Here is a 109,864-nt window from a genome sequence, read left to right as displayed (position 1 = left end):
CGTAGCCTACTATTCCTACAAAACAATTAGATACTAACAATGTAGAGCAAGAATAACCATGTGGTGGTGACACTGTTCCAGTGAGTAAAGATTCATTTTGTAATCTAAGAGGACACATTTCGCGGAAACATGAGGGTGTGCTACGGAGAACAAAGAAAAACGTGAGCAATTTGAATATGCCTCATATCAAGTAGAAGGCTAAAGTAAAACTTGGATGCTAAGCCTGTATTTTTTTGGCAATTAATCCTGACTGATCCTTTTAGTTAACGTTGCCAAGCTTGTTTGTTGTTGCACTATCAGTGTTGCAGTCTTTTAAAATAAATGTTCTGAGTGAAATATATTGCCGTTGCTCTTAATTATTTGGGACCGGGGAGCTAAATTGACCTGACGCGAATTTGACCGGAGAAGCGGCCGAGTAAACAGCCACCTGCTCTCAGCACAGTGTTGACTGACAATAGACGGGCCTAGGCCCGTCCATGCCCATCCGTGCCTATGCGTATGCTTTCTAAATTATTTAGCTAACTCCATCCCCATCAACGAACTTAGACTATATAGCCAATATCTTTGAAATTTATAGGTCTTGGTTTTATTAGGAAGACAGTTGGGCATGCCTCAAACTCGTGGTGTGAGCGGTATCGGAGCAGAACAGAGCGGCCACTCCGGCCTCTAAATTAAAAAGCGTTCCGCGCTCAAATTCCATCCATATTACACAACACAAAACTATAAAATAATCTAAACTTCATTCACTCTCAGTGTATAGATCAGGACAGACTTGCGGAACAGGCTGCAGGTCAACAGTCTGACAGCCTGCATGAAGATAAGCATTAATGGTCCAATAGTAAAACAGTGCAATTACCAAAGGGCCCTTGAAATTATCTTTTTAAAGCCAAGGAGGATGGCTTGTAACAATGCTAGTTGTCAGCTCTGCCATAAGTAGTGACTGATCACATTTGCACGTTTTGTTGTTTTGCACTTTCTTTTGCACTTGTTTTATAGTTTGTAATAGTCTTTGTTAAAATTGCACAAATTACACAAATATTTTGAAATATTTGTATACTGTTGTATAGTTTGTTTGGTGTTATTACTTGGTTCTTTGTTAACTGTTATTTTAAGAAGCTGGTTATTTATTTAATATGTAGTGTTTAATAAATGTTAAATGTACAGAGTCTGTAGTGTATCGCACAAACAAGACGCCAACACCCACACTCCCCCACCGACACCGGTCGGACGGCAACCGATACAAGACACCCCCCCCCGACCTACCACCTTGAACACATTTCCTGCGGGAAACCCTGTGTATGTGCATAATTTGTTACTGTTGTTACTTTAGAACATGGCAAATTGATATGTGTAATTTGGCAAAAGAACATTTATTTCAAATCATGGGACAATAATGAAGTGATAAAAAGGTTCTCATTTAATGGGGAATGGGAAATTCAGCATTTTAAATTGAGTAGCTGATTCACAGATTCATCTGGCACAACTGAATTTTCTATGTACCTAGCATACTTTTTTCTTATGACGCATTTTCCATCTATACATTTATATTAATTCATTTAGCTGACACTGTTGTCCAATGTGACTTATATGTCAACTATATTACAAAGGATTACATTCAAGCTACTGTATGTTAGTCCAGCTAACCACCACCCCCATAATCTATAAATCTATAAATATCCAAAGGGCCCTTTATTTATAAGTTGAAAGTTTATTATCAAACTGTATCATTATCAAAGTAAGTTCATTATCAAAATACTTTGATTATTCTATTCTGTTATGATGAATAGGCATTATTCTATTCTGTTATGATCAGAAGCACTGAGCAAGTGGACTCAGCTGTAATTTAGTGTCTTGGTTGCTTGGAAGTGACTTCAGTCTTTTCCCATCATCTTTAGAAGAAGCTGAAAGAGAAGGACACACAGTTAATATACTGAATGCTTAGCAGTCTTGAAATACTGCATCTTTTGTCATGCACATTACACAGTACATTTATGTATTTGTTTTACCTAATAAACGGTGAACTTCTGTTTTGTTTTAGACAATGTTAACTGCTCTCTGAGTTCCTGGCATAACATTAAACTTTAGGTTACCAAAAAGTGATCAATGATCTATGACTAGTGGAAGACTGCCAGATGGTGCAGTTTAGACTGTGTGAAACCCCTTGTGCATAGTAGCATACTCTTGCCGAGAACTTATACTCAAGTTGTCACCTTGTGACACATGATGTGACATTGATGATTTATTGTAGTGTCAATCATTGCCTGGAGCCTTTCTCGCCAGAATCAGAGGCCTGAGTGACCCATATATTTGGTGGTCTTCCACCAGTCGTAGAAACCACTGTAAGCAGCGTTATACTTCCTTGTCACCAGCCTGCCAGATGGCACAGTTTAGACTGTGTGGAAGAGTTAAGACCAAGCAGTCATGAGGGCGTGAACGCATGTCCAACTTTGGCCTGTTGGTGGCGCTAGAGCGCTCAAGGTGCCGGCATGAAACTTGGTGACATTAATCATGGGACTGTCCCTAATCAGTGTGCCAAATTTCACAACTTTTCACCAGACGGTTCTATGGGCTGCCATTGACTTCAATGACGGAAGCGTAATAATAATAATAATAATAATAATAATAATAAGAAAACATAGAAACACAATGGGTGCCTTCGCAGCTTCGCTGCTTGGCCCCCAATAACTAGAAAAGCATTTCCTGAAGGAAATACAGTGCATGAAAATGCAAAAAATATTATGTAAAATATCATACAGAGTAAAAACAAACTATATTGGTTGCTAGGTAGATGAGGTTTAACCTGTTGAGGAGTGAATTCTTTAAGACAATGCGGTTCCCCAGAGAGTGAATTATTTTCCTGGCTCCTTCTAGAATTCTACGTGAACGTTCTATAGTTTCAGTGTTCATAAAATTGTTTAATGGCAGAAAAGTCCCTGAGGGTAATTGTTACGTCATGTTATAGAACCTTTTTCGAAAACGTTCTAATCACATATTTGTGATCGTACTCCCAGGGGCCCAGCTGCATCTGATCACATATTTGTGACCGTACTCCTCAACAGGTTAATATAGTTGGAATGACTGAACAGTTAAATAGGTGGATAGTTTATATAGTTAAATGATTTGCTTGGTAGATAAGGTTTAATATAGTTGGAATGATTGAACGGTTAAATAGGTGGATCATTTAAATGGTTAAATTATTTAGGTAGATAATTGACGATAACTGACAGTTGGAATGGCTCTAATGTTTGCTAGCAGTTATGCTAACTATGTTATCAAAGATAATAATGTTAACCAAGTTACTTAACTTAGCTAATGTTTTCATGTTTAGTAGTTATGCTAAGTAGCATGTTAACAATGCTAACATGGTAACTATGTTAACCATGTGACTTAGCTAACCTAGCTAATCATTTTTAGTAGGTGTGTTAACTATGCTAACTAGCATGCTAACATGTTAAGTATGCTAACCATGTGACTTAGCTAACTTAGCTAATCATTTTTAGTAGGTATGCTAACTATTTTAACTAGCATGCTAACATGCTAACTATGTTAACCATGTTACTTAGCTAACCTAGCTGATCATTTTTAGCAGTTATGCTAACTATGCTAACTAGCAATGTTAACTATGCTAACCATGTTACTTAGCTAACTTAGCTAATCATTTTTAGCAGTTATGCTAACTAGCATGCTAACAATGCTAACCATGTTACTTAGCTAACTTAGCTAATCATTTTTAGCAGTTTTGCTAAAAATGCTAACAATGTTAGCAATGCTAACATGCTAACTAGCTACAGTGAGTAGGAGTCATAGTCAGGGCTTGAAAACGAAATTATTTTTCAAACGTTCCGTTCCGAACGGTTCAGGTAGGCCTATGTTTAACGTTTTCGTTCTTGCATGCGTTCCGCCACCAACATATCGGTCCTGAACCGGTTCGAACATAAAAAATATCGTTCGTTCTTAAAGTTCCGCAGTGTTTGGCGGGCCTATCAAGTCTATTTTTGTGAACTTTACCTTAGAATAGACGTACTCATTATTTCCCCTTGATTTAGCCTATACCGTAGCTATGCCCAAAAATAATAAATCACAGGCGGCATCCAAAAACATTCAGATGGGCTATCCATCCCATAGCCTACAGACTTACTGTAAGCCTAACCTATGCCTATAAATAATTTCTTATCAAAAATATTTCTGGATACGTGCTAAACTCCTTACCTGGTTTTATCCATATGGATTTCTTCAAAGGCTTGTGCTATAATTTCCAACCTGTCTGTTGCTGACAAGGCCTATCTCAAATTTCCCAAATTTAACTCTTCTACATAGAATAGGCTATAATTGCGCAAAAATTTCAAATCCCGACTTTAAAACGACAAGGCGTGGACAGGCAAAATAGGCTATTACGCATAGGCTACAAACAATTTCCAAATAAGTTTCAGTAGCCTAAGCTACGAGCTGGCCTAAGATCCGAAGTGGCAGACGGATAGGTAGGCCTAGTTGGCTACATAGCGGCTTGTTAGCTCACATTAACAGTGTAGATGCGGGCTTGTTTTTCGTGACAACCGAAATAGTCTCCTGACATAGGATATGCTTTTTGTGAAATTTTATAAAATATATAGAGAACTAAAAAAACGTTATTAACCGGTTTTGTGGATTTCAGAATAACGTTTCTGTTCCGAACAGTTGAAGACCATTTTGTTTTCGTTTCCGTTTCTGCTCCTCGTAAAATTCCGTAAAATTCCGTTTGTTTTCGGTTTTCGTTTTCGTTCCTTGAACCGGTTCGGAGCCCTGGTCATAGTTGATGACAAGTAACAGTTACAATGGCTGAACAGTTAAAAAGTTCAGTAGTTTAAAGGGTTAAATTGTTTAACAGTGAAATATTGTAGTGAGGACTTTTATTTTGAAACAGTTTTTGGCAGAGGAAGCAGTTGAACAGGATGTGTAGTCTTAATAGGGCCAGTTTGTATGATCCAGGTGGCCTGAACACCTGCCATAGGATTCTAATTGCTTAATGGCCGTATTATGATGTCATAATCGGCAATGTTAAGTCTATGGGGATTTTTAAAAAGTTTTTCTTTAATAGTTAAAAAAGTATAAAAGTTTCAAAGTTGAAAAGACATAGCAGCTTGGTCTGTTTGAATACATACGTTATAAAGTTTTAACGAAGTTTCTAAGTTAAACTGTTCAAGAGAAATTGCGTACGGAAAAAGTGGTAAGCGGAATAATAATAAGAAGAAGTTGTTGAAGTTGCCTAGGAAGAACAGTACAGTGCATTTTCATGCACTGTAATAAGAAATCATAGAAACACAATGGGTGCCTTCGCAGCTTGGCCCCCAAATATAGCTGCAAGCAGCAATGTGGGGGCCAAGCAGTTGAGCAGGAGTTGTCATGGCAACCCAATGTTGTTACATTATACACACACCCAATTAACCCCCCATCCCACACACACACATATACACAGATAAACCTCCTCTCCCACACACCCCAATAGCCCCCACACATACGCATACCTCAAATATCACCAAATGTATTGTGCGTCCTCAGGTTGTAGCCACGAGTGCACATACCAAGTTTGGTGTCGATACGAGAAAGTGTTGATAATTATAGCGCCCCTAGTGTTCAAAGGTCACTAAATATATTGAGCGTCTTCGGGATGTGTCCCGAGTCCATGTACCAAGTTTGGTATCGATCACGCAGAAAGTGTTGCAAATTATAGCACCCCTAGTGGTCAAAGGTCGCAAAATTGATTGTGCATCCTCAGGATGTGGTCACAAGTCCATGAACCAAGTTTGGTTTTGATACGTCAAAGCATTGCTGAGATATTGAGCTTCTTCCTAATTGGGTCCTGAGACCATGTACTGAGTTTGGTGTTGATACGCGAAAGCTTTGCTGAGATATCACTTCACTTCCTGTTTTGCGGCTTCGCCACCAAACTTGATTGGTTACCACGGGCGACGGGTTATCAATATGGCTCCAAAAAGCAATGCTTTTCTGAGTCATGGTCTGAAGATCATCTGTGCCAAGTTTCATGAAAATCGGATGAACTTTGTGAACTTCGATGCCTTTTAAGTGTTTTTGATGACATTCAATATGGCGGAAGATCCAACATGGCGGAAATTGACGTCATGGGGTGCGTAGAGTTCGGTCTCATCCAAGGATTCCAAATATACCTTAATGTTCAAAATGTGGTGTACAGTAAGTACATAGTGAAAAGCTAGAAACACAATGGGTGCCTTCGCAGCTTCGCTGCTTGGCCCCCAATAATAAGAAAACTAACAAACACAATGGGTACCTTCGCAGCTTGGCCCCCAATAAGAAAAGATAGAAACACAATGGGTGCCTTCGCTGCTTGGCCCCCAATAATAGGGAAGAAAACATAGAATCACTAAGGGTTGCCTCGCAGCTTGGCCCCCAAATAGAAACACAATGGGTGCCTTCGCAGCTTCGCTGCTTGGCCCCCAATAATAAGAAAACATAGAAACACAATGGGTGCCTTCGCAGCTTCGCCCCCAAATAAAACCCCAAAACAGAAAAAGTTGGGACATTGTGTAAAATGTGAATAAAACTAGAATGTAATAATCTGCAAATCTCTTAAACTCATTTTTAGTTGCAAAAAGGACACAGACAATATATCAAATGTTGAAAATGACAAATTTGACTATTTCATGGAAAATATGTTAATTTCGAATTTGATACCAGCAACATGTTTCAAAAAAGTTTGGACGGGGTGACAAAATGCTGGAAAAGTTGTGTAATGGTAAAGAAAACAAAAGGAAGAATGTTTCACAACTAATTACGGTAAGTGGCAACACGATTGGGTATGAAAAAGAGCATCCCAGAGAGGCAGGGTCTCTTAGAAGTAAAGATGTAGGGGTATTCATCACTCTGTGTAAACTTGTGTGCACAAATGATGAAACAATGTAATTTTAATGCTTCTTAACATTAAATTGTGACGTATTTGGGGAGTTAATCATCTACAGCAGCGGTCCCCAACAACCGGGCCGTAGCCTACGACATGAGTTTTAAAAAAAATGCATGCAAACTAAACTAAATTTCATTCGCAATAATGTCACGTTTTTACATGGCATAGGCCTATATGCAGTTGTTTGATTGCACGCATGTTTGCATTTTGCAAGGTCTATTTTCTTACGTCTGTCTGTCCCGCCTTCAACACTTTTACATATTGCCTTCAGCGCAGCCTCAGGTCAGCTCACTTCACTTGATCAGTTCTTGGCTTAACGGTAGTGTCACTACCTAAATTAGCTAAACTGCTATAATGAGCAACAAAAACAAGCAACTGGTGTTTGAGTTCGCGAGCCGCTGCAGAGATTTCTTACAGAAAAAAAGTCACCGTTAGCTGCACATTTTAGTGATGAGGACTGGGTGTCAAAACTCGCTTACGCCATATTCGGGTTGCTTATTGACCTCAACCGGTCACTCCAGGGGAGAATGACGACTGTCTTTAAACTGGCAGATAAAGTCACTGTATTTAAAGCCAAGCTTGATTTGTGGGGACGAATGGGAACGGGGTGTATTTGATATGTTCCAAACAGTAGTGGGGTTTTTGGAGAGACTGAGGCAGGGCCCTTTCTGTCGAAGCTGGTGCGCTGACACCTTGTTGCGCTTTCAAATGAGTTTGAGCGTTAGGCTACTTTCCATCCTCCAAAGATCCACGGCAAACCAATGAGTGGGTCCGCAACCCATTTGTCAATATCCAGAATAGTCCTACCTTGTCAGCGCAGGAGGAAGAGCAGTTGATCGAAATTGCAAATGACGGTGGTCTTAAGAGTGTGTATGAGGAAACCTCTCTGGCGGGTTTTTGGATCAAAACCAAAGCAGAATATCCCGAGATAGCCGTAAAAGCGCTGAAAACGTTGCTACCCTTTTCCACCACGTATCTATGCGAGACCGGGTTTTCTGTAATGACTGCAACTAAGACCAAATTGCGCAATCGTCTGGACTTTTCAAACACACTGAGGGTGTCACTGTCTTCCATCACCTCCAGATGGAACCTTCTTGTTGCAGGGAAACCCTTCTTGCACAGGGCTCCCACTGATTATATTCGTAATGCACGTTCCCATTAGTTCCCATGTTTTGTTCCCATATTTTGTTAAGCATGTTCACACTTGATAGATGTAGCTTCAAGTTGTTCAATTTTCATAGTTCATAGGCCTATTGTTACATTTTTACTTCTTCAAGTTCACGTTTTTCACATTTTTAGAGTTCGTTACCTTCACTGTTCATACATAACTGGAGCTAGTTCTTTTCAAGTAATGCATGCACAACACATATGGGACATCGAACCCCCAACCCACTACCTCCCCACCGGTCCGTGAAAAAAAAAATGGGAATCGAACCGGTCCATGGCACATAAAAGGTTGGGGACCCCTGATCTACAGGAGATAATATTATTAAAACATCCAGAGAAATCTTGCAAACAAGGGAAAGAGCTGACAAACAAATTGGATGTCCGTGGTCTTTTGGACCTCAGATGGCACTGCATCAATACCAGACCTGTTTCCAGACCGGTCATTGTATGGGCTTAGGAAAACCTCTGATAACCATTGTCAATGTGCACAGTTTGATACTCAAGTCAAAAACCGCAGCTAAAATTGTATTGAGACATGATACAGAAAATACCACCCTCGGGCCTGAGCTTGTTTAAAATGGACTCGGGTAACGTGGAAAAGTTTGCCATTCTTTTAAGAAATCATGGATTCTGGGGTAAAGAGGAGACGGCCTATCTAAGTATCCAACCTATCCAACTTGTTTTAGTGCTCAGTTCGAAACCCAACATCTATGACTGTGTGGAGGAGCATTAATGCCTACAGCATGGGCATCTTGCAAATTTGGCAAAGCACAATCAATTCTGAATGATGTATACAGGTTTTGAGCAACATATACTGCCATCCAGGCAATGTCTTTTTCAGGGACGACCTTGAATATTTCAGGAAAACAATGGCAAAATGAATTCGGAATTAGGTGCATAATGGAATGAAAAACATGACTAAGAATACCCCATGCTGTTCAGCAACTGAAATCCTATATCGGGGAGTAATGGGACAACATTTTATTCCAAAACTGTAGCAAACAGAATTTTGTTAAATGAAGAGGTGAAGCTGCACAGTGGTAAACATGCTCCCGTCCCAACTTTTTTTGAAATATGTTGCTAGCATCAAATTAAAAATTAACAAATATTTTCCATGAAATAGTCCAAATTTTAATTTTCAACATTTTATATGTTGTCTATGTCCTTTTTGCTGCTAAATATGGATTTACGATACTTGTATATTATCACATTCTATTTATCTATCTATAGCATTTTACACATTGTCCCAACTTTTTCTGTTTTGGGGTTGTAATAAAACAAGGGAAATTAAATATAAATATAGATAGATAGACAGACAGATAGAGATACTTTATTGATCCCCAAGGGGAAATTCAAGGTCTCAGTAGCATACAGACATCACACACAACATGCACTTACAGCTGAAAAACTAATATACATATAAGACAACTCCACTGTACAATAGAGACAGTAGAAGATAAACATGATACCATGATACACTACCGTATTTTCCGGACTATAAGTCACACTTTTTTTCATAGTTTGGCAGGTCCTGCAACTTATAGTCAGGTGCGACTTATATATGAAAAAAAATATATAATTGAACATGTTTTTAAATGTTAATTTATATTAACTGACATGAACCCTACATGCTTAAATCCTCAAATTATGGCCGGGATTCTATTTATAGCCGGGCCTCAGATTCTGACAAATAAAAGCCAGTATAATTTTGTTTCAATTTAACTCATAAAAGAGCTCTTCTTAATAATTTATATTGTTGGTTGGTTTAATATTGTTGCCAATGAAGTCATTGTACTACACCATGAGTCTCCAACACCTTGCTATCAAGCTACCAGTCGCACGCAGCCCATTTCTGAGCTAGAGGCTGAAGCAATAACCTACATTTGAACACCATTGTTGCTGCCAGGCATCAGCCTAAGAATTTTTATAAAAAAGTAAATCATGCATAATTTTAAAAATAACTAAATTTAGGCCATCTTAGACCTCTTTGGCTATACTGAATAAGGTTTCCCTTGCATTACAGCGCGCGTTCCATAAATGAATGAAAGTGGATGCCTTATGCAATAAGCGGATGGAAATCTCGACACTCTTTCATATATGAAACTTAATAGTGAACCATTAAATACCCCACAGATTTCAGTCCCGATATTTAGCAGTATAATCAAACAGTCCAAATGTAAATTAAATCTCAAATTGAACATCTTCTGCTTTTGATAGCCTACCGCTCCAAACGAAAAGTATAGGCCTATATCTCACAATAAAACGCAAGAAATAAAGGCCTATAGCTGATTCGAATATGCTCCAAATAAAGGTGCTGTACTTTGCCCAGCCATAATTTGAGGATTTACGATAGTCTGTCCCCTAAACATTCCTCACCCGTTATCTAGACATGCATGAAAACATTTGAAAACAAAACTCACTGCCATGTAATATTTGATCGCTGTTTTGCTACTAATTATCTTTCACGTGAATACGCACAGAAAGTGAAAGTAGGCCTACTATGCGCTCCGTGTCTGTAGCTGTCTGTCATGCTTCTGTGTTTGCAAAATTCCTGACGGTTCCTGATCGCTAAACGTTTGTTTTCCTTTCCTGTCGATAGCGGTTGATGTAGAAGCACCTATATAGGCTATAATTTGACTATTGAATTTTAGCTAAATTTTCATGTATGTCAGCAGCCTTCGGCTTGCCTCTTGCCACTATTCACTCCTTTGTCTTCAACATTCCCTGTAGAATTCTCAATATTTTGGGCCAGTTACATAGTCTGGTTCTTAGTCTTGGATTTTGTGAAATAAATTTATAAATATCACCTGCTTGTTGCAGCTTCGGTCTGCACGTCCTTTTAAAACCGCATCTTTTTCTCTCTCTCTCGAGCATTTAATCCGCTGCCGGCTTGTCTCCACACCGTCCAAAATGCTTGATTGCATTGCATTCTCCACATTTTTAGCTAAATCTTCATGTACCACATCAGCATTTTTGTTCAGTGAATCTTTTGTAAATTGCTTTACAAATACCGTCGGGCCTAAATAGGCCTATTGCCTGGCTTGCCTCAGCTTCGGTCACGTCCTTTTAAAACCGTCTTTTTCTCTATCGTGAGCATTTAATCTGCTGCCAGCTCCAAATCGCCCAAAATGCTTGATTGCATTGCATTCTCCACATTTTTAGCTACATTTTCATGTATCATATCAGCATTTTTGTTCAGTGAATCTTTTGTATAATCTGCTGCCAGCTTGTGACTCCACATCGCCCAAAATGCTTGATTGCATTATATTCTCCACATTTTAGATACATTTTGGTGTACCACATGGCCTCCTCTTGGCTGCTTTGACTCCTTCGTCTTCATCTTTTTGGCCTCAATAATCCAGTTACATAGTCTCTGTTTTTGGTTTTGGATTTTGTGAAATACATTTCTAAATAAATGCAACTTATAGTCTGGTGCGACTTATATATGTTTTTTTTCCTGTTCATGACGCATTTTTTGACTGATGCGACTTGTACTCAGGAGCGACTTATAGTCCGGAAAATACGGTAAATACTAAATATACTATAACAACTAAATCAAATATCAACAAAGTGTAGGAATAGGTTGAGGTAAAAGCTTATAGCCATTGGTCAAGTATTGAGTATAAGGTATCAAGCATCAAGTACGGCCACAGTCCAGGAGGGAGGGAGGGGGTTGTGCAAATGTGCTAATATAGCATGTAAACAGACCATGCAGAGAAGTCTATCTCTCCTCTACCCTTAAGTGAAGCGCTGAACAGTTCAATGGCCCTGGGGACAAATTACTTCCTCAGTCTATCAGTTGTGCATGACATTGAGTGAAGTCTCCAGCTGATCAGGCTCTTCTGCTTTACAATAGTGCTATGGAGTGGATGACATTCATTGTCCAAGATGCTGATCAGTTTGTTCAGGGTCCTTTTGTCTGATATTGAAGTGATGCACTCCAGTTCGGCTCCCACAACTAATTGTAAAATAATATGTAAAAAGCATAAATAAAAGCTATAAAAAACATAGTGCAATTAAGATACTATAATCCGACTAAGAGAAAGCCACAGTTTTGTCTTTTTTGTTTTAAAACAGGTAGCAGTTGGAACATTTTCCATCAGTACTCTATAAACATTTCATATCCGCTGGTTGGTTCTGACAGTGGGTTCTTTGTGTACATTTTCTTTTGAAATCTGAGGTCTTGAGGGAGGTGATTTAAAAACAAGTAACAGTACTTTTAAATCAATTCTAAAAGTTGCAGGGACTTGAGTACTGGGATGATTTTGTGAGAACTCTAAGTGTTTTGTATGACTTGAAGTTGTTTGGTAAAGTAGTAACTCTAATTCTTTCGTCCCTTTTGCCAAATATAATTACTCCCGTCTGATCTCTTCCGATTGATCTGATTGTTCTTTATCTTTTGTCCAAGTGGTCCAGTAACACTAAAACCGAGGTTTTGCCGTCATCAGTATTAAAACGTATGTTGTTTAAAACCTTGATCAGGGCTGTGATTGCACAAAACCTGACCTGAAAATGGTCAAAACAGCGGTTTCATGTCAGAAAGGCAGTTATAACTGTAAACCAAGGCCATAGTCATGATGTCATGGGAGGGATCAAATCTGTGGTGGGGTCTGGGGGACCCCCCCAAAAAATTTAAATACATTTCCTGCCATGCAAAAATATTACTAAAAATCACAAACAAGTCATTAGTTAAGTCAGTCAATTAGGGCAGTGGTTTTCAAAGTGGGGGCCGCAAGGGGGCCTCAGCAAGTTGGAAGGAAAAATAAAAGCAACAAATAATAATGTGTCACATATCTGAACATTATATTTTCCATGATAATGACTGTGAATAATAGTCGAGTGATAGCTCTCATATAGCAGAAAGCCCCAAATGCAATTTTTACACACTGTACAGTATGCTCCATCGTGAAGTGCTTGTGGCTAAAATAATTATTAGGATTAGCGTAATGTAAATGTGAACAGGTATGATAAGGGATCAGATTCCAAAAATAATTCTGTGGAAATGCACATCTGTCATACCTGTTAATTCGTACTCGTCGCTCGACTTATCGTGACTAAATTCAAGATGGCGGCGAATGGTAAACTTCCTGAAGGTACTGTCTGTATAAATCGTCTTCTAAATAAACTACCAGGGCTTTTTCAAAGTTGTCAATGTCTCGTTTTAAATGTCGGGACCCTCGGAAGTCTACCAATAAAGTGTGGAGCTACTTTGAGCCTCCTAAATGGTGGAAAACAGTGATTTATTTGCATGGCTAGACCGATGTCTGAGGCCCCCCCATTGAAAACCTGTTGGTAGCATCGGCTAACTAGCGCCAGATTTCGGAGTGCAGGGGACAAGTCGAGATGAGCTATGAGACAAAAGTTCACACTCGGTATCATGTTTCAACATACTTTAGGTCAATATTACACCGAACTTCTCCTTTAACCTCTATATTACACAGAATGCAATGGCTCTTTGACTAATTACCTTACACCTGAGGAATATTTTAACTAAGGCTTAGACTCATAGGTTTGGACCTATATAATAAAAGATTTTGTATTTGGGGGCCTATAGCAGCGAAGCTGCAGGACTTCATTGCGTGTCTTAGTTTTCTTATTGTTATACTTTCTTCTGGCATGGGAGTCTATGGCAGCCCATAGAACTGTCTGGTAAAAAGATGTAAAATTTGGCACATTGATTGGGGACAGTCCCATGATTTATTTCACCAAGTTTCATGTCTGCTAAAAAGACACTAAAACACTAAAAACTTTTCACAGGTCCTAAACTTGGTCCGATTTTCACGTAACTTGGCACAGATGATCTTTAGACAAAGCCTCACAAAAGATACCTATAGGCGTTTTGATATTCGAAAGCTTAATTCAATACAACTAGAGATGTCCGATAATATCGGCCCACTGATATTATCGGCCCGATATTAGCATAAAAATGTAATATCTGTTAATATCGTTATCGGATTTTTTTTGCCTTAAAACCGATAAAATAATGCTTGCGTTACACCCAAATAGTGCCTATGCGCTCCTGAAGCGTTTACTGGCGCACAGATGATGACCTCATCAAGCTGCGTCTTGAAGCATACAAACAAGCGTGGATGGCTGCAGTAACAAACTTGCTCGCTCTGTTTCAACATTATGTCTGTGGTTTGGAATTATTTTCAAGTGTCTCCTTCGGACGTTAAACTTGCGATTTGCAATGACTGCAAAGCGTCAGATCTATTTCGACCTCACTCTGACCGTCACTACGGTCTAAAAAAGGAATGATCACCTTCGTTCTGCCCATCACCGAGACCATATGTCAACAAAGTCATGCCCATGACCTCCGGAAGCAGAACGACTCGAGCTTGTAAATAGCGGAGATTGCTCCGGTTCAGTCTCTCACCTTGATCGCCTCACCTGAGACCTGTGATGCATTGAGTGCATTACTTTCACTGCTTTCTTGCTTTGACTGTGTTTGTTAGTCTGCATGTGGCGGTAACCTGTGTTTTTTCAGGAAACCCGTTTAACTTGTTGGCGCCTTTCCTGAGTTCACCCCATACCGCGCGTGGAGGGGGCTAGTATGAGCCTACTGCATGCGTTGGCACTGCTGCGGGCTACCCGTTTCAGTGTTATTTTCCTTTTGTGTGTGCCAGGTTTCGGGTTGTTGTTTGTTAACTACTGTGTACCTTATCTGGCTGTTCGGCTAGTTGGGCTTGGTGTGAGCCTGCTGGGTGCGTTCGCGCGCGGCGTGGGCCACCGTTATTATTTCTGTTTACTGCTCTGGCAGCGGAACCTGTGTGGGCCTGATCAGCGTATGTGCTTTCGGCAGCAAGGCTAATGTTACTGTGTGCTTCTTGTTAGCTTTGTTGTTGTGTGCTAGGCTACTTGCAAAGGTAAGTTTAGCTGTTTGTGTCTGCTAGGTGCAGTCTTGCCGCGAGTCGCGCGGGCTGCTGTGTCTTTTCTCCAGTTGTCCACTGGTTATGCGTCGGCTGGCGTGCGTTCGCGCACCGTTAACCGCCTTCTTTTGTGTATCTGTTGTGTACCCGTGCTGTATCTCTTTACGGGCTGCTGCTTGCAGACCCAGTGCGTTAATGCGGCCAAAGGTAAGTGCCTTATTGTATTGTATTGTGTTGTATTGCATTGTGGTAGGCAATGGCGGCACACTACTGCAGAGTCTGTAGGGCCACGATGGCCCCAATGGCGGGCATAGAGAGTGTCCCGCTTGCCTTGGGGCCGCCCACCTCCTGGAGGATGTCGACAGCCCCTGCAGCGCCAGCCTGTGACCTTCCTAGGGAGGAGCGGCTCCGCCCGGGCTGACCAGGCATGTAACCCGCGTGCGTGGGCCGGGACGAGCGGGCTCACCCGACCGACCATCCCACTCTCATAGGCATGGCCGTAAGCATATGCACAAAGCGTGCTTGGCAACATGGAGTCCCCTTCCAGGCATGATCAGGTGAAGGTCCCTGGACCTGCTAAGCGCTTCGGCTCCAGCGGCCGCGGTCGAGGGTAATGGCGCGAGTCGCTTCAGATTCTCTCAGCTCTCAGGCTCTGGCTGGGAGGATGGACAGGCTGGAGGGTCTCAGGGCACGTCATCCCTTCTCTGCCCCCTGGCCAGGAAGGTCTCTCCCCATCCAGGCCTGAGGAGCCATGAGATGCGGATGTTGATCTGGGTGATGTGGATGTGCTGTCGCTCCATGCCCCTCGTTCTAACGATCGATGGCGTGCGGGGCGGCCTCCCTGGATGAGCTACATCCAGACATGGTGGAGCCAACTGATGAATCCCGCGGTGCCAGGGGAGGTCCCGTCGGCTCCTTGATGTCGCGGGTGTTGAGTGCCTCCAAGATCCTGGGTCTTCAGGCCCCTATGCCGAACATGGCTTCCCTTGGGGCGTCTGGGAAGGCGTCTCGCTGCAGCCCACCACCCTGTATACCCGTGGCAGTGGATTACACGCGAAGGTGCTGCGGACGGCATGGGGTAAGTCGCTACAGCGCCCCCAATTCAATCCAGGTTGCCGTCGGTTGCCGATCGAGCAGTCCATCGCCGCCTGGACTTCCCTGGGGCCTGCCAATGCATCTCCCAATCCACGCTGCCCGCGTAAGGAGTGTGCCAAGACGGACCGTCTCATCAGTCACTGCTTTGGCGCATCAGCGCGGGCAGCCCGTATGGGCACGCCCTGGCCATCACTCTGGCGGCTCTGCGAAAAACGATGAGCCCGGAGGACCATGATGCAAGGGCCCTGGTGGATGCAGCACTGTCAGCCCACTCCCAGCTGACGCGTGATGTGGGGAGTGCTATGGCCTCTGCGGTGCTGTGCCGTAGACAGGTGACAGGACAACCTCTCTCCCTGATGCCATCAGGACAGACCTGTTAGGTCTCCCCGTGGTGCCTGGGCATGTGTTCCATCCAGACTCCCAGGGGGTGCTGGACAGAGTGGAACAGGCTGGCGCTTCTAGAGAAACTGGTCAGTGTGTGTGCCACAGGCGGGCTCCGGTTCCCCACAAGGCAGCATCAGGTAAGTATGGGCGGTGGCAGCCCGCCCGAACACCACAGGTAAGTACCAACTATGCAACTATGCGGGACCGGCGCTTTCGTGCACCAGACCAGAGCTCAGCCCCAACTCCCTGGCCCAGAGGACAGCAAAGACCTTGACGGGCGCAGGCAGAGGTGCAGGCCGCGGTGGCGGTCCTGCCTAGGGATCGGGGCTGCCCGTCGGTGCCCTCCCAGCTGTCCAGGACCTCCTGGGAAGGGATTGTGCCAGACTCTTGGGTTGTGGCTCACGGTGACTCCGCGGTTACGCCTACAGTTTCGGCGCCCCCCCCTCGTTTTCAGGGGTCAAGATGGCGTCTGTGAAAGACCCCTTTTAAATTCCGTGCTTGTCAAGGAGGTCCAGGAGTTGCTTCTGAAAGGGCCATCTCAGAATTACCGCTACGCGCCACGGCACACTGGGTTTTATTCCAAATATTTTATTGTGCCCAAAAAGAGCGGAGGTTACCGGCCGGTCCGCCGACCTCAGGCCCTTGAACCAGTACCTCAAGGTGCTGCCATTCAAAATGGTCCACGTTGGAATAGTGATTCGTTCCATCCAGGAAGGGGAGTGGTTTCGTCTCTGGATCTAAAAGCAGCGTACTTCCGTCCCTATCTGCCCAGCACACAGGTCCTTCCTCCAGCATTAAGCCTTCCAAGGCAGGGGTGTTACAGTTTCAGGTCCTCCCATTTGGCCTTTCACTGGCCCCAGAATTCTTACTTTAGCGTGGTGGCAGCTTGCAGCTAGCCCCCTGCAGGTCCAGGGCCAAGATCCTACCATACCTGGACGACTGGCTAATTTGTGCCCCATCTCAGGTGCAGGTGGTGCCACGACACCAACACGGTTCTGACCCATATCCAGGCCCTGGGTTTCACGGTCAACTGGAAAAGAGCAACTTGCAGCCCGGCAGGCGGTTTCCTTGGTGTCCTCCTCGACTTCGGTCAGCATGGCGTCTCTCACTCCGCGGAGGGCAGACAGCTTGACCCGAGGCTCTGACAGGCTTCGGCTGGGCAGACTGGTCACCGCCCACAAAGTCCAGAGGCTGTTGGGCTTAATGGCGCGGCAGCTCTTGGTACTGCCATTGGGCCTGCTGAAGGCGCCCCCTGCAGTGTTGGTTCAATGCCTTTCAGCTCCACCCGAGGCGACAGGCATGTGAAGTTGCGGGTGTCTCCTGCTTGCATCGAGCCCTGTGTCCTTGGGCCGGACAGGAGGTTCTTACTCCAGGGTGTTCCACTGGGGGCCTTCCTCACAAGAGGGAAGTCATCTCGACAGACAGCTTCTCTGACAGGCTGGGAGCTGTCTGGGAAGGGCTGTCAGCGAGGGTGTGGCCTCCCTCCCTGGGCGTCCAGAGCACATCAACGTCCTCGAGCTGAAGGCCATCCATCTCGCCCTGCAGAGGTTCCTGCCAGAGTTAGAAGCCAACATGTTCTGGTGAGGTCAGGCGGCACCTCGGCGGTGTATCATGTCAATCACCAAAGGCGGCACAAGGTCCTGGCCGGTGCCTCCAGGTGGCGGAGGAGTTGCTGTCATGGGCATGGCAGCGTCTGGCTTCAGTGAGGGCAGTACACCGTTCCAAGAGTGGAGAACAGGGCCGACATTCTCTCAGGACGGGCCACTCCCGGGGAATGGAGATTGAACCCAGAGGTGGTCAGCCAGGTCTGGGCTCAGTATGGGACTCCACAAGTGGACCCTATTTGCGTCGGCAGAAAGCGACTCACTGCCCAGAGTGGTACTCTCGTGGGACAGGGAGGCAGTTTGGGCCTGGATGCTCTGTCACAAGACTGGCCGACAGGCTTGTTTTGCAGCTTTTCCTCCATCCCCTCTTGTACCTCAGGTCCTGCGGAGGATCAGGGAGGGCCAACACACAGTTCTGCTGGTTGCTCCCACGGTGGCAGCGAGGCCTTGGTTTCAGACCTTCTCCGGCTCCCTGCGGGTCAGCCATGGCAGTTACCCTGCGGGCGGATCTTCTGTCACAAGCAGGCGGGCAGATCTGGCATCGAACCCAGGTGCCCTGCACCTGTGGGTTTGGCCCCTGCAGAGTCAGTCATTGAACAGCTAGCTGAGTCTGTGCAGGAGACTCTGAACAAGCGCCAGGGCTCCTTCTACTAGAGCTTGCTATGCACTCAGGTGGAGGATCTTTTTCGGATTGGTGTGCCAGCTTGGGTCTTGGGCCAGCGGTTTACCCTGTGCCACAAGTTTTGCGCTTCTTGCAGTCCTATTTGGATCAAGGCAAGGCGGTCAGTACTGTGAAGGTTTATGCCTCGGCCATTTCAGCCTTTCACCAGGGTGCGGATAACAGGCCTTGGGTAGGCATCCACTGATTGGTCAGTTTTTAAAGGGCCCGCCCGGTTCGTCCAGTTAAGCACTTTGCGGGCACCAAACTGGGATTTGCCCACTGTTTTAATGTCTCTTACTGAAGGCCTGTATGAGCCCATTTTAGATGCAGATCTGCGATCTTTGTCTCTGAAAACTAGCTTTCTCCTGGCTCTTTTTGTTCGCCAGGCCGGGAGCTGTCGCCCTCTCCGTCAGCGAAGACTGCCTGAGGTGGCAGGCAGGGGGGCACTGGCGTGTCACTTTGGCCTAATCCAGCCTTCCTGCCTAAGGTTCTAAGTCAGCAGTCTATCAACCAGGTTCTGGAGCTGACCCAATTCCAGCCGTCTGCTGCCTCACAGGCAAAGCGCGACAAGTTGCTCACTCTGTGTCCAGCCAGGGCTTTGAGAGCTTATCTGGCCCGTCACGCAGTCGTTGAGGAGGGAACACACTCAACTTTTTGTCTGTTATGGGGCGGCGAAGCAGGGACTACCGCTTTCCAAACAGCGGCTGTCGCATTGGCTGGTTGAGGTGATTTCCCATGCCTACCAGGCTCTGGGAATGCCGGTCCCTTCGGGTACAAGGGCTCACTCCACCAGGAGTATGGCTACGTCTTGGGCTGCCCTTAAGGGGTACCAGCAAGCGATATCTGTGCAGCGGCTTCATGGGCGACGCCTTGCACTTTACCAGGTTTTATAGGGTGGGCGTCACTTTCGCCCAGCTCAGGTTGGCGGCGCTGCCCTCGTATGCGTGACCGGCGAGGTTTTAATGGTTAGCTTAGAGCTCCTCGCGACTTTTTTGGTATGTGTCATCCCTTTTTTAGACCGTAGTGACGGTCAGAGTGAGGTCGAAACAGATCGTAAGTTACGCATGTAACTATGGATCTGTGAGACCGAGGGATGACTGTCACTATCCTTGTCATTTCGGACCATCCTGAGGCTCCAAGGTAGGAGACTGAACCGGGAGCAATCTCCGCTATTTACAAGCTCGAGTCGTTCTGCTTCCGGAGGTCATGGGCATGACTTTGTTGACATATGGTCTCGGTGATAGGCAGAACGAAGGTGATCATTCCTTTTTTAGACCGTAGTGACGGTCATCCCTCGGTCTCACAGATCCATAGTTACATGCGCAACTTACGTTATGCGAGGCAGAACCAAGACTTCTTCCTTCAATACTTCCAGGATGAATCATTCAGAGAGTTACGCGGCATTTGTGCAGCAAAGCAATGAGAAAAAGCAACAGGGACAGGCGGCGGCACTGAAAAAAAAGACTCAGTTGATGCTCAAAGAGTCCACCAAGAAAAAACAGAAATACGCCAAGGACCACCCCAGGGCAAAAGCCATCAATCGGAAAATCATTGAGTGTATTGCACTGGATAACCAGCCCTTTTCAATTGTGCAAGACGCCGGATTCACCAATCTTGTGGAGTTCCTCGAGCCACGCTTTATCATGCCCAATCGCAAGTATTTAACAGATGTTTGCTTACCCGAGTTGTTGTTTACAGCCACGTCGAGAAGCTAATTGCTCAAATCACCTCAAGCCTGAAGTATTTTTTTGTAGCTCAAACAAATGTTTTCCAAATTGTGCATTATAGTTGCCACATTGTAATTGACTCATATTTGTGCATTCATTTAATTAAGGTGATTGAGTTTTAGTTAAAGAAACAGTTCATGAAGCATCCTATAAATGCAGGCTCATTTAACACAGAAAAAGGGTAGCCTGTCATACACTATGCCTGGTATTTTAGTTGGCTTTACATTCTGCTATGTTGCACATAGTTGTTCAGGTACAATGTTTTATCATTTGTGAAGAAGTCAAATTTGCCCTATTTGTTGTGGGCATTGTCAAGATTCTCAGGGAGAGTGTAATCCAAACTGTTGTTTGAGACAATTAAAAAATAAAATAAATAAATAAACATGGCACTATTCCCCTGAATTAAGTTGAAGTATTTTTCTTATTTTGCACAGACACTGTTAACATTTGGAAAGCCTTGTTGCATTCAAGAATGCATCCAGTGGGGCATCACAATAACATTAAGCATGTTGTGTTAATTCCACAACAGGAGATATGTGATGTTAAACCTAAATTGGCCTAAATTAGTTTTGAGGAAAAATAACCTACATATCGACATCGGTATCGGCTGATATCGGAATCGAAAATTGAGAGTTGGACAATATTGGCATATCGGATATCAGCAAAAAAGCCAATATCGGACATCCCTAAATACAACCAATCAAATTTGGTGGCAAAGCCGCCAAACAGGAAGTGAGCACATCTCAGCAAAGCTTTGATGTATGAAGTCCAAATTTGGTATAGGGACTTGGTACCTGACTGTGAGGACGCAGTAGGAAATTGGCATCATTTGGCCTCTATAGGGGGCGCTGCAATACAGGAAGTGAGCTCGTATCTCAGCACCGCTTTGATGTACAAAGTCCAAAATTGGTATAGGGACTTGGTACCTGATTGTGAGGGCGCACTAGAAAATTGCCATCATTTAGCCTCTATAGGGGGCACTGCAATACAGAAAGTGAGCTCATATCAGCAATATGGGGGGTGGACATTTTGGTCATATCTGAATACTGGGAGGGGACATGTCCACCAAATTGTCTGAAAGCGAATCGGGCATACACTCATGCCAAAAACAAGCTATTTTACACTACTGACAATGTTCAAAATACACTTTTCAAAGTTTGTTTTTGACGTGAGTGTATGCCCGCTTGTATGTTGTATGTGTATGTTTGCTTTCACTGTAAGACAATATGGTTTTAATGCAAACAACATTCTTGCTCAAAACTCCACCAATGTTTTTGCTTTTGGAACATTCCTTTAATGCACATCACCTAACCAACCGCTAGCTGTCGGTGTCCTGAATACACTGTAAAAAAACGTGATCTCTGTGGACAGCCCAGGCTCCAAAAACAGTAACAAAAACAACCTGGGCAAACCTAGCCCATAAAAACATAAACTGTTCCAGCAAATCACAGACAGGCATCTATGCGCGTTTAGGAGAGTTTCAATTGCACAGGAGGGAGGGGGAGGAAGAAGTGAACAGAAGTGACGTTACCCAGCATCTCTTAGAGCACCTTTAACAGTTGGATTTTGTAGTCAAGGTGCTTTCCGGTTTTCTCTGACTGTTTTAAAGTGGGGCTATATCGTCCAGTATGTACTCACAGGGTCTGAGTGCCTGCTCAAAAAGAGCACAGGTGTGATCATTGATCACTCGTTTTCCAACCTTTATGCATCGCAGTGTCAGGTGTTGTTAAAATATGAATGAAAACACAGAAGTGATCGGATAGGGCCAGATCTTTGACGGCTGTTGCAATGGTGAGACACCTTGTGATGGCAAGGTCCAGGGTGTGGCCAAAGGATTGTGATGGCCCCTGTACATATTGGCTACGTCTACCGCCCTTGATTGCAGTGAATGAAAACATGCAATAATGGCTCTTCCCACCTGTGTTAGGTAGTAGTCTGAATCAACAAAATTTTCCATGATGTTGAAATGATCTGTGTTTGGGACATCTTCAAATGTGACTTTCATTCCCAAGGACTTCAAAGCCTGTAGAATTATTGAAGAAAACATGTTATGCAGTTAATAAAGACAACCTCTTTTTCTTTTGACTAATGACTTCACTGGGTAAATAAAACTTTGCTACAACAATAATTATAGGCAACTGGTGCTATGACATGAAGGTCTTGATTTGCCAATACCACCCATTCGCTTATTTCATGTGGTGGCCATTTTGCAATGAAAACAAGGCTGAAGGGAGGAACAACGTCACCTGTAGCACCAACTGTAGCGACAGGGTTATAGTATGTTATTTGCACATGTTTAAAATTGGACATTCTTGTAATAAGGGAAGGAAATGTGTTAAAAACAAACCTATATCGCAAGAGCACAGCTACAAACGCTTTGCTACATGGGGAATCGTACCACCCGACATCTCTAAATAAAAACCTTCCCATCTCCCAGTTCAGTAGAATCAGGAGAATCTGTAGCTCGGAGGACGACTATCAATCTCAAGCAACCATTTTGAAAAAAAAGGTTCAAAGAAAGGGGCTACAAGGATCAATGGATTGGAGAAGCTGATGTCCCAAGATCAATGCTTGAATAGGAGAACAAAAAATAATAAAAAAATGGAATCAAGAATATCATGTTGTGTACAGTACTCCCCAATTGCCAGGGACATTGAACAGAGTGTAAAAAGACATTGGCACATCATTGACTCTGACCCAAGTTTAAAAAAGATTTTCCCCAAACCACCGCGTGTGGTCTACAAAAGACAACCAAACCTTCGGAACATGCTGGTGAGGGCGGATTTACCCCCTCCTCCTCCCCCCACACACTTTCTGAGTAACATTCAACCAGGCAACTATAAATGTGGAAACTGCCAACAATGTAACTTCACTAGTAAAACTCACTTTTTTAAATCACCCCCATACCGGTAAAAAAATTCACATCAAGGGTATTATATCCTGTTTAACAAAAAATGTGATCTATATGCTTAAGTGCCCATGTGGCTTGGCCTACGTGGGGAAGACCACAAGGGCACTTAAGACTAGGATAGCAGAGCACAGATGTGCAATACGTAAAATGGACATGAAAAGTTCAGTGGTAGCCCATTTTAAAGAGGCCCGTCATAATGTGCCTGCCCTTAAATATATGGGAATTGAGATGGTAAAAATGCCCAGGAGGGGGGGGGGCAATATTGACAACTTACTTCTCAAACGTGAACTATATTGGATTTACACCCTGGACACTATGGCACCAAGGGTATGAATGAGGACTTCAATATCAGACCGTTCCTGTGACTATTTTAATGACTACGTGAAAATCTTTAAATAATGGTACTTCTGTTTCGTGTTCTTCTGTTTGCCCTTTGGAAGTGATTAAAGACTGTAGCAAAAGTTTTTAACATGATGCTGTATTGTAGTCTCCTGGATAAAAATAGTAACCTTGTGATTATATAGACACCTTATCATGCTTACTTGAAATTATTATGGCCATAGGGCCTGATGCTATGTCAAGTACTCTGAATAGACTTCTCTGTACACTCCAAGACGTGTTTTAGAAAGAACTTCAAAATATGTACTTATGTTTGTATGTATATATTTTCTGTATAGTTTTTGTATATTTGGTAGAGACTGGTGTAGTGTGGTGAAAAATATTTGTAGATGTCTGTTGGTACCTTGGGATGCACCTCTCTGCAGTGGGTGTGCCTTCCAATCAGAACTTGATTGATGTATCATGTGACCCTTTCTACCTAATAAGTATGACGTGTGTCTATTTTGATTCAAGTCTGATGAAGAGCGTGTAGCTCGAAAACGTTCACTTGGTGAAATAAAAGATATGGATATGCGCACCTCTACCTTAGCTGCATGTTTAAAATGTAAAATTAGTATTTTAAAGACCTCTAAATGCAAAAGTGTGAAACAGCACTTGTTCCCTTAACATGGTAGGAAAAAGTGCTGAATGCAGTTATGAATGCAATCCAATGACAGACAGCCTTGAGCTTGATCGTGAATGATGTTGAAAAATGGGCTGAGGAGAAATGTTATATAATGCAGTTCAAATGAAAGAGTACAACAACAGGATAGAGGAGTAGCCGACATCAGTGATATCAAAGGTAAGTTAACAATTTTTGGTGTGCTAGCTCAGCAAACATCAAAATGATAACATGATGTTAGCAGCTTACTTTTGTCATAAATAAAATTAATTTCTGTTTCTAATTTGTGGTAAACTATAACTATATATAAATATAACCATAGAGACTGTAGTCCTTAGGTTTGGAGAAAAACTCACTTGTGTTTTCCGTGATCTGAAATTAGATGTATTAATGTATAATGTCTAATATGACCTGTTATGAAGGTAAGCTAATCTCTATGTTAGCCGTCTCAATCACAAAAATTTAGGAAGACTGATTTTGATATGCCAGTGCATTCATTGACTCTAGATGTTAACCCACCCTAGCTACCAAGATAGTGAGATGACATTACCTTACCTAACCTTATTGATATGTTATTTTTGCCTTTTTTATTCCTTTAATTGACAGGACAGTAGACAATGACAGGAAGCGAGTGGGAGAGAGAGTCAGGGTGGGATCCGGAAAGGACCACGGGGCGGAAATCGAACCCGGGTCGCCGGCGTACAGTGCAGGTGCCCCAGCCAGTTGCGCCACAGCTGGGGCCATGATGTTGATTTTACATCCAAATAATTTTGGTTCAAATTGATTGGTCAAATCAAATTGGTTGAACTCGAGCAAAAGCTTCCACTGACTCACACAAACAGGATATGTTGTGAGGAACTTGTGAGGAAAACTATGACTTGAGAGGGAAAAATACATTCAAGAGGGAGAAAATAAAAGTTTGAGCATAATATGATGATAATGCACATGGTTATTTTGTGTGTGCTTGTATGTTTCACAGTTGCACTTGTGAGTGGGATATTTACACATGTGAGATGTTAAAATTCTCAAAATTCTCATAAAATTCTCATAAATTTGCTCATTCTCGTTTTGACACTGCTCCATATATTTTTCATAGACCAAATGGTCAAGTCAAACTGGTGAAACCACTCTAGAAATGTATTAATAGCTAGCCAGCAATATTTTGAATATTTTGAAATTTCCACTCTTCTTACATTAAAGTAGTCTTCTGACTGTCTCCGGAACTCTGGGGAATCGTTCTGTGCAACAGCAACCACAATTTCTGAAGTAGCAGAGGAGACTTTAAGCTGCTGAAGAAGCTGTATAGGGCTGTTATGCAAGGCTATCTCCCTATGTAAAAAAATGAGAGTTAATCAAAAACACATCTCAAAAGTAAACATATATTTAACTATACGTAACATACTGTAACTACTCTAAACATAATTGGGCACAGTGAAAAAAGATAAAGCAGCTGTGGATGGCTTAACACTTTGAGTGCCAAAAAGGCAATACTGCGTTTTTAGCTTTTTTTTTTTAAATACAAAAATAGACACTCTAACACATTATGTGCGATTTTGGGAACTCTATGATGAATAGAACTGAAATAGATGACGATAGAAAACTCATGAAAACGCACGATCTGCTTCAAACGATCAATCATGCTTTTGATGATTGCCGCTTTGGGTCGACATGCACGTCAGCTCAAGAAGCAGCACCAGGTCTCGCTAGGGCACTTCCCGGAAACTTTACAGGCAGCATTTCTCAGGTCAAACAGCGCATATTTCATAAAAGACGCTATATCTCCATTTCTATAAAAAAAACAGGGATTCTGATGAAAACTAGCCACTGTTTAGCTTGGGATTTCTCAGGAACAGAGGCACGTAGAAATACCCACTGAGAGCTTAAAAAGTCTCACCTTTCAAACGAGCCATAGCATGTGTCCATAGCTATAACATAGAATACGCTGTGGCCCTACAAAAATCGTCAACAATGATCTAGATTGTTGGCACTCTGGGCCAAAGCTTCCGAAAACAGTGCGGCATTCAAAGTGTTAAGAGTATGTCCATGAGAGGACCAGGAGGGGGTGATGCATGCTACGTCACCGATTTTGAAGAAACTTGGCCAGTTTGAAGGGTCTACCTAAAAACTCAAAAAGCCAAAATAGCACACAATTTGAAACAACCCAGGGGGAGTTAGGACCTCCTTGTTTTAGGCCATAAAACCTCAAAAAAGGCCCAAAATTGCACACAATTATTTTGTGTTTGGGTCTTTCGTCCACACGTAAACAGTGTTTTAGCCCACACAGATATTTTTTTAAACCCTTCTAAAGAGAATGCTGGTTTACTTGGATCTGTGTGGACATCCAAAACAGATATTTTTACAAACAAGAACATGATGGTTACTTTGGGTATTGAGTGTTAAATATATTACAATGTTTAAGAATTCATGTTTTTTCATTCATATATGTAAATAAACATGTATAAGTTGCTATTAGTGAATTAATTGGGAGATAATCGAATCGGACTGAAAAAATAAATCGTTAGATTAATCAATGCATCGAAAAAATAATCGCTAGATTAATCATTTAAAAAATAATCGTTTATCCCAGCCCTAATCCTGAACCACCCCTTTAACGCACTGGCAGACAAATTTGCTTGTTTTCAGGATGACACATCTTAAAATAAGTCAAACTTTTTTTTAAATTAAGTCAAATGATTTCACAAAAAAGCTCTGGTTAAGTCTCTTTATACTGAAAACAATACCAACTAGATTTTTTTTTATCTTGATATAAGATTAATAACACTTGGTTAGATTTAGTTAGATAAGCAGTTTTTGCAGTGTGAGCCCACAATTAGAATTCAAAATTGTTACCCTTCAGAATTAGTAAATCAGTAAATTCAACACATTCGAACCACTACATACTGCTCAACAGATGTAACACAAACCTTGGACAAACTGTAATCATGTTATCTTGAAATAAACTGGTCGTCAAATGACAGATATAACTCATCAATGAGTGAGCTTACAGGCAAATGCAACACAATGTTTACCCTTGCCTCTAATAGGCGTTCAATGTCAGAATTTCACCAGTAGATTGTTATACTGACGGCAGGTAAATTCACATTCAGACACAGTGACAGTTAGGTTCCATTAACACAGGTCAACTTCACAGTATGAACAGAAATACCCAAAAATATGCCTAATAATAATCAAAATGTCTTAATAACTATGGTCTTCTACAAATGTGCATTTAGTGTGGTGAGTGTGTGGGAATAAGTGCTGGTAGCAGTTCAGAATGTTCACTTTGACTGGAGCACCACTCAGAGGAGTGTATGTGGTGTACGTGTATATTACGAGTGCAGCAAATAGTCTGCAATGTTCACATTGTCCGTTGCACTCGTGATGTGTTGTGTCAGTGTGTGCACGCCACGCGGCAATGTCGGAGGTAGTTTGTGAGCTGACCCAGCTAACACATGACGTTGCAGCGTGCAGCGTCTTCGCCATAAAGTTGTCATTTGGTCACCGCGACATTACCTTCTGGCTACGTTGTTGCAACGTCACAGATACTTTGCAAGACAATGTTGTCACTTGGTACCATTAGTAACATTGCAGCGACGTCGTGACCTGGTCAGCTGATGATGTTGCAATTTGGTACCGTTAAGAACGGTGCCACAACATTGTGATTAAGTCAGCTTGTGACATTGCCATTTGGTGTTATGGGAAACGTTTCCGCGACGTCTGCCTATGACGTTGCCATGTATGACGTTGCCATGTAGTATTGTGAGTGATGTTGCCACAACATCATGATCAGGTCAGCTGATGATGTTGCCATTTAGTATCAGGAAATGTCCCCGCGACGTCAGCCAATGACGTTAACATGTAGTATTTGGAGTGATGTTGCCACAACGTTGTAAACGGGTCAGCTGATGACGTTGCCATTTGGTTCCGTGGGAAACGTCCCCGCAACGTCAGCCGATGATGTTTCCATGTAGTATTTGGAGTGATGTTGCCTCAACATCGTGATTAGGTCAGCCAATGACGTTGCCATTTGGTGCTGTGGGAAATGTACCGGCGACGTCAGCCGATGATGTTGCCATGAAGTATTTGGAGTGATGTTGCCACAACATTGTGATTAGGTCAGCCGATGACGTTGCCATTTGGTGCTGTGGGAAATGTACCGGCGACGTCAGCCGATGATGTTACCATGAAGTATTTGGAGTGATGTTGCCACAACATCGTGATTAGGTCAGCCGATGACGTTGCCATTTGGTGCTGTGGGAAATGTACCGGCGACGTCAGCCGATGATGTTGCCATGTAGTATTTGGAGTGATGTTGCCACAACATCGTGATTAGGTCAGCCGATGACGTTGCCATTTGGTGCTGTGGGAAATGTACCGGCGATGTCAGCCGATTACGTTGTCATGTAGTATTGTGAGTGATGTAGCCACAACATTGTGAACTGGTCAGCTGATGATGTTGCCATTTGCTACCATGAAGAATGGTGCCACAACATCGTGATCAGGTCAGCATTTTACCTATTGGTCGGGGATCGAACCAGTAGGCCATGACTGCCCCAAATTAGTTAGAAATATCCACCATAATGTATTCAGATGTATATGGGGAAATGTATTGGTAATATTTGTAAAGATATATGTACATATATATTGTAACATATATGCACAATATATGTTACAATATATGAGACCATGCACATACAATGTATGCACAATACATTTAGCAAGTCAGTCCTGGGCTTTTCTTGTTTTGTAGCCTACTGTACCTCGATGTCTGTCCATCGTAAAAACAAAACATGTCTGTAGACCCTGCTTATTAGTACAAGTTGTTTTAAAGCAGAGACTCTGACATGGTATAACCACCGAGCTTCATGTTAGGGTCCCACAAGGAAATGTGTCTAAAACATTGAAAACATGATAATGTACATTACTTGTGAATCTGTTTCCATTGCATGCCATATGGTCTGCTGTGTTGTGCTAATGGAACAGTGCTAATGGAGCAATGCCAAGCTAGATTACATTTTCCCATGTTAAAACCATTTATCACATGAAAAACAATTTAACAATTTTATTATCATGTGATAATAACAACGGAGTGTCTATTTACTCCCCTGGTACGAATAGCCTTGGCCACACAGCTGAGCTATTCACACCCTGTGACATAACAACAAAAAGACATTGCTCAGGTGCACAAAAAACATGGTGGACATTCGTTTTTTCGTCAGCAGAAAGTGAAGAAAAGAAGATATCTGTTCAAATTAAGTTTTAGATTAAACAGTTGTGTTTTATTTTCAGAATCTTCGTTCAGTGAACACATACAACCGTCAGTTTGTTAGTTAACAGAAATTTTGTGAATATGACGCTCAGGCCTATAATCTACAAGTTTACCTGCAAACACTCCTCTAGGTGTGGAAGTAGACAGTGCAGAGGTCACAGACATTGTTTAGTACATGGGAGACCGGGGTTCAATTCCCGCCTGATGCGTTTTGGCAGAGTGAGTGCTCACGTGTACCAACTCTCTGTAGAGAAGGTGTGCAATTTGAACAAGAAATCGGTTCTCAAACGGAAGTTTTGATTGCAACAATTAGCTAGTTAACGCACCAGGTGTAAATAGCATACATTACTATACACAAATAGCAAATACCTGTTGCTCGTTTTTTTATTTTTTACATTGTGTAATCAATATGCCAGAGTAAATGCATGGGGGTGCAAATAGCATACACTAGGAATGGGCATAATTAATCGACAATCGATTGTTAGTCATTAAGAATTTCGTCGATGACGTTAATTTGTTGTCGTTGACATTATACCACCCGGGGACAATATTTGACGCTATAGGCTACTCAGTTACCTACGAGTTTCCGTTTTGATTTATGAAGAGTTCACGGTGAAGTGTGGCGTGGGACTATTTTATTGTTAAAAACGAAAACATTGGTTCACTGCAAACACTGCAATGTAATAATTGCCTACCACTATCAGTGCACGAGCAATAGAAGACATTGTTTTGATTTAACTCAATGAAATAAGAGCTCTTAATATTTTATATTGTTGGTTGGTTGGTTTTGTTGTCAATGAAAAGTCGTTGTCCTATACCATGGGTATTTTAGTATATTCTTTATCTTCTACTGTCCTTATTGCTTAGTTGTGTTTTTTATATTATATACTTTTAATTACTTTTTTTCTGCTGTTAGAGAATGTTGTGTGTGATGTCTGTATGCTACTGAGACCTTGAATTTCCCCTTGGGGATCAATAAAGTATCTATCTATCTATCTATCTATCTATCTATCTATCTATTCAACACGTCGCTCTCAAGCTGTCGCTTGCCGCCCCCTTCTGAGCTTGCAGGCTGAAGCAGTATGCCTAGGCTACTAGGCCTACTACATTTAAACACAGCTGTTGCTGCGACTGAAGGCATTCCAGCCTACGAATTTAATAAAGTAAATCATGCAATTCAAACTCAATGTAGGCTACTTGGCTACGCAATAAGATTTCCATTACAGCACAGCGCACCTTTTGAATGAATGAAAGCGGCTGCCTTGTCGCAATAAACAGCGGGTGAAAATCTTGACTCTTTCAACTATATGAAATGTAATAGTGAGCCATCAAATACCTCCCAGATTTCAGTGCTCATCAGTCCCAACATTGAGTAATATAATTAAACTGTCCAAAAGTAAATTAAATCACAAACCAAACGGAAAATCTTCTGCTTTTGATAGCGGTATGCGCTCCAAACAAAACAGATGTCTCACATTAAAACGCACGTAGAAATAAAGGCCTGCTCAAAATAGCCTATAAATAAAGCCCTGTGCTTTGCGCAGCCTAAGTAAATAAAAGACCCCGGCCATAATTTGAGGATTTACGGCAGTTGTTTTTAAAGCTTTGGCTTGGCTTTGTTAAATAGCCTAATTAATTGGCTAATCTCTCACCCTCTTTCTCGACTCCGTGCCTTGGATAGTTTTGAGTTACATTTTGACAAAACCTGTCAGATCTAAGCATTATTATGTTTTTGGTTAAGTTATTGTTTAACATGATTCTTTTTTATAATGTATTATTTTGGAACAAATGAGGGTCTCTGTTTAATCTGAACGCCGACTTGCATTCCGCTGCTTTAGAGTACCGCAGCGCAGCGCTTAATATCTTCAAGTTTAGCCTAACCAAACGTACAGTTTAACTGCCACAAGTTATTCTTCTTGTGATAAAGATCTCATTGAGGAAAAACACACTGTATTTTTGTATTTTCATTGCATTTTTAAATTTATAAAAAGTTAAATAAATCATGAATTTTAATAGGCCTAGAAATATTAATGATTAATCAATAGTTGATTGTTAATTCTCCCGACGATCGACTAAGAAAATTTAATTGAATGCCCATCCCTAGCATACACTGACATTTGTACCAGACGGGGAGGATTGACTGAAGAATGTGTAGGTATTTGTGGGTGCCCACATCAAGGGCTTATGGTTGGTCTGGTTATGTTGCTGATTGGATCAGAAACTGTGGGAGCAAAGAAGAGGAATGACCAAAAACGTTGGTGGTACTTCTTGGTGTCCTCATTAAGGGTTGGTGTTTTGTTTGTTGTATACATGTATGCGTAATTCTGCTTCATGAAGATGAACAAATACATTTGCTTATTTCACAGAAAAATATAAATAGCCAGTTAGGGTCTACAGTGCAGAGTTGGTAAGTTATGGTAGGCCAACTTGCAGTGAACATACAAACAGCGGAAAAACAGGGGAAATTCTTTCTCTTGTAGCTCTGTAGCCTCAGGTGCGCACGTAGACATAAGGCCGAACATGCAAGCGCCAATGAATCGTGCTCTCACGACAATCACGCCGTTAAACTTAAATAGGTTAACATCACTCTAAGTTCGCCTTCAAGCAAGGAAAACGATGATTTGAAGACATCTGTTTCGTTGGAAGGGCAAGGGGTAGCAACAGGGCAACACAGAGACAGGCCCGATGGCAGGGCTGTTATGAGAGTATTAAAATATGGGATATTCTACGGGAAAACATTAAAACGGCAAGACAGCTGGGAAAGTTAAAATACGTGATAAACACGGAAAAAGTTAGCATGCATTGTTTTCGTCCCCGTGAACAGGGATTATTATGACCGTAGCAGTTTTTTTTTTTTTTTTTTTTTTTTTCGCGATGCCCAAATTTCCGTCAATGATTCCCGGGACACTGAAAGACCGGGTACACGAAACTTGGTGGACATGTAACCCCACATGGATAGCATGGAACCATCGTTTTGCGTTTTGATCTGTAGCCCCCCCGCTGAATTGGACCTAAAAAGGAGGGTAGGGCAGACACAGTTTTCTGTGAATATCTCGAAAACCGAAGGGTTTAGGAGGACCATTTTTTTTGTATGTTGATCTCAAGGGGCCATGTCAACCCATTCCATAACACACATTTCATGTATAGCCACCTAGTTAAACACAAAAAAAGTAAAATGAGATGGTGTAATTGAAGGTATCTGTGACCTAACATAGTCAAAAAATGCATTTAAATTGGAAGTGTAGGATCATTATGACACCCTCTGAATGCACGCCAAGTTTAGGTGGAATTCGTTCATGGGGGGCCACACAATAAATTAATTTATGTTACTATACACCAACTGGCCTGTAGGTGGCGGAGACAGTTTTCTGTGAATATCTCGTAGTTTAGGGCCTAGGAGGTCCACCTTTTTTTTTTTTGTATGTTGATCTTAAGGGGCATGTCAACCCATCCCATTACCACTTATTTCATGTATAGCCACCTAGTTAAAAAATTAAAAAGCAAAAAATTAGGTGTTTTCATCACAATATCTCTGGCTGACAAGGTCAAAACTGCACTAAAGTGTAGGATCGTTTGACACCCTCGAATGCATGCCAAGTTTTGTGTACTTTCGGTCATGGGGCCTTACAATAAAATAATTTATGTGTACATTTAGTGACGTACACCAACAAGGATTCCGGGACACTGAAAGACCGGGTACACAAAACTTGGTGGGCATGTACCCCCACATGGATAGCATGGAACCGTCATTTTTCGTTTTGATCTGCAGCCCCCGCTGGACTGGACCCCGAAAGGAGGGTAGGGCAGACACAGTTCTCTGTGAATCTTTTATGGTATGTTGGTCTCAAGGGCCCACATCAACCTGGCTCATAATCACTCATTTGTGATTTTTTAAAAAAAATGAAAATGCAATATTATTCTGCTTTAATCGCCCCTATCTTCAGTTAAGATGTTCAGAACTGCACCAAATTTTATGTGTATGATTGACCTGGCATTCTCTGGGGGTATGCCACGCTTCAGAATTTCATCCATGGGGGTCTAAAAAAAATTAGGTTATGTGTACATTTAGTGACTGTACACTCATTGGCCTGTAAATGGCGGTGCACACATATAAACATGCACACACACAGGCACCCACATACCATCGGTATTAGAACGGCCGATACATAATTACAAATTCAGTAGTATCAAAAGAAAGCCAAAATAAATATTCATCATCATCATCATGGCTGCATTTTCAGTATTGGCGATAAGTAGTCGTTTGTTCACTAGATGGCGCATCGTTGCAGTGAGATGTAATTTTGTTGGAAGTTAAAAGTGGGTTGGAAAAACAATGGACACTTCATACAAGGACTGTAATTTACCGCAGCGAACATCTAATAAGGACAGGACGATGTTCACATGAAGTGTAATTCCCATTTCTTCTTGAAGCCGAAATAAATTTGAGAATGTTTATCGGACATGCTTGGTTTTTACTGCAGGTACGTTAATCTTGTAATATCAATAAGGACCTAGGTAATGTTACCGTTAGCGTTGGTTGAGTGATGGAGGCTCATTTGATTGATTGCATTTGTAGAAAACTATAAATGCGGTTATACCAAGCAAATTGATAGCAGCACTGTTTGTATCTTTCGACTGTCATTTATTGCACGTGCTACAAAATCATTCTGTGCAATGGAAGATTTACCAACGTTTCACCGGTCTGATACAGTTTTGCCTATACACGCATTGAGACTGAGGCGCCTGTTTATTTTGTTTTTTTAAGTGCGTGCAGGGTGTGAGAGGGGAATCGATGTGCTTTGATTCCAGCTTGGTAGTTGTAGTCGGTGAAATTAAAAAAGCACGTGTGTGAAGTATCCAAACAATGACACCTTCATTTCATTATGGATGCTTTAGCAACACACCTTAAGCTACTGTGTAGTGGGTCCCATTTAGAAGTGGCTACTTCATTCGCGCTTTCCTTGACTCATGGAGCTGCGTGAATGTTATTACAACTTTTCGCCACGATATGGCAGTTTAAGTCCCGCTTGATACTGTAAGTCGTAAGCCATTGGTTTCCAAAGGAGATTTTATTTGTGTCGCCAGCATAGCCTATTGACAATTTATGTTGTAAATAGGCCTACCTTATAATCCTACCTGTAGCTTAGGGAAGCTAACAGCTTTCTATTAGGATCTAGTTTGTTAGTTACAGTTTTGTCATAACTCCCTAATGCATTTTTGCATTTAGAATAGCCAGAGCATGTATATCTCAATCTGAAAATTAAACAATATCGGGTGCCTATGGACTAGGCTGGGTGAACCCAGCCTGATCTGCCCGCTATTTATTTTTGATTTCTTAAAAGATTGAGCTTGGTCTGATGAAAGCCAGACTAGCCATGGACCTCAGTTACACAATGCAAGGGAACATGAATCAGCCTATATTTGCACGAACAATCACGGACAACAGCTCTTCAACTTTGGCCCGTTAAAATGTGTATGAACAGTCTAGCGACGCATTTCATCAAGGCCCATTTGGACATGTCAGTTATTTGCACCACTGGTTAGATGTAAAACAGCATTTCGTTTCAGACTAGGCTACTGTTACTTAATTTGTGCATTAACAATAACGTTTCAGACTACTGTTACTTAATTTGTGCATTGACAATAAAGTATTACATGAAATAAAGATGACTAAAATCTTATGTAGAAGAAGAAACATTCACAAAAAATCCATCCATCCAAAAATGACCTTTGTTTTTGATAGCTGTTGAAAACGGCATGGAACTGACAGAGATGTTTTTGTTTATAAATACATAAAAAAATAAATAAAAAAAAATAGCATTATGCTGATACCTTTTGCTTTTCCCAAATACAATGTAGCCTACAGGTGTAAGTGACCTTTCATCAATCCAGTTGCAATGGATGAACTGTGATGAACTGCCCTACTTGTGATTGTTTAGAGATTTTAAAGGTTTTATAACAATGCTACATCTTCTTTGGCTATTCTACAATCTATTCACCTTTTCAGCACCAGTAGGCTACTTTCTGTGCAGCCGCACACACACACTCAGGCATGCCAAACAAGCATACACAAAAGTTTCAAGAGTGGGGGATGGAGTAAAATATGGAGACAAATTGAAGTGTGATTTATTTTCGTGGAACGGATGTACAGGACTGAGCGGCGGTCATATTTTGTACCGCTATGCAGTACATCTAGTTTGTCATAGTATTAACAGAGACGGTTGATAAATGTATATTAAGGATCTTTGTTATTAATCACATATGATTATTTGTGAAATTGTGCAAACAGGCGCAACACATTTGAAAAGGAAGGACTGGTAGCATGCAAGCTCACGGGAAAGATTGATTTAAGAACGTTATCACAGTGTGTGGCTGTGGCGCGGGCGGAAGACAGCGACAATTGACAGGGGAGGGTCATGTCTTTTTTAACAATTCTGTCGGAGGGTCATTGAACAATTTCTAGCAGGCAAGAGAGGGTCATGCAACTTTTGACTGAAGCACACAAAATTCCTCCAGTGGCCCCTTCAATAAATAACGAACAGTCCATAGATTGCTGCTGGGCTTGTCTTGGTTCAACAACTCATTGCCGTCAAACGCATAGCCTATCTCGCGGTTGCATCCATTACAAACAAACATGGGATGTGAACGTCTGGGATTGTGGAGAGCACTAAATGCTCTACTGAATAAGTACGAAGTCAAACCTTTAAATGAAATACACTCTTTAATAAACAAAAAAACAAAAATAAACCGATGAAGTAATAAACTTGTGACCATCAAAAATCGTTTATCGCCTGTAACTCCGTGATAACAGGACGTAACAGGAAGGCATTTGGCTGAGCAACGGCTGAGCAATATAATATGCTCTATATTTTGTCCAAATGATGTCTGTCTATCATCGTTGCACTCGGAGAAAACCAGAATGTTTCATTTGTCCTGCGTTTCTTACGGCTGCAAACGGGATTCACTCACAGTTAACCAAATATTTCTTTATTAGGGCAGGGCAGGCATATTTCTGGCTATTACATTATTTCTAAACCAGTCTGCTAAAGTCTGTAGTGAAGTCTGTGTAGGGTTTTCCAGGCTCCATTTCTTTTTACGAGACACCCTGCTCACTTGAGCCATCTACCGGTTGTTTGGGTTGTTGCAGCGTCTCACTGGGAAAATACAAATTAAAGTCGCGTGATACCGCGTGATCCCACGCGCGGACCGCGAGTGAAGCTGGCCAAGTCGAAGTACTGCCCACTGTAATTGATAAAATATGTCTTGTCTTCATTGTGGGATAGTGAGAAATGTAATTTCAAACTCTTTGTATGTCTGGCGCATGTGAAGAAATTGACAATAAAGCAGACTTTGACTTTAATTTGATATGATTGGTTAAGGGGTTTATGGTGCGAAATATTTTAGATACTCGAAGATGAGTCATGAAAAGATATTTTCACTTCAGTCGGTACATTTGACGTGGACAGCCGGATGCCACCTGCACTTAGTTGGAGTTTACCTCGACTGGAAACCACACAGCTGGATAAACTGAGGTAATATTATCAATTTGCTTGTTAGGTAAGCATTATATTAGCAAGTCAGTAAAGCATTCCAAAGCTGAATAAATCAATGGGCGCCGCGTTTCTAAGTTGCACTACGTTCTCTGACATGAAATAAGTTGAGCGATATTTTTACTCCTCTCAATATGTAGTTCTAGAAAAACAAGATGTGAAATCACAGATTCTGTCAGAAATGTAATTAACGTATTGCCTGTAGTGAACTATTTTAGCTTGCTAACTTCTAAATGACAAACACTGTCTCAACATTTTTTAAGATGGCATGACTTGAAATAGACGATAGCACTCTACTCCTCTCAACATGTAGTTATAGAAAACATGATGTGAAATCACATATTGTGTCAGAAATGTCATTAATGCATTTCAGCACCTTTAGTTATTAGGTGAAATGTAATCTGTCTTTATCTTGATGCCAGCCAGGCAATCAGATTTAGCTAGCTAAATATTTGAGTTACTCAGAATGCTTCAATAGTTTAGGCTACCTCTTCTTTTGTGGGTATGTGCATACACGCACACATCTGTAGTTTTGTGATTTTATTTTGTAAATTTATAAAGGTATTTGTATGATTTTGCTGTTGTTTCAGGTGGAGGATGAGAAGACCTACACAGACCTTCTTGCAAGCCTGAAGAGGTAGCTGACTGCTGATGAGCTTGTGCTCACAATGCTGAAGACCATGAGGGGATGGAGGAAGAAGGTATAGATTTAGGTGGCGTGCATAGGGTGGTGCAGACTTCCACTAAAACACTGTGTGAAATAGACTTGTTATTAGAGTTGGGTATCGTTTGGGTTTTATCCAATACCGGTGCTAAATCGATACTGTTAAAACTTTGTTTTTAAAATGTTTTAAATTAAAATGGTCTAAAGCATGAATTGCTTTTTTTATTATTGATAAGACCAATTTGAACATGAAATTGAACTGTTATATTCAATTTACTATCAATATCTCATTGCTCCTATGAATAATACATTTAAATGTTAAAACAGCTTGCCATGCATGCACAATGGTAGGCTAAAGCTCTGCTTTCTAGTTTATCCACTGTAGGCGGTTTGCCATAAGGTATGTTAAAACCGCTTTCCATAAAACTGCCAGGTCATGGACAACGGCATTTGCAAGCAAGCTAATCTAACAGGGACTCTACTTTCCAGTTAATTCAGTGTGTTCCCAAATGCTTCAAGAAATTTAATGTCTTAACCCATAACACGCAATAGTTTTGAACATGTTAGGCTACATGTCAGTGTTGAAGTGTTTAGATTCCCAGCGCTAGCCTAGTAGGCATTTTAACAGCAACTATGTGGTGCACCCCTCTGGTTTATACTGTACAGTGTTTATGTTAGCTAACTGTATATGGATGTGTTGCTATCAGAGCAAGACGTTAGAGATGGCGCATGACATGAAGTGATGCCTCGTATATTTTTTTTTTTTAAAAAGCGCTATTTAAGCACGTTGTTATTCGATGCATTACTACCGTTTGCGTCGGGACCGGTGCCATATTAAAACCGTGTTTCGGTGCCCAACCCTACTTGTTATGTTTTTTTTTTATTTTTATTTTTTTTTTTATTTGCAAACATCATTGACATTACAGAAAATGCAACACTACGACATGCACATGAATACTACATACGACAAACAGACGTACATTACATAAACACATACTGTAACTTAACAAGACATCACATTGACTTGGCTTCCACAAACATAACACAACATAACATTAATAACAGAAATGCTAAGGATGATTTAAGGCCCAGGATGATTACAGATATGATTATCAGGGATGAAATTGATGACCGGAATGAAAAGATGGGGGGGGGGGGGTGCGGATGGTAGCTCTAAGAGTGTGAATGAGGGGGTGTTGGGAGGGGGGGGGGATGGGGGTGTGGGGTAGTGAGTATGTGAGGATGTATGTGTGTGTGTGTGTGTGTGTAAAGATATGTATAAGGCTGGTTTGCTGTTGGGCCAGGAGGAGAGAAGCTGGAACATAGAGAGGGAGAGAGGGAGGGTTTCAGGAGAGGAGTTGTAATTATTCTATTAATGATAAGTATAATAATAGGAATAACTGATTGCCTGGTTGATTGCCTGACTGATTGCCAACCTGGGCACCCATTAATGGCCACAGTTCCACCCAGCCCCTGCAGTTATACTGCGACGAAGCTGACAGAGGGGAGGACCTGCGTGCCACCCATCGCCTCAGGCCCCCAGCATATGCACACATCCCCCACTACCACGACCAACCACACCTGCCCCCAGACCTTCACCCAACACGCCACTCTTGACCTAAATATGTACAGTATGTGAATGGCTAGGGTTGAGGGGTCTATCTAGAATGTAGCATTAAAAGAAGTGGGCATGCATGGTGAATATCTGTCAGGATTTCCCCATGCACACCACACTTACCCTGTGTAAGATGTATGCCTCAACAATGTGTGCATTAAAATAAGTGAGGCATGCAGATAGACACCTGATGAGGCATCTACCTGCACTCCACTCTTACCCTAGCCTGTTTTGTAGTTTTTGTTTATGTATGTCACCCAACATGTAGTGCGATTAAAAGAGAGTAAAGCGTGCTGTGTGCTTCCAGGACAAGGCGTGCATGAGCCGCATGAGGAGGGTGCACACCGGGGCCCAGGGCCAATAGATAACCCACAGGACCCAACCAATGCCAAAACCACACAGCGACCGCCAGGACCCGAAGTCTCCCAAGCCATCCAATGGGGCACCGCAGAATAACGATGGGAGAGGCAGAGAGAAAGAGTGAAATTAGTAAAGTTATCAGAGAATGTAAATAAAAGGGGGAGGGAAAGAAGGGGATGCTATTTATATTACTACTACTACTACTACTAATAATAATAATAATAATAATAATAATAACAATAATAGTTCCAGCTACCCCCCCCGCCTAGTGTTCGATGATATGTGTATCTGTTGATGAAGTGTGTTATGATCGTGGTGGAGATGGAACTCAGGCAAAAGAGGGTCAGGACTGTAAGTAGGTGATAAAGGGGTACCAAGGAGAGGTTGTATCCTGAGTATTGATTAAGTTTGTAGTTGATAGGTTTTCTAATGATATATAGTCTGTTAACAAGTTTTTCCAATGAGTGATGTGAGCTTTTTCTTAGATTTCCAGTTCATGAGGATTGTTTTCTTGGCGATAGTCAGCTACCAGTAGTGTTTTATTGCCGGAGTTGCTTAAATTGACTGTGGATGTATCACCAAGTATGCATAAGGAAGGGATGCTGGGATGTGACAGCCAAAGATGGAAGAGAGAGATTTTGTGACACTCACCCAGAAGTGGTTGATTGGAGTGCAATGCCAAACCGCATGAATGTATGTATCTGGGTTATTTTGTGTGCAGTGAGTGAAAAGATCCGAGCCAAACCCCATTTTTGCCAATTTATGTGCAGTGAAGTGGAATCTGTGAAGAACCTTGTATTGTATTAGTTGTAGATTACTATTCTTTGTCATGAGGTAGATGTTTTTGCACATTTTGGTCCAGAAGTCGGCACCGGGAGTAATTGATAAGTCTGATTCCCATTTGTGATATGGCAGGCCAATTGTTTTTTCTGAACAAGATATAATTTTGTAAATTTGGGAGAGTATTTTTTTGGGAGAGGGAATATTAAGCAGCTCTGAGATTGGTGGGGGAATGTCAAGGTTAGCTGTCTGGATGTTAATTTTTCCTAGGATAGATGATTTAATTTGCAGGTATTGTAAGAAGTGTTTACTCTCGATGCCGTGCTTCTGGACCAAACAGGAAAATGAGGCCAGATTATTGTCTTGAAGAATGTGTTGAAGGTGAGTGATGCCCCTTCCCATCCATGTGTGAAAGTTAAGTGTTTTTTATTGACGGTGAAATCTGGGTTATTCCAAATCGGGTGCGAATTGATGGTGCTATAGGTGAATCAGTGATGTGGTAGAATCTCCACCAGGCTGTCAGAGTAGCTGAAATTGTTGGGGCTTTGAAGGATGGATGTTTTTTTTGACCGACTGACTGCAGAAAGGGAGATCTGAGATTTTAATTTCTTTACAGATTGTTTGTTCTAGGTCTAACCAGGTGTTGTCTGAGGGGTGGGGTGTAGCCATTTGTGGATGAAGTGGAGCTGGTTGGCCAGGGCATAGTGCTGGAAGTGTGGGGCCTCTAGTCCTCCCATTGCTTTTGGTTTTGGAGAGTGGCGAGTTTGATCCTTGGGGTCTTATCTTTCCAGTAGAATTTAGTGATTAATGAATCGAGAGACTTAAACCAGAGGGTGGTGGGCTGGGTTGGAATCATAGAGAATAGATAGTTTATTTTGGGCAGTATTGTCATTTTGATTACTGAGATTCTGCCCATGATGGATAATGGGAGGTTCTTCCAGCGTTGAAGGTCATCATCTATTGAAGTGAGTAGAGGGGAATAATTTAGGCTAAATAAGTCTGACAGTCTGGGGGGAGACTTTATCCCTAAGTAAGTGATATAGTTAGTGCAGAGTGGGATAGGTGAAGAGTTGGCTGTCACATCCCAGCTGTTGGGATGTGATGGGAGAACTGCAGATTTATTCCAATTGATTGAGTATTCAGAAATTTTAGAGAATGTGTCAATGAGTTTGATGGTTTCTTCTACTGATGTTGTGGGGTCTTGAAGAAAGAGAAGAATGTCGCCAGCATAAAGGCTGATTTTGTGATGCATATATGGAGTCTGGACACCTTTGATGAGGGGTTCTGACGGATGGCAGCTGCTAGGGGTTCAATGAAGATTGTAAATAGTGAGGGGGAGAGTGGGCACCCCCTGTCTAGTTCCCCGTGAAGAGGAAACTTTGTGATGTTAGTCCATTGGTGATTACTGTGGCTGAAGGAGAGGTATATAGAAGTTTAATCCAGTTAATGAACGACTCCCCGAAGCCAAACCTCCCTAATGTGGAAAACAGGAAATTCCAGTTCACCCTATCAAAAGCTTTTTCTGCGTCCAGAGTTGCTATGATGGTATTATCTTGAAAATTTGTAGAGTGATGTTGTTATGTTTTTTTAACTCATGTTATTGTCCCAGACATTTGTGGTTTTACCAACTGGAAGGGGTGGGAGCTTGTGCTTAGTAGGCCGTTGTATGCAAACAGTACAGGGGCATGGGATGAAGAGTTTCACAGGTTTCTGGGATTGATCATTTACATGGGGTTCACTTCCCTCCCCAATATCCTTTGCTACTGGAGAACCAGGTCTCTGCAGGGATCAGGGGACGTTGACCAAATGATAAGTACATATGGGGGATGGTGGGGTTGTGTGTATATGTGTGTATGTGTTTATTCTCCACAGACTTGTTCTATGTAATCCACTTTCAAATGTTTAGAACACATTGATTTTTGAGTGATGTTGAAGTTGACTGTATTCCTAGCTTTTCATAAATAATAATACATTTTATATATGTATATATTTTCATATTATACTGATTTATGTAAGGAAGTTGTATCTGTTGAATCAAATGTATTGTATGTCTCTATTCGGAAATGGTCTTCAATAAATAAGTTGTGGAAGTATACTTACTGGTAACTTACTGGTAAGGTATGTTTTTTTTTTAATGTCATTCTTATTGACTGAAGCATTTGCTTATAATAAATTGTTAGACCAACAGACCAAATAAATCTAAACCATTGTATCTGACTTAATTATTAGTTTTTATATTCCAATTCAGTCTTTTTTGTTAAATAGCCCACAACTTGCTGAACATGTCATACACTCTATATCAGGGGTCTCAAACTCAAATGAGCTGGGGGCCAATTCTGCCAACGTCATCTGATTGGAGGGCCGGCTATTTCTGAAAATGCAATGTTCTTTTTTTCAAATACCACACAAAACTGCAAACAGAAAGTGCAAGTGTTTTTATCTAGTTTTAGACACCTGTGCTAGCCACCTTAGCTTATAAATAAAATAATGATAAAATAAATATTAATACAAATTATAAAATAAATGAAAAACATAAAAAACAGGTATGTGTGTGTGTTTCACACCAAATAAAAATATTTCCTCTCATAACTTTTTTAAACCTGGCAAACTAGGCATCAGGGTTAAGAAAGCAACACCATTGGATTTTTATATCAAAATTTAAAAGGCCATGGCTTGAAAGTGGTCAGAGATAAAGTTCTACTGTAAATGTAAAAATCTTTGAGTAAAACAAAAGTTTATGAAGGGGGTAAATTTACCCATCTAATTTGTCACCGGATGGCAAGCACCTCAAATTATGCACCTTTCAGTAAATACTGGATGAACACATGTAAGCAGGTTTACTTTCCTTTTTTCATATTACCCACATAACAAATTAATAGAAAAACACCTAAGATGAATACCAACACCCAAGATGTTGTGGTTTAGTAATAGATTACTACAATATAGGCCTACAATAAAGTATTCTGGTCAAACAGTTCCTATCGCGGGTAATCTGCAGTACCCAGAAGTTCGCATCATATTGCGGGTGACTTTGTAGTTCTTTAGAGCCCTATTTCTACTAGCCCTGCTGTCTGTACCACATCCATTACGGACACCATCATCACGATTACCACTGCAACCTCCAAGCTATGTTGGGCAGAGGGTCGAAACAAGCATGGTATGCTTAGTGGACACCGTTGTATACACGCACCTCCATTCACAGACGCACCGTGACTATCACTTTCATAGACGATCGATCATAATCTCCAAAAGGATATTCTCCTTCAGAATTAGAATAGGTGAATAAGCTTACCTAAGACTTCATCACACGTGATTTGGTGTAGGCCTGGCTATTTCTGCTTAATTTCTGCTTCAATTTCTGCAACACTATGGCCTGCATCGCTTCCGCGTCATTACAAATGCACGTCTTTGTGTTTTTCGCGTGTAATACAAGTATTTCCTGAAAACTTTGCGTAGCGATTTTGGGTTTGAATCAAGCTCTGGATGTCTTGCACATAGTGGAGCAGAGTAGGCCTACAAATGAGATTTGTCCCCATACCTGGATCTATCGCCTATTTTAATCAGTATCGTTGTTTGTCACAATTAATAGCCTCAAGGGCGGATTACATTATTATTTTTGTCATACGTCATGGGGCGAATTGGGCAGGACGCGGGCCGGATTTGGCCCGCGGGCCGGGTGTTTGAGACCCCTGCTCTATATTTTTCTCTATCTTGTAGAGAAATATGATGAAAATTAATTTTTATGTGGATGAAATTAAATTTTGACAAATTTCGGATATACATTTGGAGAGGATTTTCAAAGACTGTTCATTATAATCAACATTAGCATATGTATTTTCATAGAACTGATCCTTCTGATTACAATGGTATGTATTATACTTAAAGGAACCGTATGTAGGATTTTGGCCAAAACTGGTACTACAATCACTTTCAAAATACTGTAGAGCGGTGTAGGTGGAGGGTGGCGGATCAGGCTGACAACATCAGTTGAGGGCTGCAACTTCACTTTTTTAAATGACGATATCCTGGCCGGACTACTGTTGTCAGTGATTTGTTTGAAATGTTGAGAGAATTTGAAATTAGCATGATTTCCTAATGTCTAGTGACAAATCAGGGCCATTTTATGATTAATTAAATTACATTTCTTACATACGGTTCCTTTTAGAAATAAGGTTTTTTGTATGAGGAGGTCATCCAGCAACAAAAATGTACTGTAATGTTCGGCACAGTACTAACCTTGAATGCAGCTTTGATGGCATGGATTGTAACTTTTCTGTGTTTAAATCTGACAGCAGGAGGGATGTCAATGTTTTATGCAATTTTGGGCCATTTTTTGAGTTTTTTTGGCCTAAAACAAGGAGGGGGTCCTAACTCCCCCTGGGTTGTTTCAAATTGTGTACTATTTTGGCTTTTTGAGTTTTTAGGTGGACCCTTCAAACTGGCCAAGTTTCATCAAAATCGGTGACGTAGCATGTACCACCCCCGCCTGGTCCTCTCATGGACATGCTCTTAATGGCTCAATGAGAGCTGCTGCCAAAGAATCTCTGGAGCCAAATTGATTCTTACTTGGTCATCTTGAGTGGCTCATTCACAGATGTGGAGATGATTGGTACAATATCATAAATCCCACTCACAAGGAATGCACCTGCAAATAAGCAGTGACACTTTATTAATAAAAAATGGGTAAGACAGGCCTATACTGTGGCTAGTTTCTAAGATTTGGGTTGGAGAGGTTTTTGGAATTATATAAGTGAATTACAGTAAATGTAATTGTAACTCTTTCCAGTTACTGAGAAAAAAAACTCAATTATATCACAGTTACTAATCAAAAGGTTGGTGATTACAAAGGAAATATATTCAATCATATTATTCTCTGTAAAAAGCTTTAAAGCGTATGAGTATGAGTAGAATGTATCTTTCTGCTATCTAAATACACACCATTCGTGACAGCATGTTGTGCTCAAATTTTGAGTGTTGGTTTTGATTGGTTCTCTTGTTTGAATTTTGTACCTTAAAATCAGTTAGCACAGGACACGATACAGGGCCTTGTTACAGTGCCCCCCTCATCCCCCCGTACTGTACATCAATTCTATGCACCATATCAGGAAGCACCATAGTGATATACACATCGTTTGAAAGCTGAGACTCTCAGGAATCGATACATGTAAAACTTTCTATGAAAAAATGTTTTGTGCATTACAGAAAATTGTAGGCCTATCATATCAAAATGCTACAATGTGTGTGTACACACTAATCCCAAACACACAATAATTTATGATGTCCCCATATGTGACATATGGGCAGTGCATCGTGGTCTCTGACCCACTCTGTAGCTGGCAGGTCATAAGGGTCGATGTTGTAAATCTCGACAAGCTTTTCCAAAATACCGCTGTTTGGCACTTGCATTTAGCTTCTCTTGGTAAGGATCTTCTCCTTTGCTTTCCCCTTCTCAATTTTTGTTTTGTTAGGTTTTGTGTGAATCCGCTCAGTGGACTACATCTCAAGTCTCGAACGAGGTACGTCACCAACGTGGTGAAATGATACGGCTATTGGGCAAACAAGCTGTCAATCGGGCACCCCAGCTTTGATTGACAATAACTTGAGCCTACAGCAAGCCTTGGAGAACCCTACAAAACACCCTTCAAAACTCATGCAAACACGTCACAAAGCAACTTATTCCATGGAAAATCCAAAAGGATTATTTTACTGAATTAATTATTATTAACTTCTGCTTTTAATCATATCTGTTTTACTTAGATTCTTCTACTTGAAGCTAACTTGGTTACATGAAGCTTACCGGGCTTCGACATGAAGCTAACCAGTCTTACATTTTACTGCTTGTTACTGTATATACTGATTTAACTGTGTACGTGATGAATAAATCTCTCTGAATCTGAATCTCTGAATCTACTGACAATAAAACTCTTACTACACAAGAACCCTTCTACTCTTTGAGTAGAAGCATAATTTTAGTCTCAAATGAAAGCTAACCCTATGGAGTTTCTTGTTTGTATCTACTGTAGATTGCATGGCAGTGACTGTCATAGAATTAAAGAAGCACTATTTCACATTAATCTGTTACTGTGCCTAAAAGTTTTCTGACACTGAGCTTAACGCATAGGTATGCCCACTTAAATAAATTTGTGAAAAATTCATATTTTACTCTATCATCATCTACTTTGAGTTACAGCTTCACAAGACCTGGTTCCAGGTTTCAATTGTGTTTCAAGGCTACTGTACTTAGGTGACCTAGAGGGCCAAAATGTGGGCAGTTCAAGAGATGTATGTTATCGGCTGAAAGAAAAAACAACATTCAAGCCTCTGTAACTCTTTGCCAGTACATCACAAAGTCAGTGTTGGGAGGGTTACTTTCAAAACGTATTCCGTTACAGAATACATGCCCAAAAATGTAATTTGTAACATATTCCGTTACGTTACTCAATCTGAGTAACGTATTCTGAATACTTAGATTACTTCCGCATTGACTTGCATTTTATAAGTGTAGGAATGCGGCCATCAAATCCTGCATAGGCCTACTAAACAGGCCTATTCTGGTGTGGTGTTCTGTTCCAAATGGCTGAAGTGTTTGTTAGGCCCACATAGGAGAATGTAAAGTCAACTAAGCTACCTGATACAACTTTAAAATAGCAAGGTGACCACTAAAACTACAGCAGGCGACTAGGCTAATTAAAACAAACAAAATAAATAGGCTACTTTAAGGGCGTAGCCAGAAATTATAATTAAGGTGTGCCTGTGAGATTTTTCGGCGGCATCAACCCAGTACAAGTGAGGGGCGCATATGACAGGTGGAACGCAAATGACATGTAAATGTAAACACTATAGGCTACTGTATATCAGTGCTCTCAAAATGAACGTGATCGCGTAATGAAAATAAAAAAAACGCATGTTAAAATATGCTACTCGCAAGAATAATTCTTCAGAGGCTGCACCATATAATTAATTTGAAAACGTAAATGTAGATCTAGTCAGAACAAATCCATAAAGCTATTTTAAGTTAGAATAAAAAAACTTAGAATGCAGTGGCTATTTTAGAGATTGGTTTTATTGTAGGTCTAAATCAACACGTGAACTAGGCTTTGTTTATTGATTAGCAAACTGTGTAACCGATTGGCTGAAGTAGCCTGAGCTATTAATACTTGGAAAAATATCCTTTGAACAGACATCAGGAACCACGATCAGTGAGGAACAGGAGTTACCTCCACTTACTTTACTCCTAATTTGCTGTGCAAACAGTCATTTTAGGGTCTCCGGTGACGCGTCCATAATGCGTGCTGGCTGCGTTTTGAGGCTAGTGCAAGATAGCGGGGCTTGGATTTAAACATGGAAACAATTTCATCATAGATTGCTTTCAGGAGCTTCTGGGAAATTTAGTTGCCTTAATTTATTTAGAGAGTGAATAAACTTATGAAACAGAGAAGTATCGTCATGTAATCCATTGATTTCAACAATGTAACTGTATTCTAAATACCAACTATTTAACTTGTAACTGTAACAGAATACAGTTACTCATAATTTGTATTCTGAATACGTAACGCCGGTACATGTAATCCGTTACTCCCCAACACTGCACACAGTCACTCTGACTGTTTCTGAGAATCCTACAGGGTCTCAGCTTTCAAAAGAGGTGATGATGGCGACTGGGGCAGCCGTGGCCTACTGGTTAGCGCTTCGGACTTGTAACCGGAGGGTTGCCGGTTCGAACCCCGACCAGTAGGCACGGCTGAAGTGCCCTTGAGTAAGGCACCTGACCCCTCACTGCTCCCCGAGCGCCGCTGTTGTTGCAGGCAGCTCACTGCGCCGGGATTAGTGTGTGCTTCACCTCACTGTGTGTTCACTGTGTGCTGAGTGTGTTTCACTAATTCACAGATTAATAAATGCAGAGACCAAATGTCCCTCACGGGATCAAAATAGTATATACACTTATACTTATACGTATATATACTTATATATGATGGTGGGCCAAAGTATGTGGGAACAGTGCCCTCTTAAGTAGATGATGTGCAATGTCGGGCAAAAACATTTAAAATGGGGCTGCAAGTTAACAATTTAAGCAAATAAAAAAATGAAGTAAGTTACATTAGTTTGATTAAAGGAACCGTGTGTAAGAAATATATTTCAATTAATCATAAAATGGCCCTGATATGTCACTAGACATTCAGAAATCATGTTCATTTCAAATACTTATATCACTGACAACAGTAGTCCGGCCAGGATATTGTCATTTAAAAAGTGAAGTTGCAGCTCTCAACTGATGTTGATGTTGTCTTGTTGTGTTTTGGCCTGATGCGCCACCCTCCACCTATCTACTAATCACAAATTCAGTAGTGTTTCGGCATCCGGGTTGCCAGCTCTGCCAGTCAGGGGGATACACCGCCCCACAGTAATTTGAAAGTGATTGCAGTACTAGTTTTGGCCACAATCTTACATACGGTTCCTTTAAGTAATTCAAAAAGTTATAACTTTACATTATTAACAGGATAATTAGTAAACTGTAACCTAAATTGCATTTCAAAAACTTAACCCTTGCTATGATGTAGTACCATAAATGACCTTCAAACTTAAATATTTGTCAAGCATGGGAATGTGGACACTAATACCTTTGATCTGAGGAGTGATACTGTACTGTGACCAGTCTGTAGAGAGGACCATGGCCACAAGATGGGCACCTGCAGAATGTCCACAAAGGTATAGTCCACTTGAAAGAGAATAAAACTTTTTAATATGACATATAATACATATAATACTGTAAATAAGTAGTTTGTATCATGTACTGTAGACACTGAGGGCCAGATGTACGTACATTTTCGAACGTAGCATTATCAGCGCCATGGCTAATCCTCAGAAACGCGGACGCTTTGATTTATCAAACCTATAGTTCATCGGGTTATCTGCGCCTTTCTCCGCCCCTCTCCGAGTTATATTTAATGCACTTGTTTTTGAAGCTATTCTCACATCTCTGCTCATTGGGACATTTTTCTTTACATGTGCGATTGCTTGGCTAATATGGCAACATTGTTTACTTTCGAAAGGAAATTCTTTCATTGAGAGTGGCGCCGCTGAATGCCTTTATGGATCTACAACACATTCCATCTGAATTAAGAAGAAAATATTGTGGCTGCAGAGCCGGGATTAAACTGCAATTAAGGAAGAGGAGGTATAAACCGTGTCTCTCTTCAATTATTATGGGGATTGAGATCGCTGGTGAATAAGACGGAGGAACTTACAGCACTGGTGAGGTGTCATAGGGAGTTTCAGTGGTGCAGTGTCACGTGTTTTACTCTCGACATGGCTTCATGATGATAACCCTGACTACAACTCTACGGTCACTGGCTTTGAGACCATACAAACTGACAGAGACCCAGAGAAGTGTGGTAAGAAGAAAGGAGGAGGTCTTGCCATTCTCATTAACAACAGATGGTGTAATCCAGGACATATTACTGTCAAGGGAAAAGTCAGAATAGTTCTAGTCAGAATATGAGTCTGATACTGTTCGGCTGGCATCCAGGCTAGGCAAGGATGCCTACAGGAGAAGGACTAAAAGTAACCCAAGCAAGAACAACACAAGAAAGGTGTGGAATGGCATGAGGAAAATTACTGGCTACAATCAGACCAGCTGACGTATGAGTGAGGACAGCTTGGCTAGAGCAAACAAGTTAAATTTGTTTTTTTAATAGATTTAAATCTGGACCCACCAATCCACCCATCCACCCTCTTACGCCTCATCTCTTCAGACCTCCCCAATCACCACCCGGCACCCATCCAGCCTTCTATGGTCCCTGCACCTGGAACTGTTCCTTCCCCCCAGCCACTACCACTGAATATCACAGCTGATCAGGTGAAAAGGCAACTGGAGGGACTTCAGTTAGGCAAAGTAGCAGGCCCTGATGGAGTGAGCGTGGACAACTCTGGACTATTTCAAAGCATCTTTAATCTGAGCTTGAAGCTAGGAAGGGTTCCAACTCTGTGGAAAACATCATGTCTGGTCCCTGTGTTTAAAGGGATATTCCACTATTTGGGGAAATACACTCGTTTTCCACCTCCCCTTGAGTTAAACAATAGAGTTGTACCTTGCCCCAGTTCATCCAGCCGTTCTCTGAGTCTGACAGTAGAACTTTTAGCTCCAGCTCATTGAATCAGATTAGACCGTTAGCATCTCTCCTATAAGCTCTCCTATAAACGGTCTAATATGATTCAATGAGCTGGAGCTAAAAGTGTTACTGTCAGACTCAGAGAAAATTTTCAAATTTTATTTAATTTGAGGAAAGAGCTCTTATATTTTGGGGGAAATACCATTTTTGATTCTCTCTGAATACAGAAATAGGTATTGTGTGAAATAATGATAAATAACTGAATATTTTATTTTTATATACTTTTACATGGGTTGTCTTGTGAATTCAACTCCCACCTCTTTCAAACCTAATCATAATGCAGTGTCAGTGTTTGTATGTAAAAACGTCCCTCCCAGATTCTACACAGTTGTCCCAAAACCCTTTTTCAGCTACCTCTGTTCAGAATGGTTATGGCCAGTGGATACAGGACAGTGAGAAATATTCCCTACTATAACTATAAGATGTAACCAGGGGCATCACAAATTGGATGGATTCGATGCTGTAAGTAGCACTGCATAAGAGCATCTGCTGATAATCATAAATCATCATAAACATGAACATAATTGATGAAAAAGAGGAGAGGATCAAACCTTATGTGTGAATACTGCTGTATAATGGATACCACACTTTTTCGCACCTGTGATACCATTAAATCCATGTTCCCTGACAGAAAAAGGTGAGTGTACAATTTAACAAAACAAAGTGACAGCCAATTTTGAAACATTAGACCATATGACTATAAAATCAGATGGAAGAAATCCAAATACCTTTGGGGGCAATGCTATAATCCACAGCAACCACCGCTACTCCTCTTGAGACCAAAGGGACAGCCATGAAACCAGACTCTGCCTTGCTACAAAATCAAAGTAAAAATATAAAAACCTAAAAATAGCAATTATGCAAAGAAATAACAGTAGAATTGTATGGAATATGGAATGGACAGACACTAAACTAAAACTTGCTAAAAGGAGCTGTAACCTAGCTAAGCTCACTAAGGCAAACCTCAACTATGGGAACATCCTTCTCATTTAGGTTGTGGAACTGCCAATCGCCAGTAAACATCTCTGGAGCTCTAGGCTTTCACTGACACCTGGAACAAATGACTACTTTGAATACCTTGGCATCATGGTGACAGCTCTAGTCAAAATGTATGTGATTTGTCACTTATCGTCCACCAGGACAACTGGGTGATTTCCTTGATGAGATGCTCGTTTCCTTGATGAGTTGACCCTGCTCTTTCCCATCCCTGAGCATGACTGCCCCATGCTTGTCCTCGGTGACATGAACATCCACTTAGATAATCCAAATTCTGTGGACTTCTTGTCCTTCTTACGTTCCTTTGAACTACAACAGGTCCACAGTACTCCAACTCACAAAGCAGGAAAAGAGCTTGGTCTCATTCTTGCTCAAAACTGAGACACTGTAACAGTTACCCCTCTGTACCTCTCTGAATGTTATTTCATTCGGTTCAATGTGTGCCTCACAAAACAACCCACTGTTTCTCCACTCATGGTCTCTTTCCGATGCAACCAACGCATTTCTCCTCTCTACTAGCCTCTGCTTTTCCACCTCCTAGCACATTCTCCTTTCTTGAGCTTAATGATGCCAGAGTCTCTTTGCTCTACACTAAGCTCCTGTCTAGATAGTCTGTGCCCTCTATCCACTAGACCCGGTCAACTTAACCAGTCACACCCATGGTTGAATGATGCCCTCTGAAGACTTGGCTCTAGGTAAGTCTCTTTATACTGAAAACAATACCAACTAGATTTTTTGATCTTGTTGGTAACAAGTAAAATAACACTTGGTTAGATTTTATTAGATAAGCAGTTTTGCAGTGTAAAAAGAATACCAACTAGATTAATAACACTTGGTTAGTTTTCATTTTTTTGCATTTTTATATTTTAAGGCATTCGCCTCTGGAATTCCCTGATGACTGCTTTAATTACCATAACACTTCCAATAATAAACACGTACCATGAACATGTTTGTGTAGACACAGCAGAGTAAAAATGTCTAATATGCCAAATCAATACTAGTCTCCAAGTTAAAATATTGCAAATTACTATATTATTAGATTCTGAAAAATAAGGTTAATAAATTGTCTTGCATTTTTGATGGTGTTAAGATGATTATTGGGAGTATTTGCATTATTATTGCATTGCAACCTTGGGAGTGCCTCAGATTTCTAAAAAATAAATTGACAAAAGGTTTCCAACAGCTTAACTGTACAATTACAATAACACTTACCTTAGAAACTGCCAGTAACCTCCATGGAAATAAATTAGCAGGGGACATTCTAAACAAAAACAATTGTATTCAGTTATGCAAACAAGATAATTAAAAGGGTAACACAGCAATTAATATCTGGCGGAAAAATGCAGAAACCTACTACAATATTGACTACACAAAAATAAACAGTCTATTTATTCAACAGTCTGGTTCTCACTTTTCGTAATTTGAGTTGCTGATTTCAGATTATCCTACTCCGCCCTCAGTTTGATTGCACGTGGCCGTCCTCTAGATTTTTCCTTTTCACATTTATTCTGATGTTCTTTCTATTGTGCGCCAAATGGTCTACCTGTTTCAACATGTTTCACATGCTGTCTACCACTTCAGGTAGGACAACCAAGCCTATATAAATCAACTGACAGCAACAATAACAGCGTCAAAACAGCATCATCATGTGACACTTCTGAGGAAGACTGGAGTAAGACATAGACTCAGGTCCTGCACCCAGGTCACTGGATATGTAACGGAGTGACAAACGCCTGAGATACCAGGAACTGAGGTTGACTCAAGTGCTGAGCAGACAAAGAAAACCTTCCAAAAGGTTTATTCCAATAAAAGGCACTGAGATAGAAAAAAAATAATACAGAAAAGTCTATCCAAGAGTTCAAAAGCAAAAATGCAATCCAAAATAGAGTTAAAAAAATAATGCACAGAATATAATACAATGGCAGACAATTCAAGAAGTAATCCAAAAGCCAGAGCCCAATAAACTGGGCAGAGGTCAGAAGAGGAGGAGTCTGCCCTCTTTAGCGTGACAAGTCTCCTCTTCACCTCTGCTTGCCTTTCTCCCAGTTCACCTTTCCACTGTTTGTTCAGCAGCCTCCTCTCTATTTTAACTTGACGTCTTGACTTAGGTTGACTTGTCTCTCAATCCTAATCAGAGAATTCAAAATCTTGAATATATAACAATAGTATGACATATAACCATAAATCAAGGGAATATATGCTTATTTTTGCACTTGATTCTTGATTCTTGCTGCGCAGATAAAATAGCGATGCCCGGGCACCCTGCATCATTGTGAGGCCATTCAGGGCATTCGGTCTTTCTCAAAACGCCACCAATGAACATCATTTTGCTCTCAATCAAAAGTTTGAAATTGTTAAGTATCTTAAATGGACCCTAGATTGTCTGCATATAACAACATTTACCCTGCTCGTTAACTGAGGGTGAGGGATGCTGGGTGACTGGACAGGCTGGGAAGGAAAGCTGGCTCTGTTGTGGGAGCTGAACTGGAGTGCATCACTTCAATATCAGACAAAAGGACCCTGAACAAACTGATCAACGTTTTGGACAATGACTGTCCACTCCACAGCTTACAGATTATGTTTGAAAATAGCTTAGAGTAGAGAATGAGGAAATAAAGACATAATTGGGACTAGGTTGATATTATATCTACTTAACTACTGTAGCTAGCTAACGTTAGCAATAACTATGCTAGCTAGGCTAGCTAACGAGGAAACTATACAAATATCTGTCCATTTGGCATGTTTTCCCACTCGACATTATGAAAGAAGTAGTGAGACAGTCGTAAATCGCGGGCTGTTATCCCTGTGGACACAACAAATCCAATATGGTATGTAAACAAACCTCCGTGATAACGCACCCTCAATGACCGCTACAGCCAGGCAGTATGGCTTGTTGGGTTGATGATGTTAGACAGTGGCCTCCGGTCACAGATGAAGGTGCAAGCGATCTTAATGATTATTTATGAAAATAGCTTAGAGTAGAGAATGAGGAAATAAAGACATAATTAGGACTAGGTTGATATTATATCTACTTAACTACTGATATCTAGCTCTAACGTCAGCAATAACTATGCTAGCTAACGAGGAAACTAAAAATATCTCTCCATTTGGCAACAATACATAAATGAATGGATATCAAATAAACTAATTCATGTTTTTCATTTGTGACCATTGTTTATCTAATTTTCACATTTCAAAAGGAAAGGGTAAGGTACAGCTAACTGCTATCTGTGCAAACCGTATGGTAACATTAGGCTACCAGACAGGGGCAGTCCACCCAGGGTATTTTGTGTATCTCACTTTTTTTTTTTTGTTCCAACTGGTAATTTTATTGCTGCTATTGGAACAATTGAAAACGGAACATGTTTTCCAACTCAAATAAGTAGTGAGACAGTCGTAAATCGCGGGCTGTTATCCCAGTGGACGCCACGAATCCAATAGGAGGCACTGGCGCAATGCTACCCAGCAACAGCTCAGTAATGGCGCCCGCTTACTTCCGGTAGTTTCGCGTATAGTAAGTGTTTAAGAGTGTGTCCATGAGAGGACCAGGCGGGGGTGACACATGCTACGTCACTGATTTTGATGAAACTTGGACAGTTTGAAAGGTCCACCTAAAAACTCAAAAAGCCAAAATAGTACAACATTTGAAACAACCCAGGGGGAGTTAGGCCCCGCCCTTGTTTTAGGCCAAAACCTCAAAAAAGGCCCAAAATTGCATAAAATGTTGACATCCCTCCTGCTGTCAGATTTAAACACAGCAAAGTAACAATCCATGCCATCAAAGGTCCATCCAAGGTTAGTTTAAAACTAGAGTTACAAGGCGTAAGGTGTGACTGGTGTCAGTCCAGGACTGCACGTCTCCACTATGTCACATGCCTTTTGGCGAAAACCCAAAAAATAGCAATATTCAGATCTGAATAGCTCCGATGAGCAACCTCCTTTTTTCAAAATTCTTTCTGCACATGAAAGGGCCATCTGTGGACTTCATAAATCAAAAGAAAAATGCTCGGCCTTTTTATTATTTTTGTCGCTGTAACCGCCTAAACAGTGTGATCCAGCCAGGATTTCAAATACATATCTATTTCAATGATTGGTTGAAACATAATGTTTAGGTCATTTATGGTGGACAAATGGAGATATATTATCATCAATCATGTCTACTGATCAAATCCAAGCTAGATTTAATGCCCTAAGTGCAATATATTCCTTAAGGTAGCTCAAAATGACATCATTGGGTGACGTACACCAGTATACCCGTAGGTCCAACATTTGCAAATGTGATATCTCCAAAATATCTCAGGGCTAGAAACAGTCACTTGGATTCAAATAATAACTTGTAACATTTTGGTAGCCAAAGGTCAAAGGTCAAGGTCACTGTGACCTTATGTATATCCCTTTGTGGTGGATAAATCTCAAAAAAATCCCTGACATAATTTCATTTGTGATACAAATATTCACTTTGACTCACAGATAACAAATATTTGAATCTGGTGGTCAAAGGTCGAGGTCAAGGACCTTGCATTCTTGAGAAATTTCACTTGCACCTTTGTCTTCGTCATTCATCGGTGACCTCCAGAAGGCTCAACAGTGGTATCTGGCATCTCAGACCCAGCTCCCTCCACACCCATGATAGGTTGTCTACCAACCAATAGAGACACATTTTTTGGTAATTTGTCTTCTTTGTTGTGGCCGTTTATGATCCGATCAGCAACACAGCCAAGAAAACTGCAGTCCCTTGATGTGGGCACCCACAAATACCAACAAATTCTTCAGTTAATCATCTTTTTTGCTGTGGCCATTTATGATCCCATCAGCAACTATACAACAAACAAAACACCAACCCTTAATGAGGGCACCAAGAAGTACCACCAAAGTCTGGTAATTCCTCTTCTTTGCTCCCACAGTTTCTGATCCAATCAGCAACATAACCAGACCAACTGTAAGCCCTTGATGTGGGCACCCACAAATACCTACACATTCTTCAGTCAATCCTCTTCATTGCTTTGGTGGTTTATTATCTGATCATTAACATACCCAGTCAAACCGCAAGCCTTTGATGCAGACACCAACAAATACCAACAAATATTTAGATACCAACTACCAACCATTCACAAATTCTTCAGTCACAAATTCTTCAGTCATTCCTGTTTGTTGCTATGGCCATTTATGATCCGATCAGCAACATACCAACATCCAAGCAATATCATAAATTCTCTAGCCATTCCTCTTCATTACTGTGGACACTTATGATCTGATCAACAATCATAAGTGTCCATAAGCCGACACGCAAGCCCTTGATGTAGGCACTAACAACTACCACTCCAGAAACACAGCAGCAGCGTCTCAGAGTCAATTCAGGTTACAACATGACCCCAAATAGCATGTGAGTGCCATAGCCATTGGCTTGCCTTTTCAGCAGCCTCCGATATTTATTACAGCTCCTTTCAGTGACAGTCCTCAAAAAGTCTAACAGAAGTTTTGTGGCTGATTATATTTGTGAACTATTTCACTATTCACTAAAAACTATTTTTACAACTTGAACATGATATCCTGGAAACACAGAGTATTGTTATTGTTGTTATTATCACATGATAATAACATTGTTATTTTTCATGTGATAAATGGTTTTAAGATTGGAAAATGTTAATCTAGCTTGGCATTACTCCATTAGCACTGTTCCACCAGCCCAACACAGCAGACAGCGGTCATATGCAGGAATTAAAGTGGGAGGAACGCAGTTCCGCCACCTCGGATAATTTAATAATAAATATATTCTTTCATACCAACGATACAGCGCGATTATATTGTTAAAATAATTGGGGAGTTAATTTTCGTGTGTACAGAGGTGACCAAGAAGCTATCAATTCTTGTCCAAAAAGTATTGCTACACCACGATACTCAATATGTTGTTCAACGGTGAATCATTTTTCCCCGTTGCACCGACACTGGGTTTTAGGGTTCCCCCACCTGCCAAATCCCACTTTAACCACTGGTCATGTGGCATGCAATGGAAACAGATTCACAAGTAATGTACATTATCATGTTTTCAATGTTTCAGACAGATTTCCTTGTGGGAACCTAATATGAAGCTAGGTGATTATACCATATCAGAGTCTCTGCTTTAAAACAACTTGTACTAATAAGCAGGGTCTACAGACATGTTTTTACAATGGATGGACATCGAGGTACAGTAGGCTACAAAACAAGTAAAGCCCAGGAGAGTACTGACTGACTTGCTATATACGAACACCCAATACCCATCCATAGTAATCATCATGTCCTTGTCCACGGGGTAACCATCATGTCCTTGTCCACGGGGGCAGCCATGGCCTACTGGTTAGTGCTTTGGCCTTGTAACCGAAGGGTTGCCGGTTCGAACCCCGACCAGTAGGAACGGCTGAAGTGCCCTTGAGCAAGACACCTAACCCCTCACTGCTCCCCGAGCGCCGCTGTAGCAGGCAGCTCACTGTGTCGGGATTAGTGTGTGCTTCACCTCACTGTTCTGTGTGTTCATTGTGTGCTGTGTGTGTGTTTCACTAATTCACGGATTGGGATAAATGCAGAGACCAAATTTCCCTCACGGGATCAAAAGAGTATATATACGTATATACTTGTTTGTAAAAATCTCCATTTTGGATGTCCACAAATCCAAGTAAACCAGCATTCTCTTTAGAAGGTTTTAAAAAAATATCTGTGTGGGCTAAAACACTGTTTATGTGTGGATGAAAGACCCAAACATAAAATATCTGGTTATGTGTATACAGGGCCTAGGCCTAAGTTGTGCTAAATTTGAAATAACTCCCTCAAGGTGTTTCCAGGATATTGTGTATGTAAAAATACAGTAGGCCCATGTTTTTTGAGAGATCACAGTAACATTGACCACTCAAATCTAATCAGTTCATCTTTGAGTGTAAGTGACTGTGTGTGCCGAATTTGAAAGAAAAAAAAAACTTCCTATAGGCATTCCTCACAAGAATGTGAGGTCACAATGACCCTGACCTATTATGACCTTTGACCATCAAGTTCAAATTAATTTGTTATCTGTGAGTGAAAGGCCCTTTCCGAAACTAGCTACACTCTCTCCCTAGCCACTTGCACTCCTAACCAAGTGTTAAAGGAACACGCCAACATTTTGGGAAATGATCTTATTGTCTCAGCCAGAGTTAGATAAGATGATACATACCCTTCTCATCAGTGTGTGTGCAGTACCTCAGTCTGAAGCACCCACTGTTAGCATAGCTTATCATAGTTCATTGAGGTGAGCAGTTCCAACTAGCCTCTTGCACCCAAAAGTGATAAAAGAACTCCAACATTTTCCCATTTACATGGAGAACTCGATTTAGCTGTAAGGGTGATTCCCACCTGAGTGCACACCGTAACTTCGGGGAGCTGGTAGTGATTGATTTCAGAAAGGGCCAGTGTGAATGTTTGTATCACATTTGCAATTATGTCAGGGATTTTTAGAGGTTTATTCACCACAATGGGATGTACATAAGGTTACAGTGACCTTGACCTTTGACTATCAAAATCTTACAAGTTATTATTTGAGTCCAAGTGACTGTTTCTAGCCCAGAGATATGTTGGAGATATCACATTTGCACTACGGGTATACTGGTGTATGTCACCCGATGATATCATTTTGAGCTACCTTAAGGAATATATTACACTCAGGACATTAAATGTAGCTTGGATTTGATCAGCAGACATGATTGATGATAATATTTCTCCATTTGTCCACCATAAATGACCTAAGCATTATTTTCAACCCATCATTGAAGTAGATATGTATATCACTGGCTGGATCACACTATTCAGGCGGTTACCACGGAAAAAATAATAAAAAGGCCGAGTATTTTTCTTTTGATTTATGAAGTCCACAGATGGCCCTTTCATGTGCAGAAAGAATTTTGAAAAAAGGAGGTTGCTCATCAGAGATATTCAGGTCTGAATATTGCTATTTTTTGGGTATTCGCCAAAAAGCATGTGACATAGTGGACATGTGCAGTCCTGGACTGACACCCGTCACACCTTACGCCTTGTAACTCTAGTTTTAAACTAACCTTGGATGGACCTTTGATGGCATGGATTGTTACTTTGTTGTGTTTAAATCTGACAGCAGGAGGGATGTCAAAATGTTATGCAATTTTGGCCCTTTTTTTGCCCTAAAACAAGGAGGCGGTCCTAACTCCCCCTGGGTTGTTTCAAATTTTGTACTGTTTTGGCTTTTTGAGTTTTTAGGTGGACCCTTCAAACTGTCCAAGTTGCATCAAAATCGGTGACGTAGCATGCGTCACCCCCGCCTGGTCCTCTCATGGACACACTCTTAATTTCACGCTGGACTTTGAAAATCAAAAGAGTAAAAATTGCCAAACAAACGACCGAGTGCGAGTTGTCACGTGCTTAAGTTGCAGTAGATGTATGGGTAATAATAATAATAATAATAATAATAATAATAATAATAATAATAAAGCTTTATTTGTATAGCACCTTTCATACACAGAATGCAGCTCAAAGTGCTTTACATTTGAAGCATGTAACACAATAATAGTCAGTCAGTCATTATCAATCACTTTTCTTTGCTGTGGTTGCTTTGCTGTTTATGATATACTCAGCAACATATCAAAAATATAGAAAATGACGTCATAAGACTGGCAGCCTTAACCCTCTTACCCCCCACAAGCACGCATATGGCAACTGTGGCAAGGAAAAACTCCTATATTCCAGGAAGAAACCTTGAGCAGAACCTGACTTAATAGGGGGAGCCATCTGCTTCTGGCTGGCTCGCCCCTCAATAGTAGCAGATGTAGAATAATCTGAAAGTGTAGTCTACAGGATAAGATGAGTTAACTAAAAGCTTTCCTGTACAGGTATGTTTTCAGATCTTTTTAAAAAATATTTACTGAACTCGCCTGCTTGATGTACAGAGGCAGGGTGTTCCATAGTTTGGGGCATAATGGATAAACGCAGCTTCTCCACTTTGTTTGTGGAGCACTTTGGGTACGATTAAAAGATTAGAATTGGATGATCTAAGTTTCCTTTGTGGTTGATAAGATATTAAAAGCTCAGAGATATATGAAGGTGCTATGCCATTCAGAGCTTTGTAAGTAATTAACATAACCTTAAAATCAATTCTATAGGAAATAGGGAGCCAGTGCAGTTCAGCCAACACAGGGGTGATGTGTTCTCTCTTCTTAGTCTTAGTTAAAAGTCTAGCCGCAGAGTTCTGTATGAGTGCCAATTTCTTTAGATGTTTTTGGGAAGACCAGTGAAAAGTGCATTGCAGTAGTCTAACCTGCTAGTGATAAAGTGAATTAGTTTTTCTGCATCTTGTTGAGTTAAAAGGGCCGCACTTTGGCAATGTTTCTCAAGTGGAAATAGGCTGTCTGAGTAACTTTACTGATATGGGGCTTAAAACTTAACTCTGCATCTAAGATGACACCGAGGCTTGTTACTTTTGGTTTGACCTGGTGTGCCAAGTTCCCCAGATTACTAAGAATAATATCTCGCTTTAGTTTTGGTCCAACCAGAAGTACCTCTGTTTTGTCATCATTTAGTTTCAAAAGTTTTTGCTCATCCACTGATTAATGGAGGTTAGGCATGCAGTGAGGGAGCAAAGGCCATCTGGGTTAGTTGGCTCCACAGAAAGATACAATTGGGTATCATCTGCGTAGCTGTGGAAGTTTACATTATGCTGACTTATGGCGTTTCCCAATGGAAGCATATATAGAGAAAATAGCAGGGGACCAAGGCAGCTCCCTGGGCCACACCAAAAGGCAAGTCATGTTTTTCAGATACATGATCTCCTAGACTGATATAAAAATCTCTGCCAGTAATGTAGGTTTGAAACCAGTTTAGAGCATTATCAGAGAGACCCACCCACTTCGCCAAGGCGGTGAATTAGGATGCTATGATCAATGGTGTCAAATGCCGCACTCAAATCCAGAAGAATAAGGATTGAGACTTTGTTTGAGTCGGTAGCTAGTCTGAGATCATTGACTATTTTTACTAGAGCCGTTTCTGTGCTGTGATTTGATCTAAAACCTGATTGGAATTTTTCAAGGATACTGTTTTCGTTGAGGAAGGTATTTAACTGATTACAAACAACTTTTTCAAGTACTTTGCTCAAAAAGCGATAGATTTGATATAGGCCTGTAGTTGCTCAGATTGGTATGGTCAAGATTTGACTTTTTAAGTAAAGGTTTCACAACAGCGGTTTTAAAAGCAGTTGGAAATATACCTGTTTCTAATGAGGTATTTATTAAAAAAAACCTTGAGAAAAAGGGAGCTAAGCCATCATATACTTTTTTGAGGAATGTAGTAGGGATTGGATCTAAAACACATGTTGAGGAGCGGTTTGAGTTATAATTTTACCAAGCTCAGATTGAGTAATAGTGCTAAAGGACCTTAATTTTGGGGGCTGTTTTGGGTGTACTATCAAACATATTACTTGTGTTACCAATAGCCTCCCTTATAGAAATGACTTTGTTTTTGAAGAAGTCTGCAAATTCTTCGCATCTTAGAGAGGATGCCTGACTGAGTGTATCAAAAGGTGTTTGATGCAATAGCCTATCAATGGTAGAGAACAACACCCTAGAGTTTCCACTGTTTTCAGCAATTACCTTAGAGAAGTGGTTCCTCCTCTCATTCCGAATAGCTCTATTATAATTTGCAATTTTTTCTTTTAGAATGGCACGGTGAACCTGTAACTTAGTTTTTCTCCATGTTCTCTCAGCTTTCCTACATGATCGGATTTGTGGGTAATGAGGTCCTTTGACAACTTTGGGCAATGAATGTAGCCAAAAACGAACTGCATTACCCACAAATCCGTGCCACGTGTAGCTTCAAAACAGGAAGTGGGATGAACGCGCTGCTTGCAACATAAATGAGAGTCTGAGCGAGCAGAAAAGGTTGTGAACCGATTCATAACAAGTAAATTGATATAGCGACCGGTTCATTTCAGTTTTATTCCGATACGGGGCTTCACGTATCGATGTAGCCGTATCTTACACGTTAAAAACAGATACCGATACGTATCGGTTAATCTTTACACCCCTAATAGTAGCCCATATGCATAACCCCTCCCTCCATCCCCCAGTCTGGACTGTGGTCTAACTTAATACTTGACCAATGGCTGTTACCCCTATTACTTCAGATCTATCCTTGCACTGCTACAATTATTTTTACTATGTTAACATTTTTCTCTTAAATTGTCCATATTTAAAGTGTAATTCCAGTGAAAATTGACCCAAGGGTGTTTTTCTGCATTAAAACACATCAAATATGCCGTGGAGACAGTATTTTTCGTTGATCAACCACTACAGAACTTGCTCCGGTATACGCTATAGCTCCAAATCGCACAGTGGATTAGCTAAGGGCCATGAGCAAAACGCTTTCCAAATAGTATTTTTTTAACCAGTAATATTGTTCAAAACAGCATCAAACCTCGTCAGTAGCTTGCTCAAGGTCCCTTCACACAAAACGAAGCACCAACAACTTAGTTAACAAACCCGGAGTTTAGTACAGAAGACTGTTAATCTCACAGAAGACTTGAGTTCTCACACGGAGCATGGCGTTTATTGCCGGAAGGTAATGCTTTATACAGAATTTTTTTTCGAGAGGAGCTGGTAGGGGGACAGTTGGTGTTCTTTTAGTCTTCTGTAATAAACTCCAGGTTGGCTGCTAGGAAAATGCTATTTGGGAAGTGTTTCGCTCATGGCCCTTAGCTAATCCACTCTTTGATATTTGGGGCTGTAGTGGTTGATCAACGAAAAATACGGTCTCCACGGCTTATTTGATGTGTTTTAATGCAGAAAAACACCCTTGGGTCAATTTTCGCTGGAATTACACTTTAATGCTGGTCTCTAGACTTTATCCCTGCACTGTTGCACTGTTGGACTTATTTGCACTACCACCATAACACACACTTCATAGAGCACCTTACCACTGCATACTGAATCACAGGGTCAGTCCCAGCCCTGTCACTGCAAGCGCCTCATGCTTATACATCCCTTAGTACTAGGGCTTTGACTCCGAACTTCGTTATTCGAATATAATTCGATTATTTTAAAAATTAAAGATATTCGAACGAATTTTAGGGATCTCTTAATATTCAAACCTGTAGCCTATGGAAATATTTTTTTTGTAAATGTATTTGGTTGTAAACGTTGTTTTCAATTCAGATTCCGAGGTTTTTTTCACGCCTGGTGAAGTAAAATCGCGAGCTCATTAGCAAGGCTATTATTGGTCATCTGGGCTCCTGTAGGTGACGTTAGCATCCTGGTTCGCGCTTAGTGAGCTCTCACATAGACATATTTTGTTCAAATCTAGACACCTATGGCTACTAAAAAATGTGAGGTTCATTTATCAAATGTTATTTTGAAGTATTAAAAAACATTGTTGTTTTAGAATTTTCAAAAGAAATGGTTGGTAATTAGCACGTTTGGAATATATCTTTGCCTTGTGACATTGGCGCTGGCTCAGTAAAATGTCGGTTCGGCAAACACAAAACTCATCCGATACGTCATTGTAGGCCTATTGTAAGTCTTGTACATGACCATTTAGGACAGGGGTCTCAAACTCAAATGAGCTGGGGGCCAATTCTGCCAACGTCATCTGATTGGAGGGCCGGCTATTTCTGAAAATGCAATGTTCTTTTTTTTCAAATACCACACAAAACTGCAAACAGAAAGTGCAAGTGTTTTTATCTAGTTTTAGACACCTGTGCTAGCAACCTTAGCCTATGAATAAAATAATGTGTATTTTTTGTGTATCTGTTGATGAAGTGTGTTATGATCGTGTGGAGATGGAACTCAGGCAAAGAGGGTCAGGACTGTAAGTAGGTGATAAAGGGGTACCAAGGAGAGGTTGTATCCGGAGTATTGATTAAGTTTGTAGTTGATAGGTTTTCTAATGATATATAGTCTGTTAACAAGTTTTTCCAATGAGTGATGTGAGCTTTTTTCTTAGATTTCCAGTTCATGAGGATTGTTTTCTTGGCAATAGTCAGCGCTACCAGCAGTGTTTTATTGCAGGAGTTGCTTAAATTGACTGTGGATGTATCACCAAGTATGCATAAGGAAGGGATGCTGGGATGTGACAGCCAAAGATGGAAGAGAGATTTTGTGACACTCACCCAGAAGTGGTTGATTGGAGTGCAATGCCAAACCGCATGAATGTATGTATCTGGGTTATTTTGTGTGCAGTGAGTGCAAAGATCCGAGCCAAACCCCATTTTAGCCAATTTATGTGCAGTGAAGTGGAATCTTTGAAGAACCTTGTATTGTATTAGTTGTAGATTAGTATTCTTTGTCATGAGGTAGATGTTTTTGCACATTTTGGTCCAGAAGTCGCACCGGGAGTAATTGATAAGTCTGATTCCCATTTGTGATATGGCAGGCCAATTGTTTTTCTGAACGAGATATAATTTTGTAAATTTGGGAGAGTATTTTTTTGGGAGAGGGAATATTAAGCAGCTCTGAGATTGGTGGGGAATGTCAAGGTTAGCTGTCTGGATGTTAATTTTTCCTAGGATAGATGATTTAATTTGCAGGTATTGTAAGAAGTGTTTACTCTCGATGCGTGCTTCTGGACCAAACAGGAAAATGAGGCCAGATTATTGTCTTGAAGAATGTGTTGAAGGTGAGTGATGCCCTTTCCCATCCATGTGTGAAAGTTAAGTGTTTTTATTGACGGTGAAATCTGGGTTATTCCAAATCGGGTGCGAATTGATGGTGCTATAGGTGAATCAGTGATGTGGTAGAATCTCCACCAGGCTGTCAGAGTAGCTGAAATTGTTGGGGCTTTGAAGGATGGATGTTTTTTGACCGACTGACTGCAGAAAGGGAGATCTGAGATTTTAATTTCTTTACAGACTGTTTGTTCTAGGTCTAACCAGGTGTTGTCTGAGGGGGTGGGGTGTAGCCATTTCTGGATGAAGTGGAGCTGGTTGGCCAGGGCATAGTGCTGGAAGTGTGGGGCCTCTAGTCCTCCCATTGCTTTTGGTTTTTGGAGAGTGGCGAGTTTGATTCTTGGGGTCTTATCTTTCCAGTAGAATTTAGTGATTAATGAATCGAGAGACTTAAACCAGAGGGTGGTGGGCTGGGTTGGAATCATAGAGAATAGATAGTTTATTTTGGGCAGTATTGTCATTTTGATTACTGAGATTCTGGCCATGATGGATAATGGGAGGTTCTTCCAGCGTTGAAGGTCATCATCTATTGAAGTGAGTAGAGGGGAATAATTTAGGCTAAATAAGTCTGACAGCCTGGGGGAGACTTTTATCCCTAAGTAAGTGATATAGTTAGTGCAGAGTGGGATAGGTGAAGAGTTGGCTGTCACATCCCAGCTGTTGGGATGTAATGGGAGAACTGCAGATTTATTCCAATTGATTGAGTATTCAGAAATTTTAGAGAATGTGTCAATGAGTTTGATGGTTTCTTCTACTGATGTTGTGGGGTCTTGAAGAAAGAGAAGAATGTCGTCAGCATAAAGGCTGATTTTGTGATGCATATATGGAGTCTGGACACCTTTGATGAGGGGGTTCTGGCCGAATGGCAGCTGCTAGGGGTTCAATGAAGATTGTAAATAGTGAGGGGGAGAGTGGGCACCCTGTCTAGTTCCCGGTGAAGAGTGAAACTTTGTGATGTTAGTCCATTGGTGATTACTGTGGCTGAAGGAGAGGTGTATAGAAGTTTAATCCAGTTAATGAGCGATTCCCGAAGCCAAACCTCCCTAATGTGGAAAACAGGAAATTCCAGTTCACCCTATCAAAAGCTTTTTTCTCGGCCCAGAGTTGCTATGATGGTATTATCTCGAAAATTTGTAGAGTGATACATTATATTTAACAGTCTCGCGGGTGTTGGTGGATGAAATTCTACCTTTAATGAAGCCTGTTTGGTCTGGGTGGATAATGGATGGGGTGACCTCTGCTAATCTGTGTGCTAGCATTTTTGCGATTATCTTATTGTCCACATTGAGGAGAGAAATTGGTCAGTAGCTGGATGGCAATGTTGGGTCCTTATTGGGCTTGAGGAGCAGTGAAATTGAGGCTGTGGTGGAACTAGTTGGAAGACGTCCTTTCTGTTTTGATTCATTAATCATTCTGATGAAAAGTGGAGCTAAGATGGTCCAAAATTGTTTGTAGAACTCAGCAGGAAAGCCATCCGGACCTGGTGCTTTATTATCGGGCATCTGTTTCAGGGCATCAAACAGTTCTTGTTGAGTTATAGGTGATTCCAGGTTTTTTATTTCGGTCTCATTGAGTTGTGGTAATTCGATGTTTAGGAAAGAGTCTATGAATTCCTGGTTGGGGTTTATTTCTGAAGAATATAGTTTATATATAGAATATAGTTTATTGTAAAACTGGTCAAAAACATGATTTATTTCTTCAGGTGAGCTGGTTAGCTTCCCTGCTGAGTTCTTTATGACCGGGATTGTTGATTTTTCTTTGTTACGTTGGATTTGATTTGCTAAGTATTTACCTGATTTATTGCTATGGTGGAAGTTTTCCTGCCTTAGACGGTGAATCATAAATTGAGTGTGTTTATTGAGTATTTCATTGAGTTTGAATTTATGTTTCCTAAGTTTTGCCTGTGTTTCTTCAGTTGGGTTGCTTGCATTGGTTTCTTCTAACTGTTTAATTTTATTGTTGAGTTCTACTTCCTGTTCTTTTTCCTTCTTTTTTTGTATACTGAATATGAGATGATTCTTCCTCTGAGTACTGCTTTTCCTGTTTCCCACAGAAGGGAAGGAGATGATTCAGGGGAGCCGTTCATTTCTAGAAAGAATGCCCACTCTCTCCCAACAAAACTGATGAAATTTTGGTCTTGTAAGAGGGATGTATTAAAAGCGCCATTTGCTAATTGGTCGCTGTTGGTTCGTTATGTTCCATTTAATTGTAACTGGGGCATGATCGCTAATGACTATGGGATGAATAGTTGAATCAGAGATATTTTTCATTATAGAGTTGCTGGTTAGAAAATAATCAATACGGGGAATAGGAGTGGTGGACGGAGAGAAAAAGAGTAGCATTTGGAGTCTGGGTGCTGAAGCCGCCAACAATCGCCAAAGGCCAGAATCGCTCATGAACTGTTTTATTGTTTTTGTGGATTGCCAGATTCGTTTGCTTTTAGAGTGATCAGATCTGTCAAATGTGGGGTCTAACACTGTATTACAGTAAGCCTGCAATTATGATGGGACAGCCAGATAGAGTTGAGATGGAGGTGAAGAGGTTCTGAAAGAAAACTGGGTTGTCTGTATTAGGGCCATAAACATTAACAATTGTTACAGGGGTATTGTGAATTGAGATGTTTATGATGACAAAACGTCCTTCTGGGTCTGTGATGTTGGCGTTATGGATGAATGAGATTCTTTTGTTAATCAGAATGCAAACTCCCCTTTGTTTTGTATTGTAATGAGATGAGAAAATGTGATTGAATTATCTTGATTTGATGCGGGTGTAGTCTAATTCTGAGAGATGAGTTTCTTGTAGGAGACATATGTCAGCTTTTAAACTATCCAAATGATTTAAGATTTTGAGCCTCTTTGCCTGAGATCCAATCCCACGGATGTTCCAGGTCAGGAATGTAAGTGGTACCATGTTGTGATTGTACAGTTATGAAAATGTTTGATAAGGTGGGTATTGTGTGTGTGAGAGTGTGTGCAGGTGTCAGTTAGATAGGAGAGGGGGAAGGGGGGGTGGAGGAATAGGTATGTAATGTGGTGTGCGAATGAGATGTAAAGGGTAGGGGCTGAGAAGAATATAGAGCATAAAGAGGTAGGAATTTGGTTCTGGAGTGGTGACAGCATGAACATTTCCTGTTTAGCATTGAAAACATACAAATCATAATTTGACTTTAGCCTATAGACATAATAAACAAAAACAGACAGGACACACAAGCAAACATGTATAGACAAAACACCATGAATAACATTAAACATTGAGAGAGCAAAAGAGAATGGGTGGGTAAGGGGAGCAAAAGGAATGAAACATAAGAAGAGAGAGGTGATCCAAGCATCAGTAGGCAGTGGGTTAGAGAGAGTTGAGGGTGACAATGTTATAATCAAGATGAATGTTGGCATGAGGTATGATGTGCTATAGCCAGGTGGTGATATTGGGGTTGCGATACAGAGTTCCATTAGCATACAGTTTATCGACTGACAGTGCTGCTCGTTTGCCCTCTTGCCTGAGTTGTTTCATTATGGGCAAGAGGGCTCTTCTTCTTTCCTGTATTACTTGTGGGAATTGGTCGTTTAGTCCGAATGAAGTGCCTTTCAGTTCTTTTCCTTTGCTTTTGATGAGTTCTTTGTGTTTGAAGTGTTCGAACTTGGCGATAATTGGAGGAGGTTTTTTATTGTCTTTGGAAGTGAGACGGTGTACACGGTGGAAGGTAATCTTGTCAATTGTTTCTTGCGGTAGTTTGAGAGATGACTGCAAGAATTCTTTAACTGCTTTCTCTGGGTCGTCGAGTGTATCTTTAGAAGTTGGCAGGGGAATTCTGGAAAAAATGAGGTTATCGCGCATGCTGCGGCACTGGAGGTCTAGGATTGTTTCTTTCATGATCCGATTTTCGCTGGTGAGTTGATTAACATGGTCGGATAAGTTTGTGATATTTCCTTTGAGTTCACGGTTTTCTAATGCGAGTGTGTCGATCTGTGATTGGGAAAATTCGAGGCTGGCTTTTAAGTCCTTAATATCTGCGTGCAGATGTTCCAGTATTACAAGTTTGTTGTTTATGGATTGTAGTAAACTGACCTCGATGGATGTAGAAGTAGCGCTAAGCGATAGGTGATTCTGGTTCAGTCTCTGTTGAGTAGTCACGAGTGCGTTTCTTGCTGGGTTCAGATGACATAACGTCCAGAATGAAGAGGTTGCCGTTGGAAAAGGTGGAGAATATAATCCGTTTTTTGATGAGAGTTGTAGAGAGGTCGTGGTTGTTTTTAGTAGAAAAAATAAAGTTTTGTATTTCTGTTTACAAGCGTCAGTGTTCAGTGCGCTGCCATTTTGGATCTCACCCAAAGTCTTGCGATGTTCAGTTCATGAATAAAATAATGATAAAATAAATATTAATGCAAATTATAAAATAAATGAAAAACATAAAAAACAGTTATGTGTGTGTGTTTCACACCAAATAAAAATATTTCCTCTCATAACTTTTTTAAACCTGACAAACTAGGCATCAGGGTTAAGAAAGCAACACCATTGGATTTTTATATCAAAATTTAAAAGGCCATGGCTTGAAAGTGGTCAGAGATAAAGTTCTACTGTAAATGTAAACATCTTTGAGTAAAACAAAAGTTTATGAAGGGGGTAAATTTACCCATCTAATTTGTCACCGGATGGCAAGCACCTCAAATTATGCACCTTTCGTGTAATACAAGTATTTCCTGAAAACTTTGCACAGCGATTTTGGGTTTGAATCAAGCTCTGGATGTCTTGCACATAGTGGAGCAGAGTAGGCCTACAAATGAGATTTGTCCCCGTACCTGGATCTATCGTCTATTTTAATCAGTATCGTTGTTTGTCGCAATTAATAGCCTCAAGGGCCGGATTACATTATTATTTTGTCATACGTCGCGGGCCGGAATTGGGCAGGACCGGGCCGGGTGTTTGAGACCCTTGATTTAGGAGTTATATGCATTCAATGATTTATACACCCTCAGCTTCTCCTTACTGTAGACACTCTGTTTTTCAATAATGTCCGACCATTCAACTGATGGCAAACCTGTCACTCTTCTTTCCAATCACTGACGGTATTGGGTCTGTCAGGATGGTCCCATCTGATAATGTAGCCTTAGTTTTTTAAATAATCCTCCCGATCACGTACACTGAGTGTATGTACATATTGTGCTATATTGTTACACATTTTAGCAAAGATTTTAGATTACTGTCTGATTTTAGCCGCCTCACTAGTACTATTCAAATAGCCGCCTCACTATCCAAATGATTGTTTCTGCCTCCAGTGACGTCACGCCCACCCGAATGTTTATGTTTTCACCACCGTTGCAAAGGGGTCTATATAGACACTTTTATTTGAAACTTAACCTTTCTCTGATTTTAATCACCTCAGTTATCAATCAAAGCAAACAGGGAAAAGAAATAGCAACACAATCATGAAAAACACTCAAATAAATAAATGTGCACATAAGTCTGAATGAAAAGCAGCACTGGTTGAACCCTGGAAATATTGTAAACAAAGTAGCTTAATTTGCTAGTTCAGTTTCCCCACGTGTGTTTAAGTTTCAAATGAATACTTTTTCTCCTTGGGACAGGCCCGCTTGATTCTTGGAAAATACTTTAACATTTGCATCGAGATTGAGATGATTAACGTTAGAATTTAGCAGTCAATTTGAATGCAACAGTTTTGAACAAATTCGTGCAGCGTGCTAAGGATGCTAAGCGGATTTAATAGCAATTTAGCCAGTCGTCTTGCACAATTGTGAATGTTTGGATTATATATGTGGGTGGATGACAAATAAGCCTGAAAAAAGGAATTTAAAAAAACTTCAAATATCATCCCTAAAAAGTGTTTATATGTGTTGCTGTATCTCTAAACTTGACTAATATAATTTTTTTTTCAAAAAAAAAAAGTGAAATATATATTTATATGTCAATTTGTCATGTTAGTGCCTAAAATTGTCATATGGTGTGACATAAAAATAATTTGAAATAAAATGAAAATTAGATACTTTTTTCTACTTTAATTTATGTCACTGTACATTTTAATCACGTTTGCTTTGATATGCAACATTTCCTTGTGAATATTTAGAAGAAAAACCTAAAATTTAACAAGTTATTTTGTCAAGGTGGAGAATGCTCCTAAGTGTAACCAGATATTTTAGCTTAATTCTAATATTTCTTGTAAGAACTCACTCAAAATTCTTGAGGTTCTTGCAGATACCATTTCCTTTGTGTGCTATTGATGTTTTAATGATTTTTCAATTATAAAGTCTTTTTTGTGACATTATTTAATGTCACACCAAATGTTTCTGGTGTCGCGTCATATGATGAACTGCACCACTCCACCATGTGTCAGAGCAAAACAGGGTTTTTAATGACAATAAAATCATTAACAATGAATTTTGAAGTCACTGTATGATTGGTGTATGCGTGTAACAGCAAAATAGATGAAAGTTTAGTATTTATTTTTTAAACTTACATGGCATGGTAACATAAAAGAAAAAAGTATGAGAAATATGAACTGTACAGATCATTTTTTTCCCTAATTATCACAGATTTAACAAAAAACATATAATATCTGAATTTAAAACATGTTTTTACAAGAACTTTTATGTAAAAATGCAATTTGGTCATAGGGTGTGACAGAAATGTCATATAGTGTGACTTGAAAAAAGCTGTCACACCATATGATGCAGCGTCACACTATATGACATTTTGACAGTTAAGCTAATTTTCTAGACAGTTAAATACAGCTAACTATTATTTAGCATGCAACTGACCACATGGCAGCAGTGCTTTTTAAGAATTCATGAAGAATATTTGTGGAAAATAGCTACTTTTTAGGCAAATGATGTCACACCATAAGACACTAAAATTTGGCCACGATTGATGATGTCCAATTCAAAGCTTTTTTATATAAAAATCCAAAAGCAGAACTCACCTCTTGACCATGCCAATTACTCCTGACATTCTATTGTTACTTCCTGATTAAGCAGGGTCCTCTTCCCAATAATAATGTCCAAATGAATGCCCGGTCAAAATATACAATATAGTGTCATGCCATATGACAACCATTTTATGGACAAAATATATTTGATTATAACTTAGTTGGACAGCATGCATAAACATCAAAACTTTCTGTGGTTGTAAAAAACATCCAATTATTTTATATGCATGGTAAAACTTTAAAGTAATTATACTTTTTATGGATATACACTCTTTTTAGGAAGTTCGCACACATGGTGGACAGTCACACCATATGACATTTTTTATGTTTGGATGATTATTTTAAGTCAAAAGTGAAATACAAATCCAATAAATTTAATATGACAGAACTTGAACCTACCAGACCTACAACATTTCCAGATCAATTCTTAACAATTGCCATTTTTTATAAGTGTGTGACACATGGACAGTCTGAATTCTGCTATTTGTCATCTACCCACGTGCATGCTGAGGAGGGATGGGCCTGTTGAGAGGGAGAGAGAGAGAGAAAGTGCACGGGGCAAGGACTCATTGAGGGTCTGTGTTGAGGTAGGCCTACTTCTATCGCCTACTCTGATAGAGTTGCACATACTGTACTACAATGCAAGGCAAGATATATTTAGCCTATTTATTTATGGACAACTTAAGGCGGGAGGTGTGTGTTGCTTTTAATTATTGAAATGTTCTATCGAACATATTTTTTATTGATCTCGATTACATGTCTATTGCGATACATATCGCTATCCTTTTATCGCCCAATAATAACAATTTTAACACACGCATAAATACTCAGCCTTTCGTGCACGTAGTCTATTGACATTGACTGATACACTGCCTTCTGGTGGACAGAGCATATAGAACTTAAGTTTGATACCAATATCGGTCTTACCGAAGACATTTAATGGTCAAAATATTATTAATACATATTTGAATATATTCCAGGGTTCCTACACATTTTCCATTTCAAAATTCCATTCTTTTTCCATACTCAAATGTTCAAACTTCTCGGTAGATTTTTCTGACCATATTCTAGACATTGTCAATGGAGTGTTCTACTAGCATTGTGAAGAGCTGTATAATAATGTTTATTATTAACTTGTTAGCCCTCAGAAAACACTTGCCCATTGTTGGATACTTTTCGATGGGGAAGTGCTGTGTTGGAAGGTGCACTCACATTTGATACAGCATACTACATATGTTGGAGACTAGTGAACTGCTGGCAGAGGCCTCAGAAATCACCGTAAACAGTATTATTTGATTGCCATAACAGTTCAGATAATGCAGTATCCATGTCTTGGTAACTTTTACAAAATCAAAAAAGTCTACCAGTGTTTTAGCCAAAAATAGCAGAGCTAGGTATAGGGCACGTGCATAGAACTGGGGTTTTCGATTTGGTTTAGGTACCAGGGTCCCCTTGTGGGAGAGACCCCCATTCAATTACAAGGATACAAGGAAGTTTATTGTCACATGCATATAGTTACTGGAAGTAAGAAATGCAGTGAAATTATGTCTGGTGTCAGCCTATTGTGCATTAATGCCTTAAAAAGAAGAGTTGAGTTCTGTGTTCCAATCATTTCAACCACACTCACTGTGCCTGCCTACAGTTAGAAAGTGGTTTTGCATCGATGTTCTGAAAACCTGGACCTGTACGTCACGACGATCGACCACCAGCTCACAGGCTGTAAGTACAAACAAACTTTTCCACCTAACGACTGTTACAAAATAGCATGTTCATATTCTGCATGAAAAGGGCACAAGCTAGGCTTAGGCTAGCCTATAGGCTAGCCTATATTACAGGAAGCTACACCAGGCACGTAACTGAAGTGTTCTGTTCGCGACGTGTAAAATCAGAGAACGTCTAATACAAGGATACAAGGAAGTTTATTGTCACATGCATATAGTTACTGGAAGTAAGAAATGCAGTGAAATTATGTCTGGTGTCAGCCTATTTGTGCATTAATGGGGGGGGGGGTAGTGCAGTAGAAGAGGGGTTTAGTAGATTAAGTGGCAAGGGCTGCATAAAAAAGGTGGGGGAGGATTGGGATTGGGTGGGAGGCACCAACAAGGAGCACCCAAGAGCATTTATTATGATGTGGACTGACAACTTAAGCTACATAACAGTAGGAATGGTTTATTATGACCTGAGTAAAGCGATTAGTACAGTAGATGCAATAGTTTGGAAACACAAATATTTCTCCATACCCTTGTTTCTTTTTTTCCATACTTATCCAGACCTGGAAATTACTAAAATCAAATTCCATACTTTTCCAGGTTTTCCATACTGTGTAGGAACCCTGATATTCGAATTTTAATATTATAAACAAACGAACTTTGAATATGATTTTTGGTACATGAATATACTTAGTATATTCATGTGGATCTTTGATTTAATATCTTTTACTGTCTACTGGGCTACTGGGACCTTGAATTTCCCCTTGGGGATGAATAAAGTATCTATCTACCTATATCTGCTCATAAACTGCTCTGTACAGTTCCAAGACTAATCTGTAATTTTCTGTAGGGCATGAATTAGTAGTAGAACGACAGACAGAAGCACAGGTATAACCTACCTGCAGATGTAATGCATGGCATGTACACATCCAATTTTTCATCTTCACCCTGTCCATATGGAACATCCAGCAGTGTCTGAGCAATATTGCAGGCTGTTTCTGTGCCTAAACATACAAATGTATATCACAGATGAAAACACCACACCACGTAAAGGGATGGGCAATATAACCAAACGTCTCATCAAAATATAGTATGTACAGTGACCAAGGTACAATTTTTTCCAGAATTGTTCAATTTTTGCAGAAAACATGAAACTTTGCACAGGGAATACCACTACCCTCCATTAAAGCAGTTAACATTGCTTTGTAGAAATCTGCTTTCATTTTAACATTAAAAAGAGTTGTTTAGTAAATTATTGAAAAAAAAGGCCAAATTAAATTGACCAAGATTACTTTTCCAAAAGCAATAAAATGGGAAAATATCCAAGGGGGGTGAATACTTTTTATAGGCACTGTACACCTCTTGTGAGGTAAACCAAACTCCAACCTCACACTTTTTTCAGAGGTCAGTTAAATCTATCTACTGCAACACCACCGCCTCTATTCCTTCGTATGTAATGTCTGGCGACTGTCTCCTGTGTAACCCTATAGAAATCTGCTCTACATTTAATGACCACTTTGCTGTTGCCGGTCATATTTTTGAGGAGAGTGGTTCCTACAGTATATCACTATACTTTGATCACCTTGATGCTCAGTTTTCTTTTAATATTGTTTCTGGTTATGATGTTTTAGGACATTAAATGGCATTAATATCAGGAGCTCCACTGTTGTCCCAAATACGCAAAAATGTCGGTGTGGTGAGGCATGTGCTTGAAGATACCACTTTTTGATGGATTTTTCGTTAAGAATACATATTTGAATTATTAAGAAACGACTTTCATTGAGGATTTTTGCGTTAATGAACTGTGATCTTTATTTTTTTAAGTTAATGCTGACGTGGCCAAACCATTGAGTGAGTGGAATCACAGCCTTTGAATGTAGCCTACAGTATGAAACCAGAAGATAATTTTGTTCTTGGAAAGGATATGATCTATTTTGAACTTTTTTGAAACTTTTAAATTAACTGAAAGAAGATAAATATTTTTCGTTATTTTTGGAAGTTTATTTTCTACAATGGAGTGAGCAGGCCACGCAAGATTTTCATTGTTGAATAAGTGTTGGGAATTTTGCCTCTGTCTATTGGGTGTTAAAGGTCTCATCTCATCGTTTTTTCATTAATTTTTCTGTTCTAGTTTGGTGGGGAAGGTGGGAGGGGAGGAACGACAGGATTTGCCTCTTGCTCATGAATATTCATGACATGTTCATGACTACTCTGATTGGCTAACAGTACTGTGGACGCCCTCCAGTGCTGCCCTCATCAATTCTGCCTGTGCTATGCTCCATATTCAACTTTACAGTGCTAAAACCTGGCTAAAACTTGAGTCAAAACTGTTGCACAAAATGTCTTCGGAGATACAACTTCATGTGTTTGATCCTAGTATCCGAGAAGGAAGAAGAACCGTTTGCTGATCGTTTGTCGGTGAACGTTGGTTTAGTAGAATGGTAACAATTGCATGTCAGCTTAAAATTTCTCCTAAAAGAGGTAAACGTTTGTGGCAATCGTCATCTTGCATTCAAGTAATAAACAGTTGGAAACGTTTTAAAATAAAGACCTATTTCTTTACACAGTCAAAAGTCTTTGCAATCTTCCTAGTAGATATTTTACTTCACAACACAGGTTATAGGCACCCTAAATGCAGTTCAGCCACTGACCTAGCCTGCTAATTGTATGCTATCGGAATAGATAGTATCATGGAATTCAAACCATAACTATCATTGAAAGACCACTTGGTTATAGCTCAATTTAGATCTATATATATATGCAAACACACTTACCTATTCCTAGCTATATTTCGCTGGAATTGCACCAGAATGCCTACAGAAGCAGAGAACGTGTGCTGCAAGACTTCTCCAGTAATGAGTATAAACTATGGCTTTGATAGCCTACATTGGCAGAGGTTAGCCTACTGAAGTTGTTTTCTGTCACGTATGACCCTTAGGAAAAAGTACTATAGGAATCTTATATCAAAAAAACTATAGCAGTTATAAGATATTATAGAGTTATTAGTAGTACTTCTACAGTATGTCCCAAAATACGTATTCCTATAAGATTACTATAATATTTTGTCCCAAAATACTATAAGATTCCTATACTACTTTTTCATAAGGGGATTGCTCATGTGGTTAGAAAAATGGGCAACACCAGTACCTCTGTTGTCTGTATGACCCTGTACCCAGGATTAGAACCAGTCTGCCTTAACATAATGTACTCCCTTCAAAATGCACTAAACATTCGACTATGACCCCCGTGAGACAGAAGATATGAAAGGTAAGATAAACCTTTAGCCTAAAAGGGACAAAAACTGATGCAACTCCTAAAACTAATATACAAAACAGGTCAATATTCAATAAATAGCTTTATTATATTTACATACAGCAGTGGTACTCAAAGTGTGGTCCGCAAGCTCTCTCAAGTGTTCCACAAGTAGAAGTGGTAAAATATAAGAGGAGTTGTTTGCAATATTGAGCCAACTTGTATGTACAGTAAATCCAAACAGTTCTGCAACACTCATGTAACCTACAGTATGCCAGTTTAAATCATATGAATCCTCTGACAGCATAAGCATGGTGCAAAGACAATAAGCAAGGTGGTTTAGTGAGAAGGCCTATTGTGTACTGTTGAAGTAGGTCTACTGTTTTTTTTTTTTTGCTAGGTGGTCAGTGATCTTTATACAGATGATTATTATTGTTTAAGTGGTCCTTGGTCTGAAAAAGTTTGAGAAACACTGACAAATAGTAATATTGCAGTCTATTAAAATAATGCAAACACAAAAACAAGAACATCCAAACCATGCACAGAATTAACAATGTCCTCTTTTTGCCAGACTATGCAGACATCTGGCCTACAGATCCTTTGTAAGATGGTGCTGGGATTATTTAGGGAAAAAGGTCTGAGTTGTTGTTTCGGCTTGTGTTGTCCTGGGTATCCGAAGGGCCAACACACAAAACACATTCGTTGGCTGTGATGATTCTATTACATTGCTCATTGATTGCGCTGGGCCATAGGTGGAGCCATCAGGTGTTATTGTGGAGATGTCACTTTCATCCTCCTCCTCCTCTTGATCAACCCGAGGTCTTCTAGCTGGCCTTGGATGAACAGGCTTGATGGGAGTAGAGGTAGCAGGCCCCCATGTCCATGGTATATCCGAAGTGCTTGTATCAATACTCATACTTTTCATGAAGTATTCTGTTTGGGTCCCTAAAGTAAATAAATGTGTATTACTGTCAAGTTACAAGATACTAATAGTACACAGGACATTCACTATCTCATACAAAACTGTACTGGCACAATGGAAACAAAAAATATTTTAGTGACTGTGGTAAGGTGTATGATGTACTAAGTAGCACACCCACAAGAAGACATTCAGTAATATCAATTATATCTGTTATGTAATTCATGGGTTTCATCAGGTCCATTTACACAGGTGTATTAATCAAGCACCATGCAGTCTGCATTCATAATCGAGGTACTTGATTTTATACACCTGTGGAAAGTGACCTGATGAAACCCATGAACTGACTTTCCCAAACATTGACGAGCACATCCGAACCTGTATTAGCCTACTAGAAAAAGACTTCTAGAAACTAACTAGCACAACAATAAAAGTTAGATCACAAACCTTTGCTTCTAGCGTGATGACCTAATGTAGGCTAGAAAGCTGTGTAGCCCAACATGAGGATGTGCTCTGGAAGACATACAAAACACTAAGTAAACAGCAAGTAATCAAACAAAACATCATTGTAGGCCTACTACATTAGACTGAAGTGTAAATACCTGGGCTCTAGTGATAGCAACTTAGCCTAATAGTGCACGGGTATTGTGTTTTTGATTTTCCCTGTTTAGACTAGAACAATACCAGACCTTAGTTGAGCATAAGATGTTGTTGCCAATATTATTATTTGTGGTTTAACGCTTAGGTTAGAAGATTATAGGTTCAACAAGCTAAATCTCTGGGTAGTGTGGTCATACAGTTTCTTATGAGTGTAGCTACACCAGGCACGTAACTGAAGCATTCCGTTCGCGTTGCTTCTTCTGCAACAATTAGCTTCCAATAGGTCTAATCAATGGAAGTAGCTACACCTGGCGCGTGGCCTGTAGGCTACGTTCAAAAAAATAGACCATTCCTCTAATGGATTTTACCAGAGCCCTTCCTATTACACACACACACACTACACACACACACACACAGTCACTGCTCCACTCCCGCCCACACACACATCTTCACTGTCATCACTCACATACATTACATACAGTACTCTGCTTGCAATAGTAAGTCCCTGACCCCCCCCCCCCCCCCCCAACACACACACTTACATCATCACTGTCATCACTTCACATACATACAGCACACTGCTTGCTACAGTAAGCCTGCCTCTACATCTGCTGCACACTGCCCCCCACATACACAGCACATTGTTTTCAGGATCTTCTCCAACACACATCCTCTACATACCTTACAGCACACTGCCCCCACCTACCCACCCCACACACTACACACACACACAGTCACTGCTCCACTCCCCTCCCGCCACACACACACATCTTCACTGTCACTCACATACATTACATACAGTACTCTGCTTGCAATAGTAAGTCCCCTGCCCCCCACCCCCTACATACACAGCACATTATTTCATCAGGGAAGCTTCTCCAACACACATCCCCAACATACTTACAGCACACTGCCCCCAATACACAGCACATTGTCTCATGAGGAAGCTTCTCCAACACACATATTGCACACTGCCCTCTCCCCACATACACAGCACACTATCCCATCTCCCCTGTCATCCCCCAACACACACACCAAGACCCTGGCAGTTGGGTTAGCCCCTTGAGCCGTGGATCTGCCCAAGGTTTCTTCCTTGGTAAGGGAGTTTTCCCTTGCCCCTGTTGCTCTTGGGTGCTCCTTGTTGGTGCCCCCACCCAATCCCAATCCTCCCCACCTTTTTTATGCAGCCCTTGCCACTAATCTACTAAACCCCTCTTCTACTGCACTTTTTCCCCCCCCCCCCCCATTAATGCACAAATAGGCTGACACCAGACATAATTTCACTGCATTTCTTACTTCCAGTAACTATATGCATGTGACAATAAACTTCCTTGTATCCTTGTATCCTTGTATTAGACGTTCTCTGATTTTACACGTCGCGAACAGAACACTTCAGTTACGTGCCTGGTGTAGCTTCCTGTAATATAGGCTAGCCTAAGCCTAGCTTGTGCCCTTTTCATGCAAGCTAACGTGAAGAATATGAACATGCTATTTTGTAACAGTCGTTAGGTGGAAAAGTTTGTTTGTACTTACAGCCTGTGAGCTGGTGGTCGATCGTCATGACGTACAGGTCCAGGTTTTCAGAACATCGATGCAAAACCACTTTCTAACTGTAGGCAGGCACAGTGAGTGTGGTTGAAATGATTGGAACACAGAACTCAACTCTTCTTTTTAAGGCAAGACATGCTACATTGATGTGTTATTGCCACAAATAACACAGGCACGAATTTGCTCCGCCATGTTAGCAACTTGCTGTTAGCTCCTACTAGCTGCAGAGAGACAATCTCCTGGCCAAAATCTTCCTATCTTCCTGTGGGCGGTCACAAGCCAAGGTGGGCGAGGCCATGAATAATTGTTTTCCCTGCGGCGTCACAAGGAAGGGCTTTTTCTGATTCGCTTGTTTTTCCGTGTATTTTCTTTCATTGGCTAATGCGGGCAATGGGGGTAGAAGATCATTTTCACGTGCAGCATGCATATGCAACTTGGAGTGAGCTACGGTATTTTGAAAGGAACAAGTATTAAACGGTTTCTCGGTGAATGAGACCTTTAAGGCCAAGTAAGAATGCCTAGGTATGGCAGGTGATCATATACTGTATGGGCCTTTCTATATAAAAAAAGATTCTCAATAATGGGGAGGGGGTTAGATGATTAATCGACATGTGACACATGTCAATGGCAATGACATGTCAATAGCCTACATCAAATTTAGTTTGAGCAGTTACGGGGATGTCTAATTGATGCTCTCTCCCCAGCATAAAGCAAAGCAGAAGTAAAACAGTGACCTAAATCATAGACTGTTACCTGGTCTAAGAAAAAGAAACAAGTAAAAAAAGTAAAAGTTGTCTCTATTTTGGCCAAATAAAACAAGTAGCCATGCAGTAGCCACAATCTCTGTTCTTCTCATGCATGCAAGCACATGCATGGAAAGCTTGTGTTGCTTGCGCCAGTCATTCAGATTTCAGGCAATTATGTTTTTGTCTTTTATGTGAATTTGTGCATAGCCTACTCAATAAATTACAAAAGTGTATTCGGCATCTTTATTTTGTCTATGTCTGTGTGTGGTATATAGCCTACTTGGGGTGCTTACATGGGGATGTCAAAGTTTTTCTATTTTCGTATTGATGTTAATTAAAGTGTAGATCCGAAGTTTAAACAGTAGGCCTATAGCTGTGATGTGCAGTCACCTGACATCACCATCAAATTAGAGGACATTTCAGAACTATTAACGCGTCCCCTTAAGAGCATCTTAAAGAGCAGTGCACGGGTGTTCACATACGAGCATGTTCGGGAAACAGTCGGAAAAACCAAACGAAAACCCTCGTAAGGGCATGTCTCCGTCGTTATCGGGAGACTGGGCCCTGGACTGTTAGATGGAAATGATTTTCATTGTTGGATAAGTGTCGGGAATTTTGCCTCTGTCTATTGCGTGAGGCCAAGTGAGAATGTCCACTGTAGGCTAGTTATAGCAGGTGATCATACTGTATATGCCTTTATAAAAATAACTGCTAATGGCCAACAAGCTTATCTGATGTGTTGGCCTTTCTCTGCTGGCTATTGTGATGGAAATAAGGGGCCGTCTACACAACGCTGTTTTTTTTTTAAACCGGTGAATTTTTGTTGTCGGTTACGCCTTGCGTGTACACGATGCCGGCAGTTTAGGAGACTGTAACCGATTTTGAAACCGCCGGCTAACTTTTGCCGTGTAGACGGGTGTAGAGGGCACAGCTGGCAATTTTATGGCGAATTTTCCGTCGATTGGCTTGATTGGCCGGTGCCGTCTGTCGGTGCAGCAACAGCTGAACTTCTCAACACGAGCAACGGGAGAAACGCGACGCAACAGACCCACAATTCAGTTCGGCAACGGATGACGTGAGCCCATGCAAAGTGAATGGGATGCGTCTCCAGCCTTGCAACGCACGCAACTGTGTGTAGTACAGTGGGTCCCAGTTAAGTTTGGATGGGTTCCTTCATGAATCACGCACCCAATTTTCTCAGCAGAAATGGCACAAACTGCAGTTGACACAAACAACCACAAGGTGTCACTTGGGAGTTCTGCCACTACTATTTTTGATGCGACTTGACTTAACTGCTTCCATGACGCAGTGAGCCATTACCAAACATATATGATAATACAATAGCGTGAGTTTATATATCTTATACCCTATTTGTCACGGTTACTTATAGATTTGATAGTGTAACGATAAGCGCATGAGACTTTCAGCGGGGGCACGGGAACTTAAATTGATCACGGTAGTTTAAGCGTACACTTAAACAGACAAAACATTCTAATATGAAAATGTAGATGCAATTGTTGTAAAATGGTGCAGCTCCTTTAACTCATTGAATGCCAAGGTGTTTTCGGGAGCTTTGTCCTAGAGTGCCAGCAATCTAGGCCATTGTTGATGATTTTTGTACAGCCACAGCATATTTTGTGTTATAGCTATGAAAACATACAATAGCTCGATTAAAAAGGTGAGACTTTAAGCTCTCGGTGGGTGCAAACCGCATATTTCTACACGCCTCTGTTCCTGAGAAATCCCAAGCTAAACAGTGGCTAGTTTTCATCAAAATTTTTTTCTAGAAATGGAGATATAACGTCTTTCATGAAATATGAAGTGTTGCCTGTTACTTACTTGTGTAAACTTTCCGGGAAGTGATCAGCGAGACCTGGCGAGACTGCCACCTAGTGATAGACCCACGAAAATGGCCTGTTTTTGACCTGACGTGCATGAGTCACTGATTCGACCCAAAGCGGCAACAGAGTTATGATAAAATGTCCAGATTGTGCGTTTTCATGAGTTTCACGATCGTCATATATTTCATTTCCATTCATCACAGAGTTCCCAAAATCACATATAAGGTGTGTAAAGTGTCTAGTTTCGTAATTAAAAAAAAAAGCTAAAAACGTAATATTACGTTTTTGGCACTCAACGCATGGGATGGAAAAGGCACTCAATGAGTTAACAGGACCTATTAGAGGACTTCTCTAGGAGTGGTGATCACGTGATCAAGGAGTGTATTCCTATTGATTAACACTGAGTATTTCGACTGATAGAGAACCATTCGTTTCTAACGTAGCCTAATTTTACGTTGTTGGCACTCAACGCATGGGAAGGAAAAACGTAATATAAGCCCTGTGCGCAGGGATGGAAAGAGAAAGCGAGAGGGGATGTGTGTTAGAACTTAGATGCGTGTGAAAAAAGTAGACGTGCTGTTGAGACTGGAGCGAGTCATATTCAAATTAATGCAAAAAATAAATCCATAGATAAAACCAATTATCCTCATTATTTGCAACCAACCTTGCATGCCTGCTTGCTGACGTTCAAACGAAAAAGATATCAAAGCACCTTTTGCGTTTGAATGTAGCACAACATTTTTTTTAAACAGCTGGACAAATGATTTAGCTAATTGATTATAGCCATGCACACCAGCAATTGTTGAACATTTACCTGTACAAGACAGTAGCCCAGCCTAACAAGCATGTTGCATGTTGTAGGCCTACTGTAGAAATTTCACTTAAATTGCAACCAATAACATGCCTGCTTGCCGACGCTCAAACGACAACGAAAAAAGATATCAAAGCAACAAGAGGGTTGAGTCTGAATGACAAGGAGTTCAGACTCATATTGCTCCTCATAACCATCTATAAAAAAAAAAAAAAGTGTTTTTTCTTTTCTTCTTGAGCACGTCCGAATTCAGACTCATATTGCTCCTCATAACCATCTATAAAAAAAAAAAAAAGTGTTTTTTCTTTTCTTCTTGAGCACGTCCGAAGCCTAACGCACTGGACCTATAATAGGCTCGAGATATAATTCCAAACGGGGCAGATAGGAGCCTACTGCACTTAAAACTTAACTTGAACGAAGCTTCCCGAAATTTGAAATTGCGATCAGTGACTGGCATCGGGTGAAGCTTTTCGAAGTTGAACAGGCTATTAAAAACTATTTGCGCACCTCAATGTCACAGGAGAGACTGGGCTCTCCCTTCTATGAATTGAAAAAGACGTTATGCTACCTGCAAACTGGCCTATGATTTCATTGCTGAGTTTGCGGCAAAGCAAGACAATGTTTTTTCAGAGTCAGGATATGGCGAGTCAGTGTAATTTATTTGTCCAATGTTAGCCTACAGACCAGTTTCATAGTGCACATCTTATCAACAGTTTGAATGTTGTGTGTTTCTGCTCATTGACAAATGCCATTCAGCACAATGATTCATGCCCAATTAGGCTAATTTCCCCTGTTAAAGTTGGTTTCGTGATGTAGCCTATGATAAACACCATATGGCCAAATATGTGCCTCAGCTAATGTTATAGGCTATACAATTTCCCCTCTTAAAGACAAGCTGGTGTAGCTTATTAGACTAGGCTACTAAAATGCACAGACGGTAGCCTTGGCTATGTGTAAAGTAAGCTATCGCATGATTTCATGCACGTAAGTTCATGCATCTGTCAAGTTCGCACGGGGCCTCGCACCATGTCAAGTTCGCACAGGGCCTCGCACCCCCTTGCGACGGCCCTGCAGCTCCTCCTAAGACAATGAGGAAAAAGTTAAAATACGCGATAAACCAGGGAAAAGTTGACAGGTTTGTTTCGGTCCCGGTGATTATTTGTGAAATTGTGCAAACGACAGCCTTTTCAAGGCATTTCAAGGAAGGTGTCGTAGCATGCAAGCTCCCAAATTGACCCAGTAGCCTACAGAAGGCATCAATAAATTGTTGGGACTGGGGAGGGTCATGCGTTTTTTCTCAATCACTTTGGAGGGTCATAGAAACATTTCTTGTTGGCGAGCAACACCAGCAATTGTTGAACATTTATCTGTACTGGACAGGACATTGACAGTAGCCCAGCTTAACAAGCAGATGTTGCAAAATACATCAAAAGACGCAATTAATCAGAAATAAATAATGTAATCTGCATCGCTTTATTTAACAAACTGCAAGCAACAAGAGGGTCGAGTTCGCTGTGAGGCCAAACCCAAGAGCAGAGCCTATCTGTTAAGGCACTCGATAGGCTATATGGTAAGACCTGCGCCTGGAAAGACCATAGAAGATGCCCTCTGAATAGCACAGCGAAGACGGCTCTGATCATCCCATACCCTCCCCCCACTTCCTGTAGCCTACCATTATGACTTGTTGCCGTTTTGGGACATTAAGCTTTTTCACGTTAAGCCCCCCTCCCCCACCCCCACCCCCTTCTTTCACAAGCAGTGGGGGAGCGCGGGGCATAAAGTAACACTTTTTGGTAGACAAAGGAGGGTTCTCCGCGCTTCTGTCGTCTGGCGACAATCCGGTGCAACCAGGCCAGGACAGATATTTTAGAGAGAAGGAGAGACGCCGATGTCTTCTTAATTTTCTTTATCCTTTAGTAAAAGGTGCAGAACATTATTAAACTTTGACTAACGTTTCGATGTGTCGATGTTTTTGACTAACGAACATCGAAACGTTAATCAAAGTTTAAAAATCTCCCGTTTTTGGAAAGCTAAATGTTGACAGGTATGCGTTAGTCTAGTAAAATAAATCAGAACTATTCACGAGGTTTCTGGGCAGCATATTTATGTTCTGTTAGCAAGCGAACTTCTCATGACTGCCGACAAAGTAGCCTACTGCCAGCTGACGAAGCTCTCATTTTAAAACATTACTGAGAGACAGGCACTGTACAACCAAGACATCTTGCCACTGAATCCAAAACTATGTTTAACATTATGTACAAAGCTTATAGGCTACAGTGGACTAGCATGTTGCAGGGGCTGCTAAAATCGCAGAGAAATGCACTGAAAACTCGGCCAATCACAGCCCTTGCGGTCAAATGCTCCGTCCGGTTCGACCGTGGAACGCCACAGCGGACTATGCTTCCCCCAAGCGGCTGCAGTTGTACTTACATTTCACCCAGCTGCGTGAATCACCTAGCCTGACGAGCCAGACCCACATTAAACTACTCATCCCATAAACCACCGCGCCTCACTGAATAATATATAAGCAATGCACGAACCAGCGCGAAATCATTTCCAACCGGCGACAGCACGCGAACCCTTTCCTCCAAACAGTTATTTTTATATAGTGAATGTGCAGTTAATAGCAGTTATTTCAGGAGTAATCGTGCAAATAATTGTGTTTTGGTATTGAATGTTATATTTACCATAGTGTATTTTATATTGTGTGTGTGTGTGTGAAAGCGGTTAACGTTAGCAACATTGTGCAGTGCTTCGTATCTGACTGCCATCCTGATGCATGGACCAGTGCATGGTCTGCTCTTGGACCACCATATTCAGTTTGCTGTGAATTATTACGCAAAATGTTCATTAAATGTACGAAGTATTTCTAGGTTAATGATTGATGATATGACTCGTACAGTATGAAGGCTACAGTAGCCTAGCTAATGTTAACTAGCATTACCAACCTCCCTGCAAAACTCACCACACAACTTTGTAGGTCTTGTCCCTCATGCTGGCCCTTACAAAACCCACAAGCTAACCCTCGGACACACAACAGTCAATAATGTGACCCGATTTAAAGTGGTTTTCACCCCTTTGGACACTCTTGATTTCGTCCTTGAAACAGTGAAATATTCACGGGGGCATGGACGGTTTTACTGCAGTGTCTAGCTGCTAGCCGGTGGTAGCATCCAGCTTGCATGTGCTATCAGCTAGCTAGCTAGTTCAAAAGTTGAAGTACTTAATGAGATACAGGGCTTTTTATGCCTCGACTAAGTTGATGTTTCCTATAAACAACAATTCATGTTCATAGAAACAACAAGGTCACTAAAACATTATATTAATGTTAGCAGCATTATAATGACATTCTAATGTCTGAAAGGCTAATGATTAGCCTATCGGCTACCTGAACAGTTAAGTGTTTTAACTAGCATTTAGTGTTCTATTTGATGGTGTATTGGCCCTGACTAAGTTAGTGTGATATATAAACCACAATCCTTGTTGATACAAGTACCAATGTTCGTCTAGAACGTTTTTATTCACATTAAGATCTTTGTCAATAATTTTCGCTGATAAAGTTTCAAACTATGATCATAACGGCCTTTCCACCAATCAGAGGCATCACTGTGGGATTGTTCAGGATTGTGGGTAATGAAGTACTTATCCAAGACATCGCGATTAAAATACATTTATTTCAAAACAAGGTTAGTGCCCCTTGAATTTTCGCCCTCTATATGACCATATACAATCGCTTAGTACAGCCGTAGCTGGTTTTGAGTCTACCATGCACAGTTAAGTTTTTATGGCTTATACCCGAATTGTCAATGGAGAAATTGCATTGAATTCTTACTTCCGGAAACTCCTGTGGGCGGGACTGTGATGCTCTATTCCCTCTGCACGCAATAGAGTGTCCCAGTGACTTCTGTCCCAGAGGAAAGAAAATGTTAAAATGAGAGCTCCTCTCTTTCTCAATTGTTTCTCCTAGACAATAATGAGATCACAGTGATACAAAAATGAGATTATTGCTTTCGTCTCCCGCTTCTCAGGTTTGTCTCTGGAGCAAAAGAGTTAAGTTATCTCAGTGTAGACTCCCTTTAATCTACAAATGAGATCTCATCAATATTTTCAATAATGCTCAGTGTTGTCTAATTTATTCATCTCATATTTTACTCAGGCTGATCCACCAGAGAGCTCTCTCTGTAAACTCATGCAATTCTCATTTCAGATCTTTTTGGTAAATCTCAGATTAGGCTCCATCAGTTCTGTAAAAGAGATCTCTTCACAAGCTTGAACCGTTCTCATTCTAGTTATCTCAGTTTAGTCCTTTTTTGATTTACAAAAGAGATCTCAGCAAAGGCTTATACAATACTCAGACTTGCTCAATTTATATATCTCATATTTTACTCAGGCTTATCCATCAGAGAGCTCTCTAAGTGAACTCATTTAATGCTCATCCAGACTTATTTGTTTTATAAATTAGTCTGATCTGTAAGAGCTCTAGCTGTTGTAGATGTACAACAAGTTCACATTTGCAAACAGTAGGCCTAACCATGTGATGTGACCACCACACATGGCGATGCTCGGACAGACCTCTGAAGTTCGCTTACAAAAAAAGCTACCATCTATGCCCATATAAGGAGATCACCTGTTAAATTCTCGCGCAGGCCAGGGAGACGACGAAATCGGAGGCAGACGTTTTCCTGAACGCACTTTTGTCTTCAACCTTCCGAGTAGATATTATAAATGGTACGTGAAGGCGGCACAATTTGATTTTTGCTTGTTAGCAAGTTAGAGAAATCAAGTTAGACTCCAGAGGTCTATGATGGTCGGACGTGATAAACGCGCGCAGAAGACTCCAGAAAATGCAGTCTAGATTTGGCCAGTGAAACCAAGTGAAACGGTGTGTGGGTATGAAGGATTGTGCAGAACTTGCCACCACGAAAACTCAGAGAAGGTACACTAACATTTTGGTAATTTGCTAACGTTCTTGCATATTTTTAGACTCAATATATCATTGAACAACCTGACGAAGCAGCACATAAAGTTAGCTAGTTAGTTAATGTTAGCTATTTGTAAGTTACATCACTGGCTGTGCCGCTTGTATATAAAGCTAACGTTAGACAATTTAACGTTGCTAGCTTACTTTGCCTTCTACAGCTTTAGTCTGTATGTTTTAAATGGTGTTAAGCCATGCTGTAGCCAAAATGCACGGAATTTTAAAATGTCTTTTGGATGTCAGTCAAGATGACGAAGCTAACGTTATTGCCACTGGTTTAAACTGGTTCCAGCTCAATGCCACTGAAAAGAGGCCGGCAGCTTCTTAAAAAAAAATGGAAGACTACGCTAGACCATCAGATCAAATTGCTGAACAAACAGCGTACCAAAATGGTAAGTATATTTTTCCCCACAATATGTTCTCACTTTTGTTTAACCTGCTATAAATTACATATTGTAACAGGAGTGAAAGGGCATTCTTGTAACCCATGTAAACTAGGAAAGTAGCGTTGCTGCGGTCGAGGGATCGAGAGATAGGCAAGTCCGCATCTGCAGTCATGAATAACTTACCAGTCAACATTTCTTTTGCAATTAATAGAATCTGTAGCATGCAAATCAAACCAGCTATTAGCCTAACTGAAATAAAACCATGATATATCTAGGTATGGTGAAGGGTGGGGCTATCTATCTATCTTTTAATTACAAAGGCCAAGGGAACTTTATCAGGATGCATAGTATCCTGAGTCCATTCAATAACTGGCCTTTAAAAATAAAAATCTGCCTGCCTCTATGGGATTTTAACATAGGGGGTTCCTTACTTATGCCTCCTGTATTTTAAGGAATAACATTTATTAATTTACGATACCTGGTTCATTCACAAAGAATATTGGTGTGTTTAAAGGTTGGATTTTTTCCTCATTTTTTAATTGAGGCATTAAGATAAATTTCCAACAGATTATTGTATTCCTCTTTTAGTCATTTCAGCCTGGTTGTCTTACCTTATGCACAGTTGATGGTTTTATAAATACACCCCTACATCAATAAATAGTTCATGTAGACTGTCACACAATGGTAAGTGGAACATTGGCCACAGCTTGTAACAACTTTTTTTACCATTCTTTGCGTAGGGATGTGTACACAAGGATGTGTAAGGTTAACTTGGGAATTACAACAGAAAGGAACACGTTTCAGCTAATCAAAATCAATGACTGGAACTGTCAGTTTCAGAGCTATTATTACCACACTGATAGATTGATTTTGCTTTTTATTTGCAGCCTACGTTATGCACTGTGAAACGCTCTGTGGATGGACAGCTGTGGAATCCACAAAGGTCAAAGAGGCTTTTGTTACGAGGGCTGGAGGTTCCAAAACATCCATGAAGCTGGGGTAATTTTCTCTTATTTTAAATTATTTCCAATTGTGGTGAGCATTATTGGTGGGCTTTTTATAAAGGGTAGGCCTCTATTGCACTAAAAGTATTCAACTTTTATACAGTTAACGTCAAACTGTGTAGCTACGAAAGTTACAAAATCACATTGTCATAGAAATGATAGAGGCGAAATTTTAAGATATTTTACAGATGGGCTGAACATACATCAAAAGTAAAAAAAAAATGACATGGCCAAAATGATTAACTCACCAACAATATTTGTTGTATGGTGTATACTGTATTTTCTGTATTTCGTTTTTGTTCTTGACAATTGTCAGTGTCTCTTGAGTGATCAGAGCTAAATGTTTTGGGCTAATTTAGATGTAATATTGAGCCATTGTCTTTGATTTACCGGATTGACCCTAAAGCACTCCTACTTGTTTACAAATCACTTAAAGGACAAATCCGGTATGAATTGATCCATAGCTCTTGTTGGAAATCACTGTGTGCTGTTCATAGGAAAAAGAAAATGTGGCACAGCCAATTCTGAGTTATGGACAGGGAAGTATAGCCCAGAGCCGTATAGAAGTACTTTTGGTATTCCTGACCTAATGCAGGGTAGCCGCGGGGTCTTAAAAGTCTTTAAACGGTCTTAAATGTCATGTTCCTTAATTAAGGTCTGAAAAAGTCTTGAATTCCGTTGCCGAAGTCTTAATTTTTTAAACGAAGGTCTTACATTTTAATTATACTAGCCTGCAAGCAAGGAGAAATGGGGGAAAAAACAACAACAATGTGAAAATTCAACAGGGGGTTGCGTAACATCAGGGATCGTCTAATTTAGTGTTGCACGGTGCACCGATACTACAAAAGTGTCGCAATAGCTATTAGCAGTTGTCACAATACCTAATTTTATTAGTATCAATACTTTTAAAGGAGAATTCCGGTGTGATATTGACCTAAAGTGTGTTGAAACATGATACCGAGTGTGAACGTATGTTTCATAGCCCATCTCGGCTTGTCCCCTGCACTCCAAAATCTGGCACTAGTTAGCCGATGCTACCAACAGCTTTTTCAATGGTGGTGCTTCGGCATCGGGCTGTATGTCATTCGTCATTAGTGCTAAAATCATTATTGAACATTCTATGAACTTGATAGTTTTTTATTTACATTTATTTTATCTAATGACAGACAACAATGAATTGCATCCACATATCCTTATACATTATGTGCAACTATTATTCACTAGCCTAAAACCGTGAGACTGAAGGCTACAGTAATTACTCACGTATTTCTTAAAGTGACAAGCACTCAATTACACCTAGGCCTACACACCACATTAAAATTTGCCTAGGTGTAATAGTTTAAAAATAAATATTAAGTATTCAAATGACTAAATATGTTTAGCAATTAAGCAGATTAATAGTAATTATGCAGATTAAAAAATACTATACATTAACTGTACACTATATGAATTTGAAGGTATATGAAATAGAAACATGAAATAAGCCATAATTTTCTGTGTGTGTGGAAAGAGTCAAGCAGAATCTAAGATGCCCACTGGTGTGAATGATAACACTATATTCAATATTACTGATGATGTCAAGGTGGTCTGGGCCCCCAAATCAAATAGATTTTTTAAGAATTATCGAAGAAGTATCGAAATCGCTATTCTTGATGTGGTATCGGTACACTAGTCTAATTTCTTGGAATATGCGCAAACAATACTTTGGGTTTTCGCACCGGCAGCAATGAATCAACATAATCAGTCAAAAGGAGAGGACAGCACATCATGAGGAAGTGTTGTTTTAATCATCATTATGGATTTGATCTGGTGTTTTACAACCGCATAATGGGTGTGATGTAGGTCTTAATTTTCATGTAAGTGGTCTTAAAAAGGTCTAGTCTTATTTGGGGTGGTCAAACCTGGGGAAACCCTGTAATGGAAAGAAGATACCAAAGGCTTTTTTGCCATATTGAGTCAGCTTTACTTTCTTGTCCATAGGTTATGACACATTTTATTGTTCTTTGTCCTTTGGACAGTGCCTGGTGAGCTCGAACAACAAGGCTTTGAATCAGTTTACACCAGATTTGCCCTTCAATGAGACTGTGTGACATGTTCCAGCAATACTCTTCACTTAAACCTCACTGATCACAGGAGAAATGTTCCTATTGAAACCCACTATCAGAACTAAACAAGGCAACGCTGCATTTAGTTGTTATGCGTCCTGACTATGGAGCCAGCTCCCAGATGACAAAAAAAAATTGCCCAAATTACTTTTTTGACATCAGGACTCTGAACTAAACTATTTTCAGATGCCCATTTTTTTTTTTACACTGAATAGGCTTAGTCCAACCAAAACAAGGTTTTGCCTAGTGGTAAGCTGGATAGGGGTTAATCCTAGCCTGACAATACAGTTTACTCACTAGATGAGGTGAGGGAATTCAACAAACTTGTTTAAGCTTGACAAATATATCAATAAAATCTGTTTTTCAATTGGGCAACAAATAGCAAATGTGAGTGGTAGCTATCACATCCCCCATTCTTTGTTTAAGTGATTAATAAGGTGTGTCTGATCTTTGTGCTGTATCAAAATTCCCACAGTTATGAAAGCAGACGGTCAAACAAATGTCTTCGTTTGTGAGCCACTCAAAAATACAAAGTAACAATGTTCTATTTTCTGCTCTTCTCTCCCTCCTCCCTTTGGTTGGTTCCACCACCAGGATCAAAGACGCAGATTGACCAGCCCACGCTTTCATCCACCATTGTACACAGTATGGCACGCTTTGGCACAAGTTCAGTTTGTTTATGTTATTGTTTATTAGTTCATTTCTCCATGTTGTATGATTTATAGTCTTAAATTGCCATTGTGCAGTTGGTCCGTACAATGCAATTTGCTTGTGCAGCTTTTAAAAATAATACTCACATACACACTCACACACAAAATATAAATAAATAAGAATACACATTATACAAAGAACATATCAAGGCATTAACATGCTTCCATTGCTTGAAGTCCATTTTAAAGTGCATCTGTGCAAGCTCCCATTGCTTAAAGTCTATTTTTAAAGTACAACTGTTTTGCTTTGTTTTATAAAATAAAAGTTTGAAATGCTATGGAGTGCCCTATTTTTTGACCCTCAAACTGATATCAATTGTAACTCCTACTTCTCAACAGTTTCTCATTGCAATGTCTCCTCATTTGCTCTATTATTTCTCCTAAGGAGAAACAAGTTGTAAATGAGACTACACTCCAAACATATAAGAGATCTCCCATTATTTCTCCTGCTTCTCAAACTAATATCTCTTATGTGACTCCATCTGCTCCATTATTTCTCCTAAGGAGAAACAAGTTGTAAATGAGACTACACTCAAACATATAAGAGATCTCCCGTATTTCTCCTGCTTCTCAAACTAATGTCTCTTATGTGACTCCTACTTGTCTTATTGTTATGTGTCTCATCTTTTGCTTGTTTTATATCTCCTAAGGCCAAATTAGGAGAAATAATTGTGACAAAAGTAATACTTAAATGATCCCTAAAAGAGAATCACCATTTTGCCTCTTTCGCAACAGAAGGGATAGAAATGAGAAGCAAAAGTTTCCTCTGGGGTTTTACTTCCGCTACAAGGGACCTGTCTTTCAAAAAAATGTGAACGGGAGTTAATGGAGAGATAACAATTATTTTTTGGTCCAGTTTGAATTGTGCCACGAATTTCACATATGATGTGTGTGAATTTAAAAGATAATTTTTCACGTCAAGAAAGTACTGTTGTTCGATAGACTTCAAAAGTTATGTTGGTTTTGTGCGAATCCGCTCAGTGGACTTCATCTCTCGTCTCGAACGATGTACGTCACCAACGTAATGAAACGATAAGATTAGCATGCTAGCTGTTATGCTAGTTAACGGTTGCATCTTGCTGCCTGCTATGTCACTTAACAGTATGTAATGTACAGTCTATGAATGAATACAACTTACCTGATGTGTTTAATCCTCTGACTCATGGTATTTTCTTCGGCAAGGAAAGCCCAATTAAGACCTGTTGCTGGTATGCTTGTACAATCTAGTGTGGCTGTGAATGAGCTAACGTCACTAGCGCGACTGATGGGTTTGTAGTCGTTGGAATTACGATCTTTCACAATGTTGTAATTAATAGTTTGTAAGTAATAGTTACGAAACAAACTGCAAATGTCTTTACATGAAAAATTGTCTTTAAAATTGACAAACATCATATGGGTAAATTAAGGCACAAGTCAACCGGGACCAGAAAATCATTTCTTTTTTGCCATAGACTGGCGTTCAAAATTTTTTGAGAGATAGGTCCCATGGAGGCAAATGGAAGCGGCGTCACTGGGACACTCGGCAGCACTATGAGTCCCATGCGTTTCCCACCAGCGGAGCTAGTTGGCTAGTTCAAACGTTTGCCAACTTAATAAAAGCTTAACTCGTGTCACACTGTTCGCCAGCAGCAACATCCATCTTATTTGTTTTCAAGTAGCAGGGAATTCAAGCCAAACCGTTGCAACTCTGCCATCAATCATTATGTTAAGCCCACCTAACGACTCTACACACGATTTCATTGGCCTGATTAAGTTTCGATTTCTGGAGCTCACAAGCCAACGGAGAGTTGCTAGACTAGCCCTGGCAGAAATGTAATTTGCTGCCGCTAGGGGCGCGTCTAGATTTCTAGGCTATGAATCACCTTGATGGTGAATGAAGTGTCAATTCTTAACTGGGACCCACTGTAGCCGTTACTGCATGTTAATGTTTTCTCCAGTGGTGCTCAGACCTAATGCAATGCGTAAGCATTTGAAATTCCACATAGCAGTCATAGACATACATAGCAGTTGAATTGAAAACGGAATAGTCTGTAGTCTCCTTATTTCATGCGACTGCTTAACAAACTGTTTTAACAATGTTTTCTTCTACGCGATTCACACAAATTTAATGTGAAGCCTCTGCACGGCCCGGCGCCATCGACTGGTCTGGCATATCACTACAGAACTTTTGGCCTCTTTCACCTCTGTTTGTGCACGCAGTTTTTTTCTTTACCTGTGTCGTTAAAGGTGTGAAAGCGTTACGTTTTCAAAATATTCCGAATGAGTATCACGTAGCTGTTGCTGCAACACGAAACTACATGGAACAAGAACACCGGAGATTTCTGCCAGAGTTAGCAAGCTAACTACCTAAGCTTTATGCCACAATGCTACATACCCAGAAGTTGAAGCTTCTCTCATACATACAAATTAACATTCCCCAGAATGTCCATACAAAAATGTTCAGCAAGTAATGTCAACTATTTAAATAGTTACACTGATGATGCAAAGTTTGCTAGCAAGTAAGCTAATATGGAAAGTTCGCTAGAATAGGGAATGTGTTGAGTTTGGGCGCATATCGCCATCTAGTGTGGCAGAGTAAAACTATTTTGTAAACTGTGAAACAGATACTGATGTCAGCTCCAGGGGTAAGAGTGCCATAGAGAGGCATTGAAACGTGGCGATTTTCTAGGCTGATTTGACATGGAACTATACTCTCATTCAGGCGTAATAATCCTGTCACTAACAAATTTGTCTGCTGCAGCTCAATCTTGTTGCTGGAAGTTAGCTAGGGACTATTTTCAGGTGCTGCATGATATCATTGTGCTGCTGTGCCCATGGTGTTCCTTGATTATTACGCTGGAATGAGAGTACTGTATAGTTCCATGTCAAATCAGCCTAGAAAATCGCCACGTTTCATTTTTTGTTGGTCTTATTACACTTTCTAAATCATATTTAGCAGAACATCTCTGAAAACATCAGTTAAGGCAAGTCTTAAATTATAGCAGTGTAAAACTGCAAGTAGGGGATAGGCTTTACTAATTTGATATGCCTCATAGCCTACATGGATTTGCTCCATACAGAGTTCATGATGGATTGGGCTACAGAGGTAATGCGGCCAAAAACCCAAACTGGAACTGTAGGTCAGGGTTCCTACACATTTTCCATTTCAAAATTCCATACTTTTTCCATACTCAAATGTTCAAACTTCTCGGTAGATTTTTCTGACCATATTCTAGACATTGTCAATGGAGTGTTCTACTAGCATTGTGAAGAGCTGTATAATAATATTTATTATTAACTTGTTAGCCCTCAGAAAACACTTGCCCATTGTTGGATACTTTTCGATGGGGAAGTGCTGTGTTGGAAGGTGCACTCACATTTGATACAGCATACTACATATGTTGGAGACTAGTGCACTGCTGGCAGAGGCCTCAGAAATCACCGTAAACAGTATTATTTGTTTGCAATAACAGTTCAGATAATGCAGTATCCATGTCTTGGTAACTTTTACAAAATCAAAAAAGTCTACCAGTGTTTTAGCCGAAAATAGCAGAGCTAGGTATAGAACGCGATGCATAGAACTGGGGTTTTCGATTTGGTTTTGGTACCAGGGTCCCCTTGTGGGAGAGACCCCCATTCAATTATGATGTGGACTGACAACTTAAGCTACACAACAGTAGGAATGGTTTATTATGACCGGAGTGAAGTGATTAGTACTGTAGATGCAATAGTCTGGAAACACAAACATTTCTCCATACCCTTGTAGTGCTGGGCGGTATACCGGTTCACACCGTATACTGGTGTATATTTTAGTTATGATATGAATTTTTAATATACCGCCATACCGGTGTATTTTATTACACAGCGTTTGGAGCGGCTCGCGTAGCGACAGTGTTTTCAGACAGGACTTTCTTCACACTGCGCGTATGGTGCCAATGCCAGGCATAGTGAGGGTAAACACAAAAAACACCTTAAGTTTTTCCCCTGAAGTATGACCCTTAAGGCTCAATTTCTCCTTAGGTAGGGGTTTATTTAAGGGTGTTGCACAGAATACCTTACATTGTTCTTTAGTAAAGGAAAAACGTATAATAAGGGATACTGCATTGAAAGGGATTTACCGTCACGAAAATTCTATTGAGATTGTTCAACAGCTGTAACCATATGGCTGTAACTAGCTGGCTAGTAGGTGATGTCGTTAGTTAGCAACCCCACGAACACAGTGAAGTTTAATGTTCTTATCATTCATCTCACCTTAAGAATATTAAGCTGAAATTATCCAGGTAGCAAGTAAAGCATGTTATAGACATGCACTGAGCAATACTAGCTGGCTAGTTAGAAATGATCCTGACTGTCATCAGTGCACCAAAACGAACTGTTTTGTTAATGTTTTGCCTAGCGAACCGAACCGAAGCTCATGGCAGGCTAACAAGAAGACATCCACATCCACATGAAGTTAACGTTAGTCTACCACTAACGTCATGTAAACCACACAATAACAATAAGGCATGTTTCTGATAGGCCTGATAGGAGTAAGCATATTAGCAGAGAGGTTTTATTTTAAATTGTATAATTTTCAAAAAAGTATAATTATTGCAAGTTACACTAGCCTACTTTTTGTATTAGTTTTATACAAGATGTTTGTGAAATTTGCACAGTAAAAGTTCTGTATTTTGACTGCAATTGTCTTTGCATTCTGATTAGATTCTTCATTAGAATCATAAGTGGCTCTTTGTAAACAGCATCATTTTCTGGGGCCATGCAAAACTGCATTACCACTAGTGTGGAGTTATTCTACATCATGACAGTAAAATAGACCATCCTTACTCAATGTAGGCTACTGCAGCAATTCCTCTCTCAACTTGTAGAAAATGCTGTGAACATCTGATTATGCATGGAAAAAAAAATACCGTCATATACCGTGAAACCGTAAGAATTTTGAAAAATACCGTGATATACATTTTTGGTCATACCGCCCAGCACTATACCCTTGTTTCTTTTTTCCATACTTATCCAGACCTGGAAATTACTAAAATCAAATTCCATACTTTTCCAGGTTTTCCATACTGCGTATCGACATTCTAAAGAACGCAATCCTACTGGAATTCAACCAAGCAGTAATAAAACAGTATAGACAACTAAAATGAGCCAGTTCCCCTGTTAATGGTTTGATGTCTGTGTGTAAATACCCTGTGTGGTTTTCCCTGAGTTAGTGCCCTGACCGTTCAAACACTGATATTGGCAAGAGCCTAAATGTTTGCTTTTATTGAACAAACTGGAGTCAGACTTTTGCACTGTATAATCAGGGTCTCTAACCTTTCTGGGAATGAGTGCTACCCGATATCATATGTAGGGCTATACTCACTTGAAACAAACAGACTCACCCCTCTGAACGAGGGTAATCCTCTGAAATAATATATCATGTTTATATTTAAATGATCAATATTGCCTTTATTAAGAAACTGTATTTTCCTTAAAAGTAGCCTTAATAGTGGACACGTAGGTCTCGCCATAAACGTTTAGACATCTATTTCTTCAATACTAAATATCATAAATATCAAAAACATTTAAATATCAATATGTGAACACTACCAACATTTTTGTTCATGTTAAACTTGCATGGGTAATCTAATATCATTTTTTTAAACAAAACATAATTTTTTGTGCAATTAATAATTTAGGTGACAGACCCAAAGTTAAAAGTGTTTGGCAGGTGCTTATGCTGTAGGGAAGGGAGTGTGTTTTGGTCACTGGTCGAGGAGCTCACCCCACGACCAGCAGATGTGACATGCCTCACTTAGCATCCAGGATTTGAGGCATGCTGCCTGAACACTCTGATCTACTGCTGAACACTCTTACTCGTCTCTTTACTCCTCTCTCTCGTCACTCCCAAGGGTCTTAAAGCGGGCTTTGGTCTGTTGTCTCCAGGTGACAATGCAATGCATTGTGGGGGAAAGGAGAATCAACTGCTGTGAAATAGTACCTACTTTTTCGTATTATATTCTGTTTTGTGATACAGTTAAGAACAAAATTATTCATACCCCTGGCAAATATTGATTTAATGCTTATTTTCTCTTTACCAATATGTTTGTTCTGACTGAAAATGACACTGTCACATGCCAAAAGTTTGTAAGGCAATGTGGGAGAAACCTGGAATTAAAAAAAAACAAAACATTTTCATCTTTTTTAACATTTTAATAATCAATGGAAACATCTTTATTTGCATTCACAACTCTCAAAATGGTTCTTATAATATCTACCAAGCCTCTCCATGTCTTCACAATGATTCTAGATTGCATCTTTTTCACAGCAATCCGGGTTTTCAGTCAGGAACGATTATTTGCCATCACTCTGGCCTTGTGCTCACTTTTTTGACTGATTGAGGTCTGGACTCTGCCACTCTAAAATGTTGATATTGTTCTCAGTTAACCATGTCTTGCCTTGTTTGGCTGTATGTTTTGGATCATTGTGTGGTTTAATGGTCTAATGATACCCATAGGGGGAGGTCTCTCGGCAGACCTCCCCCAATGTTATCGAGGCAAAATGAGAACCAAAATGATTTTTCAGACTTGTGAGGTCTGCTGTTCAGACCCTGAAGGAATTTATTTTCTGTTCATTGCTTTTTGTGAGAGTATCTCTACTTATCTCAGTAAGGAAAATAAATCAAGAGCCTATGTTGAGTACAAAAATGTCTTCTGAAGGCCTAAACAGAGCCCAGTCAAAAACTCCCAATACAATTTTGATCAACTTTGAGGGACATCTATGACCATGCCAAACGTGACGATTTTGCTACATACTATTCCTATTTATGTACCAGCATGCAAAATTTGAGCCTCCTATATGGTTTAGGGGGCGTCTTTCGGAAATGTGTCACCTTTTTCAGCCCTTCTGAGTTTGCAGGTATGAATGTTGTGGGTCCAGGGCGGGGATGAACTGCCCACACCCCTGGACACACCGCTTCATTTGGGCGGCCTCGGACATACTTGCTTTTTTGTGATTGGGGGCCAAGCAGCGAAGCTGCGAAGGCACCCATTGTGTTTCTACCTTTTCCTATTATTATTCAACATCTTTCCTCTGCCATTGAAGTCTATGGCAGCCCATAGAACCGTCTGGTGAAAAGTTGTGAAATTTGGCACACTGATTGGGGACAGTTTCATGATTCATTTCACAAAGTTTCATACCGGCACCTTGAGCGCTCTAGCGCCACCAATAGGTGAAAGTTGGACGTGCGTTCACGCACGTAACTTTTGACCCGTTGACCCGATTGTCAAAAACGAGGCATCGTTGGATTCCTTGGACCAAGCAGAGTTCAACGCACTCTATGACGTCATTTTCCGCCATTTTGGATTTCATCAAAAACACTAAAAAGTTTTCACAGGTCACATAGTTTGACCGATTTTCACGAAACTTAGTACATGATCTCACAAAAGTTATCCCTTTTCGTCTTCGGAACTAAAACCGTTCTCCCGTAACAGCCAATCAAAATTTGTGGCAAAGCCGCCAAACAGGAAGTGAGCTCATATCTCCGCAAACATTTCATGTACCATAACCAAACTTAGTACGTGGACTCATAACCCCATCAGGAGGATGTTCAAAAACTTTGGTGACCTTTCACCTCTAGGGGGCGCTGCAATTAGTAAAAATGCGTTTTGCCTGTATCTGCTGTTGTGTTTGGAATTAAAATGTACTAGTGGGGTCTGTTAATACTGTTGGAGGTCTATTAACGTTTTTCATGTTACGTATTCTAGGTTCTATAGCTTTGTTTACATCCACCTGGTAGGCAAGGGACAAGTTGAACCCATTGAACATCGTTGTCTGCAGCTGCCTCTCAGTAGGCTACATCTCTGTATTTCAGCAATGTCAACATTTCAGGCATCAATAAAGGTGATGATGAAACGTTATCCCATTGTTCAATATTTGATAGCCTGTCACAGTAACGTTATTTCGCTAAAATCGCCCTGATTTGGTGCATTGATCTGTATCGATAACGTTATGGGAGAACCTGCATGTAGCCTATGGTAGCCTAACTTTTTTTCTCTGTTCAAAACTCGGTTTACACGAAGACGATAGACTTTCTTAGAAGCTGTGAAATTTGGCCAGAAAGGAACAACATGTCTTCCCTCTGAAAGTTGACACAAAATCAAACAATATTTAATCATTTAACTTGAACTGAACAGCGACAGCTTTTGGTAGGCATGTAGACTCAGCAGACGTTAAAACGGTAGCCTACATAGCCAGCGTCAGTCAACATCATGTAACAGTAATGTTGTTAAAGTCATGAATCCTGTAACATATTATAACATATAACAGCAATGACTCATTCGAAGACGATCTGCATGGATATATAACCACCCAGAAAAACTCAGAATGTAAGTGATAAAGTTCATTAATTGTATGAAACTTTTTTACTAGTTCATTGCAGTATCGGCTATATTAGGGCCTTTAAAGGCTCAGCCTTTAAATATGCTGTTATTTTAGTAATGTGGACTTCATTAAACGGGTAAAGATAATTCATAAACTGCTTATTTCTTACATGACTGAAGCAGTAGCCTAGGTTCAACAGCGGTGTTTGAGGTTGCTGTGTTAAGTTCAGCTCAAAAATCAGTTTATTTTGACATACGGGAGTTAGCCTAACTGAGCTGTAGGCTATCACATAAGCCTATTCTGTTTTGATTTATTTTGTGATAATCAAATGACACTCATGATAACTTGAAATAGAAGGACAGAAGATAGGTGATTGATGTCCACAAGCCACAATTTCCACGAGACAAATTAGAACAAACTGTTCGGTAAAAATAATCTCACCATGTTTAAAATGCTGCTCTTTTTCCCTTCATAGCCTATCTCTGGCAATTCATTTTTGGATGACTGTAGATAGTTGTACTTTAGCCTACGTCTTCGTAGACAGTAGGCTACACCATTAGGCCATCTTGAGAGTAAAATACTTCACAGCTGCTAACGATCATCCTCCACAACCATGAGGATAGGTAGGCTAAACGGTCGTTCGTTGCCTTTTGCTTCTTATTGTAAAACCAACTGTTAGGGCCTACACAAGTGGTCGGCATCCCGGTCAATATTTGATATTCAAATTTCAATTTTGAAGCTTTTTGTAACCATGTGTAGCCTATGCAACCCGACTGTTGTAGGCTTGCCTATCACTCTGCAGTGCCTTGCCTACCATTCTTGCCTACCACTCTAGTTGTAAACAAACGGTCACATGACATTATGACGTAGGTGCAAAACCTTAATAGGCTGACCCAAGCCAAATTGTGATGTCATCGTAATTGACTCGGCCACCATATTGGATTTAATCAAAAACACTAAAGTTTTCACAGGTCACATAGTTTGTCCGATTTTCACGAAACTTAGTACATATGATCTTCAGACCAAGCCGCACAAAAGTTATCCCTTTTCGTCTTCAGAACTAAAACCATTCGCCTGCAACAGCCAATTAAAATTGTCGGCAAAGCCGCCAAACAGGAAGTGAAGTGATAGCAAGGTTTTCTCGTATCAAGACTAAACTTACCACATGTGCTAAGGACCCAATAAGGAGGAGGCTCAAGAAATATGGTACATGTTGACCACGGTGTGGCGCTATAATCACAGGAAGTATGCTCATATCTCAGCAATGCTTACACATATTGAAACCAAACTTGGTATATGGACTTGGGATCCCCTCCTGAGGACACACAATACATTTGGTGACCTTCGACCACTAGGGGGGCGCTAGAGATACAGGAAATTAGCTCATATCTCAGCAACGCCTTTACGTATCGAAACCAAACTTGGTATATGGACTCGGGACCCGATCCTGAGAACACACAATATATTTGGTGTACTTTGACCACTAGGGGCACTATAATTAGGAAGACTTTTTCGTATCGACACCAAACTTGGTACGTTGAGTCGTAAACACATCCTAAGGACCCACAATAAATTTGGTGACATTTGACCACTAGGGGCTCTATGATTAGCAACACTTTCACCTATCGCAACCAAACTTGGTATGTGGACTTGGGACTACATCCTGAGGATGCACAATTCATTTGTTGTGCTTTCACCACTAGGGGTGCTATACTTAACACTTTCACCGATGTAAACCAAACTTTGTATGTGGACTTAGGAGTACATCTTGAGGACACACAATAAATTTGGTGACCTTCGAATCCAGTCCAATCCAATCTAACACAACGCAGTCAAGTCCAGTCCAGTCCAATCCAATCCAATCCCAACTCCTGCTTAACTGCTTGGCCCCCTCATTGCTGCTTGCAGCTATATTTATATTTATTATTTTCAGAGAAAATGTTTATTTTTCTGTCTTCCGTCAGTTGTTTCAGATCCTATCCTTCTGTTCTCTCAGACCAGTGGCAATAGACGTTGCTGAAGAATGAATAATATATAGCCAAGCTGTTTCGCGCCAATAGAACCTTAACTCATTGAATGCCAAGCTGTTTTCGGAAGCTTTGTCCTAGAGTGCCAGCAATCTAGACCATTGTTGATGATTTTTGTACAGCCACAGCATATTCTGTGTTATAGCTATGAACACATACAATTGCTCGTTTGAAAGGTGAGACTTTAAGCTCTCAGTGGGTGCAAACCGTGTATTTCTACACGCTTCTGTTCCTGAGAAATCGCAAGCTAAACAGTGGCTAGTTTTCATCAAAATCGCTGTTTTTTGTCTTTCATGAAGTGTTGCCTGTAAAGTTTCTGTGAAGTGACCTAGCAAGACTGCCACCTAGTGATAGACCCACGAAAATGGCCTGGTTTTGAGCTGACGTGCATGTGTCACTGATTCGACCCAAAGTGGCAACCAAGTTATGATAAAATGTCCAGATTGTGCGTTTTCATGAGTTTTCGATCGTCATATATTTAATTTCCGTTCATTACAGAGTTCCCAAAATCACATATAAGGTGTGTTAGAGTGTCTAGTTTCGTAATTTAAAAAAAAAGTTAAAAACGTAATATTACGTTTTTGCCACTCAACGCATGGGATGGAAAAGGCACTCAATGAGTTAACAGGACCTATTAGAGGTCTTCTCTAGGAGTGGTGATCACGTGATCAAGGAGTGTATTCCTATTGATTAACACTGAGTATTTCGACTGATAGAGAACCATTCGTTTTCATGTGAAGCACCAGGGTCAGTGTTTGTGGCCCTTTTAAGTTTCACACAAACAAGCATACATTTGTCACTGTCTGAAGCAATAGCAAAATAAACTACAAAATCACAAAGCCCACAAGATGGTTGAGTATAAATTAAAGTCAGAGTTCAATAGCAAAGGAAACCTCAGAGGTTGGCAAAACTACTTTTCTTCGAAAAAACGCCATGTCTGATAAAGCTGAAAATCACCACCTCAGAATGATATAATATGGGAAGATCATACATTTTCTGAATCCTTAGAGTCATGCCAGTATTGCAGTGTTTGCATTTTGTATCTCTGATGCTCCCTGATGCCACAGGATTAAAAGAAAAAAAATGTTTTAGGCGAAAATGGCAGGAAAATTTGTGTGATTAAAAGTTTGAAGAGCTCCAGGGTCGGCTGTATTTGTCCAAAGTGTTCACAAAAGGACTTGAATGAAAGCTCAGATTGTCCTCTTGATACCAAACATAATAAAATCAAATATGCAAATACAGTGGGTATCAGTTAAGCTTGGACGGTTTCCTGCATGCATCACGCACGAATCAAGCACAAATCGCGTACCATATTCTCGGCAGAAATGGCACAAACTGCAGTTGACCCAAACAACCACCAGGTGGCTCTTGGGAGACTATTTTTGATGCGACTTGACTTACTGCTTCCACGACGCATCCAGTTTCCAAGTCAGTAGAACAATCAGAGAAAGTTGAGCCATTACCAAACATATATGATAATACTATAGCAAGAGTTTATTTATCTTATCAGGGGCGTTGCCAGCCGAATTCGCCGGGGCTTCAGACCCGAATGTTTTAAGTGTAGCCCCGAATGTATTTTGCAAAGTTGACTAACAAATATGGAACCATTATTCGGATCGTGCATTGAAACTGTGAGATGAGATGAACCTATTTATCAAATATAATAATAATAATAATAATAATAATAATAAGCTTTATTTGTATAGCACCTTTCATACACAGAATGCAGCTCAAAGTGCTTTACATTTGAAGCATGTAACACAATAATAGCCAGTCAGTCAGTCAATCGTGTGTGTGCTGTATTTTCTCTTTCTTGCGCAAACAAAATGTGTGCGTTCCAAATAGCCTGCGTAATTCTGCTTCATAAAGTTGAACAAAGGCATGTGGTAATTTTATAGATAAATAGTAATAGCCTACTGTCATGCAGTTTATGGGGTAGGCCAACTTGGAGTGAATTTACACACTGGAGATTCTTTCTCTAGGCTACGACAAGAATATTGGCAAAAAAAACAAAAATCATCGGAGTAGGCTATTTGTTACTACTGAGTGGGAAACAGTGCACAACTAACTAGCTAATGACTAGTCTGATGTCAATCACACCACGAATTGATTCCAAAAAAATATCAGGGTGTTAGGCTATAGGCTACAAGCTAGGACTGCCACTGTTTTCATTGTAAAGAAGAGCATCTAGTATAATTAATTACAGAAGGAACGCAACCCGCAAGCGCACTTCACTCAAAGCAGTTCAATGTTTTGCAAGTTGTGTGCGTGTCACCATTCAACATTGTGAAGGAGGGTGCACGAGCTGGGCAGCAGCGCTTCCAAAAAGGTCTCTTTCAAAATGTCCTATTTTGCAGCTGCTTCCGATTGTTGAATATTTAGAAAGTAGCCTACATGACGGCATTTTTGAGCTATTGAGAGAGTCAGATTTTTGGCTTCTGGAAGTAACTTGCTAATTAACTAAAGCAAGACTTGAGTGATATCACAAATTTGAAAGGAAAAATATGAAGGCAACAAGTGGTGGGCGAGGCTAGAGTTGGAGGGATATTGTGTCCTGTTTCTGTAAAGGACGAGCCCAATCGCCTGTTTCTTAGTTGTGTAATAAAAGCAGTATCATCATGCAGTGGTCGAAGTTTGCCAGGGCGGATAAGCATAGTTGTAAAGGGCATGAATAAAAAAGGCAAAAAAACATCCTTTACTGAACCCAAAATTTAAATAAGAATTTTATCTTAACGAAACAACTCTAAATATCAGAGTGGGATAGGTTGGGATATTGTAGAAATTTCACTTAAATTGCAACCGCAACATGCCTGCTTGCCGACGTTCAAACGACAACGAAAAATATATCAAACCACTTTTTGCATTTGAATGTAGCACGAATTTTTTTTTAAACAGCTGGAGAAATTATTTAGCTAATTGATTATAGCCTGTACACCAGCAATTGTTTTACATTTACCTGTACAATGACATTGACAGTAGCCCAGCCTAACAAGCAGATGTTTCAAAAGACATTGAAAGATGCAATTAATCAGAAATAAATAATGTAATCTGCAGTGCTTTATTTAACAAACTGCAAGCAACAAGAGAGTTGAGTTCGCTGCGAGGCCAAACCTAATGTGCCTTTTGCACGAAAAAGAACGTACTTGCCTGTTCTGCTACTAGGCCACTGAAAGGAACAACAGAAAATCTGTTTAGGCAGTCGATATATGGTAACGAGCTGTGTGTGCCTGGAAAGATGATAGAAGATATGCTTTCTGAATAGGACAAATGTTCTTCCCAATCGTTTCCATAAAATAGGTCAAAGGCAGAAAACTAAGTCTAATAATTACATAATGGTATAGGCTAGTCTGTTTTCCATTTAGGATGCGCGGGTGAGGGATAAGGCTTTCATGGTGGACCATGCACTTTTTCTTGTGTCAGGAACTCTGCACATAGGCTTAGTCCATAGTCCATAGCCCAGCTCCAGCGAAGACGGCTCTGGTCATCCCATCTTACCCTCCCCCCACTTCCTCTAGCCTACCATTCAGGCTATGAAGCCTGAATGGTAGGGGAGTAAAACGACTGATAAAAATGATAAAAATAGGCCTAGGCTAATGGTTGGAATGGAAAGATGCAAGTTATGTTTTAAAAACAAATGCTCTCGTTACCCCCCAGAAGTTTCAAAGTAGCCTGCACCCAGCCTAAGCCTACTTCAGAACACCTCATCGACGGTCTGTAGTAGGCTACAACTTCGATTCAATAAAAAGATTTCTAAAGAAAAACGTCGCATCATTACTCCTGCCTCGATTCGAACTCAGGACTGCCTGAAAGAACAGAACTGTTCTGGAAACACAAGCATTAACCCACTCAACCGTCAGACAACTCTAGCTGCATCGAGTATTGGGCAGGACTGTACACTGGTTGCTGTGGCACAGCCTTGAGTGACCGAATTTGTTTTCCTTTGTCATATGAATGCTGTCTTTTTGTTAACATTACTGTTAAGGAGATGCTGTAGGCAAAGGCTATATTTCAACCTCGTTAGTGTAGTAAAAAAAAAAATCAGAACTATTCACAAGGTTTCTGGGCAGCATATTTATGTTCTGTTAGCAAGCGAACTTCTCATGACTGCCGACAAAGTAGCCTACTGCCAGCTGACGAAGCTCTCATTTTAAAACATTACTGAGAGACAGGCACTGTACAATCAAGAAATCCTGCCACTGAATCCAAAACTATGTTTGACATACAAAGCTTATAGGCTACAGTGGACCAGCATGTTGCAGGGGCTGCTAAAAACACCGACAAACACACTGAAGGGGGGCGCTGTAGCACAACAGGCTACAGCGCACATACCATATACGGGTCCAAGTGCCCACGGGGACCCAGGTTCGAATCCGACCTGCGATCATATCCCGGTCCACCCCATCTCTCTCTCCCACTTACTTCCTGTCTCACTCTTCACGGTCCTATATGAATAAAAGGCAAAAAGCCCAAAAAATATACTTAAAAAAAGAAAAACAACACAACTCGGCCGCGGAACTCGACCTCAGAACGCCACAGCGGACTTGTGCTGCCCCCAAGCGGCTGCAGTTGTACTTACATTTCACGCAGCTGCGTGAAGCACGTTTTTCACGAATGAAGTGTCCATTTTTAACTAGTACCCACTGTATGTCTTTTTGAAAAGATACATGTCTGTAGTTAACATTTTAACATTGTATGATAACCCTTCTTGAATCACAGCTAAATTAGTGTTACATTTTTGACGCAGGTGCCCATCTTGCTATTGGCCTTTGTTAAAGTATAAGCAACCTTTGCCACCTTGAGTGGTATCGACATCTCATCTGGCCCATGGACTATAATTAGCTAATCTGAATTTGACTTCACTAAACAATTTCCCATTTTTATTTAAAGAGTAGATTTAGTCATTGTGTTTATTTTGCCTTTGTTGTCAATTTCAGATGCTGTGATAATAAATCCCATTTGCTCTAGCCTACCGCCAGCCAGCCAGGAGTCAGACAGTTTACAGTAATAAGTTAATGTCACAATGCATTTAATCTTTGTGGGGTTTTTTGTTGAAAAAAATCTATATTGACCTATGCTAATTTAACAATATTAGCCTAGCCTACGATATAGGACATAGCAATCATTATAAACTAATGTAGACATTGCAAAATAAATACATTTAAAGATTTTTATCAATGTAGAAGCAATCATTTGGCATAATTATGGCCTCACTTTGGGTCAGCTTTTGCTACTTTTTGGCTGGATTTGGTTGATTTTCGACTCTTTTTGGTAAAAACAGCAGGGCTTAATTTGAGCCGGAACATGTTCCGGCACCTCTGACGTTGGATCCGGAACCTTTTTTTTTAGATCCGTCAAATCTTACGTCAATATAAAAAATAAATCGCCTAAACGAAAAATAAATAAATTACTGTTGTGTAGTGTTCAATGTTGATATCTTTAGAAATAAAGGAAAGACCAAACAGGATACAACAAGCTAATCGAGGATTTGAAAGTGCTTTATCCACAATATTGGCCACAGGTGCGTGACGCGCTGTTCAGGGAGAGAGAAGGTGAGACGCTCTGCCTGCAGTTTTGCATCGATAGCCCGCGGAATATCATCAGGGCTTTCAGGGAACACCACCTCTACCATCTCCTCCCCATTTGCCTTGTCGGCCCACCACTTGCCCGGTTCAACCCCTTTCCTTACGTAAGTTCATGGATTTCTAAAGGACATAGGCCTAGGTGTAGAGAAAGAAGCAGGGTCATGGAGGCCGGGTGTCTGGATGCTGTATGGGCCATTTTAGACAAGTAGGCCTAGGCTACGGTAGGAAGAAATCGCACTTCCACGCTGTATCTAGTTGATCATTGATTACTGGGTGTGGGTGGTCATCATTGCAATAGCATACTATATAGGGCAAAGGCTATTAGCCCCTTGTTGGACTGTTTTGTTGGTTCCCCTGTATCTCCTGTTTTCCTGTGTCCGGTATGCCTCTGTGTCATATTATGTGTCAGTTCCGATGTGTTTTGATTGGGGGGGGTAGGGGTTCAGATAGGTATTCAGATGTGTCAATCAGAAATTACTAATCATTCCACCTGTATCTAGTTGATTATTGATTACTGGGTGGTCATCATTGCAATATATAATTAATAATATTTTTTCCGATAATTTGATAATGGATAATTGCTGTTGTTTTTTTTATTTATTTATTTATTTTTTGTACACCCATGCAGTGCAGTGTGTTGCAAGTTCTGAAGTTAACAAACATTGCCCTGGTGTACACACCGCGTTGATTAGTTTTTTTTTTAGTCAGAGCTATGTACGCAGGTTTTTTTGTTGTTGGTCCGTAACCTCAAATCGCCGTTTTGAGTCGCCGGATCCACCCTGCCGTTGCGCTCCGGCACCTCCCACTTTACAAATTAAGCACTGACAAACAGCCTACAGTTATGGACATATTTTAAAATTCCTTAATTGCTTTTAGGTTTAGTCCTCCTTTTGTTTTGATTCTGGCATGCCAAACTTGTAGGCCTACATCGTTTCAAAACTTTGCCAA

At 40.5% G+C, this 109,864-nt stretch overlaps 1 protein-coding gene across 1 annotated transcript; it reads right to left on the bottom strand.

Annotated features, from left to right (window-relative positions):
* Positions 1–1,351: 1,351 nt before the first annotated feature.
* Positions 1,352–94,125, bottom strand: afmid (arylformamidase). Its single transcript, XM_048252411.1, has 10 exons — positions 94,106–94,125; positions 74,967–75,071; positions 52,947–52,995; positions 51,467–51,552; positions 51,290–51,362; positions 49,188–49,285; positions 45,136–45,214; positions 25,525–25,660; positions 22,339–22,443; positions 1,352–1,901 (listed from the first exon to the last, which is right to left on the bottom strand). The coding sequence occupies exons 2-10, from the start codon at positions 74,986–74,988 to the stop codon at positions 1,872–1,874; spliced, it is 678 nt and encodes a 225-aa protein (XP_048108368.1). The 5' UTR covers positions 74,989–75,071; positions 94,106–94,125; the 3' UTR covers positions 1,352–1,871.
* Between the last annotated feature and the right edge of the window lie 15,739 nt (positions 94,126–109,864).

This window comes from Alosa alosa, chromosome 9 (genome assembly GCF_017589495.1).
Source record: "Alosa alosa isolate M-15738 ecotype Scorff River chromosome 9, AALO_Geno_1.1, whole genome shotgun sequence".
Taxonomy (NCBI): domain Eukaryota; kingdom Metazoa; phylum Chordata; class Actinopteri; order Clupeiformes; family Clupeidae; genus Alosa; species Alosa alosa.
Note: the sequence above shows the minus strand (reverse complement) of the source record. Positions and strands in the feature narration are given on the sequence as shown.

Coding starts and splice junctions, on each gene's coding strand:
- afmid (XM_048252411.1), bottom strand. CDS start 74,988: ATGCCATGCATTACATCTGCAG. Junction 51,553..52,946: donor GGTTACTGGCAGTTTCTAAG/GTAAGTGTTATT, acceptor TTGATTTTGTAG/CAAGGCAGAGTCTGGTTTCA. Junction 45,215..49,187: donor TATCACTCCTCAGATCAAAG/GTATTAGTGTCC, acceptor GCTTATTTGCAG/GTGCATTCCTTGTGAGTGGG.